At 41.1% G+C, this 144,179-nt stretch overlaps 1 long non-coding RNA gene across 2 annotated transcripts; it reads right to left on the reverse strand.

The window, feature by feature from the left end:
- Positions 1-42,756: 42,756 nt before the first annotated feature.
- Positions 42,757-112,888, reverse strand: LOC311517462. 2 transcript variants are annotated; one of them, XR_014710705.1, is made up of 5 exons: positions 112,741-112,888; positions 111,694-111,793; positions 61,237-61,306; positions 59,478-59,534; positions 42,757-43,285 (listed from the first exon to the last, which is right to left on the reverse strand). It is a non-coding gene; the product is annotated as an uncharacterized lncRNA (long non-coding RNA). The 2 variants fall into 2 exon arrangements; XR_014710706.1 differs by having other exon boundaries at positions 59,478-59,580.
- Positions 112,889-144,179: the final 31,291 nt, after the last annotated feature.

Consider the following 144,179-nt stretch of genomic DNA (forward strand, 5'->3'; position numbering starts at 1 on the left):
CCTTCTGCCCCTCCACCCCCACAAACATGATACAGTTCTGTGGTGACCTAGAATCCTATTTTCGACGTCTCCGACTCAAGGAATATTTCCAAATACCTCTGAACAACATACTAATCCACAGAGGCCTCCCTACCAACATTACAAAAAGAAGGATTCTAGGTGGACTCCTCCTGAAGGTCGAAACAGCAGACTGGACTTCTACATAGAGTGTTTCCGCCGACGTGCATAGGCTAAAATTGTGGAAAAGCAGCATCACTTGCCCCATAACCTCAGCCGTGCAGAACACAATGCCATCCACAGCCTCAGAAAAAACTCTGACATCATAATCGAAAAGGCTGACAAAGGAGGTGCTGTTGTCATCATGAATAGGTCAGAATATGAACAAGAGGCTGTTCGGCAGCTCTCCAACACCACTTTCTACAAGCCATTACCCTATGATCCCACTGAGTTACCAAAAGCAACTACAGCATTTGCTCAAGAAACTTCCTGAAAAAGCACAAGATCAAATCCGCACAGACACACCCCTGGAACCCCGACCTGCGATATTCTATCTACTACCTAAGATCCATAAACCTGGAAATCCTGGACGCCCCATCATCTCAGGCATTGGCACCCTGACAGCAGGATTGTCTGGCTATGTAGACTCCCTCCTCAGGCCCTACGCTACCAGCACTCCCAGCTACCTTCAAGACACCACTGACTTCCTGAGGAAACTACAATCCATCGGTGATCTTCCTGATAACACCATCCTGGCCACTATGGATGTAGAAGCCCTCTACACCAACATTCCACACAAAGATGGACTACAAGCCGTCAGGAACACTATCCCCGATAATGTCACGGCTAACCTGGTGGCTGAACTTCGTGACCCATAACTATTTCACATTTGGGGACAATGTATACCTTCAAATCAGCGGCACTGCTATGAGTATCCACATGGCCCCACAGTATGCCAACATTTTTATGGCTGATTTAGAACAACACTTCCTCAGCTCTCGTCCCCTAACGCCCCTACTCTACTTGCGCTATATTGATGACATCTTCATCTTCTGGACCCATGGAAAAGAAGCCCTTGAGGAATTCCACCATGATTTCAATTTCCATCCCACCATCAACCTCAGCCTGGTCCAGTCCACACAAGAGATCCACTTCCTGGACGCTACAGTGCTAATAAACGATGGTCACATAAACACCACCCTATACCGGAAACCTACTGACCGCTATTCCTACCTACATGCCTCCAGCTTTCACCCTGACCACACCACACGATCCATCATCTACAGCCAAGCTCTGCGATACAACCGCATTTGCTCCAACCCCTCAGACAGAGACAAACGCCTACAAGATCTCTATCAAGCATTCTTACAACTACAATACCCACCTGCGGAAGTGAAGAAACAGATTGATAGAGCCAGAAGCGTTCCCAGAAGTCACCTACTACAGGACAGGCCTAACAAAGAAAATAACAGAACGCCACTAGCCATCACCTTCAGCCCCCAACTAAAACCCCTCCAACGCATTATTAAGGATCTACAACCTATCCTGAAGGATGACCCTACACTCTCAGAAATCTTGGGAGACAGGCCAGTCCTTGCCTACAGACAGCCCCGCAACCTGAAGCAAATACTCACCAACAACCACATACCACACAACAGAACCACTAACCCAGGAACCTATCCTTGCAACAAAGCCCGTTGCCAACTGTGCCCACATCTATTCAGGGGACACCATCACAGGGCCTCATAACATCAGCCACACTATCAGAGGCTCGTTCACCTGCACATCCACCAATGTGATATAGGCCATCATGTGCCAGCAATGCCCCTCTACCATGTACACTGGTCAAACTGGACAGTCTCTACGTAAAAGAATAAATGGACACAAATCAGATGTCAAGAATTATAACATTCATAAACCAGTCGGAGAACACTTCAATCTCTCTGGTCATGCAATTACAGACATGAAGGTCGCTATCTTAAAACAAAAAAACTTCAAATCCAGACTCCAGCGAGAAACTGCTGAACTGGAATTCATTTGCAAATTGGATACTATTAATTTAGGCTTAAACAGACTGGGAGTGGCTAAGTCATTATGCAAGGTAGCCTACTTCCCCTTGTTTTTTCCTACCCCCCACCCCCAGACGTTCTGGTTAAACTTGGATTTATGCTGGAAATGGCCCACCTTGATTTTCATACACATTGTAAGGAGAGTGGTCACTTTAGATAAGCTATTATCAGCAGGAGAGTGGGGTGGGGGGAGGTATTGTTTCATGGTCTCTGTGTATATGATGTCTTCTGCAGTTTCCACAGTATGCATCTGATGAAGTGAGCTGTAGCTCACGAAAGCTTATGCTCAAATAAATTGGTTAGTCTCTAAGGTGCCACAAGTACTCCTTTTCATTTTAAATGTGGACTGTTAAGATAACAGATTGTATTTACAGTATCTGGTAGCAGGAATTTACTTCACCAGTCAGAAATTATCAGATCTATCCTCATTTGTGGAAGACAGTAAATTTGATCGTCCTCACACCTGTTACATTTTCTACATAAACAAATACATGGACAGTTGTATGCACTAAGGTGATTAAATCCCCAGTTAATTAAAACACAGCCTGCAACAGTACATTGATTCTGTAGATCTCATCTAAAACTCATATATCTCCATTCTAAGATGGCATTTATGTAGCCTAATGTTTGCATTTTTTTAAAGCTAATGCTTATTATATACAGCTGAAAACATAGATCATATATATTTATATGGAGACACATTTGTCAACTATTTAAAAAAAATTAATTAGTGCTTTTGTTTTGTATTCTATTTCAAGGCATACAAAAGCCCTTTAAAAATATGCTGAGGACATCCAGATGCTGACAGAGAAACATTAGAAATCACGTGTCTCCTTTCATATGCTTAATACATGCAGTCTTCTAAATATTAAATCACAACTACAGGCTATAAAAATATGTTCAACTGTTTCCCCAATAAATTACACTCATGACTGGGGGTAATGCCACTGAAATCAATGTAGTAAATTCGCTGTGTAAGACAACTTGGGCTCACGATGTCTTATTTCCAAGTTAGTGTGAAAATGGAGTAAAAATCAAGCAGCCCTAATTATTAATAGAAAGCTAAAAACATGACTGCCATACAGAACTATAGCTGGTTGAAAATTTTCTATTGAAGCTCTTTTTTCAATGAAAAAGAGCGTTACCCTCAAACCATTCTTTTTCATGGAAATTTTTTTGTTTCATCAAATTTTCTAGTATTTCATCCAACCCCCCTGAAAATATGAAATATTTAAAACTGAAACAAATCAATATTGGGTTAACCTATAATGATTTTTCCATTGAGAAACTGGCAATTTTAAGAACATAAGAATGGCCATCGCGGGTCAGAGACCAATGGTCCATCGAGCCCAATGTCCTGTCTTCCAACAGTGGCCAGTGCCAGATGCTTCAGACAGAGTGAACAGAACAGGGAAATTTACTGAGTGATCCATCCCCTGTCATTCAGTCCCAACGTTCAGCCATCAGACATTTAGGACACCAAGAGAATATGGTTGCATCCCTGACTCTCTTGGCTAGTAGCCATTGATGGACCTATCCTCCTTAAACTTATCTAAGTCTTTTTTGAACACAGTTATACCTCTGGCCTTCACAGCATCCACTGGCAACAAGTTCCCCAGGCTGACTATGTTTTATTTGAAGTACTACTTCCTTATGTTTGTTTTAAACCTGTTGCTTATTAATTTAATTGGATGACCCCTGGTTCTTGTTATGTGAAGGAATAAACTTTCTCCACACCAGTCATGATTTTATGGACGTCCATCATATTGCCCCTTCAGTCTATCTTTTCCAAGATGAACTGTCCCAGTTTTTTTAATTTTTCCTCAGATGGAAACTCTTCTATACAACTATCACTTTTGTTGCCCTTCTCTGTACTTTTTCTCATTCTAATATACTGGGGGTTTTTTTGAGATGGGGCAAACAGAACTGAAAGCAATATTCAAGATGTGGGCATACCATGGATTTACATAGTGGCATTACAATATTTTCTGCTTTATCAATTCCTTTCCTTATGGTTCCTAACACTGTTTGCTTTTTGACTGCTGCTGCACATTCATCAGATGTGTGCAGAGAACTATCCACAACAGTACATTGATTCTGTAGATCTCCTCTAAAACTCCTACATCTCCAAAGCAGAGGGAAGGAGGGGAGGTGGTGGTGGAGCATCTATAGGGACACACAACTTGAAGAACTCCAGTTCTTTCATAGGTTTCAGAGTAGCAGCTGTTAGTCTGTATTTGCAAAAAGAAAAGGAGTACTTGTGGCACCTTAGAGACTAACAAATTTATTTAGTTCTTTCATAAGAATACAACTGGACATCCACTTTGACTACCTCTGTTTTGAAATGATCAAACCCTTGTTTCTGTCCATAATGGATATAAATAGTGTAGGAGATTTTCCTAAATGATTTGGTCCGGTCTAGGTAGAAGACTAATGCCCTCCTGATGTCAAGAGTATGGAATACGACTTCTTGACTAGTCTGATGCAGTCCTGAGAAGAGAACTGAGAGATGAATGGTTTGATTAATATGAAATTCTGAGGACACTTTGGGTAGTCCCATAGTGACACTTCCTCTCTGGTGAATACCGTAAATGGGAGGTCTGTCATTAAAGACCACAATTCTCCTACCCTGGAGGCAGAAGTGATTGCAACCAGAAGGTGTGTCTTTGTAAATCTAGTAGCGAACAATGTAGCTAGTGGTTCATTGGATGTGTCATAAGGCAATTAAGGACTAGGTTCAGGTCCCAGGTAGGAGTAGGGTCTCTGATTAGCAGGAGATATTCAACAAACCTCTTGGGAATCTTGCTGGAGTTGGGTGAACAAAGAATGAAAAAACCCTCTATCGGTGTATGAAAGGCTGTTGTTGCTAAGTGAACCCTAAAGGAATTTACAGAAAAACCCAATGTCTTCAATTACAACAGGTAATCCAAAACTTTAGGAAAAGGAGAGCGAGTTGACGAAATCCGATGACTGTTACATCAAAGATGATATCATTTCCATTTCTAGAGGTAAGTATTGTAGAGGGTTTTCTGCTGTTTCCTAAAACTTCTTGTACCTCCAAAGAACTGAATATCTCTATTTCCAAGAACCATCAAGGAACCGTGCTCGGAGACTCAGAATCTGCAAGTTAGGGTGAAATGTTTGACCTGCATATTGAGTCAGTAGGTGAGGACTGATCAGAAGCTTCAGTGAAGGACAAGAGGTGAGACTGATCAGACTTGTCTTGGCCATGTTGGTGCACTGAGTATGACTGGCCTGATCTAGTCAAAAATGTTTAACAGCAACGGTGTTGGTGGATATATGTCCTCTTGTCAATGAGATAGAAGGTTGAGACCACCTCTGGAGCAATAACTGATGCAGTTTCCATTGGCTGCCATGGCAAACAGATCGATCTCTGGGAACCCCCAAGTTAAAAATATTGTGTAGAGGACACAGGAGTTTAATTCCTATTCATAATTTAGAAAGATGTCATCTGAGGTCATCTGCCATGGTGTTTGAATACCTGGGAAGTAAGAAGCTGAGATCACTGTGTGGTTGATTATGCACCAGTTCCAGAGTTTTATCACTTCAGCACAGAGATAGGGAATGTACTTCTCCTTGATGGATGATATAATACATGCATGTCATGTTGACTGTCATTATCTCTACTGACTTTGATCTGATTGGAGGTACAAAGTGACGGCAAGCATTTTTGACCACTCAATTCCAAAAGGTATATGTACACAAGCTGCTCTTGTAGTAAGCATTTGCCCTGCACCTGGTGAGGTCCCAAATGTATTCCCCCAACCCAAAAGCAAAACATCTGATGTTATCACTATGGTAGATGGGATATGAATGAATGGAATAACTGCACGTCTTGGTCAGGTCCTTCCACCAGCTGTGTTTGCTGGGCTTGTAAACCATGGAGGAGGCATGACAGCTTCATCATGTAATGAGGAGGAAACATTCACAACAGGTGTCACTTCCTTGTCTGCCTTTGCTTCTTGCACCTGACGACAATGGGTACTTCTCTGTTTCATTCAGGGGTGTGAAACCGTCATGATTTTCTGGTGATAGAACTCCCATGGATCCCAGCAAGACTATGGGGGCTAAAAACAACAAAGGGAATAACTGTTCCAACACTATAAACATAGTATTTACTTTGAAAGATAACTAACTAAATATTACAGAACAGGCACATGCTTAGACTCTGTCTTAGGCCAAAGGTGGTTGAGAAAGAACTGAGGGCAGTTCGCCCATGCAGCCCCATATGGCCTCTGTGCAGGCATGAGGATATGTGGGGCGCATGTGCAGGCAGAACGGTCACAGCTCCCAAAATCCTCTGCTCAAAACTGCAGGATGCACCTGAAGTGGAGAACCCACCAGGACACTACTTGAAGAAGAATTGTTTGTTTAAATTGACCATTTCAAAGATGCCTGTTCTTTCCTGTAAGTTAAAAATTATTCCGTCTTTACACAGTGCTTATTCAGGTAAAACCTTGATATGCATCCCTTTATATCTATATGATATGATTGCTATTGCTCACTAAAGGTAACCTAGAGAGATTTTTTTTTAAATTGTCTTTTGTCCCCCTTTTATTTCATCATGATGAGGTAAAAGGGACCTAAAGGTTGTTTGCCCCTTCTCCTTCTCTTTTATTTCCAAAGTATTTGAATAATGAGATGTCTTGCTAGAGGTATCTCCAAGCACATTTGTTATGAAATCTTTCTCCTGAACTGAAAGGACAGGAATGTCCCATTTTTAACAAATCCAGCCTTCATCAGAACTGTAGTGGTTTAAGAGGCACCAAGAGTGGGGTTCACAAAGGGGCATTAGATGCCTATCTAAGTCCAATATTCAGGTGCACTAGCATTCACAAAGCCCCTGCTCAGCTACTATCTAAGCCTGTAGGTGCCTAAAGTCTCTAGGTGTCTACATTTCCACTGCTGAAGTCCTTGTGGCAGCTGGGCATGCACAGAGCCACCAAAGTCCTGAAACTGCACAGTAGCTTGGTGCCTAAGTCATGCCTAAGCCCCAGCAGGATTCACAAACTAGGCGCTCCCCTACCTAGCCTGCTTTGGGGACAAATTCCAAGTCAGTGCCTGAGTGCAGTTAAAAGCAAAATTGTGCCCAGCTCTCCCATAAATAAGACATTTATTAAAAATGTTATATGATCTTAGAGTCATTAGGTAGGTAGCAAGACATGAAGGACCAATTATTTTACAATGTGGCCGCTAGGAACGCATTGCTTTGCATGAGTGATTACTCATTTGCACAATTTTTGTGCATGAGCACTTGTGTGATCAGATGATAAAAGGATCATTAATGATTTGTATTATGGTAGTGTCTAGAGACCCCATTGAGAGATCCAGATTCCATTGTGGTAGGGAGCTGTACACACACATTCTAGATAGGTTTGGCAGAATTTGATTTTTTAAAATTTTGTTGATGGCTAATAGAGATGTTTACTTTAAACATATATTTTATTTTTCTCTATTTAAATGTTCACAGTTGCAGGAAATTGGAGGAGGGGTCAGAAAATGGAGATGGTCAGTCAATAATATTTAACAGTAGATGTGGAAATTCAAAAAGTTAAAGCTTTATAACTGTTAAAACACAAATTGTCAACATCACATGTCAAAATATACAAAGTAAATATCCTTAAATCAAATTCTACTTTGTTCTCAAGCAGCATTTTTCTTACTTTGTCTATAAATTTCAATAATTATTATTTTTTCAGTATGTGTGTATGTTGAAATCAATGTTACTGACATCTACCAATAAAGAATCCTTCCAAGCCTACGTAATAAATTGTGACTGCAAATTGAGCATAATGTGAGGAGGGGTGCTTTGAATTTGAAAAGTCTATCAAAGAACTGCATGTACAAGTGATTTGAGCTCATAGAAATGGAGGCCATCTTGGGGTCTTTTAAAAATGGGAACAGAAAGAATAAACTTGTAAGGACAATACCATAGATTCCCTATTCATTTGGTTCTGGATAGACAGTTATTGTGCTGCTTTTTTGGAAAATTTGCTTCATGTCACTATTATGACTCTTAACACCGTTTGCTGGGCAAACTAATCTGTTTTATGTCACTTTTAGACACTGCTCTTCCTCTAGTGCATTAAACAAAAGAATTGCCAAAGGGTAGGGGTCTTACAGATGGATTCTGAAAAATGTCCAGCTAAATACAAGAATAAGTAGACTTCTAAAATGGCACTAAATACAATGAAAACATTTTAAAATAAGCCTCAGAAAACTAACTGCAGCCATTTTTTGTCATGGGATTAAATAATTTTAGAACATTTTATCTAAAGATATGCATCAGGACGTAGACTTTTTTGTTTTATGTGGCATCAGCTGTGTGAAGGCTTCTGAAAAGTCACCAGGCATAGAGAACATTTGCCAGGAATGCGTTGATGGCCATTTAAATGTTAAATGGCATTGTGATTTTTAAGTACTTGTTACTGTGGCCAGTTGTAGTGTAACAGCTTGTGATAGAGCAGAGGGAGGTGTGTGATTTTTTAAAGTCACAAGGGCAGCTTGTGTTTACTGCAATTTCTTCTACACCACAGAATGTGAGGTGTTGGATATGGAAATAAACGTTTTTCCAAGGCTGATATTAATAGACAGTGAGAACTATGCGATCCACTGAAAGAATAAAAAAGAAAACAATGCTGTTTTTAAAAATATTCTGAAATGTTTCACTTTGTATAAAAAGCATCAAATAAAACTTTTCCATATTCTTTTCAATATACAGTGATATTGGTATCCATGAAAATTTGTCAAATTGATAGTCCTGGAAAAATAAGTTTCTTTTGGATATGCAGACCAGGTATAGAATAGGCAGCCACAGCTGAATCCTTACCAGTGTGATTCAGCTTAAATCTGAACCACGTCATTTTTCAGGTTGTAAAACTGTTTTTAATGACTGGAAGAGCAGGTTATCTCCCAGGTGCCTATTACAGATTTCCTTGCACCTTCCTCTGAAGCAACTGATACTGGCTACTATCAGAGACCAGATACTAAACCTGATGGACTACTGGCCTGATTCAACATGGCAATTCCTATGTTCCTATTTCTAGTTGTTTTCATGTTAATTCAAACCTTTTGATGGTGGTTTTAGAGATGTCCTCCTGACACAAGTATCTCATTTCACACAGTTCTCCAGACAGCCATGAGATGGTCACTCAATGTAGGACAGTCTTCAGTCACTACTGATACTGGCTGTTCTTCAGCCAGTCATTTTGAAGGGAATGATTTAGTAGCCTGTTACTCCTACCCAGAACTGTTCATTTCCCCATTGCTTGAGCACTTTGAGGAGTGTATACCATTCTTCTGAGTGTACAGGAAATTAAATTAAGATATAGGCCACTTTTCCAAGCTCATCTGTTGCTGGGTTTCTAAACTAGAAAGATATTTATGATTTATATATCTCCAACAATGTTCAGCACATGTCTGATCAGGTTTATTTTGTCATCTTTAATCTTTTTTTAAAATATAATGGCCTGAAAAGGATAGAGGGCCATCGGTTTAAATAGCTTCAGGATCACTAGCAGAAGTGAAACTTAATAGGTAATTATGTATCAGATACACAAGTGCACCCTGACATTGTACAAAGGTCTCAAAACCATCAGTACATTCCTCCCAATTACATATTTACATCCTGCTATTGTGATGTCTCCCTAAGGCAGGATATCAGGTTTGAAGTCAGGAAGACTTTTACTATGTTGGTGGTGCCTAATATCTAAGAATAAACTAACTCGGTTGGAGAGTCACTTTCATGTTTCAAAACAGGTGATGAACCCTCTGGGACAAGTGAAAGGTCAACCAAGCAAAATGAGCACCTACTAGTACTATAAACATAGGACTACATGCTATCCTTAGTAAAATCCACCTGACCCATTTTCTTTACTGGAGCTGCTAGGGTGTAAATGAGGGAGAAATTTAGTCTAGCATGTTTATATTCCAGAGGCAGTTCTTTGACCCTAAAAAGAAATGGAAGTGGGAAGAGAATAAAAATGTAAATTTAAACTATGCATAAATCAAATACATACGAGGCCAAAGCCTGAGTTCATCACTCAGGATAAGTTCCTGGCTGACATCCGTAGGAGTCTGGCTTGAGTGATGACTAAGTAAAAATGGACTCAAAACTTTACAGCTTGACCAACAATTAATGACCTTACTCCTCCATAGGAACAAAGGAATTGGCATATCAAGACTCAGGCTTCAACTAACCCAGTGTCATATATTTGTAGATTTCAAGGCCGGAAGGTACTATTGTGATCATCTAGTCCAAGGGTTGGCAACCTTCGGCACACCAGGGGATGGGCCGTTTGCCGAAGGTTGCTGACCCCTGATCTATTCTGACATCCTGTATAATACAGGCCATAAAACTTCCCTAAAATAATTCCTAGAGCAGATCTGTTAGAAAAACAATCTTGATTTCAAAATTATCAGTGATGAAGAATCCACCATCATCATTGGTAAGTTGTTCTAATGGTAAATTAACCTCCCTGTTAAAAGTTTACACCCTATTTGCATTTGTCTAGTTTCCCATCTGCATTTGTTTAGTTTTGATTCCCAGCCATCGGATCTTTGAAGACTATTATCAAATTTTTGTTCCCCATGTAGGTACTCATAAACTGTGATCAAGACACCTCTAAATCTTCTCTTTGTTAAGATGCATAGATTGAGCTCTCAGAATCTATCACTATGAGGGAGTTTTTCCAATCCTTTAATCATTCTCATGGCTCTTCTCTGAGACCTCTCAAATTTATCAAGAGCTTTCTTGAACTGTGGACACTAGAACTGGACACAGTATTCCAACATTGGTTGCACCGGTGTCAAAAACAGAGTTAAAATAACCTCTCTTCTCATATTTGAGATTCCCCTGTTTATGCATCCATGAATTGCATTTACCCTTTTGGTCATAGCATTGGACTAGGAGTTCATGTTCAGCTGATTATCCACCATGACCCCCCAAATCTTTTTCAGAGTCACTATTTCCAAGGACAGAGTTCTCCATTGTTTAAGTATGGCCTACATTCTTTGTTCCTAGATGCATATATTTACATATAGCAGTATTAAAACACATTGTTTGTTTGCGCTCAGCTTGTCAAGGGATCCATATTGCTCTAAACCGGTGACTTGTCCTCTTCATTATTTACCACTCCCCCAATTTTTGTGTTATCTGAAAACTTGATCAGTGATGACTTTATATTTTCTTCTAAATCATTAATAAAAATGTTCAGAATTACAGGACCAACAATTGATCCCTGTGGGACTGCACTACAAATGCAACTGTTAGATGATGATTCCCTGTTATATTTTGAGACCTATCAGTTAGTCAGCTTTTAATGTGCTTAATGTGTGTCATGCTAATTTCATATTTTTCTAGTCTTTTTTTTTTAAAGAAAATGTCATAAGGTACCAAGTAAACACCTTACTAAATATATTACATCAACACTATAATCTTTATCAACCAAACTTGTGATCTCAAAGTGCTATCAACTCAGTTTGCCTGGATCTATTTTCCATAACCCATGTTGATTAGCATGAATTATATTTGATTCAGACTTTATTCTGTTTGCACTTTGTAAATGTGATCCAGTCATTATCACTCATAACTAAGTTACCATTAATTTTTAGTTCTGTGATCAGTTTGTCTTTATCTGTCAAGACAAGGTGTAATACAGAATTCCCCCTTGTTGGATGCAACCCTTTTTGAGTTAGGAAATTGTCATCTATCATATTTAAAAAATTCCAAGCTTGTTTTAGTTCTGGCAAAATGAGACCTCCAGAACATATCACTCAAATTGAAGTTCCCTATGATCACACAGCTTATGCATATTATACATATAGATATATCTGGCCTGTGACAGTGGCCAGCACCAGATGACTCAAAGGAAGGGGTAAGAAACACCACAGAGAGCAGTTGTGGGCTAATCTCCCCCCCCCCCCCTTGAAGGTCTCATCCTGATCCCTAATAGTTAGAGATTGGGCTTAAGCTCCTTCTAATAATGCTAACAGAAAGTAACCCAACAATGCTTGATATTTCTGTTATCCAGATAAACATCCAGTCCTTCTTTGAATCTTCTCAATTTTTTGGCCTCATGAACATCCCCTGGCAATGAGTTCCACAGTCTAATTTCTTTTAGTCAGTTTTGATTTTTTTTCTCCTTTCAGTTTCTGAATATAGAAAGAAGCAGTCATTCTACTCTTCATGTCTTCCTGGTTTTAGAAATTGCAGAAATTCATCTGAGAGACAAAAGGCCTATCTGACATCACTTGGACAACTGGCAAGGTGTTTACCTGAACAGAGAAGCCAGTTCATAACTATTCAGTTGCTTAATGCTTCAGTAAATAATCCAGTGTCTGTGAAGCTATTTCAAGAAACCCACAATAATTGTTTAAAATGAAACAGAGATTGAAGCAGGTGGATTGTGTGGGCTAAGATGTCACACACATAAAATCTGCACTGAAAGACTGTGCAGTTCAGTGCACTTAAAACAGCTGAAAACAGAGCGGGAGTGGGTCTGGGGTGGTAATATGCAATGTCATTTGAATCTATTTTGGTTCAAGGGAGTTACAGGGTACTTATTGCCCTGAGGCCTGATGTAAAGCTGTAGTGAATTTCAGGATTAGTCACTGAAAAGACTTTCTATTTCCACCAAAGGAAATACATGACTGATCAAGTCAATTCCAGAGTTCAGTCTGAGTCCTCACTTTGCATATTGTGTTTGGTTATACATTTCCATTTACTCTACCAGTAAATTAGTACAATACCTTTGGTCTGTGTATTATCCCTTCCCTTTTTGTACTCTGACTACATCTTGGGATTTACACCTCATTTCCTTGGCAAATGCCCAGACAAGGCCAATTGCTCAGCTGCAGAACAATAAGGTATACTTCTACAGTCTATCTTCACACTGGGTAAACGACAACCACTATCCAGTGCTCTGCTTACTTTGGAGGGAACTATAGTCACAACCAGAAGTGATCTTCAATCTTAAAGGGACAATATGGTTCACTGGATAAAACTGGGGACCAGGAGTCATGAGACTCTACCGTTTACTTGTTGTGTGACCTTGGAAAGTTACTTTACTTCCCCATGATTCAATTTCCTCATTTGTAAGATGGGAATGATCATACCTACCTTTCTTTGTTTATGTGTTTACACCAGTGAGATATAATCTGCTGCTCTATAATTTCATGCAACTCTGACTCATCGTCCTTCTCACAGAGGGTAGGCATCTAATCAATGCTCACTCAGACTATGTGGGCAAATAGAACTATGATGTGGGTACCTCTACAGTTCTCGCTACTGCTGGCAGAATGAATAGGAGATGTGAAGTTTCTCCCACTGATAAAAGTGGTTCCCCTCTCTCCACTCCAAGAAATTATGAGAGTGTAGGCACAATAATTTTTTCCATCCATCCACAGACAGCATATAGGGTAAATGAAGAGTCTGAAAAATAATTGTTCGGCATTAACCAGGAGTGAGAGGACAGAAGAGATTGTTCTATTCCAGGATCCAGAAGATGAAGTTGCATCAATAAATAATTATGCTAAATTGCAATGATGCAACCATGCACAACTACTATAGCAAAACACTACAAATCATTTTCAGAATGATATTATTTTGCTTCCCTCTGCAAATCCATTTGACGAAGACGTTAAAGACTGAACAGCACTGTTCTACACAAATAAATAAACCTTGATTTGCAACACTCACACATGAGAGGAGGAGCTTGTGGGAATTCAGCAAAGACCACTGCTTACCATGCTCACCAATACTGTCTCACTGTTTATGTATACTTCCCCATCTCTGTAACCATCTGTTGTCTCTTGTCTTATTCTTAGATTATAAGCTTCTTGAGTAGGGAGCATCTTTTTTGTTCTGTGTTTGTACAGCCCCTAGCACAATGGGGTCCTGGTCCATGACTAGGCTTCCTGGGTGCTATGCTAGCGCAAATAAATAATTAATAATTAAAATAAATTACATCATCTGTCAGTATGACTTTTAAATCATTTGTAATGTATGACCTTTAGTTGTAAATGTGCAAGTTACAGATGCCCTGCTTTCTGAATGGTCTTTTATTTCAAATTGCTCACTTTGTAAATAAACAATCATAAATCACTACTAAACATAGGTGAATGGGGTCCCTTTTTGACATCTAATAAAAAAAAACCTAATCATTCTGAGCCAGCCGGGATAAATTGTGCATTTTTCATCCAAAGACTGAAGAAACATATACAATTTGGAGAACAAACATACCCAATTTCATTGGGGAGTACAGCCTTAAAATCAAATTACATAAACAAGAGAGGACTTGTTGCCCTTCCCCTTACAGATACACAGTACGATCACAGATAGAGCTGTCTGAAAGCTGGCATTTTTGGTTTGCAGAAAATGCAGTCATTTTGAAATTTGGTTTTGGTCCAAAACTTTGTTTTGTCTGAAAATTTCTAACCAACTCTAGTAACTCATCTTTCACCTGGGCTCATAATGATGTGGCTTTTACTACAGTTGCCTTTTCAGGTAAAGTGGTTTAATCTTCCAGTCAGTCTGATATTCCCATCCCTTCTGGGAAAAGGAAGGTGCAAAATGAAAAAGACATTGTCTGTTTGGCAACAAGAATTCCACAAAATAAACAAGCTGCCTCCTTGTCAGGTCTGTCCTTCCCAGGTGTTTTCTCCTGAGATCACAAATTCTGTCACTGAAGGGTGCACAAAATAAACAGCAAAAGGATTCTGAGCGTAGGCAGCTACTAAAGGTGTCCTGGAAAGAGAACAGAAGCACTAGAGGAAGGAGAAATCCCAGATAGGAGAGACTGGCTATTTGGGGAACTTTAGGGGAATTTGTTTGAAAAGATTTCTGGGTAAAGAAAGTACACTGAACCACAACTTGGGCACAATATCTGCTCCTTTTCAGGGGCCCAGGATTAGGAGTGTCAGTAGAGGGAGGGCTCCTTCTGTCCCCTCCTTTCACTTGATCCCAACCGCAGCTGGATGGGGATCTTGTTATAACCTGTCAGAAGCCTAAAACCAGGATAGCCAGGTATCTGGTTAGATAATAGTCTAATTCCTGCTTGTATTCCCCTTAATTGCACAACATGTTCACAAAGAAAAATTTCATTCACCTTGAAACACAACAGTATATTTAAGAAATTACTCTATAAGGGCACATAAGGCCACACACATAAGGGCCTAAATCTGCTGTCAGTTACAAGGATGTTAATCCCAAATAACTCCAGTGAAATCAACAGAATTACTCTGGATGTAAGGAATTATTTTGGACAGAATTACTTTGGATGTACCAATGGAAATGAGAACCATTTCTTGTCCTTAATGTGTTAGTCTGGTGAATGGCTTTAGGCATACAGTACAAGTATATTATGATGAGTTTTTATATTACTGCACTTTTATCCCTTTTTACCTATTCTCTAAACCAATTCTTTTTATTTTAATCATTTTTCCAATACTCAATCTTAATTCCATTGTCATTGAGGACATAATTGTACTCCCTTTCAAGTCAATGTGAGTCTTTCCATTGACTTCAATGACAGATGGATCAAGACCCTTGGACACCTTGACAGTGTTTCAAGATTTTGCCCAGTTCTAGCAACAAACTGTATCTGCTTTTCTGTGAGCATACATCATGTTGCTAATCTGTCAGACGCAGACGAAAATAACCAAAGGAACCACTATTGCAGGCATGTTTCCTTTATACCGTTAGGGCTCCAGTAACAGTATGTACCAGGACTGAAGATTTTTACTCTCCACTATGAAATTCATTGCCAGCTGACAGATATTAAAATCATTGTGGGTTGTTGTTTTTTTTCCTGAGAAACTTTCTCAAGTCTGATAAATGTTAATGCAAAACCTATGGCACCAGCATGACCTGGCATCCACCCAACCACTGCACCTGCACAATTACAGCCAAGCTTTCCTGAACACTTCTTCCCTCGCAGCTTGGTTTGTTTTGGGGTTGCTGTTGCTTTGTGATTTTTTTCCCCTCTCTCTGAACACTGAGCACTTAAGGCAGGCATAATTTTTCAAACATTGTTTTGGAGAGTTTGTTGGAGCTAATTGTATATGTCCCGGGAGAGGGACTGCGAGACTGGCCCACACTGAAGCAGGAGTTAGTGAGTTCCAGCAAAGATGCCATTGAAGATCTGCAACCACCTGGCTTGCCTGAAGGGCAACAAAAGATTCTGCTCAAGGAGTGCAGAGTGAACAGCTGCTTTCTGCTCAGTCCACTTTGACTGTTCCCACTGTACCAATAAAACCAGAGCTATCAATCACTAAACAAGATCAGCCAGAATTTTACTATTTCCCTCCCCTCTCTCTTTCTCTGCTGCAAATAGGTTTGAGTGTTCTGCATCGATACACAGTCAGGTGTGTTTACACACAAATTATTTGCATGGATGCTTGTGACCTAACAAGGCAAAGAAAAGGAATGCCAGCTCATTTTGCTGCCCTTTGAGTACTTCCATACAAATTTTAAGAAAAGGAGAAAAAATATTAAAATAAGAGGAGCCACATTCTCAGTTGCTGCAAATCAGCAGGAGTTATGTCGATTTACACTAGCTGAGAATCTGACCTATCTTGTAAACTGGTGGGTAGTCTGACACATTAAAATATTAGAAAGAAAAGGAGGACTTGTGGCACTTTAGAGACTAACACATTTATTTGAGCATAAGCTTTTGTGAGCTACAGCTCACTTCATTGGAAGCTATAGCTCACAAAACTTATGCTCAAATAAGTTTGTTAGTCTCTAAGGTGCCACAAGTCCTCCTTTTCTTTTTGCAGGTACAGACTAATACGGCTGCTACTCTGAAACCTATTAAAATAGTAGGTGGTCTTTTGCAAGAGAGGTGAATTTAGATATATTGGGCCAAAAATCAGACCTGGGTCAAAGAGGTGCAATGACACTGAAGTCAACAGACAAGATATTGTTCTCATTTACACTGATATAAATTTGGAAAAGAGTGAAGTTACTTGGAATTTATACTGGTGTAGCTGAGACTAGAACCTGGAACTGCACTGTCTTATGTCTGGTCACTGGTTAAGGGTCCATTAATTTTCAAGCAGAACTCCTTCATTGAAAGTGGTAGGGAAGTTCTTCTTAAAGGCAGATGATACATTACAACTTTCAGTTTGGCCTTTGGTCTAGATGCTACTAAGTATGCAGTGGATTTTCATTAGTATTGGAAACTTGTAAGCCCTGTTTTCAGACTAAAAGGAGTTCCATATCCCTTTAAATAAGTCTAAATCCTGAGGGCCTCATTTATGTTGTACTCAGTTCTCCTTATTCAGGCAAACTGAGGAAGCTGACCAAGGTTTAGGATTTCATCCATCAAGATTATTAGATATAGGTTATTATTTCAGGACTTCCTGGGGAAGGTTGCTTGTCTTTTTGTAGCTGACCTCCCACTTAAAAAATTCTGAATACTTTGAGCTGGCACTGTTTAATCAAACCATTGGTCCATAAATAATAAAATAATGAATTTATTAGACCATAAAAGTACATGTGTACTCCATGTGTGTACATGTGTTCTTAAAAATGTGTGACTGGCCACAAAATACTGTAAAATGGAAAAAGACCTTTGAGAAACAGGACACCACACATTTACCATAGTAGACAAAACTACAGTAGTCACTTACATACTGTGGCCCAGCTTCTTAGCTGGTGTAAATCAGCAAAGCTCCAATTAGTGCAAAGGCTGAGGATATTGCTCCACATATTTATATGACTTTTTTTAAAATTGTGATTAAAAACTTTTACTTGAAATATTAACAGCACATAGGTTCAAATATAGGCACGGAAAAGTTGTAGATAAGGAAATGTTTTGTCTCACTTTCCCCTTAATTTTGATGTTTTAGTTATTTAACTATACTTGGGCTCTGTTCTATGAGCCAAATTTTCAAATAAAGACAACTCCGTTGCACCTACAAAAATATTCAGACATGGTCACAAGCAGGCAAATGAGCACACAAAATGCACACATTTGCACATTTATATGCCCAATCCCCAGTTTTGTGCATACACAAATATATTTGATGGGTGCAATTATCTGTTGTGTTCAAGTGTGTAGTCTTGTGGTTGCAGTTTAATCACCTAGGCCTTGGTTCAGCAAAACACATAAGCCCATGCCTCTTTAAGGGATGGATTTACACATGAGCTTAAGTATTTTGTTCATTCAGGGCATTAGTTTTGAATAATTGTCCCATTATATCTACTGCTATGTATTTAATATATTATTTAAAAATTAGCTGTGGGACAGTCCCAATGGTCTAATGGGACACAGATCATGGTGATATGGTAGTGATCAGATGACATTCACTGTCAGCTCTAAGGAAGCTGGGTGTTTTGTGCTGCTGTCATAGCAATCTCTATAGGTCATTTGGGTGGGAAAGACTGTCTAAATCCTATTTTTGGTGGAATAAAGCATTGATGATGAGGGCCTTCCAAAAGATAGGCCTACTAATGGGGAATCTAGTACTTCTATTTAAGGACTAATGCTCTGCCCTATCTGAATAGGCAGAAATAATCCACACTTTGAAGGAAGAAAGACTGAGAGGGGCCTATCATAAACCTATAAATCTAAAGCTATAAGAACCTGCACTGCTGGACCCCAGCATTGGAATGCAAGATAAGCAGGACTCTGAGAGAGAACAAGCCACAGTATGAAGCTAGATGACAGTAGCATGGGGGTCAATAAGGAGTGTCAACTCCCCAAGAATCTGACCTATGTAAGTACAGGGATCCAGACGTTTCTCTAGTGGAAGTCTGTATTCTATATGCCCAAATAAAATGCTATTTCCCTTATGGTTTTCAATAAAGTAAATTACTAAACTTCATGTACCTACATACTTGTTTGCTTTTAAATGATAAATAAGAAAACCTTACTGGCTGAGAGAAATTTCTCATTCCTACTGTCACCATCACCAGTGTTGTAGGAGCCCTTCCTTAGAAACCTTAGCACTTCAAATTTAAAATCTATACACATATAAGCAGTGGTTCACCCACACACATGTACAGTTTCTTAGATTCACATTGAGTGGCTAAAATGCAGGGAAGGTGGATTTTCTAAATATTACAGATGATAATTGTCTAATACAAAAGGTGTTGCACCCTACTTGATGCTAACCAGTTTGTACCACACTAGTATGGATTAAGATGAACTAATCACTGCACTGGCTGCTGGTGGTTCCCTAGGGCCCTGTGATCATGACCAGATTACATTCAACATGGGCCCAACCAGAAATATGTATAATTGATGCTTCCTCTCTGAAGAATATGATTTAATCAAACACAAGTTATTGGGCTCAATACAGCTATAACAGAGTGAAATTTCATGGCCTGTGTAATACAGGAAGTCAGTCTAGATGATTTAATGGTCCATTGTGGCCTGAAAAACTATTAAATGAGAGCCTATAGGTAAACATTTCAAAAGCATCTAATTGATTTAGGCTCCTAAGTCCCATTAAAAGGCAATGGGACTTAGGTTCCTTTGACCCTAACAGCACCTCCATGCCAGAGGGCAAGGAGTTTGCATGTTTGTAGCAGTGAGTCTCAGCTAGCCTGACAGCCGAGTATACCCATACTTACTGTTGTCATAATCTGTATCTAAAAGGTGTCATGTAAGGTATCATATGTGAGCTGGTAACATGCTAGTCATTAATATCATTGAGTGGTGTGTGTATGGTGATATATGAAAACTTATAAACATGTGCTGGAAATATGTTCTTAAAATGTGTTTGGCAGGTATGGCTTAAGCCATCCCTCCTTCGACAAAGGAATGTGGTCCTATGTGCCGGACTGTATCTCCAATGTAAATTGAACAAAGAGATACAGTGAATGTACATTTACATAAAAGATAAACAAATCCATAAAACTAGAGAGTGAGGGAAATAACTACTTAACTATCATGACATGGGAAGGAGACTGCAAAAATTAACATAGTATCAGCTCCCTGATGGACAGAGCAAGTTATGCCTCCAGCAAGTTATGCCTGACTTTGAAAACAAAAATAAAACTTTGAGGATATGAGAAGAGAGGTAAAGCCATTATTGGCATCCTTCACTTGAAAAGGCAAAGAAATCAAAAGCTTTGAGCTTTGTGCTGGATTCTGGCTAAGAATTGGCCAGCCCTGCTGAAAGAACAGCTGTGGGGAGAAATGTACTTTGGACAAAAGACTCTAGTTTGTTAAGTGAGTTTTAGACTTAGAAGAAGCATTTTTACATTTCTTTGTTTTGTTTGTACCCATTTCTAGCCCTATTCCTTCTCCTTGGTATCTCTTAAATGTCTGTTCTTTGTTACTAAACTTAATCTTGTTTTATTACACAACTATCTCAGTGCAATGGTTCAAACTGAAGAGTAAAATCCTCAGCCAAAAAGCCAGGCTGGTGCTGTGTACTCATTCTTTCAAAGGACAGCAAACATGATAAGGTTTGAGAGTGCTTCAGTGAGAGGGGCTGAGCACTGCAAGGGAGATCGTTTTGGGGGAGTTGGGACTGGCAGGGCTGTTGGTGTCACTCTGCAAGGAGTAACCAGGCTTGTGGAAGCCAGGAGGAGGCCATTGTGCTGTGAGCAGGCTGCTGGTGTCAGGGCTATCAGCCAAAGCTGCACCGTGTGGAAGCTCCCAGTGTTACAGGACAGAGGGTGACACAACCCCTCACTATTAAAAACCTACACTTCATTTCCAGTCTGAATTTCTCTAACTTCAATTTCCAGCCACTGAATTGTGTTATAACATTCTCTGCTAGATTAAAGAGCCAACATTATTAAATATTTGTTCCCTGTGTAGATATATAGAGACTGTAAATCAAGTAATCCCTTGATCTTCTCTTTATTAAACCAAATAGATTGAGCTCCTTGAGTCTGTCACTGTAAGGCATGTTTTCTAATCCCTTTAATCAGTCTTCTGCCTCTTCTCTGAACCTGCTCCAATTTATCAATAGCTTTTTTGAACTGTGGGCACCATAACTGGACCCAGTATTCCAGCAGCTGTCGCTTCAGTTCCAAAAGCAGAGGTAAAGTAACCTCTGTACTCCAACTTGAGATTCTCCTATTTATGGATCACATTAGCTCTTTTGTCCACAGTCTTGGACTGGGAGCTCAAGTTCAGCTGATTAGCCACTTCGACCCCCAACTCTTTTCCAGAATCACTGCTTCCCAGGATAGAGTCCCCCATTCTGTAACTATGGCCTACATTTTTTCTTCCCAGCTGTATACATTTACATTTAGCCATATTAAAACACATGTTGTTTGCTTGTGCCAATTTACCAAGCAATCTAAATCACTGTGAATCAGTACCTGTTCTCTACATTGTTTACCATTCCCCCAATTTTTGTATCATCTGCAAACGTTATCAGTGATTATTTTGTGGTTTTTTTCAAATCATTGATAAAGATGCTAAGTAGCTTAGGGCCAAGTACCAATCCCTGTGGGATGCCCTGGAAACAGGCCTGGTTGATGACAATTCCTCATTAACAGTTACATTTTGAGACCCATCAATTAGCCAGTTTTTAATCCATTTAATGTGTGCCATGTTAATTTTATGTCATTCTAATTTTTTAATCAAAAGGTCAAGTCTAATGCCTCACAAAACTCAAAGCATATTACATCAACACTATTACCTTTAGCAACCAAATTTGTAATCTCATAAAAAAATGATATCAAGTTAGTTTGAAAGGATCTATTTTCCATAAACCCATGTTGATTTGCATTAATTACATCACCCTCCCTTACTTCTTTATTAATCAAGTTCCATATCAGGCACTTTATTATCATGCCTGGGACCAACGTCAGGGTTACAGGCCTATAATTATCTGGGTCATCCTGTTTAGCCTTTTTAAAAACTGGCACAAAGTTAGCTTTTTTTCAGTCTTCTGGAACTTCCCTAGTGCTTCAAGTCTTATTGAAAATCAACCTTAATGGTCTAGTGATCTCCTGAGCCATCTCTTCATATGTCCATTGAATATCTGCTTGCATGATATACCAAGTGAAGCCAGGCTTGCAGATATCGGAAGAAAAGTCTGGTTTGCTGAGTCATGTATGTGCATGAGGTCCTGGATCCCAGTACTTGTCAACATGAACACACTGTTTTCCTAGAGCTGGACTTAAGGCTTTTGAACAGGGAGGCTATGGAGTAAAACCTGTCTATCAGGAGGTAAGCCATGGTGGCTGTGGCACTGAGATCTGTTTCTATGAAACTTATTCACTGTGACAGCTATAATGTCAATTTTCTACATTCATTTTTAGGCCTCAGTGAGGGAACAGATGTCTGGTGATGAGAAAGCTGTTCTGGATGTGGTGCCTCATCTTCTCCAAACTAGCCAATCATCAAGATAAAGAAATATTTGGACACCTACACAGTGCAAATGGGCCACTACCACCATCGTGCATGTGGTGAACACCCTTGGAATATAAAACAAAGGGAAGCACCATATACTGATAGGCCTTGTTGAATTGAAGATACTTTCAGTGGCCCAGGTGTATCACCACATGAAAGTAAGCCTGCTGCAAATTGAGGGCAACATGACAATCTCCAAGGTAGGGATAATAGAAGCAATGGTGACCATCCTGAACTTTCTTTTTCTGATAAATCAGTTCAGCTCCTGTAGGTCCAGGATGGGTCAACCACCTCTCTTTTTGGTAATCAGGAAGTACGGGGAATAGAAACCCTTCCCTCTGTGTTGGTAAGAAATTTCCTCTATCGCTCGCAAATCCAAAAGGGACAGTAATCTCTGAAGCAAAAGAGTTTTGTTAGTTGTATCTGACTGAGCCAGTGGCAGCAGGTGAGGCAGTCAGAAGGAAGGGTCAATGCCGACTGCCGGCAGATAGGCGGTTGAGAGCTGCATGGAAGACCTGAGAGTGCCACTATATGAAATGCCATCAATGGAGTCCAAACAGTCAAGGCTAATGGAATAGGTGCCAGACAATGTAGTAAACCAGAGTCCAGCAGAGGCAGACACAAAAGATCCTTCACTACAAGGAAGGCCTGCAGTGTTGATGACACCAAAATCAGAGGCAAGTGTTCCATTACCATTGCCGATGGTACTTTACAGCGCCAGAGACAAAGATGTGCCTGGTAATGGTCAAGGCACTAATCTCAACAGTGCCATCTCAAATGGTGATGGTGAGTGTTGGTGTTTGTAACCAGACTTCAGTTCTGCACCAGAGAACTTTTTAGAAGCTTTCCTGTGGAGCAAAGAGACTTCGACAGTCTGTTGGTCTCAGAGGACACAGATGGTTTCGGACACTTCTAGGAAGCTGCAGGTGAATATTATGAGCCATATTTCTCACCTAATTTGGGCTTAGAGGCCAGGGTGACTGGAGGGTTGCTTCTTGTGGAGGAACTGTCCGTCCTCTGGTCAGGGTTAGGTTCTGAAGGGGGACTCATCGCCTTCTCCATGAGATGCACCGAATGGCAGAAACCCCTCTGCTTCTTTACCCTCATTGGACAGGAGGTACAAATAGGACATTTATACCTCATGTGTCTCTCACCCAAACAAATTAGGCAGCTTTTGGCCCTATCTGTAGCAGGTATCATAGCCCTGCATGTGGCACACTGCTTGAATCCTCGGGATTTTCACATGTTAAAGCCCCGAATAAGAAAACTAATTATCTGGGTTAACTGAACTATACCAATATTAAACTATCTTTAACTATATATAAATTAGAGAAATTCTCTTTCCAAAGGCTGGCTAACTAAAGCTGAAGAGTGATGGGAGAGCACTAATTCTAGCCACGGGCAGTAAAAAGGAACTGAGAGGGAGGTAGTGGTCATGCCCTTAATAGCCTTGGCTTGGCACACGAGAGTAGCAGATACGTGTGCACTAGGGAGCATGTACTGCTGGCAAAAGTCTCTGATTCAAGTGCATTGGGCACAGATACACATACAGGAGAATGTATATGTGCACACCCACTCAAAGGAAAACAATCAGCACATAACTATGTCACCGAATATAAATTTTGGTAATCAGGAAGTTCGGGGAATAGAAACTCTTCCCTCTGTGTTGGTAAGAAATTTCCTCTCTTGCTCACAGATCCAAAAGAGACAGTAATCTCTGAAGCCTATATTTGCCAGAGCCAGTGATAAATTCTGTTTTAACATTGAATCTATAACTTCTTTGACAGGTTAAACTGACTTAAATTTGCACAGTTTCAACACAAAACTAAGGTATAAATTGGCCTCAGTTTGAACCGATTCCAGATTTACCCAAAATTGGTCCAGGGTTTACTCAAAGAGACATACCAATATTGAGAGTAACCTGTGCTAAGGTCTGAGTTTGAACAGAAACACAAACCCAGGCAGACATCTTTCATATTGATTTGAAACAAGGATCTCTTTGCGTGGACTCTGCACCTTGAGTTCTTTCTTCAGGCTGCGAGAGTGTGTTGGCTGCTGTGAAATCCAGATCTGCAAAGGGACATCGCATATTGTTCTTTCTGATGATTGTGCTGTGTATGAACTGGTTCTCAGCCACACGGATTCCCAACCCTCAAATAAGCAGAAAATATCCTGGATGCGTCCTTGATTGATTATAACACTGTGCAAAAAAGAAACCTGCAGGGTATAACTCACAAGGTCCATATGCAGGGCAGATTGCTGGACAAACCACTCTAGAGATACAAGACTAATTATTATTGGCAGTCAACCTCATTATCAGGAAAATTCTCCAAAGCTCTCTAGACACAAGCACAAAGTGTTTGAAATATCTCAATGTAAAACAGTCTGTGTAACATCATTAGTGCAGAGCTTGCTTCCACTGCATCTGACATCCACAGATGACATTGAAAGTGAGTGGAAGACACTGCTTTATATAACATGCAAGGTCATTGATGAGACATGCACATAATTGGCTTTCACAAGCACAGAACACAGGACTCAGCTGATGAGAAAAATGATTCAAAGGGAGTGTTGGCTGAAGAGAAACAGAGGCACATAAACCCCTGATTTCTAAACCCAATCTGCTGCTTGAACACCACACTATAAAACAGGGGTTCTCAAACTGGGGGTTGGGACCCCTCAGGGGGTCACAAGGTTATTACATGGTGGGGTCGCGAGCTGTCAGCCTCCACCCTAAACCCTGCTTTGCCTCCAGCATTTATAATGGTATTAAATATATTTAAAAGTAGTTTTAATTTATAAGGGGGGGTCACACTCAAAGGCTTGCTATGTGAAAGGGGTAACCAGTACAAAAGTTTGAGAACCACTGCTATAAAACATCAGTACAAGAGGGATGCAAAACATTGACTATCGGCTTAGCCTGATGTCAAATATGTTCCCCAAATATGAACAGAATTTGTTTGTCCAGCTGTACAATGTGCAAGCCCCACATTAACTCACCTCGCCCAAGCTCTGCCACAGTGACTCCCTGCTATACTGTAATGCTGGACTAAGGCAAGGTGTGAACAGATAATGCAAACACTGACAAACCACCAAAAAATCCATTTGTCATCACTGACATGGATAGAGATGAACATCTGTGGGTGCATAACTGCATGAATAAGCCTCTGTGATTACCAAGGTCAAGGAAGCCAAAGACCAGATACAGCTATCCATTACCCTTGCATAAATCTAGAGTAATCCCATTGACTTCACTGAATTTCCTCTGGGTTTATAGTGGGTAACCAAGAGCAGAAACTGACCCATTGAATAGTGACTTTACTTCACAGTAAAGTGAGTAATATTTTAATCTTGGGTTCAGTGGTCTAAGTTTCTCTGACAGCAAATGATGGCATCAATAACACCTAAATTTGCAAGTTGCTGCATTCCTTACATGACTTTATCTATCATCAGCTGTAGGAGAGGAAACACAGGACCTTGAACTTTGCAAGCAAAGGAAAAAAAATATGATCAAAATACATTTGTTTTAAAGCATATTTACTTGTATAAGTTTTTCTACCCACACTGGTAATGATATTGGATAATGAACAGTGGTTTTGAAATGCATTTCTTTGAAATGCTGTTATTTTTAATAACCTAACATTTCAAATTACTGATTATGATTAAGGTGCTTCTGACACCATAATGATGGATGCAATATGAGTGTATAGATAGATTGTCCATATACTATAACTGAAAACTCTTTGTGCCAAATTTCTTTTAAGTGGAAAAGGATTTGTTAATTGATTTTCCCCTCTATTTTTGTTGTTATTTTTTAAAAACTAAGAAGGGAAACATACATAACAGGCTACTATGAAACAACTCAGTTTGATCTGGACCCATAGCACAAGAGGTGATTTATCGTTAAAGTTACCATTCCGCTTAACTTACCCCAGGAAACAAGAGTGCTACTTTGTGTATTCTTATCATGCAAAAGTGCCAAGTGAAATGAAACAGTTGTGTGCCCTTAAGACAACCGCAAGTGACACTTTCGGTCAGCTAAGAGAAGTCAGAGGATGTCCAGCGAATAAGGGTTCAGAGCGAGTGAGTAAATTTGCAATGAAAAACTTAGAAACAAAACAGTGTCCCAAAATGATAGCCGAAATTTTAGCACCTAAGATGGGAACAGTTTCTTACCTTTCTCTATTACTTTAATTATCCATATTTTTGTATTGATTTCTCTCGTGCTGAATATTTTTATACTGGCTCAATTCAAAAGCACCACAAAGCACATCACATAAAGTCACATGGCTAGCAATGCCTCCTTTTTCTAATTTCAATTTGTATCATCTCAGAAGCGGTAGTGCTCTGTTACCAGATTTGCCCATTACTTTGGGGTATGCTCATTTATTAGGGTTACTCTTCTGGGGAGGTGGACAGGTGGGGTGGTTCTGTAATTCTATCCATGTACTACTTGTGTCACTTGTGTTCTCATACAGAGCTCTACTTCTCCCTTCTGCAAGTTCCCTCCCAGTGGAGCTATCATACAGGACCTAGGTTCCCCGGGGCTGGGTTCTGGGCATCAGAGCGCTTACTTGAGCATGAGTAAGGGTTTTTGTAGGGAAAGAACAATGGTTCAAGGGAGAACACTAGATTTGTTTGTGGGTAAACTGAATATACCAAAGTTGTTTTGTTCAGGCTAGACAAAAGGAACTGATCTTTCCTGGGTACGGGCGGTGTTCCTTCAAGGGAGCTCACAGTGCAATTAGGCAGCTTCAGTATTTTGGATACCAGTGAAGGATTTATTACTAGAATTGGTCTGATAACTACTGAGCTGGGTGTGTGCAGGCGTGGGTTCATCAACATCAGGAGCAGAGATCTCCCATGATGCAGTGCTTTCCTGCTTTTCTGGTCCAAGAGTTCCATGCAGTTCTTGCCTTGGAATCTCTGCTCTCCATTCTGTATGCTAGTGGGGATGCCTCCCCATCCCCTCCTTGATGCAAATGAGGCTAGGGGAGTTTCCTTAATCCTGGCACCCTTGTCTGGAGGGGTTTAGGTGGGTCTCCCACTGCCTTTTCATTGCTTTTTGTAAGTCTTTCTTCCGATCGGCTTTAGTTAAAGCAGACGCTGGGGTGGGGAAGGTCTTTTGTGAGTCAGACAGTCTGGGTAATGCACTCTGGTTCCCCAAGAACACAGAGCTGATAGCTAACAGCTCTTAAAAGCTCTGTTTAAGAAGAGGAGACAGTCTGATACAGGAGTAATGCCATCATGTTGGCCAAACAGCAATACTGAAAGCTCACATTTATGCTGATATATTAATGGACGCAGTTTCTTGCCATGAGGAACATGATTTACTGCAAGTGAGAGGAGCAAGTTTCCTCTTTTTGCTTTTTTATCCAAAGACAATCAATAATTAAGACTTTATTATGAATAATGTCCAGGAATCATTCTCCCATTATTACATATCACATGGTTTTGGTAATACTGTACCAACAAGAAATGTACCATCGTAACTGCCTTTAATATTTATAAGACTTGATTCTACAGTCCTGACTCAGAAAAAACTTCCTGTACTTCTCCTCTACGCACCAACAAACTCTCCCTCTCTGACTGGCTGAAGTTAATACTGTGAAAACTATTAGTTACCTCCTGGGACGTAAGCAACACGGTTTTTCCCCTTCCATCTATTTCCTTGAGAATATTGGGTATTAGTATGCTATGCTATAACTGCCCCATGTGGACTGCTCCACTGGCACGAACTAAAAGGTAACGTAGCTCTGGCTGAAAGAGGAGCAGAACCAGCAGCATCCACACAGGGGACTTACAGATCAGCATGCCAGTGCATGCTGCAGTTCACACCCCTGTAGTCCGAACTGCGGGGCCGAATAGACAAGCCCTTAGTTTCAAAGGAAAAATTGTTACCCTTTTGAAGTCCCTGTTCATAATAAAGGGATGTCCAGATATTTCTTGTGAAGACTCCAGTCCTCTCTGTTTCTTGTGAAGACTCCAGTCCTCTCTGTTTCTTGTATGTTAACTAATAAAATACCACAAACCAAATATTAAAATAATAATAAATAATATAGACATATATGAGGGCCAGATTCTGATACCTTCATTCACATTGAGTAGTACCTTGCTGCACAAGTTGGACAACTGCGATCAATGGGGCTGCTTGCAGAGTAAGGTACCACTCAGTGTAAATGAAGGTACCAGAAACTGGTTGTTAGTGCTTTTAAACTTTGAAGGATTTCCATTGAGTAGAACCCTGGCCCCATTCAGATCAAGGATAGTTTTGCTATTTTGCCTTCAATGGAAACAGGTTTTCATCAACAAACTAATCCTCCCATCACTTATGAATAAGTATTATCAACCCCATTTTACAGTATGAAAACTGAGGTGAAATGACTTGAGAAGACAGTTCATTGAATTTGCATGATTATGCAAGGTCTGAGAACCCTCATTTACCACTGACCACAATGGGAATCAAGGGTGCTCAGAGCCTTAAACCCTTGGAGACTTGCCCAAAGGTCTCAGTTTCAGATTCATTACTAATTCAAAAGTTCTGCTCTGCATGTTAGGCTCATGTTCATACATTCATAGTGTTTAAGGACAGAAGGGACTATTCGATCATCTAGTCTGACCCCCTGTATATCACAAACCCTTAATGACAGGTTTCAGAGTAACAGCCGTGTTAGTCTGTATTCGCAAAAAGAAAAGGAGTACTTGTGGCACCTTAGAGACTAACCAATTTATTTGAGCATGAGCTTTCGTGAGCATCTGATGAAGTGAGCTGTAGCTCACGAAAGCTCATGCTCAAATAAATTGGTTAGTCTCTAAGGTGCCACAAGTACTCCTTTTCTTTTTACAAACCCTTAAATCTCACTCAGTTACCCCAATACTGAGCCCAGTAATTTAGGACCATACCTAAGTCAATATTTTGCTCTCTAGGCAATATATTTTTACTGTTATTTATCACAGAAGAAGTTAACACTGATTCTTAGCCCTTTTTTTCAATGAAAATGACGTGCTAAATATAAAATTCATCTTATCACAAAATATTTGGAAGGAATGTATCATAGGACTTACTGGGAAAGACTTTAAGGGAAGATTGCATATCTCTTATTGCTTTCTTTGTATCTTTCTGTCAGCATATTTTTAAAAAGGACACTATCAGCTTCAGAATATATGTTACAAACAAATAAATGTCTTAACCTATGTTTCTAGCTACATCTGAGAGTACTAACAATGAAAGCATTTTAAAAATCCAATGCACTTGTCACTGTTTATGTGAAACACACTCAGAGTGGCAATTTGTCCCCCTCTAGTGATGACTGGGCCATACAGTGAGGTTGATGAGCCTACTTGGCTAACATTGGAGGGACTTTTAGCTCTAGCAGTAGAGGTGCATGCTTTAAAAGTCAGAGGTCCTAGGTCCAACTGTGGTCCGGCATTAAATATCCATTATGCTTTGTTCATTTTGTTTACAGTCAATTTCACTTTCAGGTTCTCCATGCTGCAATGTCTGCATTGCTAAGACTAGGGAGGATATTTTTTTTAAGTGCAACTGTTCCCTATAGAATTTTAAGGGGAGAAATTGAAATATTTTTACTGCACTTGGATTTGATACCAATGATGCGTGCCTGTGGGAGCAGAAATGAGATAATTTTGATTCGATGGGTAAGGTTTGTAACAGCTTATTTTCAGAAAAACTAATTGTGACAGTCCACTGGTTTTGCCAAAGGCACCATCTATATATTTCCATAGAAGATGTGAAACTTTGGCAAATCTAATCCTTTCAAGTCCTTCCGGGTTTCCCCATTATTGATTTCCTGTTACAGTTATTAGCAAGTTGGATGCTGTATTTATAAATTGATGTTAAGCATTTTTCTAATTTGAAAAGCAACGTTTTCAGGTTCTATATAGGTAAAGAGTGGCATTGGTGCCCCCTCTATCATGCAGCTCCAGCTGCCTAAAGACGAATTAGACAGCTTCCTAGCCACTGATGAAAATGGCACAGTGCAGTGTACAATAAGAGCAATATTTTGGTTTAGGTTCCTGTTCCAGTAACAGTGGGTTACACTCCTTTCCCCCACCCAAAGCACGCACACACACACTTTACACTTCATGCACACTTTCCCAGCAAAAGGCAGAACAAGAGCCAATGGTTGGAAGCTGAAGCTAGCCAAATTCACATGAGCTATCAGGCACAATTTTTTAACAGTACAGGGGGTAAGTAGCCATTGGAACAATTTACTGAGGGATGTGGTGTATTCTCCATCACTTGTAATCTTTCTATCAAGACTTTTCCAGTAAAATCAAAGCTTTCCAAAAGATATGCTACAGCTCAGAGAGAATTTGCTGTGCTTGATACTGGAATTACTGGGTGAGGTTCTACAGCTGGTGTTACCTTCTGGATTTAAAAATCTATGAAAAAAACCAAAAATGAGCGGGTACACAAAACACCACATTTCTGTGACTTAATCTGACACCCCAATAGTGAGCTGTGTACAAAATAGAATTAGACAAAGAGCTGGAAAATTATTTGTGAAGCTATTTCAAGAATTCAGAATTGATCTTTGATATGGCTTTATTCACACAACTTTTTGTTCACTTACCCACCCAATTGGAAGAATTTTTCACACACTTTGGAGAATAGCCAATCTTCACGTGCATATTAACACACCAACAGGGGAGTTCATGTACAAATCTGGGAGTTCACTATTTGAGCTGAAATAGTGTTCAATTTCAGTCACCAAACTGAGTTCAACTTCAGTCACCAAACCAGGGACTAGAAACATTGCAGTCACAAGCTTGGGTATTCCCTTAAGTGCTAGCATTTTTATTTCCTTTGAGCTGATTAGGGTGTATTTCATGATGGTAAAAGTTTGGACTAGAATATTGTAAGTGGATAACTCAGTGAACATTTGCACTGCACAGCACTGAACCCATTTTTCCTAAGGGACTCTTCAACTGGACTGCATTCATCCATTTTACCCAATAACTACCAGTACATTAAACGAAGTCTTCTTTTCTATTTTGTCCTGCTAAGCTGAGCTGTTCAGAGGGCTTCATTAACATAATCACGTACATAGTGGGGGTAAAGTTGCAGCTGATCTGGGGGATGTAACATACAATTGTTTTGACCATTGACTCTATCCACTCTATATTGTGTCTATCCTACAGCAACCACCTACACTTGTACCAAAAGTTAAAATGATAAAGTCAAAAAGAAACATTTCGATTAGATTACTTTGATGTTTCCAAAACAAAATATTTAGGAATTTTGTTTTGTGGTAAATTTCAAAATTCAATACAGGACAAGATGGTATCCAAACATATCCTACATACCCTGTCAATCATTATTGTCGACCTGTCAGCTAAACTGAATAACCAACCTCCATCTCTTTCGCCAGAAGGCTCTGTTTATAACCACCACCACCCATATTTTCAGCCTGTGTTTGGTTATTGTTCAAAGATGTGAGGAATGGAGGGAGAAGTGGACATTATATAATTTAGTAATTGTAAATAGTTCAGCATTCTTTCAAGCCAGGGACCTTAGTGCAGGAGCCAGATTTTGGGCAACATCTGCCCAAAACATCTGCCCAAAACTCAACTCCAGAGGCAGAGGTGACATGTGGCGGGGGAAAAGGGGTCACGTCCCCCCACCCACACACAGTTGGTGCTTGGCTTGTACTGAGCATGCTAACATGGACCGAGCATGCTCAGTAACGTCTGCTGAAGCTGCTGCCCTTGGCAGCAGATATGGGTCATCTCTCCTATGGGCTGGAAATAGAGTGCTAGATTCTCTGTTATCCTGCACCTTTTATAGCCATAGGCAATGTGGGTGTCATTACCAGAGTCATATATCAGAGTAGCAGACATGTTAGTCTGTATTTGCAAAAAAGAAAAGGAGTACTTGTGGAATGCATCCGATGAAGTGAGCTGTAGCTCACGAAAGCTTATGCTCAAATAAATTGGTTAGTCTCTAAGGTGCCACAAGTCCTCCTTTTCTCATTGTCATGTAGTCGCACTTAACACTCTACTTTGCATCTATGTCAATGATATCACAAGGTGCAATATAGCAGAGAACCAAGCCCAGTAAATCCTTCATTACACACTTGACCCAGCTTTTGCCAATACAAAGTGTGGATAGTACATATCTAGCCTTATTTTATTTATGCACTTGTACAAGGTGGTTCAAGGTATCCTTGATTTGATACGATCTTTCCCCTCTCTTATGTAAATCTCCATGCAAAGTTAATTAAATTATTTCAAGTATTAGGGCAGGAATTGAAAATATCCAGAGACAGATTTTGTCAAGGTGCCCGAGACTAAAGAATATAAAATAATTACCTGCTAATGAACAAATTTAAACTGAATTATTCAGGTCAAAAGAAACAAATATTATGCAGATTGGAATCAAAATGTGAAATGAGCATGGCAAATTATCTGGTGATAGTTGAATCCAATGTATTCAAAGAAATCAGGGCTAGTTTATGAATGATTTTGAAACAAAAAAAAAGGCTAAATTCTGACGATGTATTCACAATAACAAAGATTGGTCTTCTCCCATTACATTACTAGTAGAGATTCTTTGAGTCACTAAAGAATTATTTTACAACTACATTTCTCTTTGAAAGGAAACCAAATGTAAGGTTACAGGGTATATATCTTGCAATCTTTTATCAGCACACTACTCTATGAAGTCGGGTTTAGGGGCAAGTAGACATTGGTTCTAAGATCATTCCTTAATAACTTGATCTTTTAGCTCTCACCCTCCCCATCTCCTTTTCAGGTTTCAAACACTGAAGAGCTCTCCAAGATATTCTAATGGAATACTTCACAGCAAGACTTTTCTTAAAAGCATCTCTCCTTTCTCTTTTTCTCTCCATGAATAAGATTCAACTCTTAAAAATAGGTCTGACTGTGACACTTAATCCAGCTGGAGAGAAGGAGCCAGCGTCACAGAAAACTTAGCTTCTGGGTGTGAGCTGACTGCAGCAAAAAAATGGGTCAAATTTGGATTTAACCTAACTTTCACTTTTTGATCATTCTATAAACCTCATCCTTAGTGTAGTGTCTCTTGTCTCACATTGAAGATGATACAGTTATACTGAGATAAAACTGGTAAGGGAAGAGAACTGGGCCTTTAGCTTTTAGTCCACTGTTTGCTTCTCTCTCACTAGTTTACCCTTATTTTATATAATCTTTCTTCCTTTTTTTTTTTTTTTTTAACTCTGCCTAGTAATTTTCCATTTTTCTGCTTCTTTTGTAAAGGTGGAATCCAACTAAAAGCCTGGATCCAAACTCCAGGTCAGGATCTAAACTTCATCTCTCTGCTCCAAAGAGAAGCAACTTCATTTCCAAAGCCAGTTATTATTGCTGAGTAACAACAACGTACTAATCTACCATCTTGTTTACAAAATTCACCCACTTCAAAGCCAGGAAAAGAATAGTTAATGACGTCATACACTGCAAGCTATCCATGTAATAAATAATTCTTACTGCAAGCTATCCATGTAATACTGCAAGCTATCCATGTAATAAATAATTCTTACTGAGAAGAAGGTAAAAAATATGTCATCGTACCACAATGATTTTAACGCTGACCCAAAATGAATACTATTCTTTTACCAGTAATCATAAAACAGAAATACAACAGCCCTTTGAAAAACAAGCTTTAATTTGAACATGTATGTTTGTGTTTCATTTTCTACAAGGTTTTGTTGTGAACTCTCTTAAATGGCACATCCTTAACTTCACTATTGCATATGTACCAAGACACATTATCAGCTTAGGCAAAACATTTTATTGCCTCTTCTAATCAAATCTGGAGGACGTCTGAACTCCCATTAAACATACTTTACTTCACACTGGGGGGGTTGAATTAATTAATTAGTTCCTGTTTGTACAGCACGCTGAATATGTAAAGCACTGTGTAAAAGCTATGCTGTTATTAAAAACAATAATGATTAATAAATCAATTTTACCCTTTGACTCTTTCCAGTTTAGCTGCAGATCACCCCTCTAATGCTATTAGAAGCAATCATTTAATGGGCCAGATGCTAAGTTACTGTAAATTGGCATACCCCTCATTTCCATGGAGCTAGACCAATTTACACCAGCTAAGGAGTTAGTCTTCTATTTGAGCAAAAATCACAGTTAGCAAAATAATCATTTCTAAGCTTTAAAAATGATTATTCTCACTCTTGCTTTATCTATTTGTTTTTCTGACTTTCCCCTCGGATTCCTAGGGTGTTTTTAGCATTATGTTTGTTGTTATGAATGAACTTGACTCAGATTTGGATTTTATTTTCCCCCATAGAATACTGAGACAAAATGCTGAAAAATGAGCTCCAAGAACTCAGCAGTAGCAATTGTCCAGTCTCACTCGATGCAATCAAGAATACAACTTTAGAATGTTCTCACAACTAATTGGTGCCAATTATGAAGCTGTGAACAAAAGATGAGTCCTGGCAGGATGCACTTTCTTCAGTGAGAACAAAATTTAAGCAACAGGGCATTCAACACACTGAGATTGATGGCATATTTTCTACTCTTGAGGGCACTGCCCCGATGTGCTGGATTATTTTGCTCACATCCCTGTTTATGGTTCCCAAGACCTCAAAGCCAATTGAAGTGAAGGGGACTCCCGGCATTAACTTCAGTGCATTTTGGATCAGGCCCTTTTTTCTACACTCAAGGTGAAGAATAGAATGATGTCTTTGTTTCTGAAGGAGTGCACCCCTGCACTGATTACTACCTGGAAAAAAATGGCTTATCCTTTGGATTTATACATACATAAGCAATACTTATTTAATAATTTGTTTATTTGCTTTTAAAATGGAGCAAACTTAGGGGAAAAGAGAGAGAAAAAAAGAGAGAAGATACTTCCAAATCCTTCAAAAAGCTTTTCACTACAACTGGGTAAAGCATTATTGCCCTTTTTGCCTTCTTGGGAAGAATCCCTGAACAGACTAATTTGTTCATTCTTCAAAACTGTTCAAAGTATACTTTCCGTAAACATTTTTTCAACCTTTGGGTTGTCACAAACTTCAGTTTGGCTATGTCTCCAACTATTCTCAATTTGTTATTCGTGGAAATGTGATTGGTTGGCTCTGTCACATTTTATTATTCATGATCCCTGTTTAGATTTTTGAAACTTCTGTAGACAGAAGAAAGGAAATCACAGAGTTTTCAAGAGGCCTGTGTGAACACTTCCACCAGGAATCTTAGAGCAAACTTCAAATGGTGCTGTCACCTGGCTCAATTTTGGTTATGAGAATCTGTTTAAATGGGAAAATGAATGAATGGATTACTCAATCTCTTTCTCCTTCCCACTGTGCGAATGCACATCCCTGGTGCAAGTGGTTTATTACAGCCTAACTGGGAATGTATTTGTGATTTGAAATCTTAGGGTGCAATTCTGCAATGATTTAAGCACATGCTTAAATTTGGGACTATTCACATGCTGAAAGCTAAGTACCTCCCCAAGTCTTTGGAAGTTCTAGACTGTTACCCTGATCACTGCTTGAGACTATATGTAATTAGGACAATAATAAAATGATTCTTTAAAGTAGCAATGTTTTTTAAAAAGTCAAGAAAATAAACTTGATCCTGTTGAAAACAAAATTTGGATAAAAATCAACAAGAAGTAATTGTAATACTTTGAAATTGTGTAGCTCCTTTTAACAAGAATCTTAAACCCTCCAGATGGTTGGTATGATTATTTTTCTGAAGTCAAACAGTGAGTGAATAGTCGACTCAGAAACAACACTCTTTGGATATCCTGTCACTTGCTCTGTCCATTTCACAATACTGCTTACCTTAATAAATAAGAAAGGAAATATTGTAAAGGATCTTGGAAATCTGGGAACAGTGATAACCAAATAAATGCCTCAGAATCAGATATCCAGAAGTTTCTTGAGTCAGCAACTTTGGAGTTAAAAGACAGGGTCTTAATAATGATTTCAATTACTTGCAGTTGAAAGCCACTTCCACACAAGTTCTGAGCAAGAATTGGTAGAAGGATGTTGAATTATCATGATTATGGTTATGTCTTCACGTATAGGTACTCAAAATGCACTGGCAGTTTGTGCGTATGTACATAGAACAAAGTGTGCCAAAAATACTCATTGGCACGTGCAAATAGAGGTTTCCACATGGCCATATATTTTGCAATAAAATTGTGTCCTTAAATTGAAGCCTATTTAGACTTTGAGGTTTTTTTCAACTATTAGGTTCTAAATTAAATCTTAGGTTTTAATTTTACTAGAAACAATCAAGTAGGGTTACAATGACTCAAACAATTATTTCAAACATTCATACACATGATATAAATCTGAGAAGATGTTTCTGATTTGGAGAAGCTTTAAAACATTGCCATTTGCAATATCTAGCAAAAAAAAAAAAATCCAGGCCAATAAAATCACTTTTTTTTTTTTCAAAAGGGAGGGAAGCCTCCGGGTATGCTGAGTAAAAACTCAGTAGAATTTAGTTTTAAAACTTTATGCTTTAATTAAAATGTATACTGATGCGTATTCATATCCCTGAGCACAGCAGTATGGTAATAAGCCTTTAAAAATTCAGATCTCTGCAGTTTCATTGTACATTTTTCAATCTGATCAAACATTCTTTTCTCTCTCTAATCAGTACTTTTTCTGGTTTATGCATACAGTATGTAATCTGATTTCATCCCCCTTGTGGGTTGTTATATATCTTAAATATGTAGAGTAAAGGTGCATTTAGAAACAAGAAAAGAATGATGCGAGAATACAGTTGTTTTCTTCAATGACTTGTATATGTTAAAAAGACACCATCACCTCCAAAATTACACTTCCATCTGAAAATATTATTCCTTCTATTATTAATAGAAGTTGAAATAGATTAAATGAAAAAAAATCTCCATTATTTTCCCTTGGTTTAATTTACACATTTATAGTCACTTTCATTGTTTTCTAGAAAGTTAGCACTTCCTGTCTCATACAATAGCATGATGCACCCTCTCTCTCTCTCTCTGGGGGCTGATGTGCATGCTGTTCCCCAGACTTTGAAAGAGGTTGTTTAGCAGGAACAGCAACACCACAGCTTAAAATGGAACAGAAAAGTCACTAGGTAGCATGGCAGGCATGGGGGAGGGGGAGGGGAAACAGGTGTGAAGAGAGGAGAGAGAGGATGCGGGACTCAATATGTTTAGTAGGATCATACTAAACATCAGATAAAGAGCAAAAGACCCCAGCGCTTGTGATAAAGCATGTAAAGCATTTTTAAAACTAGTTAAAAGGTGCTCAATCATAAACTGGGTTTTTTTTAAATGTAGAAAGAAAAGGAGTACTTGTGGCACCTTAGAGACTAACTAATTTATTTGAGCATAAGCTTTCGTGAGCTACAGCTCACTTCATCGGATGCATTCAGCTGTAGCTCACGAAAGCTCATGCTCAAATAAATTTTAGTCTCTAAGGTGCCACAAGTACTCCTTTTCTTTTTGAGAATACAGACTAACACGGCTGTTACTCTGAAACCTTTTAAATGTAGGTCAGTTTTGAATATTCAAGATGACAGTATCCCTTCAATCAGGGATGAGAACTGGATTTAGGCTCTCAGAAACAAAAGTTCTGCTCTAGTCAGATTATGTGTGCAATTATGTAATGGTATACACAGCAGGCAACCTTAATTCTGGCATCTCCTAACTCGAGTGCTTGATTTTGCAACCTTAATAAAGTTCTTTTAACATAAGGGTTTTTTTGTGTGTGTGCCTATCTGTTCATTTATGTTGCTTACTCTTGACTGGCCCACAGATAAGGTAAGGCACCTAATTACCCCTAGTAAGGTAAATCTTCTAAAAGAAGGTGTTAGTCCTAGAACTTCCCAGTAATCATGCTTGTTGTCTCTACCACGTGTATTCATTACAATAAAAAATAATTACTGCAGGTTGCTGTGATCACAGAAGCTGTGAATGAATTACATGAAAGAACTTCTGTTGAAGTCATAGGTAATCTTGTAACACTTAGTTCACTTTAGTTGTTATCTGTAATTCAATTAATGGTTTGTTAGTTAATTGGTTCTGGAGGACAGGTTGCCTTTTGTTTTGTTTTTTCCCCTTGCCCTTACTTTCACTCTAAATCTTGATTTTAAGCAATTTCTCAATAGAAATCACCTGCGGGGTTTACCCACTGCCTTGTTGACAGCATATAGTTTTGTAAAGCCTCTGCCTGATTTAACTTGGGTGAAGTGCAGAGCAGAGTGCACCTGCGTTACTATGGTACTGGAACATGCTGTTACTTGATTGGAAGTTGAGGAAATGTGTGTATCTTTGTCCGGGGACAAAGCACAGAAAGCTTCATTGCTAAGAGATTGCTGTTTTGCTTGGGAAACTGGACAATGTTTACAGAAATGGGGCTCATATGGCTACATGTAGGATTGCTGCTTGATGGAAGATGAAGTAACTGTGGCTATTTAGAGTATCCATGCCAAAGGATATTTTGCAACCCTTGTGATAGGAGTAACTGAGCGAATAGGGAATGGGAATTAGCCATGAGGATTCCGATTCAATATGTTCTGGGAGTTGTATACTGTGATTGGGAAAGACTTGTACAAAACTGTATTCAGATCGTGATCTTCTGTCTCCTCTGTCAATGTGCCCATAGAAGCCGAACATTCTGTCCCTCTCTGTTCCAACTGAAAGAACCCCAGGTTTTCATGTTTTTTGCCAGTGTGTGTGATATTATTTGGTAAAAATTCAAGTAATAACTTTCACATCTGAATTTCTGCTGCATTTATGTTTCATATGAAGAGAGTCCTGTGACTGGCTTTAACTGTTGCATTTTTCGGTTCATCTCATTTATTACAGTCTCAACTTTAGAGGACTATTTCAAATGAACACAATGTACATTCGAACATAAACCTCACTCAGATTAAGACAGTACGTGCACATAAATGGCCAAAGAAACAAAATGTTAGTGTCCATCTTATTATTTGTATTGTGTAGTGTGATGACCCCACAAACATGGCTGACCCACTGAGGACTGAACCAGTGACCCCCAGAGCTCAAAGCATGAGCAGAGCTCAAGCTCTTATTATACTGGCAATCATAGATGGAAAAGTTTCAGAGTAGCAGCCGTGTTAGTCTGTATCCGCAAAAAGAAAAGGAGTACTTGTGGCACCTTAGAGACTAACAAATTTATTTGAGCATAAGCTTTGGTGAGCTAGAGCTCACTTCATCGGATGCATCCAGTGGAAAATACAGTGGGGAGATTTATATACACAGAGAATGGTAACACCCATTGTTTCATGTTCTCTGTGTATATAAATCTCCCCACTGTATTTTCCACTGAATGCATCCGATGAAGTGAGCTCTAGCTCACCAAAGCTTATGCTCAAATAGATTGAAAAGACATCTTTGTATTAATTATGGCACACCACAATCAGAGAAGACAATTTGGGTATTAATTAGTGAGGGTGGAATCTTGGCACTATTGAAATCAATGGGAATTTTGTCATTGACTTCAATGAAGCCAGGATTTCACCCGGAAAATTAAATTGTCCTGTAAGAGGTTAAGAAGTAAAATTCTTTGTCTTATTATCTACACATTTGGGCTATGTTTGTCCCTCTTGTTCTGATTTTTGCCACCACACTGAACACATTTTGAGATAAAATCTCAAAGGGTTTTCATGATGCAACTTGCTCTTTGTATTTGTGATAGTCAGGGGAAAGTGCTGGTAACAGCCTCAGCTCATCTTCAAAAGAATGTGCAAAAAGATTGCAAGTGGAATGCAAGCAGCAAATCTTGTGCCTAATGGGGATATTTTGTTGGGTGGGGGGGAGGTAAGAAAAGGTACCTCCCGTGCACCAGCACTTGGGATCAAGTAGTGACCGCAGCCCTAGAGATGGGACCTTCAAAAGCATTCACACACAGGTCTAACTCTGATCCCATTGAAGTCAATGCTTTGATGTCAATACGACGCACTTTTGCAAATCCCATCCTAAGCAAGAGCACCACAAATTAACTGCTAGCATCAGAGCACCAGCTGCTCTGTAACATCTCATTAAAACAGCCATGCGATACAGAGTAACCAAAACAAAATAGGTGTTTGCTTGACAGCAGTTTGTGGATGAGCAGCACTGCTGTAGCTCCCAGTTTTCCCAAACTCAAGCTCAGACTTCAGGCGAAACTGGGGAGTGGAGGAGGAGGAGGAGCAGGAAGAGGAAGAAGACCATAGACATTGCTGATGATGCAACAGAATGACAGAAATAGGACTGTGGGATAGAAAGATGTTACAACAAAAACAATACCTGGCAAAAACAAGTGAGCATCATGGAGGAGTACTTTTGTCTTTTAATATATAACAAAAGAATACAAATAGAATGACATAATACATCACTTTGTGAATTCTCTTTTTGTTGGCTACCTGATAGAGGTAGAGAATTTAAACAAGAGAGTAGTGGCTTTGCACACCAGGTCTGGAAGGATAATTCATGTGCAAAGATTGGTGTGCAAAAATGAATAGAAATGGTTGTGAACGAAACAGAAAAAAGCTGTAATTGTGATCATTGGTGGAGTGGTGTAGGTAGAGCAGGACAAATGGAAAAGAGGAAAACTAGGTCACATAAGTAAGCAAGGACATAATTGTGAGGCTATTGGAGAGATTCAGTAGTGAGGAAGTCGTGGGGAACCAGCGTGTGCATGTGTGTGTTTGTGTATCACTACCAGTGATGATTGGGATTGTATTTTTGTGTACCGCATGATGCCAAATACATTGTCAGGCTCAAAAATATGCATTGTTATTCTTTATTTGTGGCACAGATGGGGAAAGTAATCATTGCAAACTAGGGCTGTCGATTAATCGCAGTTAACTCATGTGATTAACTCAAAAAATAATCACAATTAAAAAAATTAATCAAGATTAATTGCAGTTTCAATTGCACTGTTAAACAATAAATACCAATTGACATTTATTAAATATTGATTTCAATTTCAACACAGAATACAAAGTATACAGTGCTCATTTTATATTATTTTTATTACAGATATTTGCACTGTAAAAATGATAAAAGAAATAGTATTTTTCAATTCACCTCACACAATTACTGTAATGCAATCTCTTTATTGTTAAAGCACAACTTACAATGTAGAATTTTTTAATTACCTAATTGCACTCAAAAAAAAATGAAAAACTTTAGAGCCTACAAGTCCATTCAGTCCTACTTCTTGTTCAGCCAATCGCTAAGACAAACAAGATTGTTTACATTTACGGGAAATAATGCTGCTGGTTTCTTATTTACAATGTCACCTGAAAGTGAGAACAGGTGTTCTCGTGGCACCTTTGCAGCTGATATTGCAAGGTATTTATATGCCAGATATGCTAAACATTTGTATGCTACTTCATGCTTCAGCCAGCATTCAAGAGGACATGCTTCCATGCTGATGACACTCATTAAAATAATAATGGGTTAATTAAATTTGACTGAGCTCCTTAGGGGGAGAATAGTATATCTCCTGCTCTGTTTTATGTGCATTCTGCCATATATTTCATGTTATAGCAGTCTCAGATGATGACCCAGCACATGTTGTTCGTTTTAAGAACAGTTACACTGCAGATTTGACAAAATGCAGAGAAGGTACCAATGTGAGATTTCTAAAGATAGCTGCAGCACTCGATCCAAGGTTTAAGAATCTGAAGTGCCTTCCAAAATCTGAGAGGGATGAGGTGTGGAGCATGCTTTCGGAAGTCTTTAAAGAGCAACACTCCAATGCGGAAACTACAGAACTGAACCACCATAAAAGAAAATCAACCTTCTGCTGGTGGCATCTGACTCAGATGATTAAAGTGAACGGTCTGCACTGCTTTGGATCGTTATCAAGCAGAACCTGTCATCAGCATGGACACATGTCCTCTGGAATGATGGTTGAAGTATGAAGGGACATATGAATCTTTAGCAAATCTGGCATGTAAATATCTTGCTACGCCAACTACAACAATGCCATGTGAACACCTGTTCTCACTTTCAGGTGACATTGTAAACTAGATGCGGGCAGCATTATCTCCCGCAAATGTAAACAAACTTGTTTGTCAGAGTGACTGGCTGAACAATAAGTAGGACTGAGTGGACTTGTAGGCTCTAAAGTTTACATTGTTTTATATTTGAATGCAGTTTTTTGTACATAATTCTACATTTGTAAGCTAAATAGATTGCATTACAGTACTTGTATGAAGTGAATTAAAAATACTTTTTTTGTTTTTTTACAGCACAAATATTTGTAATTAAAAATAAATATAGAGTGAGCACTGTACTCGTGTTGTAACTGAAATAAATATATTTGAAAATGTAGAAAACATCCAAAAATATTTAAATAAATGGCATTCTATTATTAACAGTGTGATTAATTGCAATTATTTTTTTAATTGCTTGACAGCCCTATTGCAAACATCTTATGCTGCAGGAGATCGCATTTATCCTTTCAAGATATGGCTGATGACTCCAGTTCAAAACTGCCAAACTAACTGCAATGGTGCATACAAAGGGCCAATTTTTCAAAAAAGTGGCCTCTAATTTTGCCTATATATTGAATTACAGAAATTAGAACATGGAAAAAAATTGTTAGATTATTCAGTCCCCCTCTCTGACTGCACGGTAGTTTCCTTCATCTCCAGACTAGCATATTTGAACCAAAAATGCCCATTTGCAAGGGTAAATGAACAAAATGGTCTAGACAAATGTACTTTTGCACAAAAGAGTGCATGCACCAGAGTGAGAAAAAATAAGAGAAGGGTTGATGCAGGCTGGAAATCTGGTCTCACGTTTGGGACAGCTGACTCTCAAACTCTTGTGAAAACTCTGAGCATGACAGTTTTCTGAGATCTTCCTTACTCCACAGGCATGTCCACTTGGACCTGTAAGTTGAAATAAAAACATCATACCATTAGAAAAATAATTATCATAGTACATCCAACCTAGCTGGAAGCAGGAAGTACTGAAAGCCACATAAGAATATCTGTTTCATGAGATTTCGTAATCCATTGCTTGTCCAAAGAAACTCAGATACTTTAATAAACATGGAGAACTTTTGGAAGCTTACTGAAACTGAGAAACCTGCCTACAACTTTTGAAGTTCTCCCAATATTACACTATGTATAAGTAGTTTTTTTTAATAACTCCCATTAAAGGTGCAGTGAATGATTATAAAGCCCATGTCTTTATTTACCTGTAAAATTAAAGAATCACTCCACTTAACTAAGGAAGATCTGGAATAATCCAACTTGATGTTCTCAAGCACTTTTCTAGTTCTGTTGCCTTAATCACAAAGCTATCACACAGCATACTGAAGAGTATTTACTTAGGTGAAAATCTCAGCTCTGAACGGTTTCTACCCCTTTGTCCATTTGATGCACTGAAGGTTGTTTTTCTATTTAAAAGTTATGTCCATGTTTTTAACAAAGCTTTCTTTCTGCCACTACTGACTCAGTTAAGTGCTGTGACTGCTTCTACTATATTGCTTCTATTTCCCTTGTTTCCGAGCAATGCGTCTTATCTCCAGCTGCTGCCACACGTGCTCCCTATCTTTATTTCAGCTCCAGTTCCCGCCAGTCACAGTACAATTTTTTTCAACTGCTGCCAATTCTCACCACAGGAAGCACACACAATTACTCCAGTAAGGTAATTAATATATTTTACAAGCAGGATGGCCATTTTTCAATGCAGGTGCATTTAATAAAAAAGGACCATCAAGAAACGAACCAGATTGGGATGACTTGTCATTCTGAGCCAAGAGGAACACTAAAGGCAATGATCAGGTTAAGATTCACTTGGAATTAAAGATTATCGGTGAATAATCTGTTTTCAAACAATGCTGTTCTCTCCCCTCCCCCCTCCAACAGTGTCAGTGAAGTCTGTTGGAAACAACCTTGGACAAAGAGCAGTTTGCAGTTCTACATTCCCCATTCAGCAAGAAAATGAGGCAAACATGATTGTCTTCTCTGTATTTTCAGGGTGGCCACCCAGGAGGAAAAATACCCAGTTAGGGAAAGGGGAAAAGAGAGAGAAACAAGAAAGGAAGAAGTAGTGAGGAAGGGTGGCCGAGTGGATGCTAGCCTGGGATTTAGGAGACTGAGTTCAAGTCCCTCTTCTGCTACAAACTTCCTGTGGGACCTTGGGTAAGTCACTTAATCTCTCTGTGCCTCAGTTCCTCCTCTGTAAAATGGGGATAACAGCACTTCCCTGCTTCATAGGCGTGCTGGGAGGATAAATATCTTAAATATTGTGAGGTGCTCAGATAGTATGGTAACGGAAGCCATAAATTCCTCTAAAATCGATAGAGAGCACACCCCTCCCCCAAACATGGCAGATACTCAGTGTAAGACTTTTGATGGGTGTACAGGTCAGATACAGTACTTGTGGTTACACCAAATACAAGGGATTCTAGTTAGAGACAAGGCCAGATGTTCTGTCTAACCCTTCTGCTTGACTCTTTATACATCAATATTATCATCCGTGAGTGTCTGTATGCTGACCTCATAAGAATCAGTAATGTTCTGGGAACACTATGGGATCCCAGTGGGGAACAGGCCAGCTATTCTAGTACCACTTATGATGTCTTTGTGTAGGATGGGTCATATACCTTCTCATCTAAAATCGCATTCTTTTGTTCTTGCCGCTAGTGTTTGTTGCTGTATGAGGCTTATTTCTTGTTCTCTCTTCCAGTCTAAATTCATATACATTCCACATCCCTCTTCCTTAATGGCAAATTGGCAACAATGATGGGACTCAATTTACTGGACTCTCACGTTTGCTGAGCTGTGTGGCTAATACAGCACCTCATACTGAAGGTGTCCACTAATGGTTGAAGCACTATGTGCAAGAGCCCATACTGAGTTAAGTTTCGGGAAGCATATTAAACACAGTCTGTCTGTCTGTTTCTGACACTCTCTAACCTTAAATATCACACACAAGAAAAACATCAAGATGCCCAGTACCTCACTTCTGCTTAACAATTTGCCCTTACAGATTTTTGCATGCTTTGCAGTGAATAATAACCACTGTTCCCATTTTTAGCAGAAAAGCAAATTACAATGGTATGGAATCACCTGAAAATGAAAAAGGGAGCATTCTGAATCAAAATTCACAAAAACACTTTCAACACTTTCACATGGCTCGAATTATGATTCTAAAGAAATGCAGCAGTTTTGTCTAATGAACTGAATATGGGCAAGAAACCAGGAACTCCTGAAATCTTAACACAGTTCTGCCACTGACTTGTGGTGTGGCATTGGGCAAGTGACTTATATTTTCTTTATCTCAATGCATCAGTCTATAAAATAGGGTATCAACATTTACTGTTCTCTCTTCTAGAGGTGTAGGTGAGATGAAGGCAGCTGGAAGGCTAAGGGAGTTGCCAGCTTGGGAGGCTCTCTGAGGTATTTCTGTCTTGATTAACTGTGAAGCACTTTTCTGTGCTGGGAACTTGCCATCAAGTTTGGTAGGACTGGGCTGGTTTACTCATTTGCTGTGTTTGATATCTAGGCTTGGCTGCTGACTGTCTGAGCTAAGGTGCCCTGCAGTTGGGTGAATTAGCAACTAATTCTAGCAGGGCTCTTTGAAGAGAGAGCAGTGCAATTTTTTTAATAAATAGACCAGTGATTAGAGATGTCTGAGGGCTGGTCTACACTACACAGTTAGTAAGGCAGCTTATTTTGACCTAATTATGTCAGTGTCTACACTACAGCCTTCCTCCCGCTCTCTTGTCAATTTCAGGACAGGAGAAGGGGGAGGGGGCAGCTGAGAAGCCCCAAGCGGCTTCCTCTGCTCCCTGTGGGGAACACAGAGTGGAGGGGGGCCAGCTCACTGGGAGCCCAGGAGCTGTGGGGCAGGAAAGAAGAGAGGATGTAGGAAGGTGGTTGTTGGTGACTCCTTTCTGAGGGGGGGTGTAGGCATCATGTCCCAGGAGGTGTGTTGCCTGTCTGAGGCCCACCTCCCAGATATTAAAGAAAGTTTACCAAGGCATGCATCCTCTGACCACTAGCCAATATTCCTCATCCATGTGGGCACTAATGATACTGCCAGATATGAACCTGGCACACAGGATCTGGTCCAAGAGGTGAATACAGCTGAACCACTCGGTAATAGTAAGTGCAATGTGATTAAATTTAACATCCATGTAGGGGAGAAAATACAAAAGAAACCCACCACAGTACCAGTTAGCTTCAAAAAAGGGAACTACACGGAACTGATGCTAGCTAAACGGAAAATAAAAGGAACTGTCACAAGAGTGAAATGCCTGCAAGCTACATGGAAACTTTTAAAAACACTATTATAGGGACTTAAATGATATGTATGCCCCAAATTAAAAAAAGTGAGTGTGAGGCTTGCTACCACGGCAAAACAAAAGAGGTGGTTAGAGGCAGAAAGATATCCTTTAAAAATAGGAAGTCAGATCCTACGGAGGAATAGAAAGGAACATAAGCTCTCGGAAGTCAAATGTAAAAGTATAATTAGGCAGGCCAAAAAAGAATTTGAAGAGCAACTTTAAAAAGCAAAAAAAATTTAAGTACATCAGTAGCAGGAAGCCTGCCAGACAATCAGTGGGGCCACTGAATGACTGAGGTGCTAAAGGAACACTCAAGGAAGACAAGGCTATTGTGGAAAAGCTAAACACATTCTTTGCATCGGTTTTCCCTGCAGAGAATGTGAGGGAGATTCCCACACCTGAGCCATTCATTTTAGGTGACAAATCTGAGTAACTGTCCCAGATTGAGGTCTCAACAGAGGAGACTTTGGAACAAATTGATAAATTAAACAGTAATAAGTCACCAGGACCAGATGGTATTCACCCAAGAGTTCTGAAGGAACTCAAATATGAAATTGCAGAACTAGTAACTGTGCTGTGTAACCTATCACTTAAATGAGCTTCTGAACCAGATGATTCCAGGAGAGTTAATGTAACATCAATTTTTTTAAAAAGGATCCAGAGGCAATCCTGTCAATTACAGGCCAGTAAGCCTAACTTCAGCATCAGGCAAATTGGTTGAAACTATAGTAGAGAACAAAATTATCTGACATAGATGAACACAATATGTTGGGAAAGAGTCAACACAGCTTTTGTAAAGAGAAATCATGCCTTACCAACCTATTAGAATTCTTTGAGGAGGTCAACAAGCATGTAGACAAGGGTAGACCAGTCATATAGTGTATTTGGACTTTCAGAAAGACAAGGTTCCTCACCAAAAGGTCTTAAGCAAAGGGAAGACTCACAGCATACGAGGGAAGATACTCTCATCAATCACTAACTGGTTAAAAGACAGGAAACAAAGGGTAGGAATAAATGTTTTTCACAGTGGAGAGAGATAAATAGGTGGTCCCCCAAGGATCTTTACTGGGACCAGTGCTGTTTAATATATTCATAAATGATCTCGAGAAAGGGGTAAACGGTGAGGTGGTGAAGTTTGCAGGTGATACAAAATTACTCAAAATAGCTAAGTCCATGACCAAGGGATCTCAGAAAACTGGATGAGTGGGAAAGAAAATGGAAGATGAAATTCAATATAGATAACTGCAAAATAATGCACTTTGGAAAACATAATCCCAACTGCACACCCATAAATTGATGCCGTCTAAATTAGCTGTTATAACTCAAGAAAGATCTTGGAGTCATTGTGGATAGTTCTCTGAAAACATCTGCTCAATGGGCAGCGGCAGTCAAAAATGCTAACTGTGTTAGGAATCATTAGGAAAGGGATAGATAAGAAGACAGAAAATATCATAATGCCACTACATAAACCCATGGTACACCCATATGATTAATACCAGGTGCAGTTCTGGTCACCCCATCTCAAAGAAGATATATTTAGAATTGGAAAAAGCACAGAGAAGGGGAAGAAAAATGATTAAGGGTATGGAAGAGCTTCCATGGGAGGACAGATTAAAAAGACTGGGACTGTTCAGTTTAGAAAAGAGACGGCTAAGGCTGATATGATAAAGCTCTATATATCACGAGTGATGTGGAGAAAGTGAACTAGGAAGTGTTATTTTCCCCTTCACGTAACACAAGAATGAGGGGTCACCCGATGAAATTAATAGGCAGCAGGTTTAAAACAAACATAAGGAAGTACTTTTGCACACAAAACATAGCCAACCTGTGCAACTCATTGCCAGGGGACGTTGTGAAAAACAAAAGTATATTGAGTTGAAAAAAATAATTAGGTAAGTTCATGGTTGATAGGGTCATCAATGGCTATTAGACAAGATGGTCAGGGATGTAACTCCCTGCTATGGGTGTCCCTAAACCTCTGATTGCCAGAAGCTGGGTCTGGACAAGAGGGGATTTGCCCTGGTAATTGCACTTGGTAATTGTCCTGTTCTGTTCATTCCCTCTGAAGCATCTGGCACTGGCCACTGTCGGAAGACAGGATATTGGGCTTGATGGACCGTTGGTCTGATCCAGTATGACATTTTTATTTTCTTGTACATCTTTCTGGTTGAGGGTAAGGGCCTAAGCAGGGACAGATGAATCGTAGAAATGAAAGCATGGCTGCGAAGATGTTGTCAACAGGAGGGTTTTGGCTTCCTTGATGATGGGATGCTGTTCAGGGAAGGAGGGCTTCTGGGAAGAGATGGGTTTCACCTAACCAAGAAGAAAAAGAGCATTTTCACACACTGACTCACTGATCTAGTGAAGAGGGCTTTAAACTAGGTTCAGAGGGTGCAGGTGACAAAAACCCACAGGTAAGTATAAAAAGGTGATCTTAATGGGGAGCTAAATGTTGTGGAGGAGGGGGAAAGGAATCCAAAATTGCAATAGGGTCATAGGAGCAGCAAGAGGGAAAACAGTGGGAGAATCTGCCACAAATGTAAGGAGTATAGGGAATAAAAACAAAGAACTGGAAGTATTAACACATAAGCTAAATTATGACTTAACTTGCATCATTGAGACTTGGTGGGGCCAATCTGATGACTGGAATATTGGTATTGAGGGGTATAGCTTGTTCAGGACAGACAGGCAGGGGTAAAAGGGACGAGGCGTTACATTGTATGTCAAGAATATACTTGTTTTGAGGTCCAGAAGGAGGTGAGAGGCAGACCAGCTGCAACTCTGTGTGTAAAGATAAAAAGGGATGAAAAACCAGGGTGATGTCATGGTACGGGGATCTACTCTAGACCACCAAATCAGGAGGAGGAGGTGGACGAGGCATTTCTAGAATAAATAGCAAAAATACCCAAATCACAGGACCTGGTAGTAAGGGGGACTTTAACTACCCAGACATTTGTTGTAAAAGTAATATGGCACAACACAAAATGTCCAGTAAGTTCTTTGAGTGCCTTGGCAAGAACTTTTTATTTCAGAAGGCTGAGGAAGTAAGTACATGGTACAAACATTTTAGACTTGATTTGGACTAACAGGGAGAAATTGGTTGCCAATCTGAAGGTCGTACAAGGGTTTAATGGAAACCTTGCCTTAGATTCACCAAAAGTTTGTCAAACACAGATGTTTTGAAGCAACATTTTGGGCTGGACTAATTGGCAATTTCCATCAAAATTTGTTTCATCAGAAAATTTCTGATCAGCTCCAGTAGACGGTGATCATCATTTGCAGGCAATACATAGGCTGCAATTTATTGATGTTGGGCCCAGTTTAGCAACACAGTTAAGCATGTGCATAACTTTAAATACCTATTTACATGTTTAAAATAGTAATATGAATGATACCAGACTAGGATCTGGGGTAACAAACATCATCTAGTTGCAGGGTGACCAGATGTCCCGATTTTGTAGGGACAGTCCTGATTTTTGGGTCTTTTTCTTATATAGGTTCCTATTACCCCCCACCCCCATCCCGATTTTTCACACCTGCTGTCTGGTCACTCTATCTAGCCAGGTATTACTGAAACCTGGTGGGATGATTCACATGATTGGAATATTAAATTAATGGTTATAATCTATTTAGGAAGGACTGAGTGGGCAAAAAGAGAAGGGGAGTGGCACTGTGATGGGGTGTACAAACCCACACTGGGCAACAAGGGGTAAAGGGATTATTTTGGGCTCAGCCAGCCCCATCCCACCACAGCTGCAGCAAATGCTCCATCTGCTGGAGGAATTAAAAGTCAGGGAATTAGATCCTTTGAGCTGCAGGTGAGCGGACCTGCAGCCCACACCTCCAGTCGAGCTGAGCCAAAGACTCTGAAACAGCTGCCCAAAGGCGCCTCCGTGAGGGAAGAGAGGATCCACTCCGGAGACAACCAGAGAGAGAAGCATCCAGTGGATCTAGGACATTGGTAAACCCCACTTAGCTATTGTGGTTTGGGTTTTCCCACCGGGGATGGATGAGAGGAAGAGGCCCAGGGAGGACAGCCTTAAGCAGTCTTGGTTGCCAGACTACTGGTAGCCCAAAGGACCCTGTGTCAGAGCCCAGTGGACTGGGAGGGCTTACTGTTGGTGTCTGCTATGGACCACCAAATCACACTCGGGAACAGGATGACTGGCTCCTGAAGCATCTACCTATAAGGTGCAGTGAAATAAATGCTGTATGAAAATGGGGCACTTCAATCTGAGGGACACATGCTGGAGGTCTCATGTTTCCAGTACTAAAATATCTTTGAAATTTCTAAATATTACAGGTGACAATTTCCTAACCCAAGAAGTGTTGCATGGGGGGATTCTATGTTAGGTCTCTTCTTGATGAATAAAGGAACTGATCACAGAATTAACAATTAGTGGTAGCTTAGGGGACAAGTGATCATGACTTGACCACTTTGTTATTTGCAAACAGAAAACAAATTCAAGCCAGTAATATATATACTTGGTGATTTAAAAGGGCCAATGTCACAAAACTGAAAACAAGTATGAACCATATCAGTTGGGAGAAAGAATTGAAACAGAAAAATGTGAATGATGATTAGGACTTATTTAAGAATTTTTAGTAAATGCCCAAAAAGCCACAATTCCGCAATCGAGAAAGAAAACCACATTGGTTAAAAAAACAACTTGGCTTAGAGGGAAAGTGAAGGGAGCTATACAATATTATATAAATGGAAAAGGAGGTTGATAGTAACTAATATAAATCAGAAATAGAACTTCAGAAAATGTATAAGGGAAGCAAAGGGACAGAAGGAGAAATATACAGCCAGCAGAGTTAAGGACAAAAGGAGGAATGTTTTAAAGTACCTCTACCCGATATAACGTGACCCGATATAACATGCATTGGGATATTGAACGGTAAAGCAGTGCTCCAGTGGGAGGGGAGAGCTGTGCGATTCCAGTGGATCAAAGCAAGTTCGATATAATGCGGTTTCACCTATAACGCGGTAAGATTTTTTGAGTCCCAAGGACAGCGTTATATTGGGGTAGAGGTGTACATTAAGAACAAAAATAATCCTATAACTGGTACTGGTGCACTGATAGAATTGTTAATAATAATGAAGAAAAGGCAGAAATGTTCAATAAATATTTCTGTCCTGTATTTGTGAAAAAGCCAGAAGATGTAGTCATATCATATGATGATGAAGAAACACTTTTCATTCCAATAGTAACTCAGGAGGATGTTAAACAGCAGCTACTAAAGCTAGACATTTAAAATTAGGATAACTTACATCCAAGCATTTTAAAAGAGCTGGCTGAGTAGTTCATTAGACCGTTAATTTTGATTTTCAATCATTCTTGGAACACTGGTGAAGTTCCAGAGGACTGGAAGAAAGCTAAGATCATGCCAATATTTTATAAGTTTAAACAGGATGATCCAGGTAATTATAGGCCTGTCAGTCTGACATCGATCCCAGGCCAAATAATGAAATGGCTCATATGGACTCGAATGATAAAGAATTAAAGGAGAATAATGGGTTTATGGAAAATAGATCCTTTCAAACTAACTTTTTTTTCTTTTTTAATAAAATCACAGGTTTGCTTAAAAAGGTAATAGAGTTGATTTATTATACCTAGACTTCTGTAATGCATTTGATTTGATACCACGTGACATTTTGATTAAAAAACGAGAATGATACAAAATTAACATGAATTAAAAACTGTCTAACTGAGCAATCTTAAAACTTATTTGGAAATGGAGAATCAACATTGAGTGGGTGTGGTAAGTGGCATTCTGCAGGATTGGCCTTGCACTATTTATCATTTTTATCATCAACAACATGGAAGAAAACAAAATCATCACTGATAAAGATTGGGGGAGTACTAAATAATGAACAGGGCAGGTCACTGATACAGAATGATCTGGTTCATTTGGTGCAAGCAAACAATATGTGTTTTACCACGGACAGATGCACAGTCAGACATCTAGGAACAAAGAATGTAGGCCATACTTACAGGATGGGGACCCCATCCTGGGAAGCAGTAATGCTTAAGAAGAGTTGGTGGTCATGGTGGGTAATCAGCTGAACAGGAGCTCCCATTGAGGCACTGTGGCCAAAAGAACTAATGCTATCCTTGGGTGCATAATCAGGAGAATATCAAGTAGGAGTAGGGAGGTTTTATTACCTCTATATGTGACATTGGTGTGACTGCTATAGGAATATTATATGCAGTTTTGGTGTCCACAGTTCAAGGAAGATATTGATAAATTGGAGAGGGTTCAGAGAAGAGCCATGAGAATGATTAAAGCATTAAGAAAACATGCCTTATAGTGATAGATTCAAAGAGCTCAATCTATTCAGTTTAACAAAGAGAACATTAAGGAGTGGCTTGATCTCAGTTTATAAGTACCTACCTGGGGAACTAATATTGGATAATGGGCTCTTCAATCAAATATCCAATGGCTGGGAGTTGAAACTAGATGAATTCAGACTGGAAATAAGGACAGTGAGGGTAATTAACCATTCAAACAACTTGCCAAGGGTTGTTGTGGATTCTTTATTGCTGGCAATTTTTAAATCAAGATTGGAAGCATTTCTAAAATATATGGTCTTGTTTAAAACAGGAATTTATTCAGGGACATTCTATGGCCTGTGTTATACAGGAGATCCGTCGTTTTTAAAGACACTAAGGACAATTAGGTGCTCAACTCCCATTGAAAGTCAGAGGAGTTGGGGATTTAACTGCCAGATTTCTGCCTTTGGATATCTCCCTAGGTGTTTAGGCTTGTGGAAGTTCCTTTCTATGTGGAACCCTCCTCACCCTCCATTCCCATACAGAGGGAATTTCATTAAACACCACCACCCTCTTACAGGGTCAGAGATCTACAGCTGGGGAGGATGCAAGTGCGGGAAGGGGTGCAGAAGACTCTGCTGGGGGACAAGCATTGTTCCACCCATGTCCTGGGAAAATCTAGAAGAGCTAATGAAGACTGGGCTAAATTAATTTTTTTCAAGGTTCCTTCCATACTCGGAGAAACCCCAGGCTTAGGTCCTGAGAGCAACGGGTCAAAGGAAAGCCCTGGCAGTGGGGCTCCAATAAAGCTGCACTTGTCAGAAACCGACTTCAGCTGATGCAGAGGCACAGGGCATTCACATGGAGGGTCCTGGCATCCTATAGATCTCATAGGAACCACAGTTCTTGGAGGCGGAACACTTGCTCTCCAAGAACAATTTGTCCCCAGAGATTCTCCTGGGGCAGCAGTACAGCCATAGACCACCTTTTACACAGGGCTCAGCCGTAAGAATCAGTCTTGCCCATCATGTTATTTTGTATTACTGTATGGCAAATGTTTGTAAGTGAGATATAGGGCACTATCCAAATTGCAACTCTTATCGCTATGATAATGTGCAGTGTCTTTGCTAATGAAGGGCCAGATTCTGCCACCCTTCTTACAGTGATTAATATCTTATTCAGTACGAAGCCCTACTGAACTCAATAGGAAGTGAAGTAAGATTGCGACGTAAGTCACTTCTCTGTGTGAATGAAGGTGACAGAATCAGGTCCATAATATTCAGAATTGTATGCATCATTTGCATACTTATTCTCGCTTAAACTCTGTGATGCTAAGCATCTGTATCACCAGAAAGCACAATGTATTCTCATGGACTTGCCTATGTAGCCCACAAGAAATTTTCAGGAAAAAGCCTTGATTCATTTATACGGATTTGTTCTAACTTTTCTTAGGAGTTTGTTTCTCTTATCTTAACATGTGCTGCCACCTATAGTCAACTCCGTGAAATGACTCTTTGCTCTTTCAACTTCTAAAATACATAGCAGAACATCTCAGTTCTATTATATCTCCTCAGTTTCTTTATGTTACTGGAGAAAAAAAATGATGTTACTTCAAATGAAATATGTGCAAGGATAAAGGAAAACAATTTGCTATTTATCTTAACGATAGTCTGTTGATAACATCTCACTGTTTGTGAATACAATATTACACCATGGCAACCACTTCTCTCCATTCTCTCTTGAGAAGTGGAAAAGAAAACCATAGAATCATAGAATATCAGGGTTGGAAGGGACCTCAGGAGGTCATCTAGTCCACCCCCTGCTCAAAGCAGGGCCAATCCCCAACTAAATCATCCCAGCCAGGGCTTTGTCTAGTCTGACCTTAAAAATATCTAAGGAAGGAGATTCCACCACTTCCCTAGGTAATGCATTCCAGTGTTTCACCACCCTCCGAGTGAAAAAGTTTTTCTTAATCTCCAGCCTAAACCTCCCCCACTGCAACTTGAGACCATTACTCCTCGTTCTGCCATCTGCTACCACTGAGAACAGTCTAGATCCATCCTCTTTGGAACCCCCTTTCAGGTAGTTGAAAGCAGCTATCAAATCCCCCCTCATTCTTCTCTTCCTCAGACTAAACAATCCCAGTTCCCTCAGCCTCTCCTCATAAGTCATGTGTTCCAGTCCCCTAATCATTTTTGTTGCCCTCCGCTGGATGTTTTCCAATTTTTCCACATCCTTCTTGTAGTGTGGGGCCCCAAACTGGACACAGTACTCCAGATGAGGCCTCACCAATGTCAAATAGAGGGGAACGATCACGTCCCTCGATCTGCTGGCAATGCCCCTACTTATACATCCCAAAATGCCATTGGCCTTCTTGACTCATATCCAGCTTCTCGTCCACTGTAACCTCTAAGTCCTTTTCTGCAGAACTGCTGCCTAGCCATTAGGTCCCTAGTCTGTAGCGGTGCATGGGATTCTTCCATCCTAAGTGCAGGACTCTGCACTTGTTCTTGTTGAACCTCATCAGATTTATTTTGGCCCAATCCTCTAATTTGTCTAGGGCCCTCTGTATCCTATCCCTACCCTCCAGCGTATCTACTACTCCTCCCAGTTTAGTGTCATCTGCAAACTTGCTGAGGGTGCAATCCACACCATCCTCCAGATCATTAATGAAGATATTGAACAAAACCGGCCCGAGGACTGACCCTTGGGGCACTCCACTTGATACCGGCTGCCAACTAGCCATTGATCACTACCCATTGAGCCCGACAGTCTAGCCAGCTTTCTATCCACCTTATCGTCCATTCATCCAGCCCATACTTCTTTAACTTACTGGCAAGAATACTGTGGGAGATCATGTCAAAAGCTTTGCTAAAGTCAAGGAACAACACGTCCACTGCTTTCCCCTCATCCAAAGAGCCAGTTATCTCGTCATAGAAGGCAATTAGATTAGTCAGGCATGACTTGCCCTTGGTGAATCCATGCTGACTGTTCCTGATCACTTTCCTCTCCTCTAAGCACTTCAGAATTCATTCCTTGAGGACCTGCTCCATGATTTTTCCAGGGACTGAATTGAGGCTGACTGGCCTGTAGTTCCCAGGATCCTCCTTCTTCCCTTTTTTAAAGATGGGCACTACATTAGCCTTTTTCCAGTCATCCGGGACCTCCCCCGATCACCATGAGTTTTCAAAGATAATGGCCAATGGCTCTGCAATCACATCCGCCAACTCCTTTAGCACTCTCGGATGCAGCGCATCCGGCCCCATGGACTTGTGCTCATCCAGCTTTTCTAAATAGTCCCAAACCACTTCTTTCTCCATAGAGGGCTGGTCACCTTCTCCCCATGCTGTGCTGCCCAGTGCAGTAGTCTGGAGCTGACCTTGTTTGTGAAGACAGATGCAAAGAAAGCATTGAGTACATTAGCTTTTTCCACATCCTCTGTCACTAGGTTGCCTCCCTCATTCAGTAAGGGGCCCACACTTTCCTTGACTTTCTTCTTGTTGCTAACATACCTGAAGAAACCCTTCTTGTTACTCTTAGTAAGGGGTTTATTTTATTCCTGCTAATGTGCAGCTAGCAACTGTTGAATATCATCTGAGATGATATTCAGAGCAAATTTTATATCTAAATTTGTATTAATTTAATTTTAAAACAGTATATATACACTGCAGGATCTCAGAGTACAATGATTACACTCAAGAAAAATTAAGGTTAATTACAATAAGATGAGGATCATCATCTAGTCAAAAGATTAAGAGAGAATTTTATAGCACTGATATTTAGAGCAGGTTTGGGAGACTGAAAGGTAACTATTGTTTGTGCTTCAGAGGGAAAATGGCAGCAGAAAGAGTGAGATCATCTCTAACCAAGGTTTCAGTCCAATAGAATGAATACCTGCCATAAACTTTGCATGACCATGCAGGGGAGAGACCGGTTTTTTAGTATCATATCTGCTAGCACTGCTATATTTCTATGTTCCGAAACAAGGATCTTGCAAAACAGCAAAAGCTATTGATAATTTGACAAAAGTGCCTTGGTCTCTGCACAGCAGGAGGGGGGAAAATATCTAGGCTGTTATAATTGGTATGAAATGTTCCTACTATATATTCCCTTTTGCCCCATTTTTTTAAAAGGTGAAGAGGGAAATCACTTTTAATATTTCTTTTAATTCATATACCCAAATGGTGGCCAGTTTTCAGATTTTAATCTTCACTTTAACAAAGAGCAGTTGGGCAGCTATTGACTATGAAACACAGCAGTCAACTACCTTGTAAATTAGAAGCTGCGGTAGTAAAAATGGATTTGTATATCACCGGGAGTAGAGAGAATGTCTGCCTTGTAAATTTAATTAAACAGCAGGTGCAAAATCAGGTCATATGGCTTTGATGTGCCCCATGTGAGGATGACAACTAGACAATGACTCTAATATGAAGAAATTTGCATACATTTGCATTGGATTGGATGGAACACTGTACCTCTCACCTATTTTTTGTGTTTCATCTCTGGGAAGTTGAAGATTTGAATGAACGGTGCCTATTTAGTTACTGCAACTAAATACAAGCAATGCTTTCATTTGCTGTAGTAGGGAACATATGGGTTATGAGTCCTTTATTACAATTTTAAAGAGAATGCTTACTAGATAATCAAACATTTGAAAATGCAGCAGAGATGGTTGTAATGATGGAAGAAGCAAAATGGGAGGGAGCCGGGGGAGACCCATCTCTGAGTTTTAATCTTTCCTGGATGAGCGTTTGTTCACTAGAGCATTAATGCAAATCTGGATTTTTGGTCTCTGTCCAGGGGGTGTCACAAACAATTCTCTTTGCTTTAGTAGTTAATATTGTAAACAATGAAATTATGTAGGTCGGAAGTCTTTGCAGATCTGGCAATTAGTGTCTCATATAAATTGTGTTAAAAATGCATTTTATTGCCCTACTGGACAAAGTTAATATAAATGGCTAGACATTAGCTATCATAATCACTTTGAAAATGGTTTAATGGCAAGTACTTTTATGCACCTCAAGATTTCTTCCTTAGGTGTTTAAAAAATCATAAACAATTGCTGTCATTTGCTATATATATTTCTTTGCAAAACTCTGAATTCCATCACTGACTAGTTTACAGCTTTTACAATGGCAAGCTGCATAGGGTCAGGGGCTTTTCAAACATGATTCAATGGGTATAAAGCAACCCTACCCACAGAGAGAAAGGGAATTACGCAAAGGCTGAATCTTGTCCATTAAGTATTTCAAACCCGGCATGGATCAGCAGTGACCAAAAACTACCCATTTGATGGCTGTTCAGGGAACTTATGAACATGAATGTGAAAATGAAATGAGATGTGTCTAAAGTAAAGGCTACAGCGACCCTTAAAGAAATACTGATCCGCATAAGAAGACAAGCAAGGTGGAGAAATTTGCACTGCTGCTCATGCTCTTCTTTGTTCTCTCTATATAAGAGAAGACTTCAGACTCCAGCACTGTTAATCTAGCAGCTTCTTAGGTAGCAGCATTATTATCGTTAGCAAAACAGTAAGTGCAGGAAGACTCTAATTGCAGTGTATTTTACTGACAATCGACACAGAGTCAGATCCTCAGCTGATGGAAATTGGCAGAGCTCCACAGAAGTCAATGCAGCTACGTCAGTTTTGTCCTAGCTGAGGATCTGGCCCCCAATACTCTGAGTAATTCAGATCAGATATTTTTAACTACAACTATTTCTCAAACCCAACATATCACACACATCACTGAATACACAAGGCTACACTAGTGCTGTCTCTTCTAACTGCAGTTTCCCTTCACAGCCATCCCCACGTTACTGAGAATGGACTTTAGCTGACAGTCACTTACAACTTGTATCTCACTCATATCAGTGGTTTTCTGAATGCAGGTTTAGTAGATGTAATTTTCCTCAGTATAATATACCATTACAGCTTGATTTTATCCTGCAAACATAAGTGTTCTTGGGAGCCACATGCGATAGTTTCTTGTACACCAAGAAGAATTCTCCAAGGTCCAGAAATGTCATGTGTGATTAGAGTGCAGAGAGTGGGCAGACCAAAGGGGGTGATGGGCATTTGTCCCCACTATTGGCCCTAAAGGGATTCTAAAGAAAAGGCAATGCAACCAGAGGATCCCTTTAAAGTAATACAGCTGTGGGAAAGCTCCACTTTTAAGTGGATATCATGCGACAGTGACAATGTTTGTCATTTCTGATTACTCAGGAGACCTAAATATCAACTTCTTAGACAGCTTGCTAGCTTATGGAAAGACAACATCATAGGACCTTGATGTTTTTAAATTGATGGATTTGGTTCCTTTTTTAGATGCTATTCACAGAGCAACATCATTTTTCCATGTTGATTAAAGAATATCCCACCTTCCAGAAATGATGCCTCAGCCCTTCATAATTAGGAAACCTGCTGTTCAGTCTGTGTTGTGCCCACCTCTGTGCCTAATCCACAAAAGAAATAAGTATGCTATAGATAACCACTAGAGGACTTACCGCTTTAGCTGAAACTGTAGAGGCTCATTCTCTTACTGCTGGATCTCCCAGGCTCAGCTCATGGAGACAACCAAGACAAAAGTTACATATACAGTTTCCAGCTCTATATAAACACAAAGCAATGATCTGAAACTTCGCTTAAGAAAAAAATAATTATGTTATTTCTTTCTGCTTCCTCTCCTCCCCCTCCCCTCCATTTTTTTTGAAGTGCACAATATATTTAAAAAGCATGAAACAAAACTCATTCATTTTATCATTTTTCAATTTCATTTTTTTAAATAACCTGAAAAAGTAATCCATGGAAGCAAACATCAGAGGTAACCACAAACATGATTAATTATGAGATCAATAAACAATTTAGCAGTTCTGAGGCAACATTCAAATGACCTTCCAGAAGAAAGCGCCAGCAGCGTATATTAAAGTACCTGTAAAAATCTTTTTCGAATAGTTAACATGCTAAGTGAATTCAAGCAGGTTGGGTAATGTTTATTTAGCTGTGTTAAATGCATTGTAAGGTTACTCCAAAAGATCACAGAGAAACTGAATAATTAGGAGAACAAAAGCACCAAAAAGACACATATATATTGTAAAAGGGATAGTAATAAAAAAAAAAAGACCGGAAGATCAAACAGAGTCAAAAGTTAGCTACATTTCACCAAACATTGCGCTTTCCTGCTATGGGCCAGATTGTGCCAGGGTCTTGTGCAAGTGCACAAGGAGGGGAGGGTGCAAGGAGCCCTTTTCAAGTCCGGCCAGTTATACATCTGCCCAATTGACAGCATCCTGCTAAAAAATGTGCAAAGATTAAAAATAGCAGGTGCGGCCACTCCATCCCTAGCCAGCCATAGAAAGGAGTGCACATTGTACTCTCATAAGAGGTGATGCCACAGGCAGGCTATTCTCTTGTGAGTTAAGTAGCTTAAGGTGGCATTGTTGCTGAACAAATGCCTCCTAGAGGAACCCCTGGAACAGTGTGGATGCAAACAACCCCCAATGTTGACTTGTGCCAATGTCTAGCGAGGTTTTTATAAATCACCCATGACCATAGAATGTGAGTTCCCCCCAATAGTCCTGCCATTACCATGCGGGGGACAGGAAACAGTGGCATAGAACATGCTATACTGCTTCTATGCCAGCCAGTAGCTCCACTATGCAAGAGGAATCCTCAGCTCTCATTGTTGAGGCAGCTTTCCAGCCTCTCTTGCTACCAGAGCAGTGCAAAAATACCCAAGCAGGGATTGAGAATCTGGCCCACTGTTACCATTTGCGTAAATAACTACACAATGTGTGAGGTAGTGGAGAATCAGGCCCTGTACTCTGAGAGACTTCTACTAGTACATGTGCTAATGGATGCTAGGAGTAATAAGCACAATAAAATACACATTTTATCTGACACTGTTGATCTTAAATTATATGCAAATTAACCTAGTATTTACTATTGAATCAAATAATTTGAATGTACAGTGCATGAGATTTGCAGTTACCTTACATTTCCAGAAATGTAAGATCAGCAAGCAAGAGGGATGGTGATGGCCCATAAAATTTGCCAATTGCCTTAGATAACTAAGAACCAGGTTCAAATATGCTTACTCACACTGAATAGGACCTTATATTACAACTAGTCCCATAAAAATTAATGAGGGTATTCCAAAAGTAAAATACTACTCAATGTATAGCAAAGATGTAATAATATAGCCCTAAATGAGTATTTTCATTGTGCCATACATAGCCATCAATTTTTAAGAAAAAACACACTTACTTCAATGGGAAGTTCTGATCAAAATCCAATGTTACAATGTGGAACAGTATTTTCAGCATTCAGAATATTTCTTAGAGTTTATGTGAGGGAAAAAACAAGGGAGTACTGTGAGTATTGAGATGACCGTTCATAATTACCTTTGGAAAACCTAGCGAGTTTTAAAAGACCATCTATGTATATTAAGCAAGGTGGAAGCAGTAAGCCCAATTTTTCATAATTTACCCATATTCTCCATAATGTATGTGCTTTTCTTCTCTAAGATTACTCAGAAGTGAATGCTTCCCTTACTATTCCTACCTCAACCAGGGGAAACACCAGATGAGGGCAACTTACTGTTATTCATTTGTATTGCATTATAAGAACATATAGCAAGAGACAGTCCCTGTCCCAAAGAGCTTACAATCTAAATAGACAAAATAAACAGAGGTGGAAGTAAGGAAGTATCATCCCCATTTTACCAAGAGAGAACAGAAACACAGAGATTAAGTGACTTGGCTCAAGGTCATATAGGAAATCTGTGGCAGAACTGGGAATTGAAACCATGCCTCTTGATTCCAAGTCTACTGCCTTAACCACAAAATCATCCTTCCTCTCCAGCCTCCCACATAGCCTGTATATCTTAAAAAATAATAAATGCGATGTAACTAGGAAAATATACCAATACAGGATTCATCATCATCAAACACTCTATAGTCTATTGAGGACCATTGCACCAGCCAGAGTGACTACAGTAGATGACATCATATCAGGAATTGTAGAGTGATGTTACCGGATCTGGCTCAACTTAGTAAAACACAGGTATGTTAGATTCTGAACTTTGTCTCAGCTCAGAGACATTTTTTGTCAATGGGCAAGACCTAGTCATTGGAGGATGTCCATTGTTTGAAATCCAAGTCCAGCATTGGTTATTGAGGTGCCTAATCAGAGGCCCAGGACAGACAAACCGTAGGCAACAAATAACGTCAGAAGCGAAGCAGTGTTGCCATTTGGGGAACCTGAAGCACAAGGGATCTATCATGGTTTCACACTCAATTCAATCACAGCCAGTCACAGCATTGAAATCCCCATGTGCTGGCAATGTGTCATGCAGCTGAGATGACCAGATTTTTTGCTGCTAGCTGATGGAAGAAATGTGTCCTTTTCCACAGGTGACATGTCTTCTTTTGGCATATAGGCCACAAAGACAGATAAGTAGGCACGGTGGTGTTGAACCTGAACATAAAGTAAGTGTGAGGACATGGGGTTTCGTGTAGTTAAGGTCTGTGCTACAGGTTGTCTAATAAGTGCTACACCTGAGTACAGTCTAGACCAGTGGTTCTCAAAGCTGGTCCACCGCTAGTTCAGGGAAAGCCCCTGGTGGACTGGACCAGTTTGTTTACCTGCCACGTCTGCAGGTTTGGCCGATCACAGCTCCCACTGGCTGTGGTTTGCCGCTCCAGGCCAATGAGGGCTACGGGAAGGGTGGTCAGCACGTCCCTTGGCCTGCACTGCTTCCCACAGCCCCCATTGGCCTGAAGCAGTGAACCGCGGCCAGTGGGAATAGTGATCAGCTGAACCTGCAGACGCGGCAGGTAAACAAACCGGTCCGGCCTGCCAGGGGCTTTCCCTGAACAAGCGGCAGACCGGCTTTGAGAACCACTGGTCTAGACCCCGGAATGGAGGAGAGTTGCTCCTTTAATAGTGATTTCATCACTTTGTGTCAGGCAGGCCCCTGTGATGCTGGCAATTACAATCTTGTAGCCAGTGAGTTCTCTGACAAGGACTGTCTTGTACCCAGTAACATTTGGTGTCAACATGTTCCATGTGGTGACACAGAACACACCTCTGAGGTCTGAGTTGGACTTCAAAAGAGTTGTGGCCTTCCCTGAGCAGGGCTTGGGTCATGCCCGTCACATGCATGCAAAACACACCCCTCCTTCTGGAGTCAGTAATAACAAGGGCTTTAGCCCTGATGCTTTATTGCAGTCTGTCCCATCATTTCTCTCTGCCTCCTTGGGACTGGGGAGATGTAGAGGGCTTTTTGGGCTGCAGCGGGGAATCTCCATTCCCAAGAACTCTTCCACCATATTCCATTGGTTCCTGAATGTGTTTCAAAGATCTAACTCCTTTTCCACCTTGTATATCCATGCATTGACAGTCATAGCTCATCCACCTTCACCACCAATGGGGTCCATTGTTGGTCACTATAAACTCTGGTTTAGTAGCTTGTGGCCAGTAAGCAGACTATTGATGGTCTATTATTCCAATGGTGATAGCTGTTCTTTTCAAACGCCCAATCATCCTTTTTACCAGCTGCAAGCGGTGTTACACTGCACCGCTAGAATATGGCACCGAGGGTTAGTGCTTTTTTCCATTTCATTTGGCGCAAACGTGTGTAAATACTTTATTAAAATAAAAAACACATGAAGTGAAAGCTGTTCCCTACTGATTGATTTTTCAAAAGCTCCCTAGACTGATTCAGCTACAGATGTTTGCAAAATGATTGGATGTAAAGTGGGTTTAATTCATAAAAGCAATAAAATGTTGCTTATTGACTGAACAGATGAACTAGCTAAGGGGACATAATTCGGAGTGTTCTTATTGGAAATGCTTTGAAGAAACATAATGATGGTGCAGAGAAAGAGCTTTATTAGACACGGTGAATATATTTTCTGCAGAACATTCTGGAAGATTTGAAATACTAAATTTTTTTTTCCTGAATTGTGGGCTGTATAATTGTACAGTGGAGTAAACTTGTTGTGACTTCTCAAACTACTTAACTTAATTCACAGTTATTACAATCTTGTAATAAACAGATTTAAAGCAATTTTCAAGGACAAAAAAGAAAAATAAAACATTACAAGGCTGACAAGCCTATGAAAGGAAGGAAATTCAGTCATTTAAAATTCTGCCCTACTTTGCCTACATGAAGAGTTTCCAGGGAATACAGATTCTGTGCATTTGAGACAGTCAGTCCTATAGGCACAATGAGGTAAAGCCTAGATAACCTGGAATGGGAGGATTAGAGTGAGGAAACATTGGCACTCATTTCTAAGATTCCCTTAGTGAAGCTTTCTGCAAATCACACGATCTAGTATAAAAGGACTTGTGAGATGGATGCAGAGGGAAGGCCTTTTAATCCTACATATCCTTGTTTTCTGCAAAGATGGCACATACAGGAAATCTGTACATTGGCAGACTACAGTTATGCTCACACAGCAATTATTACAAGGTCATTCAACACTGCTAGAAAACAATGCCTGGGCCAGTGCATTACAGAAAGACTTATTACTGGGCCTCATTGTCAAAATGCTCCTTCAAAGTCTCCCTGATTCGAATAGCCCCGCATTGTGCCCCTCTAACAGCCTGGTATCTGGCTGCTCAAAAGCGGCCGCCAGGAAATCCACCTCTATGTTCCACCCCTGTGGAAATTTTTCCCCTTAGCTTCACAAATGTTAGGCAAAGCACAGCAGGCTGCTATGACCATGGGAACAGTTTCCTCACTGAGGTTTAACCTTCCAAAAAGGCAGTGCCAGCGACCCTTTAATCTGCCAAAGGCACATTCAACAGTCATTCTGCACCTGCTAAGCCTGTTGTTGAAGCGCTTCTTGTGGCAGTCAAGGTTTCTGGTGTAAAGCTTCATAAGCCATGGGAGTAAGGGGTAGGCTGGTCTCCAAGGATTATCCAAGGATCCTCAACATCACATGTTGATGTTGGTGAAATGACCCCGGTGATCCACCAGCACTTGCAATACCATAGAGAAGCAGCCCTTTCTGTTGATGTACTCCATCACAAGATGACCTGGGGACCAAATGGGGATATACATGTCATCTATCACCCCGCCACAGTTAGGGAATCCTATTGCTGCAAAGCCATCCACTATTTCTCCCACATTTCCCAGAGTCACAGTCCTTCAGAGCAGGAGGCGATTAATGGCCCTGCACACCTGCATCACTGCAACCCCCACGGTGGAAGTTCCCAACTCCAAACTTATTAGCGACTGATCATTAGCAGTCTGGAGTTGCATGCTTTCACACAGCAATTGCCACTCACTTCTGCACCATGAGGGCAGCTCTCATTTTGGTGTCCTTGCACCACAGGGCAGGGACGAGCTCCGCTCACAGTTCCAGGAAGGTGGCTTTGTGCATCCAAAAGTTCTGCAGCCACTGCTCATCATCCCAAACCAGCATCATGATGGAATCCCATCACTCAGTGCTTGTTTCCTGAGCCTAGTAGCGACAGTCCACTGTGTGCGGCTGCTCCATGAAAGCCAACAGCAATCTTGAATTGTTTCTTTCCATGCAAACACAGCAGGGCAAACACCATGGAGTCATTATCAGATCTGCAGCTCATGAAATACTGCAGAATCAGCCACATTGTGGTCATAATGCACATGATGAGACTGGAGAGAAGTGCAGGATCCATGCTTTCAGACAGAGATGGGGGGTGCAATTTACAGGGGCTGCTGAAAAGTGGCATGAAACGTAATAAGAAGCCCACGGAATGTTGGGACGAAGAAAACTGCATCATGGGATGCTGGGACTGCCCCTATGAGGCACTGTGATCCATTCCCAGATGGGCAGACGGTGGCAAGTTGCACAGTGGGGTAGCTACCCATGGTGCACTGCTCTCTCTATCAATGCAAGAGCACAAACTGTGGACATACTCCGCTGTCATAAGAAGCATTGTGTGGATATGCAAAAGCTATTTAATTACAGAGGTAGGTGATCATCGATGTAATTTAAGTCGACTTAACTTAGTGTAGACATTGCCTTAGATACCTCTAACGTGGATAAGAAGTAGAAGAACAATTGGAGAGATCAGAAGGCAGTATCCCACAGAAGGGAACTATTATTGCTGAGACTACATACTTTCCCTGTTTCACTATAGAGTTTCTGCCTATAACCTTCCCCAAACCCTTTCTGCTACAGTATTAAAGAAACAACACACATCTTCAAACCACAACATATGTCATCATTTCCCACCCAGCTGTAGCAATAATGTTTACTTACCTACTTCACGGGAGTATTGTGAAGAACAGCTAAAGTCTATACAGTGTTTTGAACATGTAAAGCAATACATAAATGCTAAGCATTAATATTACAGTTTGTAACTATTTCTTCAGAGCTTTTTTAGTCAAAGCTAACACTTACATGTAACAATTTTAGGCCTAACCTTTTAAACGTAGCTCTTCTAATTTTGCAAGTGTAGTTTGGGCGCTCAAGTATTTACAGCGGCAATAAGTTGCAAACAAAAGAGCAAATTTCCTAAAAATGCAGGCTCTTCATTTTCAAAGCTCTTACACATATTAAAAATTTAATTTTTACAACACGCTTGTGAGGTAAATAAAGTATTTTTAGCTCCTTATTACAGATGGGGTAACTAAGACAGAGAGGGTAAGTGACTTACCTGAGGTCACTTTATGAGACGGTGCCATGATTAGAATCCAATTCCCTGTTCTTTGCTCATATCACTTGTTGGCTTGAATGTATGCTTTCACTAAGGGCAGGTCTATACTACTGCTTAAGTTGATCTAACTTACATCACTCAGGGGTGTGAAAAAGACACTCTCCTGAGCGACTGACTGAGCCAACCACGTACATACCATGAATAAAAAAATAGCAAGGAGTCAAAGTGAGAAGTTAAAGAAAGGTCCACACAAACCACTTGGAAAATACCAATGAATAATAAATACATTTGTAGAAATCTGAATCTGTGGACAATTTGTTAACTGGAAAAAACACAAGAGTAAAATTTGCAGTGAATAATATTCATGATGAACAATTCATGACACTCTACTCCTGACCAACCAAGTGGTGGTATTGAGTCTGTTGATCTCCCTCATTTCCCAAGCCAATCAGAAATCTTTTTCATCAGTGTCATTAGGAACCAATATACAACATTTAATGTTAAAACAGATAATACAGCATATATCATCTACTCAGCCACTATCTGAAACTGTCATCCATAGCTGCTCAATGAAAAGCAAATATTACATTTTGGTGGAAAGTATTCACTACTATCCAAAGTATCCAGTGCAGAATAGATTGTTTCACTCAAGCCATTAACTACGCAGCCAGTAACAGATGTTTGCACACTAGGCAAATTATTACTTGTGTGTGTGTATGCTGTGCATCTTGACACTTCAATATTTAAATTCTCCACTTAGAAGGAAACATCACCTGGAGTAGGAAAAGATCCAGGGACAGACAACCAAAAAAGAAAGGGGTGTGTGGGAAGAAAACTGCTGAAGAAAGAAAAGTCTCATGTTCTTGACAACTTTTTTTCTTTTTATTGAAATACAGAAGGATTGTCTCTGTTCCTGCTTGAGTTCAGAAGTGTATGGAGTCTGCTGCTTTTGCTCCTCAGAAAGTGTGAGTCAGTCCATAAAACTCAGCGTTTCCATATGGGAAACCATATGGGAAGCTTGGAGGAGGATGTCCAAAACTGGGGGAAGAAGGGGCACTCAACTCAAGCAGCAGGTTGTGCAGTGGTATATCTCTTATAACACAGCAGCATGTATATCACAAGTCTTTATCAAATGCGCCAGAAGACTTTTTCAGTCAGGATTACACCATCAAAGCTTCACAGTATCACTCAGTAGTGTTGATTTTGAAAAAAATTCTTGAAAATAAAACATCTGCCAGAGCAGTACATTTATTACAGCAAAAAGCAGCCTAGCGTTGCATGAAAATTTGGCCATAAAGTCAAAGTCTATTCCAAATCACTCAGGAGACCATTTCTGGAATAAGACTATCTCAGAGTTACTATGGCAAAATGTATGCTGCTAGTTCTGCTAGAACAGTAATGAAGTTCATGGCTACAATAAACCCAGAGAATCATTTTTCTTATAGGATTTCACCAAAGCTTCTCTATACTTACAATGCATAAGCCTCCATTATGTCCCCTGATTAAGGGCCATATATTGCCTTCTGTCTTCAATACAAACTAAAGAGGGCACAAGGATATGGATATGGTCCTAGACTTACAGTTAATATGGGACTCACTGATTTCCATGATAGACTTGAGACCCATGTGTGGGCAGGAAAGGAGCAAACAAAGAATACAAAAGAAATCCCAATCATATTACATAATACAGTCATATTATTTTCACTTACACAGATGTAAGGATCCAATCCTGCAAAGGGATCGACATAGGAATAGAAATCCAGTTGTGGGGATCCCTGTAAAGGGTTCAGGCTCTAAGATAGAAGTAACTTCACTGTGATCAGTGGAGTTATACCAGTATAAAACTGATGGGAGAGAAGAATTAAGACAACCTTTTAAAAGTCTGTAAACATTTCTAAAATTGGTTTCTAGCATCTGTGGCATGTGCCACAAACATGATTGGGTGCTATATTATGTATACAACAGTAGTGCCCAAAATGTGTGAGGTGCTGTACAGACATGTCGGATATACAGTCTCTGATTCAAAGAGCTTAGAAAAACACACATATTTAGCTGTAGGCGTGTGAACAGTTCCAATGGACAGGTCTGCAGTGCAGAGTTAGCCTGGGCTAACGTACCACAGGTGGAGCATCCCCATTGCAATGCCTTAGCCGTTCCAGATCCATGTAACTGCATCCACAATGGGCGGGATGGATTTCTGTCAGGATGGTTCATAGTCATTCATTAAACTGGGCTGCTCGTGAATTCATTCTCAGGGTTCTCTCTCTGTCTCTCTTGCCTAGTGTGGAGCTGCTGTCTGTGGCAGTGACAGGAAAACAATACTTTTATGTAAATAACTCCCAAGTGGACTTATTCATTACTAATGCAGACATTCTGGAGGTGAAAGCAAAGAGTGTTTGGCTGCAAGAACTTTTAATAAGAATGTTATTAAGGAATTAAGTCTGCAAATTCACAGCACACCTGACTGACTTCTCTGCCTTGCCATTTCTTTCCTGTCCACTAAACATAAAGGTGTCATTCGAGATACATTTCCACAAATTATGGGTCTTACTAATATCACATCACAGCTTTACCAGAAGGCTGCTGCCAGCTTCTGCCCAGCTGCCAGCATGATGGGAGGAGGGTTTCTTGGCCAGCATTTCTGTTCAAATGCTGTGGAATGCGTCAGAAATGGAGCAGGCAACTGTGGGATTAAATGGCTGAGCCAGATGATTTCCAATGCAGAAAGAAGGAGTTAGACAAGAAAGTACATCCCAGGTGGAATTGTGGGCTAGAACTGGAGAACTAACAGCACCCAGGCTTGATGAGACTGCATTCCCACAACAAAGTAGGTGGGTCGCCAGCCCAGGAGGACATAAAATCCAGGCTCAGGCCTATACATTGAACCAGGGCCGGCTCCAGGCACCAGCATTCCAAGCAGGTGCCTGCGGCGGCAATCTTAAAGGGGCGGCAGTCCATGAGTTGTTAGGGCGGCATGGGTTTTTTCGCCACGGCGGCAATTCGGTGGCAGTTTGTATCTTCACAGTCCCATGGCACCAATTCGGCAGCAGCCCCCTTCTTTGGCTGCCCGCTGTGGCAATTCTGTGGCAGCCCCCTTCTTCAGGCATTGAATTCGGCACGCGGCTTGGGGCGGCAAAAAGTGTAGAGCCAGCCCTGCATTGAACCATGCCTGGGTTCAAAGCACCTCAGGTTCAGGCTAGAGGGTTTTTTGTGTAGACAGAAGGGAGATCAGGGGCAACACCAATGCTAACTCTGCAGTGAAGACACATCTACTGAGAGGAATTAGACTACATGTCCCTAAAGTAAAGTACATGCGTAAAAACTGGCAGCATCAGGGCCCAAAATAGTACAACACCCATGAAAGTAGAGGAAAAGGGATATAACGTGTCAAATGACGAAGATGATCCCTTCTTTTTTATAATATACAAGTAGGCTTGGCAGAATTCATTTTTAATAATGTCAATGGATAATATCAATGTTTATTTGAAAGCATATTTTTAGCTTTTTATCTATTTAAATTTTCACAGCTGTGCAAAATGATGGATTTTGAGCTTTTTTTTATTTTCGCCAATTTAAATTTTGACAGTTGCAGAAAATTATGGGAGGGATGAGACAATAATCATTTAATGTCAGCAGACACAGACTCAAAAGTTAAAGCTTTAGAACTTTTAAAACACAAATTGCCAGCATTACATGTCAAAGTATACAAAGGAAATTTCTTTAAATCAAACTGTAATAAATTCTTGAGCATCATTTATCTTACTTTGTCTATTAGAAATTTTGATTATCATCGATGGAAATATTTTTTGCCAATTTGTTTGTGTGCAATGAAATCAATATTTACTAGTAATAATAATGTATATAATTTATATATAAGTAATCCCCAGCCTCTCTCCTAACTAGTCATGATTATCTCTTTATGTATTCTGTTAAATGCCACTTTTAAAAAAATTGGTTTCAATCCTTATTTATTGTCTGCCTTTATTTTTTAATTTTAACTAATATCAGGCGTTTTATTTTTCACCCTTGTTTAACCCTTGCCTTCTCTCTAGTTGTTAATTTTACACTTGTTTATGCATATTTTTAATCTATGTCTTTTACAAATAATGAATCCACAAGCTATTCATATCTTTTTAGTAATTCTGTTTTTTAAAATATTGGCTCCTGGTCTATTTTCTATCACCTGTATTCTAAAGATTTTAAGCTTTGCCTATCATTGATATTTGTCCCCACAGCATAACACCTTCATTTAGCCTACATTCCCAATTCGAAGATGTTGCCTACTCATCAGATTATGAGAATCCATTACATTTCCACTCCATTCCCTTCCAACAGGTGTTACCTCTCCTCCTCATACACAACTACCAAAGACCAATTAATCCAATTAAGATGCGGTTCTATGGCTACAAAACAGTGGGTCAGATTCTCAGTGATGCTAGTTGTAAGGTGCTCTAAGCCAGTGGTTCTCAACCAGGGGTACACATACCCCTGGGGTTATACAGAGGTCTTCCACAGGATAAATCAGCTCATCTAGATATTTGCCTAGTTTTACCACAGGCTACATAAAAAGCACTAGCAAAATCAGTACAAACTAAAATTTCATACAGACAATGACTTGTTTATACTGCTCTATATATTATACACTGAAATGTAATTACAATATTTATATTCTCATTGATTTATTTTATAATTATATGGTAGAAATGAGAAAGTAAGCAATTTTTCAGTAATAGTGTGGTGTGACACTATTGTATTTTTATGCCTGATTTTGTAAGCAAGTACTTTTAAAGTGAAGTGAAACTTTGGGGTACGCAAGACAAATCAGACTCCTAGAAGGGGTACAGTAGTCTGGAAAGGCTGAGAGCCACTGCTCTAAGCCACCATTCCACTCCCCTGATCCTGAGCTGCCCAGGGTGCCAAGACAATTCCTGGCAACAGTTACAGAAGTCTAAGGGCTGCTTTAAGTACGCTTGCTGCAGGAACCAGTGTGCCAGGACATAAGGTGCAGCACTGTGTGCTCTATTCTGTTCCCGCACATCCCCAACATACCTATTCCTCTGCCAGGAGAATCTTCAGATGATGCAGTAAAAAGCAGGTAAAGTTGGAGCCAAAAATCTGGCCCAGTGTGTTTAGTCACATCACTGTGCAGGGGCAAGGCATGAAGATGTGTTCCTCAGGGAACCTATCTAGGTGTAGCACCTGCTCCATGAGGCTGCAGGAGGCATTAAAGGTACTTCTTTTAAACCAATGGACTTACTGTAGTTTTACACCAGTGGGAGAAGAGAACTCGATCCAATATGAACACTCACAATGTGGATGCTATTAGACAGATATATCCAGCAATAAGTTTATCCTTCATAAAAGGCCAGATAAAGAATCAGAAACAAAGCTGGTGACCGTAAGAAATGCTGCCCCTGGGAAATTGTAAGTTGTATGTCAGTCAGTGAACAAATGGCAGGGAAATAACAGTATTTTATACTTCTATAGAACCTTTCATCTGAGAATGGCAACGTATTTTAAACACATTATTAAACCTCACATCACTACGCTAACTAGGTATTATTATTAGAGCTGGAGAAAGTAGGGATGGTGTTCCCCCTTTTGCCCAGTGGTTAGAGCATTCACCCAGGATGTGGGATACCCAGGTTCAAATATCCGCTCTGCCTGATATTGAGTGGGAATTTGAACTTGAATCTCCCATCCTGTAAGTAGCTGCCCTAGCCACCCAGATGGTATTCTCCGCTGGGTCTCTCTCAGTCTCTCCTGTTGAAGATCCTTCTGATTTGTATAGCTACTTAGATATTCATTGAGCAAGAGTGTAAGACTGATTCTACACCTAGCAGTTAGGGCACTCACACACAGGCAGGGGGCATCTGGGTTCCAGAACCTATGCCAATTAAGATTGATACTAAATCAAACAGCTTCAAAAGGAGACATTGAGACCCACCTCAGTATAACTCCTCTCTAGCCCAGGGGTTAGCACAATCATCGTCAGAGAGAGAGACCCATGTTCAAATCCTTTCTCTACAGCAGGTAGAGTGCAGATTTGAAGCCAGGTGCCCCACATCCTGGATGAGTGCTCTAACCACTAAGCTATTGAGTAAATGGCAGCAGCAGCTGCCAACACATCCAGTTTTATGAATGGCTTGTCCAAATTTCCTTTGCTTTTAATTAAAAAAAAAAAACAGTTCAATATGCCCAGAATTGAAATGAAGTGTTTGGTTTCGAGTCAAACGAAACATTTCCTTCAATCTGAAAGAAATATTTTTTAAATTTTTGTTTCACCAAGAACCAAAAGATTTCCATTTTGGGCCGATTCAAAATGAAAACTCAATCATTTTCACAGCTGTAATCATTATCCACTTTTGTAGCTGGAGAAACTGAGGCTTAGACATGACAAGTTACTTAACCAAGGTCACACAGTGAATTAATGGCAGAGTGGATTGATCATTCCCAATCCGATACTTTAACCTTGATACCTTGTTGGATCCAGACTTCAGAATTTCTGCACATGCAACACCTCATCCAAAGTCTATTAAATTCACTCAGGGTATGTCTATACTGGCCTGGGGCAGCTGACTCAAGCTCATGGGGGTCAGGCTAAGAGCCTGTTTAACTACGGTGTACACAATCGGGTGTGTGCTGGAGCCTGGGTTCCAGGACCCTGTCAGGTGGAAGGGTCTCAAGATGTAGCCTGAGCTGGAACATGTACACCACAGTTAAACACTCCCTTAATCCAAACCGTGTGAGGCCAAGTCAGCTGGCATGGGTCAGCCACGGGTGTCTAATTGCAGGGTAGACATATCCTCGGAATCCATTGATTCGGGGCTCTGGCTCAGGCTTGTGGATACATAGGGGAGATCAATAGGGTCAACCTGTGTGTGCAAAGCCGAGGGGTGAATTTTGACCTAAATATTGTAGCACTTGAACTAGTGTTGCTGCAAAAATTACAGTACAGCTTAGTCAGGAACCACTCCACCAGAGTTAAGTATGAAATACCCTGGGCTATTAAATACTCTGAATTTACATAGTGGATAAACACCCTGCAATTTAGTAAAAGTGTTTCTGGAACTGAGATGCCCTGGGAATATTCACAGCATTCAACTGCCCTTCATTTTGTAACTCTTCTTGAGCATTCATTGATGTAGCTGGTCTGGTGACATACTGGGCTAAGATATAAAATATGCAGGAATACTGTCTGCCGCAAGACCTGCCAGAAGTTGGTTGCTATACCATCTGGGCTGCTTTTATTTATCCAGCTGTATTTCTCTGGTTTTACATTTTTAATTAGTACATTCTAAGGAAGGGGCAACTTTTGCTTAACCTCTTCAGTGCTGTATAATGTATGTGAGGCAAACTAAACCCCATTCCCAGTACTCCCCAGTCCAGGTAACAACATCTTGAACCACTGACGTTCCTAGAATGTACTGCATTCTACCGTCACAGTCTGCAGTCTTTTAGTTAGTTATTTTGGTTGAGGGAAGGGAGGAAAAGGCTGTCTCTTGAAAACAAGACTCAATCACCGTATCTCTCCACCACAGGATTCCTCCATAGCTTCCTTTATTCCTTCCATCACAGGTCTCATCCTTTCCCTTACCTGCTTCCCACCCAAAACCCATATACAATCTTTATGTCCATATTTTCATATGTCTGGCTTCACAGATAAGCCCATACATTTTATATGCATCCATAATGTATGCCAGAAAACCTGTTTATGCCTGCAAAAGAGCTATTCACAGAGATTTGGTAATTCCACACTAATTACCCCCTTATACATGCAATTATGCATTTGTGCATGCAAATGATTGCTCTGTACATCAATTACTGCAAACAAAAGCATGGTTGCTGCAAATGCTTAGCCATGTGCTTAACTTGAAGCTAATGAGATTAACCATATGCTTAAAATTAAGCATATGACAGTTTGCAGATTTGAGTATTTAGGTTTAAATCCTACAAAAAGTTTGCATAGTTTAACTTGTATAGCACTGTGAAGTCCCAGTGAAGTCAGCTGAACCTGTGCGGATACTTTTACCTGACCAGGGCATGATAAATGCAGGTTGTTGTGGAGAGGAAGTTGGTTGATTTTTGCTTTTTTGCACCCTCGTGTAGTTCTCAAAACTTTTCTCTCAAGAGATAAGGGAGTGTTTTGCCTTTTTTTCTCAAGCTATTTTTAAAAGACTCAGATTGGGTTAAACACAAGCCTGGGGCAGTTGGCAGTTTGGAAATGCACTTTACATTTTTGGCACTCTGAGTTTTAAAAATGCATTCGTTTTATTTTAGCCAAATATTTGTACCCCATGTCAATATTTTCTATTATTTTTCCATCACAAATATTAGTACAAATATCTTTCCAAATGTTAGCAGGATAAAGACTCCCAGGTGCAGCTACACATTTGCACTGTGTATGACCCCTTTCACATGCTAATCACGGCAATATCAACACTTGTACCCAGCTGAACCTTCCCATTTAGGCCAGAAAGAGTTTTGGTTAGTCAAGAGACCCACATAACACAGAGAGCTTATAGCAATATCAACCATAAAATTAAAATAGAAAAAATAACCTAAAAAAATGAAACTGTCAGGTTAGAAAAAACAAACAAACAAAACCAAACCCAGATGCATTAGCCTGTTACTATGTGGTACTAAACACCTAAAATTATCTTAATAGATGGGTTTTTTTTCAATTACTGTCCATTATCTATAATGTTTGGTTACTTTTCTGCATTTCATTGATCTTGCATGATAAAAATAGATACCAAGGTGATAGGAGCCTTCTAAATAGCTAAGATCCTAAGAGCTGAGCACTGACAAATCTCACCAACTTCTGGCACCTAGGCCCTGATCCAGCAAAGCACTCAAACATACACTTAATTTTAAGCATTCAGGTTGTCCCTAATTAAGAACATGCTGAATTGGGGCTCTAGTTAGTTTCACTTTAGTCTCTGGTCAATTTCTAGGCACTTATTTTTTTGGTTTTCATGCAATGCACAGTGCTGCAATGTTTGTACTTCAAATATTGCCTAGGACAATTAAATCACAATTAAAAACAGCTTCCATTGACATTTGTAAAGCATTGCTGTTAGAGCTGGTTGACAATAAATATTTTTATGGGAAAAATTATTTGCATCTAAATGTTCTTTCTTTCTGTCTTTTTCATTTTACCAAGTTTGAACATTCTCCCCTCTCCCAGGAAAAAGATGAAGTGAAAGGAAGTGTTCTCTCCCTACTACCACCAAAACAAAAAGAAAAATACATTTTGAAATGAAACATTTTGAAAAATGTTTTAAATTTGCTGAAATAATAAACTATTTTTACATTATTTGCAAATACACCCTTACATTTTTTTTCAGCCAGCTCTAACTGATATATTTATTAAATATATATAATAAAGTTTTATAAAACATTATTCATTTTTAACAAAACTTCAATGGGTGCTGTAGAGAGCAAGACAACATCATTCTTGTTTGGCTTCACTCACTCTCACAAACAGAAGCCTGGGAGTGGACTTTATTTAAAATACTAAGTGTATTTTGTGAGCAATGGACAAATGTCAATGCTAACATTCTTAGCTATCTTTGATACTGTTGACCATCAAGTACTACTGAGATAATTTTGTTGTAACTTGAAGTAACTCCACTTGAAATCAATGGACTCAAATATTTACTCACATGAGTAAGGATTGAAGGAAGGATCCCAGATTCATAGACAAAACTCAGATCTTCCAACAGGAGGAACAGCTCTTTGCTGCTGCAACTACTGGATTATGGTGTTATATTAGATCTTCTGAAGAATTTTGCATGTGAAATTAAGAGGGCTTTGCAAAGAAAAACTTCACCAGAGCTTATGCAGCAACAGAAGAATCATAACATAAAGATTTAACATTATGGTAATATACCTTTTAAAACATCTGAAAATGTGTAATTTGTGTAGTTGGTACTGGACTGAAGTTTTGCAAGATTAATCTAATTTATGCAGGAAAACATTTTACTTTTAACTTGCTAAAATTGCTCTACAAAATGCACAAACAGCATCAATGCAGTGCAATAATACTTCTTTAAATGTAATACAAACTGTTCATTTGTACAACTATCTCTTTAGCTCAAGAAATTAAGCACAAAATTACATTGCTAGAGTTCAGAAGCTTCACAACAAATGCAGCATCAACATTACAGCAATAACAGTAATTTCTATTTTATATTTCACAAACAACAATTTCTGAATGTTCTGAATTCCGTTTTATTAAAGACACGTCCATAAGTTAATGTATTTTCCCAGTTAAGAATGTCTATAATCTCAAGTCAACTGTGTTATTTTTACCATGATTTCTATACATTCATAGGTGAAGATTACCTGAAGTTAGCATGATAGCACATTAGATTTCATCCAGCTCAGAAGTGGGAGACCTGCTCAGACTGAGTAGACCAAAAGAAAGTTTCTCAGATAAGGTGTAATCCTGTAAGATGTAAGATCTTCGATTCCACTGGAAGCCAGTGTAGTTGAAGGCACTAAGGACCTCTCCCGAGGCACTCAGAACCTTGTAAGAGATGGCCCTTTGTGACCTGTTCAGGTCCTATTTGTCAGAAACAGGCTTCCTTGCATGACTCAGACAAAAGAAAAAAGGGCTCTGTAAATTTTAAACATGCAGTAAAGTGCATAAGACTAAGTAGAACTGGCATATTGTCTAATATGTATTCCCCATGGACTATATATTAACAGTTCTATATTTTTGCGAACAGGGGAGTTTGTAAGAGAAAGTCATAATAAAACTGCTGTGGTTAGGAAGGGCTGCATTGCCAGTGCAACACTGCTCCTATCTCCTTCGCCTGCACCTGTATCCAGACAGAGAACCGAACCATGGATGCCTTACCCAGATCCTGGTGTGGATTTGCAGAGACTGTGGCCTGCACTTCCCATCTCAGAAAGCCAGGCTGGGGGGACCATCCCGTGGGAGAGGTGTCTGCTGATTGACTCTCTCAGGAAGCAGGTGGGAGAGCTACAGGAGGAAGTGGCTAGGCTGAGGAGCATCCGTGCCCGTGAGGAATTGCTTGAGAGTATTCATATGAAGACATCCAAGGCTGAGGAAGCTATCCAGCTACAGAGGATGGCTGTCACACCACCGAGGGAGGAGGATATGGCTCTGTCGCAGGGAGGACACTGGATGCTGGTTACTTCTGCAGAAGACAGTGCTCCACCCATACTCCCAAACCACCCACCACAGTGATGAAAAACCATTATGCTCCCCTGGCAAACAAGTAATGAGGAATCTCCCCCAATGGTGGAGGAGGAGAAGCCATGTACCCCCAAGGCTGGGAGAATCGCAGCCACCACTTCCAAGAGGAAACGTAGGGTTGTAGTAGTTGGTGACTCTCTTTTGAGGATGACAGAGGCACCCATCTGTTGGCCTAACATGGCATCCTGGGAGGTATGTTGCCTGCCAGGGGCCCGTATCCAAGACATTATGGAGGGATTGTCTAGGATCATCTGGCCCTCTGACTACTACCCCATGCTACTCATCCATGTGGGCACTAGTGATACTACAAGGTATGATCCTCAGAAGATCAGAAGTGACTACAGGGCTCTGGGAATAAGGGTGAAGGAGTTGGTGGCACAGGTGGTGTTCTCTTCAATCCTTCCAGTCAATGGTAGGGGCCCAGGCAGAGAGAGGTGCATCCTAGAGATGAATGCTTGGCTGCAAGGTGGGACAATATGCATGACTGGAATATTGGTATAGAAGGGTACAGCTTGCTCAGGAAGGAGAGGCGGGGGGAAAGGGAGGAGGTGTTGCCTTGTATATTAAAAATGTATATACTTGGACTGAGGTTGAGACGGAAATAGGAGACAGACTTGTTGAAAGTTTCTGGGTAAGGATAAAAGGGATAAAAAACAAGGGTGATGTCATGGTAGGGGTCTACTACAGACCACCTGATCAGGAAGAAGAGGTGGATGAAGCTTTTTTTCAAAGAACTAAGAAAATCATAAAAAGCACAGAACTTAGTGGTGATGGGGGACTTCAACTACCCAGACATCTGCTGGGAAAATAATACAGCAGGGCATAGGTGCTGACTCTGTGAGTGCTCCGGGGCTCAAGCAACCTCTGAAAAAATAGGGGGTGCTCAGAACAGACGAGCTACCAGTAGGTGGCAGGAGCACGTACATAGCACATCATGAAACCAGAAGGTTGAAAGCACCTACTGGCAAAAACAAAAGTCAATGCCTATGCAACAGGACACAGATTATCCAACATATTCTTGGAATATATTGGACGCCATTTTTTATTTGAGAAGGTGGAGAAAGCTACTAAAGGAGAAGCTGCTCTAGATTTGATTTTGACAAATCAGGAGGAACTGGTTGAGATTTTGAAAATGGAAGGCAGCTACGGTGATAGTGATCATGAAATGACAGAGTTCATGATTCTAAGGAATGGTAGGAGGGAAACTGCACAATAAAGATAACAGACTTCAAGAAGGCAGACTATAGCAAAATCAGGGAGCTGGTAGGTAAGATCCCTTGGGAACAAGTCTAAGAGGAAAAACAGTTTAAGAGAGTTGGCAGTTTTTCAAAGAGACATTATTAAGGGCACAAGTGCAAACTATTCCACTGCATAAGTAAGATAGGAAGTATGACAGAGGCTACTCTGAATTTAACCAGGAGATCTTCAGTGATCTGAAACTCAAAAAAGAGTCCTGCAAAAAGTGGAAATTAGGTCAATTTACAAAGGATGCCTATAAACAAATAACACAAGTATATAGGGACAAAATTAGAAAAAGCCAAAAGGCAAAAAATGAGATTTAACTAGCTAGAAACATAAAGAGTAACAAGAAAACATTCTACAAAAAGAATGGTAGGCCCGTTATCAAGGGGGGGGGGGAACAATAACAAAAAATGTGGAAATGACAGAAGCATTAAATGACTTTTTTGTTTCAGTTTTAACCAAAATGGTTATTAGTGATTGGACATCCAACATAGAGTCATATAAGATTATGGTTGGAAGAGACCTCAAGAGGTCATCTAGTCCAACCCCCTGCTCAAAGAAGGACTAACACCAACTAAATTATCCCAGCCAGGGCTTTATCAAGCCAGGCCATAAAAACCTTCAAGGACGGAGATTCCACCACGACCCTAGGTAACCCATTCCAGTGCTTCACCACCCTCCTAGTGAAATAGTGTTTCCTAATATCCAACCTAGACCTCCCCCACTGTAACCTAGACCTCCCCAAATAAAACCATTGCTTCTTGTTCTGTCTTCTGCCACCACTGAGAACAGCCTAGCTCCATCCTCTTTGGAACACCCCTTCAGGTAGTTGAAGGCTGCTATCAAATTCTCCCCTCACTCTTCTCTTCTGCAGCCTAAAAACAAACCCAGTTCCCTCAGTCTGTCCTCGTAATTCATGTGCCCCAGACTCCTAATCATTTTCACTGCCCTCCACTAGACTCTCTCCAATTTGTCCACATCCTTTCTGTAGTGGGGGGCCCAAAACTGGACACAATACTCCAGATGTGGCCTCACCAGTGCTGAATAGAGGGGAATAATAACTTCCCTCGATCTGCTGGCAATGCTCCTACTAATGCAACCCAATATGCCATTAGCCTTCTTGGCAACAACGGCACACTGCTGACTCATATCCAGCTTCTCATCCACTGTAATCCCCAAATCTTTTTCTGCAGAACTCCTGCTTAGCCAGTCAGTCCCCAGCCTATAACAGTGCATGGGATTCTTCCATCCTAAGTGCGGGACATAGTGAATGTCAATGAAAATGAGGTAGGATCAGAGGCTAAAATAGGGAAAGAACAAGTTAAAAATTACTTAGACAAGTTAGATAGATGTCTTCACATCACCAGGGCCTGATTAAATGCATCCTAAAATACTCAAAGAGGAGGAGATATCTGAGCCATTAATGATTATCTTCAAAAAGTTATGGAAGACGGAAGAGATTCCAGAGGACTGGGAAAGGGCAAATATAGTATCAATGTATAAAAAGTGGAATAAGGACAACCCGGGGAATTACAGACCAGTCATCTTAACTTCAGTACCAGGAAAGATAATGGAGTAAATAATTAAGCAGTTAATTTGCAAAGACCTAGAAGATAACATGGTGATAAGTAACAGTCAGCATGGATTTGTCAAGAACAAATTGTGTCAAACCACCAAATAGTTCTCTTTGACTGGGTAATAAGCCTTGTGGATAGGGAGGAAGTGATAGATGTGGTATATCTTGACTTTAGTAAGACTTTTGATACTGTCTCGCATGACCTTCTCATAAACAAACTAGGGAAATACAACCTAGATGGAACTATTATAAGGTGGGTGTGTAACAGGTTGTAAAATTGTTCCCAAAGAGTAGTTACCAGTTGTTCACAGTCAAGCTGGAAGGACATATCAAGTGGGGTCCCAGGGGATCAGTTCTGAATCCGGTTCTGTTCAATATCTTCATCAATGATTTAGATAATGGCATAGGAAGTACACTTCTAAAGTTTGTGGGGGTTGCAAGTGTTTTGGAGGATAGGATTAAAATTGAAAATGATCTGGACAAACTGGATAAATGGTCTGAAGTAAAGAGGATGAAATTCAATAAGGAAAAATACAAAGTACTCCACTTAGGAAGGAACACTCAGTTGCATATATAAAATATGAGAAATGACTGCCTAGGAAGGAGTATTACAGAAACGGGATGTGGGGATCACAGTGGATCACAAGCTAATTATGAGCCAACAGTTGCAAAAAAAAGCAAACATCATTCTGGGATGGATTAGCAGGAATGCTGTAAGCAAGACACAAGAAGCAATTCTTCTGCTCCACTCTGCACTGATTAGGCCTCAAATAGAGTACTGTGTCCAGTTCTGGATACCACATTTCAGGAAAGATGTGGACAAATTGGAGAAAGTCCAGAGAAGACCAATACAAATGATTAAAGGTCTAGAAAACATGACCTATGAGTGAGGGGGACATAAGAACAGCCATACTGTGTCAGACCAAACGTCCATCTAGCCTAGTATCTTGGCTTCTGACAGTGGCCAATGCTAGGTACTTCAGAGGGAATGAACAGAACAGGAAATCATTAAGTGATCAAGGCCCTGTTCCCCATTCCCAGCTTTTGGCAAACAGAGGCTAGGGACGCCATCCCTGCCCATACTGGCATTAGCCATTGATTGCCATTGATTGACCTATACTCCATGAATTTATCTAGCTCTTATTTGAACTTTGCTATTGTCTTCGCCTTCACAACATCCTTAGGTAAGGCATCCCACAGGTTAACTGGGTGTTGTGTGAAGAAATACTTCCTTTTGTTTGTTTTAAACCAGCTGCTGACTAATTAAACCTCCTGCCAATTAACAAGATAATAGTTTTCAAGTACATAAAAGATTGTTACAAGAAGGAGGGAGAAAAATTGTTCTTCTTAACCTCTAAAGACAGGATAAGTAGCAATGGGCATAAATTGCAGCAAGGGCAGTTTAGGTTGGACATTAGGAAAAACTTCCTGTCAGGGTGGTTAAGCACTGGAATAAATTGCCTCAGGAGGTCGTGGAATCTTCATCATTGGAGACAAACACCTGTCAGGGATGGTCTAGATAATACTTAGTCCTACCTTGAGTGTAGGGGACTGGACTAGATGACCGCTTGAGGTCCCTTCCAGTCCTACAATTCTATGATTCTATTATTTTCTAGATATGGGTCTTAAACTGTACTATTAGATTCAGATCCAGATTTCAAACGCTTCTGTTTGTGGAAGTTCAGATCTGATTTGTGTTCATCTCTATTACTTCCCCTTCAATTGCACAGATGTAGTCTGTGATGCTGTATGAAAAGGAAGATGACCATTTATATCATTGTTGCTACCGCTGTTGGACAATTGCACTAAATTTCCTACAAAGTGTATCATGTAAGGCAGTGGTCCCCAACGTGGTGCCCGCGGGCACCATGGCATTTATGTGCGCCTGCCATCAGGGCTGGTGCCAAGGAACGAAGAGGAGAGGAGCACATCCACTGGAGAACATGCTGCCAAGGAGCGTGACCACCGGAGAAGCTGCCGCTGAAATGCCGCCGAAAAGCGTCGCTGCTCGCCACACGCTTCTGAAGGCATGAATGTGCTCTTGGCCACAGAAAGGTTGGGGACCACTGATGTAAGGTGCCAATGGAAAAGTATGATGATCCTGATTAAATCCATGTATCATCATTGTATCTGAAGTTATGAATAATGGCAATGTATTTGTGTCTCAAATATGTCTGTTCTTGGGGTGACACCCACAAGGTCGTTTACATCCAGTCTTGCCAGCCCATTATGAATGGACTATTCAAGCTTGACAGGCCATTAAGAAGAATCAACTCTCCAGATAGCGCTTCCTGAAAGTGCCTCCGGCAGCAAGGAGCCAGTGGCCACCCCTGTGATTCAGCAAAACATATAAGGGCATGTGATATGGACATTTGCCCTCAGACTCCATCTTTGTTAGTAACTTTCCCTACACAGGGACTGTGGGCTTTGTTTGGGATGGTAAATTTCCATGCACATGGCAGGTGATATAAAAGACACCTGAGACATCTTCATTTTGCCTCATTCCTGCTCCAATTCTCTCGACTGTAACTTGACAACTAAAAGGGGCATTTTGAACTATGGACTGAAGACCTTTCAAACTCTTACCAGAAATACTTTTGCAAGCCAGCAGTCTAGTCCATCACTGCTATGATCCTGATCTATGAACACTGAATATAATTTGTATGCATATGATTTATTAGCTATTCAATAACCCTCTTCTTTTCTTTCATTAACAAAATCCTCAGTTTACTAAGGATTGGCTGACAGCATATTTGGGTAAGATTTGGAATATATATTGATCTGGGGGTAAGTGTCTGATCCTTTGGGATTGGTAGAACCTTATGTATGGTGAATTGGGTTTTCAGTAACCTCTCACTATATTAGACTTTTTTGTCTGGATGGGAGCAAAGGACTGGAATTCCTAAAGGGGACTGTATTTGGCTTCTTATTAACCAGGTGGTGCTACATAAGCTCTTTTGTTACTGGTTTGGTGAATCATATTATAGAATAAACCACTGCTTTGGGGGATTGTCTGCTCTGTTTCTTGCAGTCTGCCCTGAGTATGGCATTCTCAGTGTGGTGCATTCCAGGCACCCAGCCACATGGTCCACAGCTAAGTCTTTTTAATTATCAAAGACTTTTGAATGATGTTGGAAACCATGGGCTAGACCTTGCCCTGACTTACACCTAATACAACCTCGTTAGTTTAATTGAGATGGCACAGGAAGAAGGGGAACAAGCTGTTTAGTCTCTCTTATTGAGATCTCTGATATCTCAGTATAAGCCTTTGAAATGGATATCACATAGATGCTCACAATGGAATAAAATCATAAACCACACCAAAATGTGGCCTAATTTGATGCTGGTATTCTTTTTGCATCAGCATTTAACTGTTCCCTAAGTAATAAAAGTGACAACTCTATTGAGAAACTGCTGAATTGGAATTCATTTGCAAATTGGATACTATTAATTTAGGCTTAAATAGAGACTGGGAGTGGCTAAGTCATTATGCAAGGTAGCCTATTTCCTCTTGTTTTTTCCTACCCCCCGCCCTGCCAGATGTTCTGGTTTAACTTGGATTTAAACTTGGAGAGTGGTCAGTTTGGATGAGCTATTACCAGCAGGAGAGTGAGTTTGTGTGTGTATGGGGGTGGGGGGGATGTGAGAAAACCTGGATTTGTGCAGGAAATAGCCCAACTTGATTATCATGCACATTGTGTAAAGAGTTGTCACTTTGGATGGGCTATCACCAGCAGGAGAGTGAATTTGTGTGGGGGGGGTGGAGGGTGAGAAAACCTGGATTTGTGCTGGAAATGGCCCAACCTGATGATCACTTTAGATAAGCTATTACCAGCAGGACAGTGGGGTGGGAGGAGGTATTGTTTCATATTCTCTGTGTATATATAAAGTCTGCTGCAGTTTCCACGGTATGCATCCGATGAAGTGAGCTGTAGCTCACGAAAGCTCATGCTCAAATAAATTGGTTAGTCTCTAAGGTGCCACAAGTACTCCTTTTGTATTTAGAGATAAACCCAAGAGTCCCACGGTGAGGATTTGTGCTCAGGATAAGAGTACTGAGACGACACAGCTTGAACAAACACTTCATTATCGATGAATAATGAATGAGATCTAACAAAACTGAGTGTATTGTTTAAAAGAATGGCAAGCTGAACTGTCAATACCTCACGGTGTGTGCAAAGGCAGAAACAGTTTGATGAAGCACAATAGTACATAGACCTACCCACTTCCGGTCACTTCTGGACTTACAATCAAGCAAATCAAGGCATATCTCTGAGTTTGCGCATAAAAGACAAATAACGTATAGCGTGTTAATTGTTTAACAAAGTTCTTGTTAATTACCCTCAGGTTTTTTTTTATTTTATACAAATAATAAACGACATAAATAATATGAGATGCAATCCTGACTCCACTGAAGTCAACGGCAAATTTCCCATCTACTTCAGTGGGGCTGGGATTTATAGATATGTGATTGTCAAGATTTTCAATACCTGCTTCAGTAAGTAGACAACCCTCTGCCGTGGCTCTTATCTGTACATCACCAAAAATGTGTGTTTTAAGGAGGGTTGATCACGGGCTATTGACCAGCACCCAAGAAATTTTAATTAATTAGTTTGATTTAATTGGGGATTGGTCCTGCTTTGAGCAGGGGGTTGGACTAGATGACCTCCTGAGGTCCCTTCCAACCCTGATATTCTATGATTCTATGATAAGTTCAAATATGTTCCAAGCATCAAAGAAGTAGGGAGATAGGCACAAAAGCAAGTGACAAATATTGAGAGGGGAAAACATTGTTATTTGTTTTAAGTTTCCTTGGTTTGTGGCCTCTACTGTGTAAGAAATTTGCCTGGCAGACATAAGGCTGTTGCAAAAAGATATACCTGAAAATTGCCACTGGAGTTTAGATTTTAGATACCATGTGGTTCAGGTGAGTACTAAAGACTTCCTTTTATGAAACTAGAAAATGTCTTTGATATATTTCTTATGGAGCATAAGACAAGGGTCGGGAATTTACAGATCTTGATAAGAGTTATAATGAAATGAAACTTAATAAAAGATAATTCTTCAAAATGTTAGTAAAACAATCCCAATGTTCCACTACTGAACTTTATAATATCTATGTATTTATACTTCACTCATTACGGTAATATCTGAACAGCTAATAAGCTCTATTACTAAAATGAAGCATTTCATTGCCCATTGAAAAATGTTCCAGGAGGTCAATAAGCCTTGAAAGTCCTGATTATTTTTAGTACATTGTACTCCTGTATGTACAGTGGAGATCTGAATTATTTATGTGTTGATGGTGCAGGATGGCATGTAATTTCGCATATCATCAGGCTGAGAAAACCACCCCTAATTTGAAAAACAGGCCATTACCACATAACAAATAACATTTAAAAATATGTTTAAGCTGAAACCACAAAACATTCAAATTCAAGACTGAAACTGTGTCTTTCCTATGCCCTATTATGGAGCACAAAGTAATGCATGTTCTCCTGTTGGTCTGGAAATAAGAAATAAATAGATATTAGAGAGACTAGGGTGGATGAGGTAATATCTTTCATTGGACCACTTCTGTTGGTGAGAGACACAAGCTTTTGAGCTACAAGCTACAGAGAGGTCTTCCTCAGATCTGGAAAAGATATTTAGAGTGTCACAGCTACATAAAAGGTAGAAAAAATTGTTTAGCATAAGTAGTTCCTATTCTAATAGGAATATGGAAGAGAGTAACCAATTTGTACTTACAGTACCTGTGCATAACTGTGAAAACAGATATAAATTACCACAGCAATGTAATTTGAATCTGACGATGCTTAAACAAATTCATAAGACAAGAGAGTGCTACCACAAAGAAACTTGATATTTATATTCCAGTAATGCCCAGAGTTCCCCACATCCCCTCTTAGCCCCATGGATTGTGATATTATAGGCAGGGCTGGTAGCCTCACCTATTAAGGTTGCCTGGGAATTCCGTGTGTGAAGACCATATTTTAAATTACTTCCATTTTTGCCAGACTTCAATGATATGGGCAGAAATTTTCCTTGCTAGGAAATTACACACACAGAAAATACCCTATATGTTTAAACAACGTTACTAAGGTCACAAAGTCAAGAATTTAAAATTATGAAATAACAAAATTAAGGTTGCATGTGCAAACTTAATTTGTTCCCCTGGTGTGTTTGCATTATGAACCAGTCTGTAAAGACATGACTGTATACTATGTTTTCAACAGGGCTCCTGCCCCATTCAGTACAAAGGATGAACCAAGGTTGTGTAGTGAAAGAGACTGTTCCCTGTAGGATCTCTGCCAAATTTGTTGCAAAAGTTGGAACTGTGTTGTGAATGAGGCAGGAAATTGCAGAAAGAGAAAGCATTGTCTCATGCTTAATGCAGCTGAATGCAGCCCTGAAGAATTCTGATTCTACCTCTGCCTCTGCCACAGAGTTCCTATCTGTGCTATGTAAATCACTTTAACCAAACTTTTCATAGATGGTGTGTGTTCCTCATTTTCTGGGTGCATGACCTCAGACCCTGGGACCTTATTCCGAGAAATGCTGAGCACTCAGCTGCAACTGAAGTCAACGGGAGCTGTGCTTTGAACATATTACGTGCTCTATAATGCTAAGTACTCTGGAAAATCAGGATCTCAGTGTCTCAGATTGGGCACCCAAAATTACCTTAATCGAAGCTATAGCAGGCTGCTCGGGGGAACTACCCTCAGTTCCTTCTCTACCATCAAAAAAAAAAAAAGAACAGGAGTACTTGTGGCACCTTAGAGACTAACAAATTTATTTGAGCATAAGCTTTCATGGGCTACAGCTCATTTCATCGGATGCATAGAATGGAACATATAGTGAGAAGATATGTATATACATACAGAGAACATGTAATGGTGCAGTAAGAGGCTAATTAAATTAAGATGAGCTATTATCAGCAGGAGGAAAAAAACTTGTCGTGATAATCAAGATGGCCCATTTAGACAGTTGACAAGAAGGTTTGAGGATACTTAACATGGGGAAATAGATTCAGTAAGTGTAATGACCTAGCCACTCCCAGGCTATTCAAACCCAAGTTAATGGTATCTAGTTTGCATATTAATTCAAGCTTAGCAGTTTCTCACTGGAGTCTGTTTCTGAAGCTTTTCTGTTGCAAAATTCTCTACCACCAAGTCTCAGAGGAAAGCTCTAAAGCAGAAGGGAAGGAGGGAGAGTAGTGAAGCACCCATAGAGACACACATCTCAAAGAACCACAGTTACTGCACAGAGTGAGTAACCTCTCTCTCTTTCTTCAAGTAGCATCCCTATGAGTACTCCAGGTGACTCCTGAGCAGTATCCCCATAAGGAGGAGGGAGCTTCAGAATCAAGTCCAACACAGACAAAATAATTGCACTGCCAACTGCCGCATCAGATCTAGAGGCACTGACTAAGGCACAGTGCCTGGAGAAGGTATGTAGCAGCTCTGCAGATCTCAGATACTGGGACTTTTTAAGTAGAGCCATAGATGCAGATTATGACCTTATCGAGCAAGCTGACACACCAGCAGGGTGTAACAAGCTATAATACACCGAAAATCTATTTTGATAGTCTTTGGGTAGAAACAGCAGAACCTTTAGATCTGTCTGCAAATGAAATGAACAGTCCAGGAGATTTATTAAATGATTTAGTCCTATCTAGATAGAAGAATAATGCCCTCCTGACATCTAGAATATAGAAAGTGGTCTTCAGGTTGAGAATATGTGGGTTTTGGAAAGAAAACTGGTGGGTAAATGATCTGATTCAGATGAAACTATTAAGACCCTTTAGGAAGAAACCTGGGGTGCAGTTGTAAGGAAACTTTGTCCTTGTAGAATACTGTGAAAGGAGGGTCTGCCATTAATGCCCCAATCTCTCCGACTCTCCAGGCCAATGTAATTGCCTCTGAGAAGGCTTTTCATGGACAGATTCAGTAAGGAGCAGGTTGTCATCAGTTCTAAAGGAGATTTCATGAGACTTTTAAGAACCAAAGTAAGATCCCAAACTGGGGTGGGGACATGCGCCGTTGGGAAGAGGTTACCCAGACTTTTCGTGAACCTTACAGTTATAGGGTGAACAAAGAGCAAGAACCGCTCAATAGTGACATGAAAAGCTGTTAATGTTGCTGAATGGACTCTAAGAGAGCTAAGTGATAGACCCATTTTCTTTAATTGCAGTATTCCAGAATAAGCAGAAGTGAAGCAAATTTGGGAACAGTATTCTGGAGATCACACCAGTAAGTAAACCTTCTCCGTTATTGAAAGTATGTATTTCTCGTAGCATCCTTCCTACTATTTAATAACATCTGTTGCACCTCTGCAGAACAGACTGACTCTAACACTACAAATCATCAAGACTCCTTGCCTTGAAGCTGAGAATGCTCAGATTGGGATGCAGCAGGTGACTGACATCCTGGGGGGAGGAGTTGAAGAGTGATGAGAAGATTGGTCACTGGACAAAGAGCTAGTCAAAATAGGTAAGGAAACCATGGCTGCCTTGACCACATCAGGGCAATTAGGATAACTCTGGTCTTGTCCTGTCTGATTTTGTTCACCACTTTGAGAATAAGAGGTGCTCGGGGAAACACATAACACAGCTTCTTTGTCCAAATGAGGACAAAGGCATCCCCCCATGGAACTGTGACCTAGACTCCTCCCCTGAACAGAATAGCTGGCATTTTTGTTCATAGCCGTGGCAGAGAGGTCCACTCTGGAAATCCCCAAGTCTCAAATATGTCAACCAAATGGGAGTATCTGGTACTGAAAATGATCTTGGTCTATGACACAATGCATGAATCTTGGGTGGATGGGTTTATTGCTATATGTAAGTATGTGTCCTGAAGATTGAGGGCCAAAAAACAATCCCCTGAATCCAAAAAAAGGAATTATAGCTGCCAGAAAACCACCCGGAACATTTGAGATCTCATGAATTTGTTTAGGAGTCTTGGATCTTAGATTGATTTCCACCCTCTGTTTTTCTTTGGTACAGGGAAGTACCTCAAGTAAAAGACCCTTCCCAGGTGCTGGGCAGGGACTGGCTCTATCTCCCCTAAATGATCAAGGGGAGATATATCTTCTGTCTCAAGTCTTAGTAGGAACTCATGAGAAGGGTCCCTGAAGAGGGATGTGGAAGGGGAATGAGGAGAAGGGAGGTAGGTAAAATGGATGGTGTAGCCTGATGATATTATCTCCAGCACCCATTTGTGTGATACACTCCTATGATATCTGGAAATGGGAGAGTCAGTCTCCAAATGCGAGGAGGTGGACAAATTGTTATAGCTGACAGGCTAGAGAGAGAAGAGTGTCCAAACTCTCTATTATGCCATCAGAACTGATGCTTCAAAGATGAAGCCTGCTGCAAATGTTTGTTGGGCAGATTAGAGGGTCTTTTCCTCTGGAACCTATGTCTTCTTTCCATCAGTTTCTGAAAACCAGAGAATTGCATTGGGTGGGATCTTTGAGCCATTTGCGATCTACTGAATTTTCTTGTGTTTGAAGCAGTGTAGATGCCTAATGAGCATAATGGAGACCTACAGTTTTTAAAAGTGTGCAGTGACTCATTGGTATTCTCCACAAACAACTTCAGACCATCAAACAGGAGATCCTCTACTGCAATAATTCTCAGCCAGAGGTACACAGGTACACAGTACATCCACTCATCTAGTTTTACAGCAGGCTATGTAAAAAGTACTAGCAAAGTCAGTACAAACTCAGATTTCATACAGACAATTACATGTTTATACTGCTTTATATACTATACACTGAAATGTAAGTACAATATTTATATTCCAAATGATTTATTTTAGAATTCTATGGTAAAAATTAGAAAGTACGCAATTTTTCAGTAATAGTGTGCTGTGTCTCTTTTATATTTTTATGTCTGATTTTGTAAGCAAGTAGTTTTTAAGCAAGGTGAAACGTTGGGGTATGCAAGACAAATCAGACTCCTGAAAGTGATACAGTAGTCTGGAAAGGTTGAGAGACACTACTCTACCGTATTCTCTGGGGAAATCCAACAACAGTAGCCAAGATGCCCTATGCAACAACACTGTTGTGTAGATGGAACAGGCTGCAGTATGTGCAGTATGAAGAGCTGTCTAAAGAGATATCCTAGCCAGTAACAATGTAACAATCTTGGCCAATAGCAATGGTAGCATGAAATTGTTCACTTTGGTTTGGAGGAAGATGTTGAATAAAGGAATCAATTTTTGCATAATTTATAAAGTTGTATTTGGCCATAAGTGCTTGGTAATTCATAATGCAGAATTGTAGCGTTGCCAGTGAGTAAGATCCACGCTCTTCTGGTCTCTGTTTTAGAGGTGGACTTATATCAGTGTTTTTTTCCCCATTCATTTAATGTGTCATCCACCCAAGAGTTAGGTGGAGGATGAGAAAATGGGATCTTGGAGATCTTGGTAGGAACATAATATTTTTTATAGGCTCACTTACATGTGGGTTTTACTGTACCCAGGGTTTGCTAAATGGTTTTTGCAGGTTCCAGCAGAGCCTCACTGATAGGAATGGCAACTCCACATGGTGATACTGAATGAAGGACCTCCAACAATTTGTGTTGGAATTCTTTGACCTCCTCAAGAGGTATCTGTAGGGAGCCTGCCATCCATTTAACATGATCTTGAAACTGCGAAAAATCATTGTCTATAGATGAAGGGGGAAGCATTACTGCCTCCTCTGGTGAAGACGACGAGATGGTAGTCAGCCTCTTTGTCTGCCCTGGTCTCTTGGTCCTTGAACATTTTCTCCTGTTCCTGGGGGGGTAGATGCTTGAGTCTCCCTATTATCCACAAGGACTGCTGGGGCACGGATGAGCTAATAAGGGGCATTGTAGTTATGAAGTCTATTTTTTTACAATCTTATGCTTTGTATGATTAAGTTAAAGGGTAATAATGTTACACTTGTGCAAAGTGTCTTGTATTATAAAAAATTCAGCTCTATAGTGCCCCCAACACAGATCTGTGGCTGAATGTTACAATTTACCCTTCGTGCTTAAAATGCATGTTTTAGATCCTTTTGTTTGTGAGATTAAAGTTTATGAATAAATTGGAGAAGAAAAAAGGAACTCATGTGATATATAGGGACTATTAAACTGCAGTTTATATTTATACATATAAATCAATCAAAAGGTATGTATGTTTGCTAAAAATTAGCAACTTTAATTCTTGCCTTCATTTAGTTATCATAGGGCATTCTAAATGAACACTAGATGTTAATGTATTACTTTCATGTTTATTGATGGCTGACACAGGTACTTATGATAATATCCCACTATTCAGCACTCACAATAGTCTATTAATATATTTATGGATTATAAAGCCAGAGGGGATCATTCTGATCATCTAATTTGCCCTCTTCTATAACACTTCCCTGAAATAATTCTTGACTGAACTTGAGCCAATCTTTTAAAAAATATCCAATCTCGGTTTAAAATTTTCCAGTAAATCTACCACAATGAACCATTGGTAAGTTTTTCCAATGGTTCATTACCCGCACTGTTAAAAAAAAGTGCCTTATTACCAATCTGAATTTATCTAACTTCAACTTCCAGCCTTTGTGAGATAGATTGAAGGATCCTCTATCATCAAATTTTTGCTCCCCATGCAGCTACTTACAGGTTGTGATCAAATTACCCCTTAACCTTTTCTTTGTTAAACTAAAACAGATTCATCTTGAGTCTTTCACTATAAAGCATGTTTTCCAATCCTTCAATTGTTTTCATGGCTCTTCTCTAACCCCCTTCCAATTTATTAACATCTCTCCTGAATTGTTGACACCAGAACTGGACACAGCATTCCAGTAGCAGTTGCATCTTTGTCAAATATAGAGGTAATACATCCTCCTTACTCCTATTCGATATTCCCCTGTCCCTATACCAAGGATTCCATTAGTCTTTTTGGCCAAAAGTTGCACTAGGACCTTCTGTTCAGCTGATTATTCACCATGAGTTCCAATTAGGACTGGCCAAAAAGGGGAGAGATCCCTTTCCGTGAAAGTTTTTGAGAAAAAGTTTTGTCCGAAAGCATGACAAAACATCAACACCCAAAAATTTCCCCAGAAAGGGACTGAAAAGAAAAACTCCATTTTGGGAGAGGGGAAATTAAATTTTTCAGCTTTATGCCCTAAGTGAAGGATCTTGTCAATTTCAATGAAAATGACAAGTGCTTTCCAGGCTGGTTGCCCAGCCACTCTGCCTCCACATCGATCACCCAGAGGTCCCCAGTGGTCTGCCTCTCTGTACCCTGAGTTTGTGGGGGAGGCAGCATTCAATAAAAGTTATGTCAAATCTGTCTTACATTCAACAAAGTGAGATATGGAGAATTGGCATTTTCTAATGAAACTATGTTTTGCTGGAAAATTTCCAATCATCTCCACTCTCAAAGTCTTTTTCAATGTCACTGATTCCCATAATAGAGTCCCCCAGCCTGTCAATATGGATTCATTTTTCCTCTAGATGTATAGGTCCAATAACCGTGCGGGACACTACTAGAAACACACCTGCTCAATGATGATCCTCTGTTTGCAATTATATTTTGAGATCTATACAACAGCCATTTTTAACCCATTTAACGTGTGTGATGTTGATTTTGTTTCATTTTAGTTCTTTAATCACAATGCTGGGCAGTGCCAATTCAAATACCTTATGGAAGCATAAATACATGACACAACACTATTCCTTTTGTCAACGAAACTTATAATTTCAGTAAAAAAATCAAGTTAGTTTGATAAGATCTTTCTTACACAAACCCATTTTGATTGGCATTACGTCAGCACCCACAATATGCTATATTGAAGGCAAGGTGGATAAAAAACAATTATTTTTTTAAATTAAAAAAATATATATTTAAATTGGATTGTTCAAATTTAAATACAAGTTTATTTTTCTAAACAAGCCTATTTAAAATTAAATTTGAAATTATGAAAACCTATTAAAATAATTTAAATTAAATTAAAAATATTACGCGGTATATTTGCTTGCAAAGTTTTAAAGAAAGTCAAACCACTGAACTGGTTTAATTTGCTAGCTAAGCAGCTGCAACCAGAATTTGGTGAGGTGCTAAACCAACCAGCCTCTACTTCAGGTGCAAAGAGAATATTTTCATTTCAGTTTATTCAACTAGTTCATTTCAGTAGCTAGTTAATTCAAAATTAAGAAACCAGCTGTTAGTTGAAAATGCTTGGTTTCCTCCTCCAATCTATGAATAAAAACTAGATCTGAGAGGATGAGATCTACTAGTTCTAAAATCTTGAAGGACAATGGTAAACAGAAATTATCAATTCACTACCTACAAATAATACTATGTTTAAACTTTCTGATAAACTTATTTTCTTATATATATAGCGCATTTAAAGTAGATTTATTTAACTAATTTTTTTTAAAAAAATGTTGTTTGTGTGTTTGTAACTGAATTTGAATTTCCATCCAAATGCAACTTGACATAAATCAGAATTAAAAAAATAAATCTAGTAAATTAGAAATGCGTCTGTCAGGGTTTCCTCCCCACTCTAAACTCTTGGGTACAGATGTGGGGACCCGCATGAAAGACCCCCTAAGCTTATTTCTACCAGCTTAGGTTAAAAACTTCCCCAAATCCTTCCTTGTCCTTGGATGGCACTGCCACCACCATCAAGTGAGTTAGACAAAGATGCAGGAAAAGGACCACTTGGATTTCCTGTTTCCCCAAAATATCCCCCCAATCCCCTTCACCCCCTTTCCTGGGGAGGCTTGAGAATAATATACCAACCAAATAGGTAAACAAGGTGAGCACGGACCAGACCCTTTGGTTTTTAGTGTCCTAAAAACCAATCAGGTTCTTAAAAGCAGAACTTTATTATAAAGAAAAAAGTAAAAGTAACACCTCTGTAAAATCAGGATGGAAGGTAATTTTACAGGGGAATAAGATTTAAAACACAGAGGATTCCCCTCTAGGCAAAACTTCAAAGTTACAAAAAACAGGAATAAACCTCCTTCTTAGCATAGGAAAAATTCACAAGTTAAAACAAAAGATAATCTAATGCATTTCCTTGCTATTACTTACAATTTCTGTAATTTTAGATGTATCATTTCAGTAGAAGCTGGATTACTTGCTTGGTCTCTCTCTATGTCTCGAGACGGAACACATAGAGAGCACAAATCAAATCTGGGGGGGCGGGGAGAGTGGTTTTGAAGTATCTTCTTTCCCCATTGGTCCTTCTGGTCAGGTGCCAACTAGGTTAATAGAAGTGATTAACCCCTTACAGGTAAGTGATTCTGTACCTCTGGCCAGGAGGGATTTGATGTTACCGCATATATAAAGGTTGTTACCCTTCCCTTTATATTTATGACAGCATCATTTGCCATTTTCTAACAATTTCAGTGCTGCCAACCTCAAAAAATCAAAAAATATGAGTCATGTCCCCACAATTCTTTTTTTTTTTAATCAAATGATGGTTTTAGTCTGCAATGTGGGTAGCCTGCTCAGGGAACTCCTCCCCCCTCCACCCCACAGACACATCATATTCTACCAGGCAGGCACACAGATTGGTTCATGATTAAACCCTTCATGAACACAATTGCAAATGCTACCACTATTACTCAGTATTTCTCAAACCAATTATCTTGCATTAGACTATGTCTACACTGGCAATTGAATGACAAACCTTTTGTCTTTCAGAGGTGTTGAAAAAAAAAACCCTGAAAAACAACAAGCAAGAGTGTGAACAGCGCACTGTTGGCAGGAGTGATCTCCTACTGATAATGCAAACGTCACTCGTTTAACTACATAGCCAAATTTACCAAACCATTATAATTATACTGGTAAATTACCCTCTGGAAACAAACATTGACAAGAATAGCCAATCCTTGTGTATGCTCCAGATGTTCTTGGTCAAACAAAATACAAGGCCAAACCTGTACATCAAAGATCTTGTGCATTTTGAGGTGATTTGTGACAAACTTTTTTACTTTGCCATCAAAACCATTTCAGTATAAATCATGTAATGTTAATCATATTTTCCACACGTGATTAGATATGGCCTACTCAAGATTTTTCCTTTTATTAATGTATCAGTAACAATTACTGCGATATCAATTCTCATTGGCATATTGTAAATCTAAATTTTTGTTTCTAAAATTTTAAATTAATTACTATTTAGTTAAAATGCTATTTTTAAAAGAAGTGCTCCCGGAGAAAGTTTACTGTATTTCCATTCAACAAGCACCTTGCAACCATACAAAAGGCAGTACTTTTAGGGGTTTGCACCACTAAAGAATTTATCTTTCCCAGTCAAGAATTTGCCAATTAAGGCCCAAATCTGCAATGTGCTGAAGAGGAGATAACCAATGTCCTGTAGGATTGGGTTCTATTATGTTTAATTACCAACATTCATAGATTCATAGAGTTTAAGGCCAGAAAGGACCATCAGATTATCTAGTATTTCACATGCCATTAAATGTCATGCAGTTACCCACGTACTGAGCCCAACGACTGGTCACTGACAAAAGCACACATTGTGTTTGACTAAAGCATATCTAATAAAAAGGCATCCAGTCTTGATCTGAAGACATCAAGAGATGGAGAATCCATCACTTCCCTTGGTACTTTGTTCCAACTGTTAATCACCCTCACAATTAAATTTCTTAGTCTCCAAATATCCACAAATCCAATATCCTCCAGGGATAATGGATGGTTTGCAAAGGCCTGCAGTTTTCACCTACAACACTGAGATTTGTCTATGATAGATCATCCATGACAGCGTTCCAATTTCCTCCTAATACCACTGGGACATCAGCTCTGATGGATAAAATGTCAGTTATTTCTGCAATAAAGGGTTCATTCCCACCATTATGATTATATACACTCCCTAAAATTAATCTCTTAGTATTGGATTATCCTGGATCTGCCCTCTATATCTGACCATGACTGAATAAATTGAAAAGGTAGGCTCTTATGGATTGATATCATTACTCCCCCACTTATGCAGTTGAAAGAGGAGTGATATTCATATCCCACCCATAGTTTTTAAATTCTGTTGGCATTTTCATTCCTTATAAGCGTTTCCTGAAGAAAAGCCATCTGACATCCATTTGATTTTAAGAGCCTCGAAGTTTTGATTCTCTTGGAGTTTTTAGTAAGCCTCCATACATTCCAGGAACAAACCTTAACAGAGTTCATGAAAAATTCCAATTGACACCCAATAGCTTGGCATCCTCCAAGTGCCTCTCTATACAAAAAACAAACAAACCAAAAACAAAGGAAACATAGACCGCCCACCTTACTCTTAACATACCAGACTTCCAATATGAGCATGTTCAGGTCCCAGATGGTGTATGCTTGCACCCACCCACCCCATGCATAATATGAATTAATTAGGAGTCTGCCAGAAATATACCTATATTTACCAATACCTACATATGCCAAGGTATATAAATGAATGAAACCTACTGCTTAATAGTGACGAATGCATAAATAATAGTACATAGTATATAAATGTTCATATTCACATGGTATATAAATATTTATACCAATACACAAATGAAAAAAGTAAACATGAAGTGACAAATGATGTGTGCAAATAAATAAATATAAATATATTATTACCATACACATGTTATAAATACATAAACTTTAAGTATGGGTTGAAAAAGTAAAAATAAATATACAAGTGCTCATATAAAATGATACATGTAATCACAAATAACACACAAGTAAATAGATATGAATATATTAGCATCATGTATATATTATAAACATATACATTTAAGTAGAAATAAAGAGATACGAATAATATAGTTATTATTAATATATATATACTTATGTTTTCTTAACATATTGAAATTATTGATTATCAAGCTATATTAAATATCCTAACAGTACTACTTATACCCTATAAAACTAATATTAAATATGCCAGATGCAGGTACCAACTGTTTTCAGTTCCCTTGAGACTGAAGAAACAGTAGTTAACCCCTTTGGCTCTCTCTCTGCACTTCCACTTATTAAACAGTTGAAGCACCTTTAAGGAAAAATGCAATTTTTTAGGTATACTCTTGGAGTGTTCTTCAGAAAATCGAGTCCAGTACCACTTCTTATCTCACCAACTCTCCTTCCATGCTAATCTGGATTAATCCCCATTTTAAATACATTAATAGCTCAAAACTCAGGGCATACTAACCATAAAAAATATTACTAACTGGACAACTTTAGCCTCCTTCACATATCTTTGCGAAAACTATCACTTACCAACAGAGCAAGGTCCTTTCTACAATAAGCTTTGATTTGAAGTTATGAAGGAGCTTGGGAATTGTTGGCAGGCTGCACATAACACTCCACTTGAAGTGCACCTTAAAAAGTATGATAGTCAAAAACATTTTGTGAGTAACACATACAAATGGCTGAACTCCTTAATTTATCTAATTGACTATACCATAAAAGAAAAATAAGAGAAGGAACTAAACATCTCCATTTCCTCCGACAGGTGGGATAATATATTGCACAATAGATGCAGAACATTAAGTTCTGTTTTTGCATTTCTTTCTGAACAAAATTCTAAATAGATATTATTGGACCACTGAGGGACTGCATGATGCTGGAGTTACCCTGACAGGGGATGGATGGATCACTTGATGATTACGTGTTCTGTTCATTCCCTCTGAAACACCTGGAGTCAGCCACTGTCAGAAGACAGGATACTGAGCTAGATGAATCTTTGGCCACACTGACAGACCATATCACACAGTAAATGTTGGAGATGTGACAGCTCCAATGTAGACCTGTCACATACAGTCTTTGAATGTCAAAGTATATCCACATTCTGGAAGGAAATGTGTGGTGCTCTATCTAAGGCCAAGTCCTAAGTCCAGCAACCTCTGTGTTTGGGGCATTCTAGAACATCTACCCTGTTCTAGTAATGCCAGGAAATGGATTGCTGCAGCACTTATAGTGGCCAAAGAGTCATTTTACAAAAATGGAAATCTGCTATTCCTCCCACGTTTCTGGGATACAGTAAGCAAATACCGTTCACTGCTCCTGATGGAATACTGATGTATGGCCAGTAGCTGCTACGAGAGACTTCTCACCAAAAGGACCCTTAAAACAAGATGTGAGCTTGGCTTTTTCTAAGTCTAAAAATTAATGTTGCAGAACAAAACCCAGAGAACAGAAAAAAAAAAGGGGGTGAGGAATCAGAAAAGAAAAGCTCATTTGAGCCATGTGGCGGAGAAGCCAGCAAGAGATTTCCCCACACAAATACCCCTTGCAGACAGTCGTACTGGCGAAATCCTGCCGATGTCCTCCTGAGGCTGGGAAACTGTGTTCTGCCCTTAAAAGCCACTGTTTTGCTCTAAAAATAAAAATCACTCCAGGAAAAGAGGTAACATAGAGCAACCTCTCAACAGCACTCAGTCTTGGGGAAAAAAGCATTAACCCCTATTAACTCTACAGTGATCCATGGGATAACTCTGCCAGCAAAGTTGGGGGGGGACACAGCCTTTCAAGAACCCTGCAGAAGACCCAGGTGCACAAGTTCCCAATTGCACCCTTCCAACACCAAGGCTCAAAACACCTTTCACATGGCCAGTTTACCACTCTTCTCCCCCCGCCCAACCTCCTCCACTTCTGCCCCACCTCTATTCCTCCCTCTCCTCATCTCCCAGTTCTCCCTCCCCTTCCCCCAACCTCTTTCAAACCTCCTCCCTCTCCCCCACCTCCTCCCCACCCCTAGCCACCCCCATTATCCCTTCCCCCATGTGAGCTCCTGCCAGGATTCCACCCCTCTGTGGCTGTGTGTCCTCCTCAATGTTTCCCTTCGAGCCTAATTCCCCTTTGCCTCGGTATCTCCCCTCCCCCATGCATCTGCCCTGCCATCCTGGGTTGAGGGAGGAGCTACTAGGTATGAGGCCAGAGCCACCTGATCTACCCCTACTCTGCACTCAGGGTCCAAGCAGACAAGGAGAGGTCAGCTCCAGGGAGCAGCCTCCCACCTGTTCAGGAGCAGGACAGAGCACCCTCTCATGGCAGGAGACTGTTACTAGCACTGTTTCCTCTGTGCCCAGCTGATTAGATCAATGGTGCTGAGCTGCACTAAGAAGCAACTTGGGACTGCTCCCTGCCTCCCTTCCAAGTGAGAGCTGAAACAAAGTTAGGGCTGAGCTGAAAATAGAAGGGAAGTTATCCTCCCTAAAATTACCCCCATGATAATGATGTATTAAGGGAGCATGCAACAAATATATTACTACCTATAAGAACATAAGAATGGCCACACTGGGGCAGACCTAACATCCACCTAGCCCAGTATCCTGTCTTCCAACAGTGGCCAGTGCCAGGTGCCCCAGAGGGAATGAACAGAACAGGTAATCATCAAGTGATCCATCCTCTGTCGCCCATTCCCAGCTTCTGGAAAACAGACGCTAGGGACACCATCACTGTCCATCCTGGCTAATAACCATTGATGGACCTATCCTCCATGAATTTATCTATTTCTTTTTTGAACCACCTTGAACCCTGTTATAGTCTTGGCCTTTACAACATCCTCTGGCAAGGAATTCTACAGGTTGACTATGCGTTGTGTGAAAAAATATTTCCTTTTGTTTGTTTTAAATCTGCTGCCTATTAATTTCATTTGGTACCCCCTAGTTCTTGTGTTATGAGAAGGAGTAAATAACACTTCTTTATTTACTTTCTCCACACCAGTCATGATTGTATAGACCTCTATCATATCCCTCCTTAGTCACCTTTTTCCAAGATGAAAAATCCCAGTCTTATTAATGACAGGTTTCAGAGTAACAGCCGTGTTAGTCTGTATTCGCAAAAAGAAAAGGAGGACTTGTGGCATTCCATACCCCACTCATTTTTGTTGCCATTTTAGGAACTTTTCCAATTCCAGTAGATCTTTTTTGAGATGGGGCGACCACATTTGCATGCAGTATTCAAGATATGGGCATACCATGGATTTATATAGAGGCAATATGATATTTTCTGTTTTATTATCTATCCCTTTTTTAATGATGCCCAACATTCTGTTAGTTTTTTGACTGCCGCTGCACATTGAGTGGATGTTTTCAGAGAGCTAGCCACAATGACTCCAAGATCTCTTTCTTGAGTGATAACAGCCAATTTAGACTCCATCATTTGTATAGTTGGGATTATTTTTTCCAGTGTGCATTACTTTGCATTGATCAACACTGAATTTCATCTGCCATTTTGTTGCCCAGTCACTCAGTTTTGAGAGATCCTTCTGTAGCTCTTGACAGGCTGCCTGGGACTTAACTATCTTGAGCAATTTTGTATCATCTGCAAATTTTGCCACCACACTGGTTACCCCTTTTTCCAGATCGTTTATGAATATGTTGAATAAGACATCACTATTTACCTCTCTCCATTCTGAAAACTGACCATTTATTCCTACCCTTTGTTTTCAATCTTTTAACCAGTTACCAATCCATGAAAGGGCCTTCCCTCTTATCCCATGAGAGCTTACTTTGCTTAAGAGCCTTTGGTGAGGGACCTCGTCAAAAGCTTTCTGAAAATCTAAGTACACTGTATCCATTGGATCCTCTTTGTCCAGATGCTTGTTGACCCCAAAAAGAAATCTAGTAGATTGATGAGGCATGATTTCCCTTTACAAAAGCCATGTTGACTCTTCCCCAACAAATTATGTTCATCTATGTGTCTGACAATTTTGTTCTTTACTATAGTTTCATCCAGTTTGCCCAGAACTGAAGTCAGGCTTAACAGGCCTAAAACACTGAGTTTCAAAGTTTAGAGTCCAGTCCTCCATGTACTGAGGGTTAATAGTAATTTTGCCAGTGATTTCAATCTCTTTCTCTAGTTATTTATAACACATTCATCAATATAGTATCTGAGCACTGGGGACTAGGATCAGACCCTTACTGAATTCTAAATAGTTATTCTGAATTATGGCCATGCCGATTCCTGTGATGCATCCAGCATTAAAAATCAATGCATATTTTGGGTCTCTGAAGTATACGCTCTTATTTAATGATCAGTTCTCTTGCTGTGAGCACAAAAGCTACACAAGTTATATTAATGCTCACATTCAAAAGGGTTATCTAAGTGACTTATGCATCCTCTGATGCGATCATCCTGGTGGACAGTAGCTGACTTTGTACAGAAGACAGGTACTGCCTGTGGGAACCTCCACTTCCCAGCTTCAAAAGGATCTACGTAGATGTTTAGAGAAATTTACACCAAACCTAGTGTGGAAATGCTGAAAGATCAAAGGTGAATCAAAAGGAACTTAGAGTAGCAAACAGGATAATAACATCTCCCTCAACAAATGTCTTCACATACTGCCCCTAAGGCAGTTTGAAAGCTCATAGGTACATTGCCTATAAAGTATGCAATGGAGCCAGATGTTGCCAGTGGAGCAATGTATTCCACGGCTTATGTGAAACAGAGTACAACCATGCCCTGGGCCCCCAAATGCTCTTGACTCCTGAAAGCAACAAAATGCATGTAAACAACATCATGAGCATCAGTAACAGAAAGGCAAATGCTGCAGCAATATGGGAATGACTGTTTATTCACTGTGCACCAATCTTCATCCTGTCTTCTCTGGGAGCAAGAGATACATTAGCCCTTTATTCATGCATATTCCAGCTCTGCTCCACCTGATTAATTTTGAGGATGGTCAAGCATGGTGCTGAATGTGGACAGAAGGGCTCCGTGTCGACTCTGTGTTTGGGACTCTTCCTCAACTGGGGCAAAGGTCAGGGATAAAAAAAAAGTATATGGATCAAAGGAATATGTTTTGCCTGCATTAAGGTCTCCATTGCTACTGCAAGCTAAATATATATTTTTAATTAAGTAGATGGATTTATTTTTTTTATGAGCAATACAATATCACTTGGTATTTACAAGATATTTCTAGAGGCTAAACAATGTATGTTAGCCAGATTTGGTTTATCTCTTACCAATCCATATACTGTATAGAACCTAGAAAACACAACTTTAGGCACAGAGGAAATACAGTCTAGAGGAGTGAACAGAGTGGAATAATGCAGACCAAACACTAGCCCTTTCCAGAGATCCTTCCCATGTAAATTGTGGGATTCATGTACTTACAAAAAAATGCCACCCTTTCAATCTCTGTAGCAAAGTGTTTGCAATATTCATTTCAAAGCAAAGGAAACAAGAATCCATATAGAGCAAAGAAAGTTAATCTGCATCCACAGTGCACTTCAATCTTTGAAAAGTTAATCAAAAACATCAGTACAGACCTGCTGACTCCTGCCAATTTATCCCTTTGTGCCCGTTTATAGGAAACACAAACACACTAATAACTCCGAAATATTTTGTTTTTTGTTACTAGACCTAGGCACACACACACGTAGAATACTGCATTATATTTGCATACATTACAAATATTCATTAAGGGACTAAGTGCTGAACGCACATCATCCCCCCAGATATCTTTGTACTGTATACTGTATTTTCCAGCCCTTATCTGTTTTGGATTTTGAGGCTGATGAGCCTTAAAAAAAAAAAAAAAAGATAATGAATCATAACATCTGTTCTCTTTTCTAATCAGAATCCTTCCTTAAACTCTGAATACAATAGTTCTTCTATAGAAGGCACAAATGAGTCTGCAACTAAAATACTCTCATTAGATGAAGAAACAGGTAATGCTGTTGTGACTATGGTTACTGAAGGAAACACCATGCAAAACGATAGCATTGAATGCAATTTTCTGGGATTCTTCCTGTGAGATGTACCAGCTTAGCAAGGCTAACTTCAGCAGTAGTGCAAGCGAGGACAGAATATATTATCAGACCAGGAGATGAGAGCTCTGAGTTCAAATGGGGGCAGCTAAACAGGGGACCCAAATCCAGTATTTGCACACTTAGTTTGGCGCACAGATCTGTGTGAAATACCCATATTTTGTACCTATGGACCAATTTGTATGAAATTCCGATTCAGATGCTCTTTTAAGACATCTGTGTTTGAAAACTTATCTGATGTGTTTATCACAGTCATTCATAACAAAGTTTCTTCTAAACAGCTATGATACAAAACCAAAGAGTAAAACCCTGGCTCCACTGAAGACCATGAGAGAATTTTACTTCCTAATTACACAACTGATGCACAGTAGTTTGCTATGTATGCTTTTCACCTTTCCAAAACAAAGAGTTAAGGCAATATTTTTCAAACAATACATGATACACACATTTAAGGTACAAATGGGTTTTGTTACAGGTACATAAAAGTGACTCAGTACTTTGCGTGAATCTTCATATGTTGGGAGGAAAGTGTCAGAACAAGGGGCTTTTACAAGTGTGGAGAAGAGGAATCCCTAAGAATGATCTATATTGCTCTTCAAAAATTTGGCATTGTGTAATGATAAGCTGTACTTCATTAAAGACTCTTCATTAATGTACTCTAAGTAGTGGTAAGATTACTCAGGAAGTGAGAGGCAGAAATATAGTTTATAAACTGGGAAAAGATTACTGTTACAGCCTAGCCCAATACCCATCTGTATGGTCACCAGTCTGTTGTGAGTGGACTCAGTTGCTGGGTCCCATGTGCTCTCTAGCTCTGGGACCCTGGGGCATAGTCTCAAGCTCAAACCTCTTTTCTGACTCCCCTCCTTGAGTGGTGGGATGCCACTGTCCATCACATTAGTCCTTGAAGTCAGTTCCTGAGACATCCCCCACTCCCAAGCAACTTCAGTTGCTTACATATGCTCCCTCAGAGTTCTACCTGGGCTGTAGTCACTTTAGGTTTACTCATTTAATTCTTCTGAAGACATCACAGCAGGAAAGCAAGGAACACAAACAGAAGGGGGGGCGGGGATCTCTTAACCACATTGTCTTTAATCTTAGGGTATGTCTACACTACGAAATTAGGTCGAATTTATAGAAGTCGGTTTTTTTGAAATCGGTTTTATATATTCGAGTGTGTGTGTCCCCACAGAAAATGCTCTAAGTGCATTAAGTGCATTAACTCGGCGGAGCGCTTCCACAGTACCGAGGCAAGCGTCGACTTCCGGAGCGTTGCACTGTGGGTAGCTATCCCACAGTTCCCGCAGTCTCCGCTGCCCATTGGAATTCTGGGTTGATATCCCAATGCCTGATGGGGCTAAAACATTGTCGCGGGTGGTTCTGGGTACATATCGTCAGGACCCCGTTCCCACCCTCCCTCCCCCCGTGAAAGCAAGGGCAGACAATCATTTCGCGCCTTTTTTCCTGAGTTACCTGTGCAGACGCCATACCACGGCAAGCATGGAGCCCGCTCAGGTAACCGTCACCCTATGTCTCCTGGGTGCTGGCAGACGCGGTACGGCTTTGCTGCACAGTAGCAGCAACCCATTGCCTTCTGGCAGCAGACGGTGCAATATGACTGGTAGTCGTCCTCGTCGTGTCCGAGGTGCTCCTGGCCACGTCGGCTGGGAGCGCCTGGGCAGACATGGGCGCAGGGACTAAATTTGGAGTGACTTGACCAGGTCATTCTCTTTAGTCCTGCAGTCCTATTGAACCGTCTTATGGTGAGCGGGCAGGCGATACGGACTGCTAGCAGTCGTACTGTACCATCTTCTGCCAGGCAGGCAAGAGATGAGGATTGCTAGCAGTCGTATTGTACCATCTTATGCCAGGCAGGCAAGAGATGAAGATGGCTAGCAGTCGTACTGTACCATCTTCTGCCAAGCAGCTATGAGATGTGGATGGCATGCAGTCCTTCTGCACCGTCTGCTGCCAGCCAAAGATGTAAAGGATAGATGGAGTGGGTCAGAACAAGAAATAGACCAGATTTGTTTTGTACTCATTTTCCTCCTCCCCTGTCTAGATCACACTGCAGTCAGTCACAGAGAAGGCGCAGCGAGGTTAATCTAGCCATGTATCAATCAGAGGCCAGGCTAACCTCCTTGTTCCAATAACAACGATAACTTTGGTGCACCATTTCTTATTGGAACCCTCCGTGCAGTCCTGCCTGAAATACTCCTTGATGTACAGGCACACCCTTTGTTGATTTTAGCTCCCTGAAGCCAACCCTGTAAGCCGTGTCGTCAGTCGCCCCTCCCTCCGTCAGAGCAACGGCAGACAATCGTTCCGCGCCTTTTTTCTGTGCGGACGCCATACCAAGGCAAGCATGGAGGCCGCTGAGCTCATTTTGGCAATTAGGAGCACATCAACCACCACACGCATTATCCAGCAGTATATGCAGCACCAGAACATGGCAACGCGATACCGGGCGAGGAGGCGACGTCAGCGCGGTCCCGTGAGCGATCAGGACATGGACACAGATTTCTCTGAAAGCATGGGCCCTGCCAATGCATGCATCATGGTGCTAATGGGGCAGGTTCATGCTGTGGAACGCCGATTCTGGGCTCGGGAAACAAGCACAGACTGGTGGGACCGCATAGTGTTGCAGGTCTGGGACGATTCCCAGTGGCTGCGAAACTTTCGCATGCGTAAGGGCACTTTCATGGAACTTTGTGACTTGCTTTCCCCTGCCCTGAAGCGCATGAATACCAGGATGAGAGCAGCCCTCACAGTTGAGAAGCGAGTGGCGATAGCCCTGTGGAAGCTTGCAACGCCAGACAGCTACCAGTCAGTTGGGAATCAATTTGGAGTGGGCAAATCTACTGTGGGGGCTGCTGTGATGCAAGTAGCTCACACAATCAAAGATCTGCTGATATCAAGGGTAGTGACCCTGGGAAATGTGCAGGTCATAGTGGATGGCTTTGCTGCAATGGGATTCCCTAACTGTGGTGGGGCTATAGACGGAACCCATATCCCTATCTTGGCACCAGAGCACCAAGCCGGCGAGTACATAAACCGCAAGGGGTACTTTTCGATAGTGCTGCAAGCTCTGGTGGATCACAAGGGACGTTTCACCAACATCAACGTGGGATGGCCAGGAAAGGTGCATGACGCTCGCATCTTCAGGAACTCTGGTCTGTTTCAAAAGCTGCAGGAAGGGACTTTATTCCCAGACCAGAAAATAACTGTTGGGGATGTTGAAATGCCTATATGTATCCTTGGGGACCCAGCCTACCCCTTAATGCCATGGCCCATGAAGCCGTACACAGGCAGCCTGGACAGTGGTCAGGAGCTGTTCAACTACAGGCTGAGCAAGTGCAGAATGGTGGTAGAATGTGCATTTGGACGTTTAAAGGCACGCTGGCGCAGTTTACTGACTCGCTTAGACCTCAGCGAAACCAATATTCCCACTGTTATTACTGCTTGCTGTGTGCTCCACAATATCTGTGAGAGTAAGGGGGAGACGTTTATGGCGGGGTGGGAGGCTGAGGCAAATCGCCTAGCTGCTGGTTACGCGCAGCCAGACACCAGGGCGGTTAGAAGAGCACAGGAGGGCGCGGTACGCATCAGAGAAGCTTTGAAAACCAGTTTCATGACTGGCCAGGCTACGGTGTGAAAGTTCTGTTTGTTTCTCCTTGATGAAACCCCCCGCCCCTTGGTTCACTCTACTTCCCTGTAAGGTAACCACTCTCCCCTCCTCCCTTTAATCACCGCTTGCAGAGGCAATAAAGTCATTGCTGCTTCACATTCATGCATTCATTATTCATTCATCACACAAATAGGGAGATGACTACCAAGGTATCCCAGGAGGGGTGGTGGAGGAGGGAAGGAAAATGCCACACAGCACTTTAAAAGTTTACAACTTTAAAATTTATTGAATGCCAGCCTTCTGTTTCTTGGGCAATCCTCTGTGGTGGAGTGGCTGGTTGGCCGGAGGCCCCCCACCGCGTTCTTGGGCGTCTGGGTGTGGAGGCTATGGAACTTGGGGAGGAGGGCGGTTGGTTACAGAGGGGCAGCAGTGGCAGTCTGTGCTCCAGCTGCCTTTGCTGCAGCTCAACCATACACTGGAGCATTCTGGTTTGGTCCTGCAGCAGCCTCAGCATTGAATCCTGCCTCCTCTCATCACGCTGCCGCCACATTTGAGCTTCAGCCCTGTCTTCAGCCCGCCACTTACTCTCTTCAGCCCGCCACTTACTCTCTTCAGCCCGCCACCTCTCCTCCCGGTCATTTTGTGCTTTCCTGCACTCTGACATTATTTGCCTCCACGCATTCGTCTGTGCTCTGTCAGTGTGGGAGGACAGCATGAGCTCGGAGAACATTTCATCGCGAGTGCGTTTTTTTTTCTTTCTAAGCTTCACTAGCCTCTGGGAAGGAGAAGATCCTGTGATCACTGAAACACATGCAGCTGGTGGAGAAAAAAAAAGGGACAGCGGTATTTAAAAAGACACATTTTATAAAACAGTCGCTACACTCTTTCAGGGTAAACCTTGCTGTTAACATTACATACATAGCACATGTGCTTTCGTTACAAGGTCGCATTTTGCCTCCTCCCACCGCGTGACTACCCCCTCAACCTTCCCCCCTCCCTGTGGCTAACAGCGGCGAACATTTCTGTTCAGCCACAGGCAAACAGCCCAGCAGGAATGGGCTATACTGAGTGTCCCTGAAGAAAAGCACTCTATTTCAACCAGGTGACCATGAATTATATCTCACTCTCCTGAGGATAACACAGAGAGATAAAGAACGGATTTTGGTTGAATGCCAGCAAACATACACTGCAATGCTTTGTTCTACAGTGATTCCCGAGTATGTGTTACTGGCCTGGAGTGATAAAGTGTCCTACCATGAAGGACGAAATAAGGCTGCCCTCCCCAGAAACCTTTTGCAAAGGCTTTAGGACTACATCTAGGAGAACCGCAAATGCCAGGGCAAAGTAATCCTTTCACATGCTTGCTTTTAAACCATGTATAGCATTTTAAAAGGTACACTCACCAGAGGTCCCTTCTCCGCCTGCTGGGTCCAGGAGGCAGCCTTGGGTGGGTTCGGGGGGTACTGGCTCCAGGTCTAGGGTGAGAAACAGTTCCTGGCTGTCGGGAAAACCGGTTTCTCCGCTTGCTTGCTGTGAGCTATCTACAACCTCCTCCTCCTCATCATCTTCTTCGTCCCCAAAACCTGCTTCCGTATTGCCTCCATCTCCATTGAAGGAGTCAAACAACACGGCTGGGGTAGTGGTGGCTGAACCCCCTAAAATGGCATGCAGCTCATCATAGAAGCGGCATGTTTGGGGCTCTGACCCAGAGCGGCTGTTCGCCTCTCTGGTTTTCTGGTAGGCTTGCCTCAGCTCCTTCAGTTTCACGCGGCACTGCTTCAGGTCCCTGTTATGGCCTCTGTCCTTCATGCCCTGGGAGATTTTCACAAAGGTTTTGGCATTTCGAAAACTGGAACGGAGTTCTGATAGCACGGATTCCTCTCCCCAAACAGCGATCAGATCCCGTACCTCCCGTTCGGTCCATGCTGGAGCTCTTTTGCGATTCTGGGACTCCATCATGGTCACCTGTGCTGATGAGCTCTGCATGGTCACCTGCAGCTTGCCACGCTGGCCAAACAGGAAATGAGATTCAAAAGTTTGTGGTTCTTTTCCTGTCTACCTGGCCAGTGCATCTGAGTTGAGAGTGCTGTCCAGAGCGGTCAGAATGGAGCACTCTGGGATAGCTCCCGGAGGCCAATAACATCGAATTGTGTCCACAGTACCCCAAATTCGAGCTGGGAACGTCGATTTAAGCGCTAATCCACTTGTCAGGGGTGGAGTAAGGAAATCGATTTTAAGAGCCCTTTAAGTCGAAATAAAGGGCTTCACTGTGTGGACGGGTGCAGGTTTAAATCGATTTAACGTTGCTAAATTCGACCTAAAGTCCTAGTGTAGACCAGGGCTTTAAGCACTCAAGAGACAGATCTTTGAAAAAACAAAGATCCTGAGATGCACCCGCACCTAGTCTGGTTCACTCTTTCTGTGAGTCCACGGTTTGTCAGCATTATAGGCTGGGCAGAGACCCTCCTGCCCTCTCTCTCTCTCTCCTGCAAACGCTTCTTACATGTGGCAGTGGGCAACCTCCAGCTGCAGAGAAGAACCTTGCTCTTAAAGAGGGCCTCTATCTCTCGGCCATGTATTCAGACTGTGAAGTTCCATACCCACCAGCATGCTTGCCTGCCCCTTGTGGGCCTCTGTGTAGAAAGACCATCATTCCATGTGGGTTTGCAGAAGTGGAAAGTCAAAATTGATAGTTTCAGACTGCAGCCTTACAGGGCCGGCTCTAGGTTTTTTGATGCCCCCAAGCAAAAAAATTGCCACCCCAAGCTCTGAGAGCGCAACTGCCCAAGCAAAAAAAAAAAGATGGCCAGAACGCCGCCCCTGGAATTGTTCCGCCCCAAGCACATGCTTGCTTTGCTGGTGCCTAGAGACACTTCTGCAGCCTTGATGTGTTACCCGGGGTTCTTTCAACTGAAAGCTCTTGGTAACTTTTACTCTGTGCGAGGTGGTGTCAGGAAATAAGTCAGGGGAGACACAGTCGTCTGACTGATAGATGGCTGGCACAAACAAGACAACACAAGAGTGCTTTCACTTAAAGCTAAACTTTACTTAGTCTCAAGCATTTATTCACACGTCCACAACAGGTTAGTAAAACACCCCCAACCCTCGATAATTACCAAAGCTGAGTGTGGCTCTCCAGTGGCACAGCAGCAGCCCGTCTGCTAGTGGGGAACACAAGATGCATCCAGAGGAAGAGTCCAGTCCTGAAGAGTCCCATTACCTCAAACTTTCCCCCCTTATTTATACTTTACATTTAGTAAAAGAATGACTTGTCCCTTAAAGAAAACTTGTTAAGCAAGCAGTTCCAATGGTCAAGCAAGAGGCTCCTTCTGATTATTGATTAACCAGGTGTGGATTTTTCCAGAGTTTGCAGCCTTGAGGCCCCAATAGACATTCCTGAGGCACATCCTGCTCTTCTAAAATGTATGTATCAGTAATGTCAACACAATTCTTATCAGGAAGGACATGGGGTCAAGCTGCCCTTTCTGTGGCACCCAAAACCCCCTCCCCTCCTTCCTTGGTCAAGCTGAGTTTGTTACATGGCCACTTTATGGCCTGCTGACTTGGCTGCTTTTAGCAATAAGCCATAGTGGTTTCAGACACTTTACTGGTTTGCTGACATCTCCCCATACAGATGGCTCTCAGTGGTGGTCCTTCAATAAAGTGTCAAATGACTTTCCAGGGCAGGGCAGCTATCTGGGGTGCCACGAAACAGGCTGAAGCTAAGAAAATCCAAATGAATGCAGCCAGAGACAATACTTCAACACAGGTAAGAAACAAACTTCACAATTTGATACAGTCATATCCCATTCCACCACAGTTTACATTAAGAAAGAATTGAGTCTTACATTTCAAACCAAAATATGGCATATCAGATCTAGAAGTTGGCAAACATACCAAATGGATCATGGGTTCAGGCCAGGTCTACACTACAAATTTTTGCCAGCATAGCTATGTCATCCAGGTGTGTGATGATGTGTGATCTGTGACTATCGTAGCTATGCTGGCAAAAGCCTTTAGTGTACAGTTATACTGGCAAAACTGCAGTTTTACCAATACAGATTATTTTGCTTGGGGCGGGGCATGTGAGCTGGAATAAGCTGTCCCAGCAAAAACAGAGTTTTGCCAGTATAAACTATGCGTACAGTAGGAACGCTTTGCCAGTATAGTAAACAAGTATTCCTATACCGTCAAAGCACTCCTAGTATAGAGCAGGGTTTAATTTCCAAACATTTTCACCTGAAGTTGAATGTGCTCCCAGACTTTGAGTTTTTGCCAAACTTTGTAAAATTCATTAGGCCAGATTCTTTGTACAAATATACAGACCTTTTCCACTCAATTCAATGGAAACCACCCACATGTACCGAAGGAGAGAAGTTTGCCAAGAATTTTGCAAACAATCATAAAAAGAAAAGGACCACCCATGAAAGAGATGATAGATGGTCCACTGGTTAGGGCACTAGTCTGGGCCTCAGGAGACAATTCAATTCCCTCCTCTGCCACAGACTTCCTGTGTGATCTTAGATAAATAACCAACAGGCAGATTTTCAAAGTTATATAGGCACCCAAACATGAAAACAGGCACCAAGTGGGGTTTTCATAAGCACTTAACTCCTATTGATTTTGACTGGAGTTAGGTGCCTTACCTGCTTACGTGCTTCTGAAATTCCCACTAGACTCCTGTCTGCAACATTAGGAGCCTTCTAAATATCTGATCCTTCATCTTGCGGTGCCTCAGTTCCCCATCTGTAAAATCAGAACAACATTATTTCCCTACCTCACACAGGCGTTGTTAGTATATATATATAATTGAAAACTGTGAGTAGTTTAGGGAGATTAACAGAGCTGCTTGGAAAAGAGAAATACCTCTTAGCTGAAATTCCATAGAAAATGCCATCCCTTTTGGTGGTTTACAAATGTTCTAACCATCCCTAGGCAATAAGATGGAGCTTGTTATGGGAATGTAGCAGCTCTGAGAGAATATATCATTTTTTACTTACCACTGTATTGTCACAATAAGGCACTGGAATTAGTATCACAGAAACCAAAATCTTTAGTTTTTAAAATGAGTCAAAAATATTAGCATGAATCATCCAACATGTCCATGAAGACATAAAGGTTTAGTCTCTCCTAGATGCACAGCTGATTCCTGTTAATATTAATGGGGCATTGTGCACTGTAGTGGTGCTCTGGTCGTCCCTCCCCTTCTGGGTTGGAGGGAGGCCACACTGCCTCCCTACATAGCTGGGATCACTGCCTAGTCTTGGGAGAATTAGCAGCCTAGGAATTAGTGTCCCAACTTCCCTAATGGGCAAAACCCCAAACACTCTATAGGCTCTGGCTCTTAGGCAGGAACAGAGCCACCAAGGAGCCCACAGACGCTGGCCCTCAGGCAGGGGCAGAGCAGTGAGTAGTCTAGCATCTGAGTTTTAGAGGACGATAGGCTAACACCAGACACCTGGCCCACCGTGGGGAAGCTGCAACCCCAGGGGTGGGGTGGGATGGAGTAGGAGGACCCAGGCCCACCCGACTCCACCAGGTCCCAGCCCAGGGCCCTAACGCTGGTGGAGTGTTCTGCCACGGGGTCAGCATGGGATCCAGCCACAACATGCTGGCCATGTTTCAGGCTGCAATACAGCCAGACTGGAGTCGGCTGTCCCTGGGCCACATCCTCCCCTCCCCTTGAGGTGTACCTGGATCAGTGGGTGTCCTCCATCTCCTCAGGGGAGGTGGCCAGCAACAGTCTCAGCAGCTCTCCTGCAGACACAGGCTCCTTCGGGAGAAGGCATCTCTTGGTTTGGCAGCGAAGTCAGCAGCCTGGAGTGAGCAGGATGCATCTGTTTCCCTCCCTCCTGCAACTGTGCTGGAGGCTCTGCCTTTTATACTTCCTGTCCCACCTTTCCACTTGTTGCAGGAGGGCAATGCGGGTCTGGCTCCGCCCACCTGGGCACAGAGGGTGCTTCCTACCCTTCCGGGTTGGACGAAGGTCACACCCCCTCACTACATGCATACTGAAGAGATAGAACAGACTCCTTAATATACTAAAAAGTGTCTTTCAACATTAATGAGAAAGAAACACACTTGTATATGCTACACGTAAGCTGCTTTGGGGATGGGATTACATGGACCCTAAAATAAGTCCACAGAAATAGTAAATCAAATCACTGACATTATTATTGCTGCACAAGCCTTTCCTTACACATACCTTTAAAACGGAGACACTGAACAAATTAGTCCCGGTGAAAAGCTGTATTGATTAACAGAGCTGGTAAACTAGTAAACCAACAGGTTGATTGTTTACTTCTGTCCCCATTTAGTTTCCATTTGCACTTGCTCATCATGGTGCATAAGTACTATGGGCCTGATCCAGAGCCCACTTAAGTAGGTGGAAAGATTTCCTTTGACTTCAGTAGGCTTTGGATCAGGCCCTATGCAAAGAACTGTGGATCAAGGACTGGTTTATTTCATTTCTCTTCTTTTCCCCTGTCCCTTTCAGAGGAGGCGGTTGGAGTGGGGAGGGAAACAGACTCACTCAAGACCCCTGTGTGAATTGTCACACTACATCTTCTGACCTTTGCTTTATTAGTTGAATTTCAGCACAATTAATTTAGTGACTGAAAAACTTTTCAGATTGCTTTAATGAATGTGCCATTCAGTTAATGCTAACTTTTAGTGTATTGTATTTATTATGAAGCATGTACCCTAGAGTGTTTCTCGAGTGAAAAACCAAAGAAACTTAATCAAATCATATCAACACATTGCCAGACAGCTTCAGTGACATGGCCATTTCATGCCAAGACCAAGTTTATTAAGGTGGATCATTTAACCTAGCTTCTGCTGGCTTAAATATGATAGCAGCTCTATTCAAAGAGGAAAGAACAAACCATTTTGGAATATATAGGCAACTTTTAAACCTTACAGGCCTTAAGCCCTACCACCCTTACTCATGCAAGTGGTCCCATTGAATGAACATATTATTCACACCAGTATAGCTCTGCAGGGTAGGAGCTTTAGTACGATGTAGGTCAGAGCCTTGAAACAAAATGAGTGCCCAACATTATCAGGAAATAAATGAAAGCACTTCAAGAAACATCTACACAAAACTTAAAATAACTCTTATGTTCTCTTCCCAACATTCTTCTATATTTTATTTTAAATGTATCTCTTATTTTTATTTGTTTCATGTTTCCCCAGTTCCATCAAAACACCAAATAATATTTTTAAAAGAAGATATTAACAAAACCTACACTAATCAATTTAAATGAGCTTTGCATGAAAATGTTTTATAGTACTTTTATTTCCCTTTAGTCAACAGTACTGCCAGAGTTGAGAAGACAAACAAAGGGCTTTTCTGTGACTCTCCTTTATTGATATTTCTAGATCTGCTCAAAAATGGAAATAATTTTCTGTGAAAAATATTGTTTTTTTTCTTGGTTTTTGACATTTTAAACATTTTTCAAACAGCTATAAAAGTGGTCAAAAACAGAAAACTAATTTAGTGAAAAAATTGACTTTTCTCCCCACTTTTTGTTAAAAATTCCAGAGCTTGTCAGAAATAAATTGCAGTTTTGATAAACTCAAATTTGCACTTGGCCCTTGTACAGCCATTCAGAATGTACAAGAAACCTCTTGCTGAGTTTATTTTACATATAAATAAGCTTCTGGTCCTTTAAATTTCAAGGTCTGACCACAGTACTTTAACACAGTCTTCCTCTCTAAGATCTGGATGAGAAAGTTTGGTTAATGACATACAGAGTGCAGGGACAAGTGGCATTTGTGTCTCATGGCAAATTCATATTTTATTTAGACTTTGACATTTTGATCTTTATCGATTGAGGTATTTAAGCTTACATAACTTACAGTTTGCTATAGTATATTCATATGTTGTGTGCATTATAGCCAATTACTAAATATAGAAATTGATCAGTTAAACCACTGTATATAATAAATAATAATAATAATAATAATATAGTCTAGATTAAGCTTTATTATCTCCAGCAGAAGAATGGGACTTTTGCGTCCAAGGTCTTTTGCTTACACAATGTACACCGTTTTATGGAGTATCATATGTGTAACTGCTGCCATTGCCACCTTGTGACTGGAGTTCTTTTATTTTCTTTTTGCAAATTTTGATTTGCTGACCAATTCTCCTGTATTTGTAAGGTTTTCTGTCACGACAGTGACACCTGCTGTTGAGAGCAAAGTTTAAAAAATTCAAAGAAAAAAAGACAATAATTTCCAAGGCAAAGATTGCTTACAGGCCTCTGACATCTGGGAGTTGTATCTTCTCCTTTGTGAGGTGGGCTAGAAAGAAAAGAAAAAAAGATTCAAAACTTAAATTAGATAAGGGGTAAAATTTTCAAATGGAATCTAAATCCTAATGACTTTGAAAGAGATTTAGGATACATTATCTACACTGCAATCAAAGATGTGATTGCAGATATAGGAGGCATACCCCTTATAGCTTTAATCTACCTAACATGGCTAAAAATAACAGTGAAGACAGGGCAATATAGGCTTCAGCATGGGCTGTACAAGTCCACCTGGTCCCCCTGTATACGCCTTTGCATTGCTAGCCTAGACGGAAGCCTGTACCCCATGTCGTCACTTCTATTTTTAATGCTAAATTAGAGGTGGTATGCCTGCCCAAGAAGCAACCACGCTTTTGATTGCAGTGTAGACAGACCCTCTGGCTCCCAACTCTCTTAAGAAGCCGATTTTTGAAGGTTTTTACGTACCTAATTCCCATTGAACTAAGCACCTACAATCCTTTTTAAAATCTTATCCTAAGTCACTTCTGAAAATGGCATTTAGGTGATTTTGAACATTTGACCCATTGTTCCTTGGCCACAATCTTCTCATACAGAGAAACATAAATAGTGAAGAGATCTTTTTGCACAAGGGAATCTGGTTCATGTGTTGGCACAGCTGGTATGGTTTTTCCACTAACTCAAAACACTGACTTTTCAAGTCAGTTGTAGTACGATGAGGTCAAAATTCCTAATAAAGACAAAGTTTGAATAGAGAAGTGAAAGAGCTTTGTGCAGCTTTTATTGTTTAATGTCTTTTCCCAAGGAAAATTTGTGTCGGGTCTATTTTTCTACTTCTTTAAAGGAAACTAAAGCATTTTCTTTTAAAGATATATTTATCTATATCCCAGCTAAAGAAGATATAGTTGTGTGATTGCAAATCATGGAATAATGCAGCAAACTGCATGTCAGTAGAGTACACAAGCAGTGGAAGTGGAAACACACACACAGAGTGTTGTAAGAGAATTCCTATGTGCTAGCATACATAAAATATGAGCATCACTAATAAACAGCAGCTGTAGTATATAACAGGCTGGATCTTTGCGTGGAATATCTTTAAGGTGTTTTTGGCATAGCTTCCAGGACTGTCTTGACCAACACTTTCCCAGATGTGTAGGATTATGGGATATATCTGTTTGAATCTCTCAGGCAAACACTTTAATTCTTAACCACACCTGGGTTGGATATTGCAATCGGCTCCCATTTTCCATTTAACATTTTTCTACCTTGTTCATTTTAAATTCTCTGTGTTTTCCCTGATCACTTAATACATTTTCTTCATTATTGGCATCTGGGCTGTGTGCTGTAACACAAACACCAAAAGCCCAAATCAAGTTGTTTTAAAAAAAATTTAAAAGAGCGAAAATATTCCCATTTCAGATGGAAGAGCAGATGGAGCTTTTGGCACTTTAGAGGATTTAAATTGACCCTCTGCACCAAGCTAGGGGAAGACAGACTGTCACTATGACTGGGAAACACTAAAGAGATCTGGTTTTCCCATAGAATATACAGTAGCATTTTCTAGTTCTTTAGCTCTAAGCTGTGCATGGTGATGAAAAAACAGCTGATTTTATTAGCTCAGGCTATTTTACACCCCAGGAATGCTCTTCACTTGCTTTCATGTTGAAATGGGTAATAATCATTCGGAATTCTTGGGTATAATTTCTATCTCACCCTTTTCTTAGCAATGCCCGTGGGGATGCTGAGTAGGCTGCAACTATGTCCTCCCCCTCCTTGATATTTTTATTAAATAATAAAGTGGTCTAGCAATTTAAACATTCTAACCCTAAAAGGCCAGATCATCAGCTGGTGTAAATGGATTCAGCTCCATCGACTTCACAGGAGTTACATTCATTTAGATCCATTCAGGATTCGGCCTGAATTCTCAAGAACAACCAGATTTTCAACCTAAGAATGTTTCTAAATTCACCATCTATCCAGTTTGAAAAGCATTGCTGCAGTATACCACGAAAGAGTTTGCACCGTTCCATTTTGTTTTCAGCATGACATCCTTTGACTCATGCCAACAGCCCAGTTTTAAATATCTGACTACTAAAATCATGTCTAAGCAGGGCCAGAAATGCAACCCATAAAAGCCAGAAAAATTAGATTTATTTTAATAAATGTATTGACTTGAAAACAAAGACAGTAGCAAATGCATTTTCTGTGTGACATGTAGAGGTAGGTATATATTTTGCTTTATTGGAGTGTAACATTCTTTTAAAAGACATCCTTTAAAATGAGTTTAGTTGACAGCTCAGGCTGGCACAAACCTCAATTTTTGTAAACAGTTCGGGAAGGCCAGACTAACACCTATGCAGATTCCCACTGACTTCAGAAAAGCCATTACTAGTATGGCACCTCTTCCAAGCAAGATCCAGGGAAATTTTATGAGGGAGGCTGAAGAGCAGTGATGTCTTCCCAATATTTTTAACAAAAGTTTTCCACAAATATTGTCCAAGATAAGCACAGTGTGCTAGGGTGCCTGTGCTCACAAAGAGCAGGTGTGGGTGGCAGTGAGAACTCTATTGATTCCCTGTTTACACACACTACCCTTTCATCCATAACAAAGAAAGGCAGCAACACCACTGGGCAAGCAAACATCTACTAAGTGCACTAGCTGAGAATGCTAGTGTTTTCTTCCTGGGAAAGAAACTTGGGACACTGATAGTGTACCATCTTCAGTGTGTGCAGTCTGAAGGAGAATGGTGTAGGATAACGACTTGGTAGTGAAAGACTGGCAAAGCATCTCATCCCTTCCTGTGTTTAACTGTGGAATGTACCTAGGGGCTGCGACATGGCTTAAAGTAGATCATTTCTGGGAAACCCCGGATAGCCCCATAACCTTTAACTTTTTGCCACTCACTCTGGTCTCTATGGTGAAACTCTAAATAGGGCCTGAGTCACCGTGATGGTGGGTGTGATTCCAGAGTTGTGATTGTAGCTTACCCTTCATCCACTAGGAACTGGGCCTCAAGCTCAACTAGGGCATCATTCTTCTCGCTTGTGAGTGCCTTCTAAGAAGTATTCCTACTGAAATCAAGAAGTAAGTGATAGAATTGCTTGAAAAACAGCAGGGGGAAATTAAAATTTATTTTTTTCCTTTTTTCTCCCTTGCTTTGTTTTTGTTGATAACAGAAAACTTTCAACTAGCTCTGTTAAACTGCTAGGCACCTGGCAGGCTGTGGCCCTTATGCCACTCGAACAATTTTAGATCACTACTAATATAGGCTGGATTTCACCTGACCTAGAGAAGTATGCTCTGTATCCCCTTATCAAGTCCACTGTAACTGGCTTTAAAAGCAAATTAATTAGGTTATTTATCGTTTCACAATAGACTAATCAATAGTAAATTTCATGTGCCAATAGTGATTCAGTTATAAGAGGGTCTAAAAGCATTCTAAAACGATTAACTTATTTATACTCAAGTGTTTCTAACCATATTTTAAGCCAAGTTTTGGCATGAAGCAATTTTTCAATGGCGTTAACAACACAGGTTTGTGGTAGACATACTGAGAGATGCTCAACTACAAGGTCGCAAATGATTTCTCTATCATACTAACAAAAAAGTGCTCATTTTTGTGTTTATTTTTCTTTCTTAGCTTGTTCCTGATGGTTGGGAAGTTGATAGTTCATTTTTCTACTGCCATTCACACCAGCTGCTATAAAACAGCTATAAAAATACTCCCAGTACAGATCTTGACCGTAGATCACTGTACCTAGACCCAGCTGCAGATGGATGGAGCAGCTGGTCCAGAGAGGTACTCCCATACCCACTTGGTCATGATGCATGAAGCAGCACAGTTGCTCCCCAGCCTTTATTCCTGTTCAGTCACAGATTTATGAAGTAATGAGCCACCTACCTGAAAAAAACAACAGCTCTCCAGCACACTTTAAACAAACATCCCAAACACTCCAAAACTATAAATAACTGTCGCTCAGAAGTATTGCTAACTTCTCTTATTACAAATCTTGTTAAACAGGAAGAGAATGTGGTGGATCAATGAGAAAGACAAACATTTCTGGGTGGGGAGCTAGAATCATATGGCAGAGGTTGGCAACTTTATTTCTCAGGACCGTTTTTTATCAAGATGTGATGGAAGTGGGGCTGTAATAATTCATGGATATTGTATGTGGCCTGCTTATTGGGATGTATACTGTGTGAATATGTTGGTTTAGTTGAGTAGTGGGCTGTAAGGAAAACAAGCAGGAAGATAAAAGAAAGATTTGAGATAAGCCACCATAGTAAACACTCAAGGGCCGTTAAGAGACAAAACCCAAGCTATTAGCTGTGAAGATTCTATCTCCCTTGATTCAGCCAAGTTTGAACCAGTTTTTGACAAGCACGCTAAAAGCCCAGAAACAAAGAAAAGCAAAAGGTTCCTGGAAGATAAAAAGAGACTTTCTTTCCAGAGGTGGAGCAGTATTTGTTGGTCAGTTGTTCAGACTAAGACTGGTACTGGCTGGGGTGTCTGAAGGAGCTAGGTCTGCCTGTCACACCATCTCAGGTGATAAGGCTTTAGATGTAAGATATACATGTGTGTAAATTGTTTATTTTTTCAAAAAATCCTTTTTTTCTTATGGTATAGTTTGTTCCTACTATTGAAATTGAAGAATTATTTGATTTAAGAGGGCGGTCTGATCACTGTATATACCACTTGTCACAGAACTGCAGGCATCAAACATAGTCAGAGCTGTTGGGTAAGATCAGTTGATACACAGGGTAGTGTAACATAGGGCCAGGTCTAAGAAAGGAAGAATTGTAGAATTCCACCCAGGAGAGATAAAGGCAGGAAGCCTGACACTGGAGAGCATAGAGAGGCCACTCCTCCAGTTTTGAACATGACAGGCCTCTTTTTGGGTGGTTTGTCCCTGAGGTGCTTCTGTCCAGTATCAGATGGGGGATGCCATTTTGAAGAGAGCGTTACTTCACCTCTGCTGGTGTAATCTCACACACACCATGAGTGTGAGGTCATGCCAACAGGGGCAAGGCGGTGTGCGTCTCAAAATGGTGACCCCCGTGTGGCATGGCCGCACACATACCATGCATAAAAGGGCATTGGTGCCAACTCCGTGGGTGCTCCAGGGCTGGAGCACTGACAGAGAAAACTTAGCAGGTGTTTAGCACTCACTAGCAGCCAAGCTCCCCTTCTTCCCCCCATTTTCACCTGCCAGCGGCCCAGCAGATCAACTCCTCTCCCTACTTCCCAGAGCCTCCTGCATGCCACAGAACAGCTGTTCCGTGGCATACAGGAGGCACTGGGAGGGAGGGGGAGGAGCCAGGACTGGGTGCGCTCGGGGGAGGAGACGGAAAGAGGCAGGGAAGAGGTGGGGCGGGGGTGGAGGCAGGGCAGGTTCTTGGGGGAAGGGTGGAGTGTGGACAGGGTCTAAGGCTGAGCAGGGGTTGAGCACCCCCGGGGAAAATTAGAAGCCGGCACCTGTGTGCAAGGGCACGCTGGCGTGGGCAGGTCGACACCATTCCCAGAAGTTCTGTCCAGTATTCAGGGAATGAGTGCACTCAGAAAGACCAGAAAGGACCAGGGAAACAGCTAGCTCTGTGTCACAAGTAAGCACCTGCAGCTAGCCTGCTTATCTGCTATTTAACCCCCAAGCAATCTAGCGAGCACAGCTGGGCCCCAATTGAGCCACCTGATTGGCCCAGCCACCCAAGTTGCTGAGAGGACCAGCAGATCTGTTCTTAAGGCCAGCAGCAGGGTGCTGGATGCTCAAATGGCTCCTGCGTCTGCTTGTTCTCATCACTGCTCCTATCTTTGCCCCACACTTGCCGCCTTGCTTCACTCCAGCAAACCCAGCTCTGATTCTTGACTTCTAACTCCGGCTCTGATCCTTGGCTCTGGCATCTGGCCTCTGACTCTAGCTCTGACTCTGGGCTCCTACTGCTGGTGACCGGCTCCTGCTCTAACCACTGGACCTGACTCCTGCTCCAGGAACTAGGCACAACCACCCACATCCCAGTCTCTGACACTCTGTTACAACATGACAACACTTAAAATATGCATTCACGGCCAGATATATACAGCTCTGAAATGGTATTTATCTAGCAACAACGTGATTTTTCAATATCCTTTCATGGATCCCCATGTAATCCTCCTTAGCATTCTAACAGCTCTGCTTATCCTTTAAAAGGACCCACCTTCTGCCTATTATATTTGCTCTGCTCTTATTTAGGCTGCTGGGTTATTTATATTCTCTATACTCAACTCTCTTGGAAAATCAGCAGCTGCTCTTAAATCTCAGAGACATTACATGAACAATGGCTGGTTTTCCAGATAATGATGAGATGTGTACTACCTTTGAAAAAGGCAAGTTTGAACCCTCTGGGTCCACTATTTCCCAGAATGAACATAAGTAATGCAATAATTTGTCCTGCACTGGCAGTAAGATGGAGTGGATGATCTAATAGGCCTTTTCCATCTCTAACTTCTATGATCCCATTAATGCCAATGGGAGTTGAGTTTGTGCATCGAGGGGAGAATACACTAGCAGAAAGCTGAGTTAATGGAAATAATGAGGTCTTAGATGGAGAGGTCTGTTTTCAGACTTTACTAAGATTAGCTGCAGATTTTACACAGATAGGTACTAGCATTTCCTGCTCTCAACAGCTTCCCTCTTAGACTTCCTCTCCCCTATTCTCCCAGCAAGCTCTTACATAAATGAAATGCCTACAGAAATTCAGTACAGCCGTAACATTCCATATTAAATATTCAGTAAAGCTATACACATTACATTAATTTTAGGCCAGCCTGTGCCCCATGCACCGCCTTACTCTTCCTTCATGGTCTACTCATGCCACTGGCAGCCATGCGAGAGGGAGAGTAATCTCCTCCAGGCCACTCTAGTTCCAACCGCTATCCTCTATAACACATTGGTGGGAGTCGGTGAGCTGGGTTAGAGAACAGAGAGCTAAGGAAGCTGCTTTTAGTGCAAACAACAGTTGGAAGAGTCCATTTCGTGAATCTTTTAGTAGCCATGTCAGACAGCCAGGACCAAACTCACAGTGGAGTTACTTTGCATTTACACCAGTTTAACTGAGACTTGTATCTGCCCCGTTATATAATATCAGTGGGTGCTGGAAAAGCACTCATGTAAAATAGGCTATTTGATGTCAGCCAAGGAGAAAAGTACCATTCATTGTCTACAATGATCACATAGGGCTGTGAAACACATCCAGATAAATATAACTGCCCTCCCTGCTATTTGGGAAGATGCATTTTATTCCCCAAAACAGCAGCTCATGAACAAAAGCGTACTTCTAACAACCACATCCAACAGCCCCAAGATATAGAATCATAGACTATCAGGGTTGGAAGGGACCTCAGGAGGTCATCTAGTCCAACCTCCTGCTCAGAGCAGGACCAATCCCCAACTAAATCATCCCAGCCAGGGCTTTGTCAAGCCTGACCTTAAAAACGTCTAGGAAAGGAGATTCCACCACCTCCCTAGGCAACCCATTCCAGTGCTTCACCACCCTCCCAATGAAAAAGTTTTCTCCTGATATCCAACCTAAACCTCCCCCACTGCAACATGTATGACAGCTCAAAAAGGACGCAATCCATCCTTCAGCATTTACTTCCAAATGCTCAGACTCTGTAGTCGTAAGTGCAGTGACACACAGCTGCCCCCCAACAGTGCATTCTTTTTCAGCGTGCTGGTTCAAACACAGCGACTTTTTCACTTGGCTTCCCCATGCTGCCAGATGGGACTCTCCCTAGTGCTAAAATGTTCCTGGTCACTACCCTGGCACCATTCCAGTGAAACTGTCCTGGGCTTGAACTGATAGGAGTAGAATCTGAATAAAGAAAGCCTCCGGGGCAAAGAGTGTTAGTGTTGCAGAGCATAGGAACTTCCCCTCCAGCAGCTCTTGAATAGTTTGCATGCAATGCTCTTTGCAGTTCAATGCTGTTTTCCCATTGGCTCCAGAGTATTATTATTTTTTGTACTATAGAGAAGTACCTGCTTAATAATGGTCCATTACTTTATAATCATTAACCAACCAACATCTAATAAAGTGAAACCTTCACAACATTAAAGGAACACAGATGTTGTTTTCAGTGTTTAATGAATAGGGTTTATGCATTATCATACTATATTACCTGACCTCTCTCAGTCTTGGGCCTCGAATAGCAGGCAAAGTTATTTACCACATAATCCACATATTTGAATGTTGCCTGTGGAACTACCTGGAGTCCATTTGGAAAAACAAAACAGCCCTGGGCAAACAGGCTGGTGAGGATAACATCTGAGCAATTGAAAGCAGGACAGTTGAGAGATACAGCTCCCAGAATGCAACTGTTCACATGCTCTGTGGTCTCTTAGAGGCATGTGAAAAGTTTTACACTTAGCAAGAAGCCAGAACATTTTGCCTGTTGGACAGTTTCACAGAAAGGCAAGAAGGAATAAATATCAAGCCGCCACCAGTGTGGCTGAATTGTTCTTTTCCATTTAAACAAAAAAAAACCACATGAAACAACTATGTATTGAAGCAAGACCTGATCTCTCTGAAGTCAATGGCAAAGCTCCCACTGGCTTCACATACCAGAATTTTACCCTTAATGAATATTAAATTTGTGAAGTGAATCATAGCAGAAATGGGGAGCAAAGGTTAAAGGATTCATTACCACATGTTTTCATAATAGCTGAATCACCTTATCACCATCATTCAAACTAGCAAGTAGAGGAACTTGGAGAAAGAAAGAGTCTGCCAACTGTAACACTGAGCCTCTGACTAGGGTTGCCAGCTGTGGGGATTGAAGCTGAGATGCCATAATCTTAAAGCACGAACCTCTACTAGCTGAGCTAAAAGACCCCCTTCTGTTATCCACAGTGTTAGCAAGCTCAGTCTCTGTCTGTGGCCCAGCCACCACTCCAGGCGGACAGAGGCTCACATGGGTGTGAGTTAAAGTTATTCCAGTTTTACATGAAAGTAACCCCACTTCCATCAATGGAGTTACCCTAGGGTAAAACTGAAATAATTAACAGGGAATCAGGCCCCAGCACCAAATATGCTGATAAATGGCAAAGCCATCTAGTAAGTATAAAGTCATTTTCACTGTCAATGATATAAGTAGCAACATCTCCACCATGTACTTTATGGCTACATAGAATGCCAACATGAGAAGATGACTCTGTTAGATCCAGCCAAGCATAAGGGACCCATCTGCATGATCTTACCCACCTTTAGACAGTACCAGACAGTTACAACTGCTGAGATTTTTAGTGATGTTCACTTCAAGTTGTCAGGTGAATTGTGTTCCTAATTGTTTCCGGTTTCCAAAGATAATAAGTAACTAATATTGCAACAGTTAAATGCTGGTTTGTGTTAGATACAGAACACACTGTGTGGGACAAGGTGGGCAAGAAAGGTGCTATAACGATGATTGTGAGGCACCTGAAGTACCAACAGCCATTTTGTTGTGTGGTTTTAGTATAAAGCCTGGATGAGTGAGAGCAGCTCAACGTTTTCATTCCCTAATAGCTTCAGTCAAGTTCTGAAGGCTGTTCCCCTCATCCTGACCATCAGGGCAGCTACAAGGACATGCAGATCTCTCTGTCCCTGCAAGGAGAACCCATGGTTTTACTTCCCTATGGTTGGGTTACCTCTTCTGGGTAACACATCAGATCCCAGAGGTGAACCCCTGAATAGGTCTCTGGGAAGTACTTCCAGGTATTTCTATCTCTAATCACTTCTGAAAAATTGCACACTGAGGTCTGTTCTACACTACAGCGTTAGGTCGACATAAGCTGCCTTATGTCGACCTAACTCTGTGTCTACACTACAATGGTGCTCCGACCAATATAAGTCACTCACTACATCGACCTAATAACTCCATCTCTGCAAGAAGCATAGCGCTTAGGTTAATGCAGTTAGGGCAACAAAGTGTCTGTGGGCTGGTCTACACTAAGGGGGAGGGAGAGAAATCGATCTCAGTTACACAATTTCAGCTATGTGAATAACGTAGCTGAAGTTGACGTTCTTAGATCTACTTACTGTGGTGTCTTCACTGCAGTGCGTTGACAGGAGACACTCCCCCGTCAATTCCCCTTGCACTTCTCGTTGAGGTGGAGTACCGGAGTCAAGGCTAGAGTGATCGGCGGTCAATTTATTGCATCTATCCTAGACAAGATAAATCGACCCCTACTGGATCAATCACTGCCAGTCAATCCAGCTGGTAGTGTAGACAAGCCCTCAGCTACTTACATCACCTGTTGGCTGTCAGCCCTGCACAGGGCTCACATCCCAGAGCACCACTAGGCTGACAGCTGGAGTCCAGCTGATGCGTCCTGGTGAGGGATTTGGGGCAGAGGGGAAGGAAAACCTGAGCCCGGATGCTGCCTAGACTTTGGTTCTCTTCTCCCCCAGCCCCCACCCAATTCCTCTCCAGGTTCTCGGGCCTAGCAGCACTCCTGGGATGGGAGTGGGGCTTCTGCTATAAGCCTGAGCAGGGTGAGGAGGCACCAGCTGTCACTGCCTCACAATGGCCCACTTTTGGTGAAGATGCCTACCACTGACAGAAGGAGCTAGTATGGACACGAAAAAAATTCACAGTAATTACTCCAGTGGCTGTACGTCAACCTAACTTAGGTTGACTTAATTTAGTAGTGTAGACAAGGTCTGAGAAAAATCTGTGTACAACAGGGTGCACTCACCTCTTGTGAGCTCCCCGCTGGCTGACTGCATGTGCCTTCACACTCTCTCTCAGGTTGTCCCTGCTCTGGGATAGAGCAGTGCCCCAGAGCTCCCACGCTGGAGACAATGTCTTCACCCTTTTGGGGCTTCCCGGCTACAGCTCTCCAGCTGGGCCACTATAGTTCAGTTCCCCCTCTAGGGTGCCTTAATGTCCAGGCCACTTCCCCTCAATGGCTAATGGGAGGGACTCCAAGGAACTGCAGGTCCCAGCCCAGGGACCCTGTAGATCACAGCCATCAGTTGTGTCTCTTTAACTATGTTGCATGACTTCTCTAAATCTCTGGGCCACTTCCCCGCATCATCTTTACCCTTATCTCAGGGCCTTCTCCAAATGGAGTCCCAGCAACCAGCCCAGGGCTCCTTCTCACTTTCCCCAGCTTCTGGCAGCACTGCCCTGTCCAGAGTTCTGTAGCTCTTTCGGCCAGCCACAAACTACCCACACTCCTACAGCAAGGAATTGAGCTCCCGCTGGCCCCGGAGCTCTTCTTATACAATGTTGCTGGGCCTGGATTGGCTGTGTCCCACAAGCCACTCTAGGCATCTTGGAGGACCCTCTCCACCGCCCTTTTTTGGGGCAGGGTGTGGCAGGGCCACAAGAGCTCCAGAAGGAGTCTCAGAGGGTCTGATGTACTCCGTCACACTGTGCTACACTATGCTGTGCATGAGCTTTTGGTGGGTGATCATTTAATCAGATTGATAGAAATCTTTTCCTTTCCCTACTGTTTCCCCCCATTGTTTCCATTTCATTCATTGCATCATGCCTGAAATTAGCTTGCAAGTAATTTGGGGGCAAGTGTAAGCGGGGGAACAGTCCCGCTCTTGTGAGGAACTTTCCTGGCTTCTGCACTACCCTGGTGAAGTGGGCTAGCGAAAGGATCTGAGTCCTTGCTCCCACTTCCTTTACCCAGTGGCCTCCCTGTCCTTGAGGACTCCCCTTCCACTCTCCTGTCTGGCAGAGTCCTCGTAACCCCAACAAGGCTGGACCCAGGATTCTTGGGGGGCTCGACCCCCAACCCTCCTGTGGTCACCTAGAACAGGGGCTAGGGTGTCCCCACTCCGGGGTACTCTCTCTGCACTGGGCACTTCTCCGACCCACTGACCATTACATACAAGTTAAAGCAAATACAAGTTATTTAATCAACAATTAATTTTAAAAAGAATAAGGAAAAATGGGAAAGATTAAAGGAAACACATCACCCCGCTCTGTGGCAGGGAACATCACAAACAGTGTCTCTGGAATGTCCGGGCAGTTCACAGTCTGTTCCTTGTAAGGCCCAGGCCTCCTTCTCAGGCCCTGGCTGTGCTGTAGGGATGCTGTGGGTTGGACACTTGCTCTGGTGGTGGCCACACGCTCTCAGGCTCTAAGTGGTAGGACCCTTCTTCCCAGTGTCGCCCCCGCCCTGTTGGGGTTATGATCCACGCCTGGCCTGCAGAGCCCTGGGCTGAGTGCCAGGGTCCCCCTCGGTCTTCCCAGCTGCTCACCGCACCCAGCTCCAGACTGCTCCAGCACCAGCTGCACCACTCTGTCTCTGCACTGCTGCTGCTCTGCCTCCAGCTCCCTGGGCTGCTTCTTTGGCCCCTCTGGCTCTGTTTGCTGCAGCTCTGCTCCCAGGACAGGTCTGCTCTGCAGGCTGCTTCTGTGACTCTGCTCCCAGCACTGACCTGCTTCCTGGGCTGCTTTTCTGGCCCCTCTGGCTCTGGTTGCTGCAGCTCTGCTCCCAGGACAGGTCTGCTCTCTCTGGGCTGCGTTTCTGGTCCCTCTGGATCTGGCACAGCTCTGCTCCCCAGCTTAGCTTGGGCCCCTGCTTTCTCCGTAGCTCGGCCACATTCTGTCTGACCCAGGCAATTCCAGCTCACACGGAGGACGGGACCTCCCTGGCCTCCTGACTCCCTGATTAACCTGCCCGCCTGTCATTCAGGCTGACCTGGAGCATTGGCCTCTCCCCATTGTTCCTGGAGACTATCAATCTCAGGGTCCTGGTTTCCCATAGACCCTTCCCCTTTCAGTACTGGGAGCTAGCCAACCAAAATACCACCACTGAATGTTAGTAAGGGGGCAACAGTCCCCTTACACAAGGATCATGTCAGATGTGACCAATGAGGTGCCCACTACATTATTGGGCATTGCAAAATAAATAAGCTAATAACTAAACAAACAAACAATAATCACCGACACCCAGCACATTAACAATTGAAAAAAATCCATTCTTTCTTACTGAAAATTGTAACAGTTTTGTAATCATTTACTGAATGATTTTTCTCAATTAAAGCTGAAATTATGGAATAAGAAATAAACAGAATATAATTTAATATTTGCTTTTTAATGTTTATGAAATTTGCCAACAAATTTCACTTAATTTTTGAAAATACTTTTAGCCATTTTACTTTCCTCTGCTGTTCGTGTATTTTAAAAAATATATATTTTTTCATTCTGCAGTGTAAGATCAGAACTGAAGGTTACATCCATCATTTCACAGATCTCTACCATGTACAGTCCCACCCTGACCTTGTGTTTCTTAAAGACACATTGTAACGTGGAGAACTACAGACACCAACATATGGTACAGATAAAGAGGAGGGTATAAAATGTATTCTCAGCTTTATCCTACAGAACTATAAAGAACAGGAGATATTTTGCTGTAGCTGTCACTGAGAAATGAATGTTTTTGTCATTGGCTGCCCAATACCCAGACCTAATCAAAGCCATACATCATAACCTTCATTCTGTACAAGGAAAACCTTATTCTCATTATATACTGTAGCCACACCCTGCTGAAAAATCAGAATGGGTGGGTAATGTTTTGGCTCAGTCTTTGATATGATAGATAATGGAAAAACAATACAAACGTGTGTGCTGTAGCTGTTAAATACTTTAGCAGAGTAATCTTGTGATTATGAAATCTAAGAACAAAGGAGAAACTGACATTGAATAAACTGAATTGTTATATTTACACTACTTAGCACAGCATAACGTTCCAGTGGTGTTATTGTCCTTTTGTTGAGTCACCATCCATAATGCAATTTATAGGAGACAAGTTGTCAGGTTTGCAGTGATTATGAACCCTTTTCCCAGGTGGGTAGATTGCAAATGATGGGGAGATAAGGTGACAAAATAGCTCCTTTCTGCTATAGCTGTGTCTGCATCAGCAAATTTACCTGTTATTGACAACTAGCATCAGAGGACTGGTGCTGAAAACTTGCTTCAAGCAGGGTTCAAACACGGTGTCTGAAATGCTGATGAACATGGCTGGATCCTTCCCCACTTACAATTAAACCATTTCCACCACTGGTTCACCTGTACACAATGCTGACGACAACCTTCAGCAACAAGTGAATTTTCCAGTGTAGACAGAGTCTATGAGATGTTAGATGCCCTTAGTGGCGGGGGGTAGTGTTTGTTATGCTAATGTCCAAGGGAATCACAGGCAGTCTAATTTATCAGGCTAACATTCTGTAATTACAGCACTTGGTGAGGGGCTTAATAGACATCCCTAGGATAGATAGATAAATAGATTAACTGCCTACTTACTGACTGTGGCTGGACAGAGCATTGTCCTGCTACCTGCTCTGGACTGATATGCATGAGGTCAGACTAGATTATCACAGTGGTCCCTTCTGGCCTTAGAATCTATGAGTCATGAGTCATGCCTATGACTGAACTCTACCCTGAGGACTTAATTGCAATAAGTCAATAAGCAATAAAAAAACGTTGATAGAGCCGTTTTCCTTTTCAAAGCACTCAGACACTATTTCTTCCCACAACCTGTGATGTGGGTAAATATCAGTGTCCGCATTTTACAAATGAAGAAATCAAGGCAGATAGATAGATTCAGATATTTTAAGAGAACATTCTGCGTTTGAAAGTAGTTGGGCCATAAGCAGTTTAACATCTGATTTGCTACATTTGGGGACATCACTGGCAGCGTGCTGAGCACCTTGTGAAAGATGCTTATGCCTTCAACTCTCAGTGACTTCAATTGCATTGAGGGTACTGAGCACCTGGGATGATCGGTCCCTCTATCAGTCTCTGCTAAAATAATAACAAGAACAAATGCTTAGCAAAAGATCAGTTAAAACCTTTTGATGCTGATTCTTATGTAAAAAAGAGTGACTGCATGCTAGGTACAAGTAACACATCTACTACATTTCACAATGACATCCTTTAAATGGTTCAGCCAACTGAAATAGTCGATGTGGAAGGCTTGAACCTGGCTAGTTTGAGCTATAGCTTATTTTACAAAACAGCAACATGCGATCAGCACATAGCCTGAAAGTTACCTTCCACCAGAAATGAACCTTAGACAACTTTGTCATGGGTGGGCTGACTGGCCTTTTGAGGAAAGCTGGGCTCTGTCTTGCCCATGATTTAGCAGCTATCCATCGTCCGCATTGATGAGCTGGCAACAGAAGGGCTAATTTGGGACCCCACCTGAGGTGATAGGGCTTAATTAGAAAGACCAACTCCAGGTATGGTGGTGAACCAGGGAGAAAGGTACTTAAATAGAGCTGGGAAGGCCGTAGCGGAAGGAAGACCCTGAAGGAGAGTTCTCTGGGAAGAGCCTGAGGAAATAAAGCTGTCACCCACTATGAGTAAAGTAAACTTCTGCGGGGAGCCCTGAGATAGGACCTAAAAGGAGCAGGAGTAAACTGCTAGAGTTCCTGGTGAAGGGAAGCAGTAGGGGAATCCTGCTGGGGAAGAAGCAAGATAAAAGAAGAGAACAGGCCAAGAAGCAGAGGACTTCCGTGGAGCCTGAGAAATGCAGAACTATTATTCTGGGTATTTGATTTGGACTTTATGTCAGATCTTTTGTTATCCTGGAAGAGTAGTGAACTGTTACATGACTTGGCCAGAGGGCTGGGCCACAGTAAAACCCAGTGAGGGAAATAGGAGAAAACTCTATCTGGGAGTGGCCACTGGGTGGGGCATGAGAGGCAATACCCCCTGCAATGCCTCCTCCAGGCCTGAGGTGAGGATGTGGTTTTACAGCCTCAACCCTTTCTTTCTTGAATCAACGCTTCTCCCAATCCACACTGGTTAATGTTGATTCCAAATTCAGCGAGAGAGAGTCTGGTGCCGTGCCATTTCCCATGAAAACCTACAGTTCAGGAAGGCAGGCATATAGTCCACTACTAGCTAGTCTCAGTTTAACATATACAAAGATCACAGTCATGGTTATATTTTTTCAAAGGCACATTGTGGGTCTGATTCTCATTTCCATCATCTCTCTCCTCTGAGATTTTTGCTGGGTTGAAGCTTCAGCTCCCACTCAGGAATCCATAAGAGTAGGGGTGCCCCCAGAAATGTTTCCTATAGTACATGCCATCAATCCCTGGGAAACCATCCTCCCTGCAGCTGCTGACCCCTGCCCACTGAGTCTGCTCCACGCTCAGTTCCTGCCTTCCAACCCAGCCTGCCCCAGGTGCAATGTCACCCCCCAATCCTGAGAGGGAGATGGGCTGCTAGAAGCAGGACAAGTTCTGGCATGCCCCTGGGGAGCGGAGGGAGTTCTGGTGCAGGGCCTGGCCCCACAGCAGCAGCAAAGAGATGCAGCATTGGCTGCCCCTCTGCCATTCATAGGTTTGGTCCCATGGCCCCACAGCTGTAAGGCCGCACCTGAGCAGCACTGCAAGTCTATGCACCAGGCTGCAACACCATTTGCTGGGTTCTGGTTTTGCAACCCTGCTATCAAAACAGAGTTGCCAAGAGTCAAACCTCTGGGGGCAGCCAGTGCTGCTCCTCCTCGCTGCTTCCAGTGGTAAGCACCCTGCATCACATGCATATGGCTGTGAGCGCCACTGCATAAGAGCTCTACTAATTTGAGCTCCTGAGTATCAGTGCCGGATCAGTGCCCGCCCCTTCCAATGTTCCCAAGTTTCCCTTTCAGCGCTACTCTAAGTCACTGCAATCTCCTCTCAGCTGGGGCTTGCACCAGGGTTCTTGGAGGCAGAAGCTTATGTAAACTTAAGGTGAATTTGGCCCAGTGAGTGTGCAGAAACATGGACCTTATTTTGAGAGATTTTTGAGCAGCCATAACAGCAGCAAAAGTCAAGGGAAGCTGCAGGTGCTCATTACCTCTGATGTCAGGCCCTAAGTGTCAGTGTGTGCTCCACATACTATAAATGGGAGTTGCCTCCACGTCTGGAGGCAAATACAGATGTGAGTCATGTGCCGAAGAGTACGTGTGTTCCATGTTCTTGCAGGTGTATATTGGAAACAAACCAGCCCATTTACAAAATCTATCCTTGTGGCGGAGACCCTTTTTTGTAACAAAAGCCATCAGTTCTGAAGTTCAGACATTCAGGGCACCCCGTGAAGCAGCTCAAATAAATGTATGCACATACATACATACATCCACTTTTACATTGTTTGACAGATTATACAAAAAGGTCTGGAAGGTATTGGAACACTTTACAATACTTTCTTCGTTCTCATACAGCACCTTTTCTCCAAAGTGCTTTAAGAGCAAAACCCTGCCTTTATTTATAGGAGTCACACAGGAAATAGAAGGCACGAGTCATGTCCCACAGGCTGCCAGTGGATCTCTCAAAATGATTCTGGACAGCCTGTGAGAATGTGACTTGAAAAGCACCTTCCTACTGCTTTGAGGAAGAACTCTATTTTTCTCTCTGCTAGCATGGGCTATAGCCTGTAGAAAGGAAGGTTTGAATGTGCAGTCACATGCCCAAGCAGTGCATGCTAGGTACCTTGCCCTGCTGCTGCATGAATACATGGGTGCCAGCAGAAGGAGTAAAGATGCTCCCTGTAGTCTCTTTCCACTCGCAATACCTGTGAAAAAGTAGATGAGCCTCAATGCCTCGGCTAGGGTAGGTAATTAGTATTCCACCCAATTTACAGATGGAGAAACTAAGGCAGAGAGCGGTTAAAGGACTTGCCCAACATCAGACAGTGAATCAGTCAATCTCACTGCTGGGGCTGGTTGAAAATTTTTCCTTGAAACCTTTTTCTACAAAAAATGACCTTTTCTCAATGAAAATTTCACCGAAATTTTCATTCAAAACTTTCCAATTTTAAAAGTGTCCAACTTCTTGTTTTTCACTGAAAAAACAAAATTCCACTTTTTTTTAAAAGCCCCACATTTTCCATTTCTTCCCAATTTTTTCTGTGGAAAATACTATTTTCCTTCCTGCACTCATCAATGCCAATAATAGACCCCTGAAATACTGATTTCCAGAGCCTGACTCTAACCACTGAATTTTATAGCATGATGTTTCAGCAACATTATGGGGAAGTAAAACCAAAAACCCAGCCCTGAATTATCAACATAAAGCAAACAGAAATGTAATCACAAGAGTATATCTAGGGCTTCTAGCATTTCTGTGATACTTCCAAGACAGTATTTAGGCAAGAGTCAGGGCAGAGACCGATACTTCCAGCAGTGATAGTATCTATATGGGCAATTCCACAGCCACAGAATTAACTGTCAGCTACAATTTTTCTGCACGTAGGGCTGAATTGACCAGATTTACAAGCCCATAAATCAAAACTACAGTTATAGTCCCTGGAGGGTGGGGGAAGGGAAAAGCTATGACTCCCAGAATAATTCAGGGCAGAACACTTACCTACCACGTTAGTGTCTTTCTCTTTGACTGCTGATTTAGGAGTCCAGTTCTGCCTTCTTCGCACCTGATTTATACATTTGACACACATCAGTCTGCTAAAATCATTGATGGGTATAAAAAGAAGGGAGCGTGAGCAAAACATGTTGTTTTGGTTATGAACCATTTCAATATTATTTTTAAAGAACTTCTTTTGGCTAATTTTTCATCTTTGTTTTAATTTTAAATAAGGATGGAGGGACAGATGACTGGCTGGATGATGCCAGGTACATGAATAATATGATCTGATGTAAAAAAAATGGAAAATGTAAAACACAGCACACTCTATTTGAACAGACAGTGTTTTAGTCAAAAGAATAATTAACCATCAAAGTTCAGAATTTCATTTAATATCTGAGAGAGGGTGCTAATAGCTCAGATGGGCCAGGATCCAACCCCAAATCGAAACACACTCAAGCTTTAAAAAAGCTCAGATACAAATCTTGCCCTGTATCTTTAGACTGGGCAGAACCAAAATCCCAGTTCTGAATCTGTCAAGTTTTGGAATTTGAACCAGATCCAAATGTGGTGACTTGGTCTCATCTCCTGTTAATCCTTCTTGACTCCTACTCTAATATGAAATTACTGTGTGTACAACCCTGTTTTCTTCTAAGTTTCAAAAAGACAATCAGCTTTGATCCAGGGGAGAGGAAAAGAACCCTGTATTTCTGAAAAATCAAAGAAAAAGCAAGCAGGATGGAAATCACTTTTAACAAACATGTTTGTCCCACTTCCAAGGAAACCTGTACAGTTTAAAGTACTGTTTCGCCATCTGCTGGAAAATGTGCACACTTGTATCATTGCTACTACCAGAGAGTCTAATGTATAGTCACATAGATACAATTCAGAGGATCAAAATTGGGTCAAAAATGCTTTTAGAAATCCTAAAGCCAAAGGCAAAGTTCCATGACTTTATAAACATTTTGTTTTTTCAGATTGGAGCAAGTAAATTAGCATTGCCATGCAGTGTTGAAACCTACAATTTGCAGCATAATGTTAATATACGGGAAAGTGGGAAACAGGAGAACTTGAAAGTGAAGTTGATTAGAAGGTGACTGGCAGCAAAATGAAACTGATTAGTCTGTGTTCATTGTCCTCAGTGGGATAATGCAAAAAGAAAGCAAACAATGAAAAGTAAATTACGTTTTTATAAAGTCATTGAGACCTATGGATTCAAAGTATTCTTTGTAACACAGATGAAGAAATTAGTCTTTTTTCAATATAGGAGTTTTAATGTGATATGTCCATTTAAAACAAACACCAGATTTAGTACGTTCATCCATTAGGGAGCCTCTGACTTTTCCCATTATTCCTGCTTAGACCATCTTTCCACTGAGATTCCTTGATCCTTCCACAGTACCCTTTACATGTATGTTTTTCCGGCTTTTAATAGAATCCATAATTATTCCCACAGTTATTGAGCCCACTGCTCTCTGCTCCTACTGAGGTTGCCACTCCCCATAAAACATTCCCTGCTCATCTCTCAATCCCACTGAGACTGTCTCTATCATTGTCACCCCTCCCCTCCGCCCAAGATCTCCAAATCCTTAAAGATGAGGCCTAGATTGGTTTTGATTCTTCCAGTAGAAATGATGGTCCATTAAACCTGAAGCTTCATTTCAAAATGACCTGAAGTAAGCTAACGTATAATAACTTATGTGATTCATAAGCAGGGTTTTGGTTGTTCAGATGTATCTTCTGTGTTTGAGCAAGGAAAGGAAATATTGCTCCAGTCTTTCTGCTTCTTTGCTGTTTTTTATATTAACTACTTTTTAAGAGACGGTGGAAAATCTCCAGTTCGGAAAGAGGTACTTAGATGAGACCGTGTCAAAATATCTCTTGAGAGTATAACAGTTTCTTTTGTGCTGATGCACAGCAATGGTAACCAGAAGAGTTCAATGCACATTTAGCATAACTCCAAAGTTCTTATGACAATTTTGACCCAGTGTTCTGCTGATTTGGTGTGTCTCTTGCTTATTTTTATTAGATTCTCCACTCTTTTCCTCACCAGCTTCTTTATGAAGCTTGCTTGAGATGCACTTCCTAATTCGTCAAGTTTTCTGCTGCATTCAAGCCTTGTTTCCAAAATCGGAGTGTGAAACAAGTCTGCCACTCTTCAGCAATTCCAGGCCAATTAGCCTGTCATGTGTCAAAACTTCCACTTCCAACTATTTCCCTGTGTTTGCTTTGAATTTTTTGTTAAGAGCTCCATGCAAAGAACACTCTGTTGCCATGCACTGCAAATATTTATACAGATCCTAGAGGACCAATGAACAATGCTGCACATTCTTGAGCACCATCAGCACATTATCTATACATGAACTGTCTCTATATATGCAAACATCTTTTGTGGAGCATTCTTGTAATGCTTGCTGTACATTTAAGACTTGCTACACTGTGCCACTTGGAATATCTTTCTGCTCCCCCCGTAGTCCCCAGTTGCCAGTCTACTGAAGTACAGTGGAAAAGAACATTGGGGCCCAATCCTGTGAACATAACTCCCTAAACAAGTGGTTCCACTGAAGTATTCATTTGGATTACTCAAATGAGAAATGGTGGGTGCAGGCAACAGGGTCTCACAGTTATAAAAAATGAAATTTGAAAGTTCAACACTGAACATGATTTTCTTTCTAGATAAATTATAAAAAAAGAAAAGTCCAGGTAAATGACATTAATATTACTGTCATTTAATGCTACATGCATTTAACAAAATGTTTTTACTGAACAGTGGCCCTTTACTGAAGGGACACATCATAAATAATAAACTATCATCTACCTATTGTGCTGATTTTCTCTCAACAAAGGCATGAGGTACAATAATTTTTCCTAATATTATTTAAAATTCTAAAATAGATAAAAAATAATCAGTTGGTTTCAAAAACGTATTCCTCAGATGAATTCAGCCCATTCTAGCCACATATGGAACAGTGGCTTTCTTAGAGCATTTCAAATACATGAAAGAGGTACTTAGTGCTGAACACTATAGTTTCATAAGAGACAAGAAAGCGCACAGGGTGAACGGCAAAACTCAGGGGGGTCAGGTTTTCATACCTGGTCTCTGGATCAAAGCATTTCAAAGTTGAAGATGCAACATAGCCATGACCAATTGCAATAAACATGTCTATATCAGCTGGAGACTGCATTTTATGTGATTTTTGTAAAATTCCAGAGAAAATAATTTTGAAAGCCTGCACATTTTACATATCAAAAACACCTGGACAGATGTTACTTCAACTGTAGCCATTACATCATGACAACTGAAATAGCATTCCGTAAATCTCTCTAATACCCTTCAGAAAGGTCATGAATTATTTTTAAATGCACATAATGCTGAAGTGAAGGATACAGAAGGTAGAGCTGTCCCTTTGGATTTAGAGTAGCATGGAACCACAACTCCCAGTAAAGTCAAGAGAAAGTGCATAGCAGTACAAGGCTGCATTCTGCTTTGATCTGCAGTTTGGTAGTGTCTGCCTATTTTAATATTTTATTTTTAAATTATTTTGCTTGATGTGCTGCTTGCCTAATGTGCTTCTCTGAGTAGTTTTAAAGTAGACTTACCTTAAAAATAGGTCAAAAATCCAGTCCTGATTATAAATATGTAATGTATCTTTGCCTCACCTCACAATATTATTATTTTTGTGTATTTTTTTCTTTAGTACAAACAATGAGCTTGGCCCTAAACAAAATAAAGACACTCCCTGAACCAATCACATGATGAACTCTATTCCTAAGAGACACTGTTATTAACTATTTTTATCCTTATTTTCTTTTAGAGCCCATAATGTGCTAGGCATGAGAAAAACAGAAAAGAAGGTAGTGTCCCTGCTCTGAAGAATTTAGGATCTAAAGCAGTCAGGCAAAGAGTAGGGGAATGGGATACACCATGAAAGGGTGTCAATTGGACATATCCTAATAGAGTATTTTAAAATAAATAATAATACTTAGCTCTTATATAGGGCTTTTCATCAGTAGATCTCAAAGCACTTTACAAAAGGAGATCATAGAATCATAGAATATCAGGGTTGGAAGGGACCTCAGGAGGTCATCTAGTCCAACCCCCTGCTCAAAGCAGGACCAATCCCCAACTAAATCATCCCAGCCAGGGCTCTGTCAAGCCTGACCTTAAAAACTTCTAAGGAAGGAGATTCCACCACCTCCCTAGGTAACTCATTCCAGTGTTTCACCACCCTCCTAGTGAAAAAGTTTTTCCTAATATCCAACCTAAACCTCTCCCACTGCAACTTGAGACCAATAGTCCTCGCTCTGTCATCTATCACCACTGAGAATAGTCTAGATCCATCCTCTTTGGAACCCCCTTTCAGGTAGTTGAAAGCAGCTATCAAATCCCCCTTCATTCTTTTCTTCCGCAGACTAAACAATCCCAGTTCAGTGTCATTATCCCCATTTCTCCTGTAGGAAACAGGAGAAGTGAAGCAACTTGTGGAAAATCACACAGAAGTGAACAGTGGCAGAACCAAGACTGGAACCCAGGTCCCCAGTCCACTGTTCTATTTACTAGGCCACACTATAGATAATAAGATATATCTTATCTTATTATTATATCTGCTATTGCCCCTTTGTGTCAGCATTATTAGCCCATGAATTTCCTGTAGATGTCACTGTAGAAGTGTAACCTCAGGGGAGACTTGAATGCTGAGAGGTTGGTGGTCTTGTGGAGTAGCTCAGGAAGGGTGTTCCATGTGCACTGAGGGGTGGTGGCGGGAGAAACAGACACATGGTGTGGTGAGGCTGTTATCATTGGCAGAGTAGGGGGGATGAAGTGTTGTTAAAAAAAATCCAGTAAGGGCAGATAATTAGGGATGAGAGGAGTTTTGCAGGAGCTAGAAGGCCAGGAGAAGAAGGATGATGCAATGGAGGAGGGGGAACGAGTTAAGAGATTAACAGTGAAGGATATTATGGTCAAAAGGATGGTTAAGGAGGCAGTCTTAACAGCTGCATTTTGTATATGCCAGAGTGATTGCAACGGTTGTTTGGACAGGTCAGAGAAAAGGAGGTTCCCATAATCAAGAGAGAAGATCACGAAACCTTGATGAAAGTTTTAGGTGTAAGGACAGAAAGAAAAGTCCTTAGAAAAGTTGTGGGGGTTTGGACACTGTCTGGATATGTAGCTCTACAGAGACACATCAAAGATTTCTTCCAGCTTCCATGTCTGTTATACTGGGTGAATAGTGGATTTGTCAACAGTAACAGAGAGGAGGAAAAAGATGGGTGGTTTCAGGTGGAAGACTAGGAATTCAGGTTTGCCTATTAAAGTTGACCATGAGATATCCAGGAAGAGATTTCAGGAAAACACATTGAAATGTAGGACTAAGTGGATGGAGATAGGCCATGAGTGGCCAGGTAGATTTGTGAATCATCAGCACAGAGACAGTAGCTGAGGCCATGTAAACAGATCACTCAAAGAAAGGGTTTAAAACAGTAAGAGGTGTGGGGAGGATAGAACCCAAGAATACCCCATGGAAAGTGGGAGAAAGAAGGAGGACCTCCTGAAGGAGACAATGAAGAAATGGCCAGGGAGGCAGAATCAAAACCAGGAGAGGACTTAGTTACAAAATTGTAAGGAGGATAAGACACTGAGAAGTAGGGAGTGACACTGGCAAAAGCAGCAGAGAAAACAAGAAGGATGAGGATGGAGTAAAGACCCTTAGAGGTCATTAGAAACCCTGGGTGAGAGCAGTTTTGGTGGAATGCAATGGCTGGAATAGAGACTGGAAGGATCCAGGAGCTGGAAGAAAGGCAGCACATTTGATGAGTTAGGTCATAGACACAAGGCTGGTGGCCGGGATAGGTGTACTTGGTGCTAAAGACTGGGATGCAGGGAGGGCCAGATTTGGGGGTTATGTGCCGAGAATCTTAAGAAGAGGAAATTGCAGAGACTGAGTACTTAAACCCTGGATCATTACTGATCCTGACATCTTCTCTCTGTTGACTGTGAGGTCAGGGAAGATGATGCTGGCAGCTGGGTGGGTTCAGAGAAAATAGGTGATGGGTTAGTTTGGGTTTTATTCTTTATTTATACTATAAACTCATTCTTGTGGGCGCTAGAGGAGGAGTGAGTATTTTGGAGACATCTGAATGAGGAGGTAGTGCTACCCCTGTAATAAAAAAGTTAAAAACAAAAGATTATCTACGATTTTTCTGGAACCAAAATAATGTATTGTTCTTGTGCTTCCCCTGCTGCCTATGAAGCAACACTGAGTTATTGCTGTTCCAGCACTATGCCCAAATATGTGTTGAGATCACTGATGGCATCAAGACATTTTAAAAGTTCCACCAAAGCTAAAGGAATGTTGAGAAAGATGAAAGAGCATTAGTGCCTGTCAAGAAGAGAAATGTTATTATAAAAGTACTGAAGAGTGTCATCTCCACTAGAGCCCTGGAAAATCTACCACACTGCAGATGAAATTCTGGTTTCATTTAGAAGCAATAATAGTGCAGCAAGTTGAAAATCAAACATTCCTAGTACCATATTTTTGGTAATCTTTCCACATCTTCATCTGCCACCACGTTTTCATATTTTAAAAGGTGAATAACAGTTGAGCAAACCTTCTGGAGTTTGAGGTTTTGGGGAACCTCTCAAACTACTTTTTGAGGCTGCAAAACTAAATAAAAACCATCTGAGCATCTGGCAAAGCTCTTTTGACTGAATATTTTTTAAAAAAATCTGATCCTAGCATACAATGAACCCAATCCAAGGCCATTTAAGTCAATGGAAACTTCATTATCCATTAAATTCAAGGGGCTTTAGATCAGGCCCAACTATACCTCCTCCTTAAATGATAAGAAAAAAGAGTCCATTTATCTAATTACAGGTTTTCTACACAATCTGCAGATAAAAGTTATGGATTGTAGACTGTGCCTTTCAGTTGAAAAGGCTTGGCCTCTGTTGGACTAATGGGAAGCAAATTCCCAGAGTTGAGAATGCTCTGCTACAAGCCCTCAAATGTCTAAACAGGCACTAAGAAAAGGAGGACTTGTGGCACCTTAGAGACTAACCAATTTATTAGAGCATAAGCTTTCGTGAGCTACAGCTCACTTCCTCAGATGCATATCGTGGAAACTGCAGCAGGCTTTATATATACACAGAGAATATGAAACAATACCTATTCCCACCCCACTGTCCTGCTGGTAATAGCTTATCTAAAGTGATTTCCAGCACAAATCCAGGTTTTCTCACCCTCCACCCCCCACACAAATTCACTCTCCTGCTGGTGATAGCCCATCCAAAGTGACAACTCTTTACACAATGTGCATGACAATCAAGCTGGGCTATTTCCTGCATAAATCCAGGTTCTCACATCCCCCCCACCCCCATACACACACAAACTCACTCTCCTGCTGGTAATAGCTCATCCAAACTGACCACTCTTCAAGTTAAAATCCAAGTTAAACCAGAACATCTGGGGGGGGGGGTAGGAAAAAACAAGAGGAAACAGGCTACCTTGCATAATGACTTAGCCACTCCAAGTCTCTATTTAAGCCTAAATTAATAGTATCCAATTTGCAAATGAATTCCAATTCAGCAGTTTCTCGCTGGAGTCTGGATTTGTAGTTTTTTTGTTTTAAGATAGCGACCTTCATGTCTGTGATTGCGTGACCAGAGAGATTGAAGTGTTCTCCGACTGGTTTATGAATGTTATAATTCTTGACATCTGATTTGTGTCCATTTATTCTTTTACGTAGAGACTGTCCAGTTTGACCAATGTACATGGCAGAGGGGCATTGCTGGCACATGATGGCATATATCACATTGGTGGATGTGCAGGTGAACGAGCCTCTGATAGTGTGGCTGATGTTATTAGGCCCTGTGATGGTGTCCCCTGAACAGATATGTGGGCACAGTTGGCAACGGGCTTTGTTGCAAGGATAAGTTCCTGGGTTAGTGGTTCTGTTGTGTGGTATGTGGTTGTTGGTGAGTATTTGCTTCAGGTTGCGGGGCTGTCTGTAGGCAAGGACTGGCCTGTCTCCCAAGATTTGTGAGAGTGTTGGGTCATCCTTTAGGATAGGTTGTAGATCCTTAATAATGCGTTGGAGGGGTTTTAGTTGGGGGCTGAAGGTGACGGCTAGTGGCGTTCTGTTATTTTCTTTGTTAGGCCTGTCCTGTAGTAGGTAACTTCTGGGAACTCTTCTGGCTCTATCAATCTGTTTCTTTACTTCTGCAGGTGGGTATTGTAGTTGTAAGAAAGCTTGACAGAGATCTTGTAGGTGTTTGTCTCTGTCTGAGGGGTTGGAGCAAATGCGGTTGTATCGCAGAGCTTGGCTGTAGACGATGGATCGTGTGGTGTGGTCAGGGTGAAAGCTGGAGGCATGCAGGTAGGAATAGCGGTCAGTAGGTTTCCGGTATAGGGTGGTGTTTATGTGACCATTGTTTATTAGCACTGTAGTGTCCAGGAAGTGGATCTCTTGTGTGGACTGGACCAGGCTGAGGTTGGTGGTGGGATGGAAATTGTTGAAATCATGGTGGAATTCCTCAAGGGCTTCTTTTCCATGGGTCCAGATGATGAAGATGTCATCAATATAGCGCAAGTAGAGTAGGGGCTTTAGGGGACGAGAGCTGAGGAAGCGTTGTTCTAAATCAGCCATAAAAATGTTGGCATACTGTGGGGCCATGCGGGTACCCATAGCAGTGCCGCTGATCTGAAGGTATACATTGTCCCCAAATGTGAAGTAGTTATGGGTAAGGACAAAGTCACAAAGTTCAGCCACCAGGTTAGCCGTGACATTATCGGGGATAGTGTTCTTGACGGCTTGTAGTCCATCTTTGTGTGGAATGTTGGTGTAGAGGGCTTCTACATCCATAGTGGCCAGGATGGTGTTATCAGGAAGATCACCGATGGATTGTAGTTTCCTCAGGAAGTCATTGGTGTCTCGAAGGTAGCTGGGAGTGCTGGTAGCGTAGGGCCTGAGGAGGGAGTCTACATAGCCAGACAATCCTGCTGTCAGGGTGAGCTCAAGCCCATCATCTGATCTTAACTACCATGATCGTATGTAGGGAGAGAGCATTGTAGGAGTGTTAGTCACCACAATGAGAGTAATGTGGCTAATAGCTCTCCAATGCTTTCAAAAAGGCATCATTTCAGTTTCAAGCTTAGTGCACTAGGAGAACATGTCAATGTTGGAAGTAGCAGCCACTTTCCCTGTGGACAGCCTGTGGTTTCAGTTCCAATGGGAACATGAGACCATCTTTACTAGCCCCCACTCCAAACCCCTCACTGAAGAGTGACCATTCTTACTGACTGACTTCAAACTCATTTGGTAACATCAGCCCCATTGTAAAATATGGGAGGTAATGGCCACTTTGAGTAAGGGAAACTTGTAAACAGAATGGCAGGGAACACAAAAATCGATCATGAATAATTCTGATTAATTGAACTCTAATTCTTTATGTATATTTATTACTAACTGGAAAAGAGTTTTAACTATACAGAAAATGTGAATAAGAACAAACCAGCCATTTATTAGCATAAGGGATCTATAAAAAGCTGAGACACATGGTCTTCATTTTCTTAAAGGTCTTCCTTTTCATTAATTTTAACACAAACTAAGTAACATATGTATTTGAATATCCTCAGACAATTCAATCTTCACTCACAAATTATGTAATGTAAATATGGGGCAAACACAATACATTATTCATATCAAAAAAAGGTTGATTTTCTGCTGCCAGTGCAAAACAGAAATCAATACAGACACTCTATGGTGCTTCTACAATGGCAAGCAGATAAATAAACACAAAGCCAATTCAGACGATTCCGAGAACCTTAATATTCTACCACCAGCCTATTTCTAACATAGGTCCCAATCCAGCACACTTTAATCTTTTGAGTAGCATTTTAAAGTTATTAGCACCCTGTGTAAGAGTTTGCAGGACGGGGCCTTATTGATTTTATTTCTATACTTTGAATGAAAAAAAATTCTAAAAAAACCCTCAAAACAACTAGTGGACATGCTTTTAGCTGGGAAACAGAAGATCCTGTATGGTTAACTCTTGCAACTGCCTCTGTTCACAAAAGTTTCAATGGAAAAAATATATTCTCAAAAATTTTCACTATAAAATGTTCTGTCCAGGTGGTTGGACATTTTTTGAAAATCTTGTTGAAAACAGTTTCTTGAACAGTATCCCCTTGTTCTTTCCCCAGCTACATTATTTACTACCAGTTCCCATAATTCATAGAATCACAGAATCATAGAATAACAGAATTGGAAGGGACCTCTGGAGGCCATCTAGTCCAACCCCCTGCCCAGGGCAGGACCAATCCCAACTAAATCATCCCAGCCAGGGCTTTGTCAAGCCTGATCTTAAAAATTTCTAAGGAAGGGGATTCCACCACCTCCCTAGGTATCGCTTTCCAGTGTTTCACCACCCTTCTAGTGAAAAAGTTTTTCCTGATATCCAACCTAAACCTCCCCCACTGCAACTTGAGACCATTACTCCTTGTCCTGTCATCTGCTATCACTGAGAATAGTCTAGATCCAT

This window comes from Lepidochelys olivacea, assembly GCF_965140295.1.
Source record: "Lepidochelys olivacea isolate rLepOli2 genome assembly, chromosome: 3".
NCBI classification, from domain to species: Eukaryota; Metazoa; Chordata; order Testudines; family Cheloniidae; genus Lepidochelys; species Lepidochelys olivacea.